This window comes from Trichosurus vulpecula, chromosome 3, assembly GCF_011100635.1.
Source record: "Trichosurus vulpecula isolate mTriVul1 chromosome 3, mTriVul1.pri, whole genome shotgun sequence".
Lineage (NCBI taxonomy): Eukaryota > Metazoa > Chordata > Mammalia > Diprotodontia > Phalangeridae > Trichosurus > Trichosurus vulpecula.
The window spans coordinates 161719621-161845105 of NC_050575.1; the positions used below are offsets into that span (position 1 = coordinate 161719621).

The 125485-nt window shown below is 42.9% G+C and overlaps 2 protein-coding genes across 3 annotated transcripts; both read left to right on the plus strand.

Moving 5' to 3' along the window:
• Window positions 1-208: 208 nt before the first annotated feature.
• URM1 (ubiquitin related modifier 1) lies at window positions 209-22139 on the plus strand. 2 transcript variants are annotated; one of them, XM_036752993.1, is made up of 5 exons: window positions 209-264; window positions 8612-8682; window positions 17162-17243; window positions 19234-19282; window positions 19942-22139. In XM_036752993.1, exons 1-5 carry the CDS (start codon window positions 230-232, stop codon window positions 20008-20010), a joined length of 306 nt encoding a protein of 101 aa, XP_036608888.1. In that variant the 5' UTR covers window positions 209-229; the 3' UTR covers window positions 20011-22139. The 2 variants fall into 2 exon arrangements, with proteins under 2 accessions (XP_036608888.1, XP_036608889.1); XM_036752994.1 differs by having other exon boundaries at window positions 218-264; window positions 19966-22139.
• Window positions 22140-55434: 33295 nt separating this feature from the next.
• Window positions 55435-68179, plus strand: CERCAM (cerebral endothelial cell adhesion molecule). Its single transcript, XM_036751717.1, has 13 exons — window positions 55435-55628; window positions 58331-58441; window positions 60015-60132; window positions 60383-60517; window positions 60763-60967; window positions 61524-61643; window positions 62545-62621; window positions 62882-62988; window positions 63169-63301; window positions 66728-66855; window positions 67097-67300; window positions 67466-67724; window positions 67972-68179. The coding sequence occupies exons 1-12, from the start codon at window positions 55435-55437 to the stop codon at window positions 67713-67715; spliced, it is 1782 nt and encodes a 593-aa protein (XP_036607612.1). The 3' UTR covers window positions 67716-67724; window positions 67972-68179.
• The last annotated feature ends 57306 nt before the right edge of the window (window positions 68180-125485 follow it).

Consider the following 125485-nt stretch of genomic DNA (forward strand, 5'->3'; position numbering starts at 1 on the left):
AGTTTTACAGTTACTTCCGGCTCGCGTTTTCCAGGATTCTGAGATCGTCTGTCCTCGGAGCTCTCCCCACGCCCTCCCTCCCGAGTAGGCGGGGCTCCGTGGAGGGCCCTGACCAATAGCTGAGGAGAAGGAAGCTTCCCAGGGACACTGCCGAGTTCCCCGTCCGGGTAGGGCGGAAGTAGGGGACGTCAGGTGGGCGTGTACTTCCGCTACCTGCGTTTTCCCCAAGATGGCGGCCCCCGTGTCAGTGCAAGTGGAGTTCGGGTGAGTGGAGGGGTCCTGAGCCCGGGGGAGGGGACGATCAGGTGGCTCTATGCAGAAAGGAAGCGTGTCGGGCTGGCAGCTCCTTCTCTTTCCCTCAGACTCTGTCGCAACACAACGGACTTCTCGCATCGCCTCCTTCCGACCTCCTTCCTAGCGCGCTGCCCGGGTCGGGTAGGGTTGCTATGAGAACGACGCGACCGTATTTCCCCCAGTAGACCCGCGCGCACGCCGTTGCGTACGTGCCTGCCGCCTCTGATCTCTGAGCCACGGTTTAGATTTCGGGCCTTTTCATAATGACCGCTCCTGTCCTCCTTCCCCGGGCCTGGAAACGCGGAGCAGAGAGTCTGGTCTCTGAGGTCCCAGGATCCGGAATTCACCCCACTTACATCCCCCAGTCCGACCATTGAATGGATGTGTAGGCATCGCTGGAAGTCTGGCTTCATCCTGCGGGGAGGATTGGTTCCCCCGATGGGATGCGAGTTCTCTTCTCTCTCGGCCCAAAAGGGATATAAGTTCCTTGAGGGCAAGGATTATTTCATTTTGTTTTTCATCTTTGCACCCCTAGACTTAGCACAGTGTCTGGCACACAATCGGAGTTTAATAAATGTGTATTGACTGACTAGTAAGCACTAAATAGATGCTTGTTGGCTGATTGATTTTTAATATCAGGGATCTTTAGAACTTGGAGTGGAGCTCATCATTTTACACATGGAGAAACTGAGGCCAAGGGAGGGACAGTGATTTGGCCAAGGACTCAGAGCTCATTCGTATCAGAGCCAAGGATCCATTTAAGTCTGATTTTCTTTTTCTCTCTGAAAAGAGGAGGGGCAGAACCCAAAGCTTGATGATAAACAGAAGAGAAGATTTTGTTCCAGTCTAGCTAAACAGGCACTCCACCCTTAGTTGTGTACACCCAGAACATTCTATGTTAGCAATAGGCCTCTAGGTGGGTCTGGATGATGGTACTGTGAGTACCATCTTGAAATTTAAGGGAATTTAATTGGAGATGTTTTTACTGCTTCTTTCCCTATAATTCTGTTGGTCAAAGTCATATATGTCTCCATCCTTTTGGTGAGTCATTGTTCCTGTCACCTAGTCATTGACAGATCCCACTGGGCTTGGGGGGGATGGACCATTTTGGGCCATTTAACTCTCTTAAGGCCTGTGGATTCCCCCAAAATCCTCCACTTCATCAGTTTAGAATAATACTTGATAAGGCCCATTAGGCTTCAGCTCATCAGGGAATTAGTCTTTTCTACATCCCAGAACTTCTCTGTCAATTCTGACTGAATTAGGCCACTTCCTGGTGTTTGGACTCTCTTGTTAAAGCTTATGCTTCAGCTTCCCATGCTACCAAAGACATTGACTTCTAGGAAAACTATGGCTTTTCTACCTAATTTAGGAAACTGAGAAACTGGGAAAATGAGATTTCTCAGAAAGAAGGAAAAGTATGCTATACTGTCTTTGTTTGCAATATCGTGATAATTTTTGCCTCTAAAATTCATATAATCAGAGTCTCAAAGTTGGAAGAGATCTCCCAGACCATCCAGTCAAAACTGTACCTGAACAAGAATCTCCTTCATAACATATCTTCCAAAGTGGTTGCCAAGTTTTGCATTTCCTCAAGCCTAAATATGCATCTTTGCAACTTCTACTCATTCTTAGTTCTTTCTTTTGGGGCCAAGAAGAGGAAGTCTAATCCCTCTTCCATCTGATAGCCTTTCAAGGACCTGAAGACCCCTAAGGTTTTTATTCTTCGGATTAAAGAATCCTAATTCCTTCAGGCAATCTCTACGTGACAAGCCCTTTCATTAACCTGATTGCCCCACTCTGGATGCTGTACAGCACATAGATGTCCTTAAAATATAGTATCAGATTTGAGCATAGTACTCTGAGTGTGGGACAATCATCTCTCTAGTCTGAACACCATATCCCTCTTACTGCCTTAGCTTTCTGGGCTACTACTGTTGACTCATGTTGAACTTCTGTTCTTTTGCTTTGTCTTTTGTATATATGATCAAGTTGCTTCTCAGAAAGTCTGTCTGCTCTATGATAGTGCCTTTTTTTAGTTTAAGGATCACCTTTCTGATCTTTCTGTACCTGAGCAAATATTAACAGTATCATTGCACTCACCCATTCACTCTCTCTCTCTGTTCTTGAATGATTCCCCCTAACTCTCTCAAGATCTGGTTTAAACCAAAGAAGTGGACTTGCCTTTTTCCAGTCTTTTGTATATGTGACACTTTTTAATCATTTTAGTTCTTGTTGTGTGAGAGCTAGATAGAGCTGTCTTCCGCACCTTTTCATTTGACAAGCTTTTTTTTTTAAAAGTTATTGCTTTATTATTAACTTGACATGTGCATCAAGAAACTTGGATGTTTCCATAAATAAAAGCAAACATAGCATTGCACGATTTTTTGATCTATTTCCACCTTCTATTCAGAGACACAGTGCCATCACAGTACTAGATAGTTTACGATGTGTTCAGTAAAAGAGGTCAGGTAACGTAGCATATAAAGCTGTAGAGTTGACTGGGTCGTTTTGTATCATAACAGTCCAGACGTTGTTGAAAACTTGGCTTAGCGTGAGAAGCGGGATCCCAAGGGCAGTGAGAGCTACAGAAATTAGACTCAGTTCCCTTCATGATTCCTCCATTTTAGAACAGGAAAATTTTACCAAACAGGAGTGTTGGGATGGGGAGAGAAGGTCATTCTGGGCGATTTGATCTAGAGAAGGAAATCTGGTTCTCTGAAGCCCTGCATCCGCCGCCGGGACAAACATCCTATTAAATCTCACTGAGGCTTGTGGGTGGGAAACAAGACAATATAAGATTAGATCACTTGGGAGGAAATGCTGCTAAACAGACCAATCCCTCTATGAGATTTAAACCAAAAATGGGTTCAGTCTCAGGCTTCCCTTGCCCTCCTTCCACTCACTGAAGGTCCTTCATCTTACCCTCCTCCAGTTGGCCCAGCCGGTGGGGATGAGAATGTACTTTTCATCACCTGAAGAGCCGTGTCACTGGAGAAGCCAGAGCCCCCCCATCCTTTATTTGTGGACCGGTAAACACAGCTGCTGGCAAGTTACCCATTGGTCCAGATCTATTCTCTAATCATTCATTTTAAAAGACAAACCCCACCAGAAACCCAATGCCTGTGGCTGGCACTGCCAGGTTTGGTCACTGGCTGTTGTTTGCTTGTGACCCATCAGCCCCAGTTCTTTTCCTTTCTACGTTTCCCTGACCTCCCCCCAACTATGGAACCCCTGCAAGTCTCCTGGTTTCCCCCAACCCCCACCCTCCCCAGCTGCTGTATGTCCCGACCCCCACCCCAGAAGAGAAGAGAGCTAAGCTCTTGGAGGCATATAAATGGAAGCTCTGTGCATGGCCCACAGCTGAAATGGTCCCAGCAAGTGGGTCACAGATGGGCCTTATCTCCTCCTTCACACTTCTGCAGCAACAAAGTGTGACCTTGTTGTGATTACAGACACCCCATGTTTCCCCCATCACAAAGCCTGCCTTGGCCTTCCAGTGGTTCCTGTCCATCCCATTCCCTCAAGGGTGGTTGTGTGTGACTGTCAGCTGCATGAGCTCCCCATCCCTGCTTAAAGCTTAGCAGTGTCTTCCTCTCCCCAATTGGGAGGGCAGTATTTGTAGATTTAAAAGGGCTACTTCTTCCGTTTAGAAGTCCCTTGAAATAGAATTTCAGGCAGTCTAGTTGAGAGTTGTAGAGCAGTGGCATAGTGTAGTGGTGAGAGTCCTAGACTAGCAGTCAAGGAAGCTGTATTCTAGCTCTGACCACTAAGAACTCATTCATTTTGTGCCTTTGGACATCTCATTTCCCCTCCTTGGCCTCAGATTCCTCTTGTAAAATGAGGGTTTTAATACCTGCTCTGCCTCTATTTCACAAGTGGGATGAAAGGAAATCGTTCACATATACATATAAACGCATACATGCACATATATGTTTATGAAAGGGCTTTATGAATTATGAAATATTATCTATTGTAAATAAACGTAAAGGATCATACCTACTTTGATAGACTTAGGTGTCAAATATTGTCCAGATACTAACTTTTCTCCCCAGGGATGCTGGGGTTGGCACTCTTAGCCAGCTTTTGTTGAAGCACATGCTGTAAACTCAAGTATGGACCAACAGACCTAGTCGGGGGGAACCAACACATTTACCTGAAGTCATCTATGCCCAGACATCCATTTTCTCATGGAAATGTTTTTGCCATGTACTATATGCTAAGAAGTGGGGCTTCTTGGTCTTGTCATGGTTGGGAGAAGTTATCACAGAGAACTCCTGTGCTCCACTTCTATGTAAGTACATAGTCCTTTTAATGGGGCCATCTTTAAACAGGTCACCTTATATGCTTGGTGAGCCAGAGTATGGTGTCCCCTGACACCCCCTGTTAAAGCAATTACATGAATTATCAAAGGCCTTGAGCTTTAGAAGATTCATGCCCTGAGCCTAAAAGAAATTAATTTGTTCAGCCTCTCTTTTCCTTTTATCTGGGAAGTTGTACTGGTCAGTCATGGAGGTGAGGGGCGGGGGGTTGGGAGTATCATTGATATAAGGAAAGTTAAAGTCTGTAGGGAAATGAATTGAAAAAATTAAAATGTAGTGATTCATTGAGAATTGAAGCACATTTTGTGTTTTGATTTTTTTCTAACTCAGCTTTCAAGGACTAATTATGCAGGACCTTGGTCTCTGAAAGCCTTCCCTCTTATTGCCAGTCTTTTGGATACCCACTGGCAGTCCACCAAGGAAATTAGCAGAGAAAGGAAGAAATCAAACTCCAGTCATCTGGTTTTGTGCCTTGTTAACAATGTCAGTTGTTGCAGAATCAGAATTTTAGGGTTGGAAAGCACTTCAGTGGTCATCTAGTCTCACTGCAACATACCTGACAAGTAGTCATTCCTCTGGTATTTAAGGGCCTCCAGTGAAAGGGAACCCACTCCTTCCCAGGCAGCCCATTACACTTTTGGACAGCTTCAATTGTTAGGACATCAAGCTTCAATTTGCTTGTTTGCAACTTCTGAGCATTGCTTCTGGTTTTGCCCTTTGCAACCAACCAGAATAAGTCTAATCCTTCTTAGACGTGACAGGTCTTTAGATACTTGAACAGAGCTATATCATGTCCCCCCTGAGGCTCCTCTTTACCCTGTTAGACATCCCCATCAAGTGACAGAGTCAAGATGCTTCATTGTTCTGGTTGCCTTCCTCTCAACATTTTCCAGTTTCTCAGTGTCCTTCCTTAACTGTGGTGCCAAAAACTAAGTGAACACTGTGCTCAGATGTGGTCTCACCAGGGTAGAGTATAAAGAGACTGTTACCTTCCTAGTCCTGAATGAGATTCTATTCCTAATGCAGCCTAAGATGGCCTAACCTTTTTTTGTTGTTTTCTACATCTGGTAAGTTTATATTGAATTTAAAATCTACTATAGCTCTCAGATCTTTTTCAGATAAATTGTTGTCTGTCCTTTCCCTCACCTCCCCCCCCACTTGTGAAGTTGCTTTTTTTCCTAATCCATATAAATATCAAATATAACTTTGCATCCTTTAAATCCAATTCATGGGCAAGTCAAGACATCACCCTGTGATGTCATTGGTGTTCTTCAGGATTAATAATAATAGCAAGACTACCTTTATCTGCATTGAGGGTAGCCAGGTGTCGCAGTGGTTAGAACACTGGGCTTGGAATCAGGAAGACTGAGCTTCCTAAGTTGAAATCTGGCCTAGACACTTACTGGTTGTGTGGGCAAGTCACTTCGCCCTGTTTGCCTCAGTTTCCTCATCTGTAAAATGAGCTGGAGAAGGGAATGGCAAACCACTCCAGTATCTGCCAAGAAAACTTCAAATGGGGTGAAAGTCAGACACAACTGAAAACGATTGAACAAAAAAAAATCCCTATTTAATTTCATTTTATGAGATTCCATTGCTTCATCCTCTGAAGTTCTTTTTGGATCCTGATTCTCATCCACAGTATTAGCTTTCCCTTCCTGTTATGTGTCATCTGCAAATCTGATCAGCATTCCATCTATGCTTTTATTCAAGTCATTGATAACACTATTAAAAAGCAGAGTCGAGCACAGATCCCTGGGGCACGCCTCTGGAGACATCCAGCTGAGTTAGCACTGCCTCATTAATGTCCAGGCTGGATCTCTCTAATGGTACGGAGGAGTTTCCATCTCTCTATCTCTCCATAAGAATAGTATGAGATACTTTATCAAACACTTTCCTAAAATCTACAGCATTCTCTGATCTAACAACTTAGTAACCCTATCAAAAAAGAAAGTAAGGTTAGCCTGACTTGACTTGTTCTTCATGATACTGTTGGGGCTCTTCATAATTGCCATTTCCTTTTCCTCAGTGCCGATCAAACATGTCTCAAATGATTCCTTCTAGAATTTTCCTGAGAATGGAGGTCAAGATCACTGGCCTGTAGTTGGCAGACACCTTTACCTTCCACTTCTTGAAAATGAGAACACTATTTTCCCTTCTTCAGTCTTGCAGTAGCTTTCCCTTTCTCCACCATCTTTCAACTATTACCGATGATGGCTTAGCCCTTCTGAGCCTGGCAGCTTGAACTCCTCAAGTGTGACCAGGTATTCTTACTGTGTCTTTCTCTTAGGCGTCAGTCTCTGCTCGTCACTCTTAGTTCTTAGTCTCTGTTCTCTCGTTTCCTGTGTAAAGGTGCAGAGAAAACAGAAGCCCATATACTAATGTAAAAGTTCTATCTTCTTTCTTTTTCCAGATATCAGAATCTTTTCCACCCTAAGCAGTTTTATCCCTTTTTTAATCCTCCTCTCTCCCCTCATATGGCTAAAAGAAATGCAGATTTTTGGTTGTCTGTAGCTTTGCACTATATTTACAGGACCTTTCTAGGCTCTTGTATTGCATCTTCTTTGTGGGCTCTTGCCCTTGCTCTTCCCTCTTGCTCTTCTATATGTTCTTTTGTAAAACTTAAGTTGGTTGATGATATATCACTCTCTTCAGCCTCACCTATTTTTTCTCCTTATTGAAATTGTTTACCCTGTGGAAATGTTTTTCATGACTGCACATATATAATTTATATCAAAGTGCTTGTTTTCTCAAGGAGGGGGGAGGGGAGGAAGGACATTTGGAACTCAGAATTATAAAAAACAAATGTTAAAAATGGCTTTTACATGCGATTGAGAAGAAAATAAAAACATTCTTTTAAAAAATTGTTTCCTTTTGTATCATCCAAATTTCACTCTTGAAAGTTTTCCATCACCCTTAGACTGACTTGCCATGTAGAATATTAGTCTATGAGATCCTCCTATCCTTCCTCCAAACCCTTTGGAATCTGTTTTCTAAAAGTGCAGAGTTGACTGAAAAGGTAGGTGTATGGGGGTGGGGTGGGGGTGAGGAGCAGTGGTGAGGAACTGTAGATATTCATTAATCCAGGCTCTCCTGCTTCAAGGCTGAGGCTTATTGATTCTTGGATAGTCAAGAAAAGGTCCCTTGGTGTTATCTTGGATAGATTCACAGAATGTTGGTTTTGGAAAAGATCTTAGACATTATTTAGGCCAGCCCCCTATTTTTGCATTTGAGATGAGGCAGAGTGATTTGCCCAAGGTCACACAGCTGGGTGTCACCAGAATGGGGCCTAGAAACATTTCCAGTCCAGTGTACTTTTCAGTGGAACCATCCTGCAGTTTGGTTTGAGAGGTAAATGTTGAAAAACATTCCTTTCTTTCCACGGCCTCTTCCCAATTTATAGAGTGAGGAACAAGACAGAGAGTATAAAATTTGATGTGTGCCAAAATTCTGGCTCACCTTAACAACCATCATAGATGAAGCACTGGACTGGGAGTCCTGTGTCTGTTCCTTCCCTGTGCTCTTGGTTGAGGGTTGATGTCCCATTTTCACCGTTTGTTTCAGTTCAATTCACCAAGCATTTATTCAGACCTAATGTGTGCAAAGTACAGTGCCACAAAATGGGGATACAGGTATGAAGTAAAGCACAAACCCTTTCTTCCTCAAACTTAGTGTCCCACATAGAATGTATTGTGATTAAAATGTGGGACAACAATTATGAGCCTCATGGACACAGAGTACAAGAATTGAGATCATTTAAGATGGAGAAGTAAAGGATCAGGTTGGAAAAGAGGATGATTAATTTTAAAACAGCATTTTAGTATTTAAAGAAATATTCACATGTCAGATGTATTGTATGACTGAGTTCTTAGCTGGTTTAACTGAATTCTTGTATATCGACCCATTTTTACTTCTACCTATTCAGTGTTGTTCTAGGGCACAGCCCCTTCTTGATCTCTATGATTTACTGGGTCCTCTCTTTGTCATCTCTCTTGCAGAGGTGGGGCAGAGCTCTTGTTTGATGGTGTAAAGAAGCACCAGGTCACCTTGCCCAGTCAAAAGGAGCCCTGTGAGTATCCATCTTTTCTTCTCACCCCTGTTATACTTAGGGGAGCACAGGTATGGCCAACCTTGGGAGTAGTGGGGTGTTCAGGGATTGCTGAGCAGCCGTTATAGGAGGTAGCAGACAGAAGGTCCTGGCTATCTTCACAGGTGAAGTTTAAGCTGAAGGGAAGAAAAGCTCACCATATGTAATCAACAGAGGACTCCTCCTCTTCCCCCCACATCCTCTCCCCTCACCAGTTCTGCTATCAGTTGTTAGGCATCCTATGTGTGCACAATGGTTCCTAGTGACCACAAAGATCCCGTTTGACTCTGCTCAAGTTTCTACTCTTGCATTCGCTGGTCTTTTCTTTACATATGTCTTCAATGTCTTAGGTCTGGATAGATCCAACCAGAAACCATTATCTATGATCAAGGACCTCATGGGCCCACCCAAGTTTTCTTCCCAAAACCAGATAAGCATTGGAATAATGAGAGACTTGAATATCCTCCTAGAAAACTGAGACAGGCATCAAAAATCATCTGACAGTAATTGTCCAACAGTGTTTGTGATTCCTTAATTACCTACTTTCCTTGATATTGATAAAAGATTGCTTTAACTATCAAGCCATAATTTTATTTATTTCTATCATCTACCTTGTTCCTTAGGCGGGCATGTTTCCAATATCCCAAATTTAGTCTAAGATTGCTACCTTTAAAGAGGAAGGTAGAAAAATGGAGAGAATCCAGGCAAAGGCAAATTGAATAATTAAAAGGATAGGGAACAAAAGACAAAAGAATTGGGATGTTTTGGTCTGAAAAAGAAAAGGTTGGCATTGGATAGACTAGTTGTTTCTATGAAGGTGGTAGCCTTCAGTCCCAATAGTCACCAAAGACATCAAAGATTAATTGGACTGGGGCAGCTAGGTGGTGCAGTGAGTAGAGCACTGGCCCTGGAGTCAGGAGGACCTGAGTTCAAATATGGCCTCAGACACTTGACATACTGTGTGACCTTGGGCAAGTCACTTAACACCAATTGCCCTGCCTTCCCCCCTGCAAAAAAAAAAAAAAAGATTAATTGGACTGAAATTATGAGAGGAAATATTTAGCTTAGACTTAGGGAAAATAATATACCAACATTTAGAGTTTCAAAGATTAGATGGGGTGATTGAGGACGATGGTAGAGAGTCAGGTAAATAATTATTGGCTCTGGCTTGTTGCTGATTGAAGGCAGGAGATTGGACTCATTTTAACTCTCCAAGCCCAGATGTGTGGTTATACTGTTTCTTTAAGTGACAGTTCCCTTCTATATAATGCTTCATTCTCAATCTACAACCATGATCTGTCCAAGGGGGAAAAGGTACATACTGTAGGGTGGAGACTGAATTCCTAGATTCTTAGGAGATCCTGGATTTGGCAGCTTCCTTCTGGCACTGCGGGGAGGATGCTGTGCTGAGACCCATTTGCAGTCAAATGGATCATTGTCCAGGTCTGTTGGCTCCCATTGTGGGGCTAGGACAGAGATGGTTCTGTCTGCCTCAATGAGAGACTCTGAAATTCTCAGACAAGCAAAAATCTGCCCCACTGAACTGGGGACAGGATGTTAATGGGAGGGACTAAAATGTTACTATGAGGTTGGGTAAACTGCTGCAGGTATGTATTACGATTCTGTTGTAGGGTAGGGTGATAGTGAAAGTTACCAAATCATGGGTTTGATTACCATACAAGCAATCCTGGCAGTCTTCTGAATGATGGGGCCTTGAAATAAAACCTCTGTGGTCTCATCAGGAGACTTAAAAATCTTACTAGCTATGATCTAGAACTCCATGCATTTAACTTCCTTTCTGGAGAATTCAAAGGGTGTCAATTTCAATGCTACAAAATTCCCTGGAAACGTGATTCCCTACCTAGGCAAAAAGAGGGCAAATGACTTGTTTAAGATGACATAACAAGTCAAGGGTAGAGCTGGGCACAGAACCGAGGCGTCCCTCCTCATAATCAATTCCCCCTCCCCCATACCCTGGTCTTATAAATTTTCTGTTATATTTTTCCGAGGAGGGAAGGAGCTGGGAGAGGTAGGAAGAAGACTAGCTTGGATACAAGATACATTTGCCAGGCTGTGCCCAGTGGTATACCTTCTCCTGCCCAGCACGCTTTAAATTTGAGCAGGATGTATAGCCTAAGTAGCATTAATTTGTCATGGAAGAAGAACTGGGGCCCAATCTAGGTTAAAAGTGGTATTCTGGCTCTAACACTAGGCAGCAACTGCCAGGCGTTGAGCTGAGACCACTGTGCCCAGTGGGTAGGCAAGGAGCTTGTACCACTGGGACAGCCTTACGGTGCCATCGAGCTGGTACCCAGATCTGTTCCCTGGCAGCCAGCCTGGCCCAGCTGCTGCTGCTTGGCTAAACAGATCCCAGCAGCCCCAGCGGAGAAAACAGCAGCCACAAGATTGGAGTGAGTATTGAATTTGGGAGTCAAGATCTGATCCTTTTTCTGTGACAAATCAACTGCATAAATAGGGATAGGGCCAGGACCTATGATTTTACTGGCATCAGAAACTTCCTCTATCAGTGTTTTATTTTATTTTATTTGTTTTGTTAAATATTTTGCATTTACATTTTAATCCGATTTGGGCCATACTCCAGAGCATTTTTGACACCTCTGCCATGGAGCACTGAGGTCACACAGCCAGTATGTGTCATAGGCAGAACTTGACCAGGTCTCCCTGATGCCAAGGCCAGCTCTCTGTCTGCCATACTCCCCCGATCTCCAACCAGCTGTGTGACCTTGGACCAGTCACTTCTCTGGCTCTCAGTTTCTTCAGTTACAGAAGGAAAGGAATTGGACTAGAAATCTTTAAGGTCTGTTATGACTAGAGTATACTGTAATTCAGGTTGGAGGAGTAGAGGGTCACACAGCCTATGACAACCTGAACACCCAAGGCTCAGAGGAGCAGGGTCAGGGAAAAGGACCCAAAATGAGTATTTTCCAAAGAGAACCCACTAGGAGAAATAAAAGAAAGTATGGGGGAGCTTGCCAGTACCTTAACGTGAAATGCAGCAAATCCACCTGCATTCTAGCCTGAGCTTTGCTCAGCTCTCTCCCTTCTTCATCTATAATATGAGAGGTCATAATTATACAGGGTTAGAATTCAAGGGGGGACCTTAGAGAGCATTTAGTCTATTGTCCTTGTGCTACAGATGAAGAAAGAGCCTGAGGCTCCAAGCAAGGTTAGAGTTAGGAGTCCTGATAGACAGTGGCAGAGTCAGCTCTTCTGGGAGAGCAGGCCACTGACTTTCAGCCAGCAAGAGATCATTTCTAGATCCCTGTTTGCCCTCACATCCTAACTATGAATTGAGATTTTCCCTGTTGCAGAAGAGAAGTTTCCCACCTGGGACGGGGTGGAGGCCTGGGGATCGGTGGTACTGTATTCATGTCGATGTGATGCTGTTTTCATGTCAATGAGGAGCTGTTTCCCATGAAGTATAGACCTGGAGAAGAGAGAATGGTAACCAAAAGTGTGAGGCTCTGCTAGAGAAGGTAATGGGCACCTGCTCCTGCAAGTGGCCTGGGGGGTTTCTGAGTGAGGAGGCAGGCATGGTGTGGATCACCCAGCGGGTCCTTCGGAGCCAGGAGGATGTGGGCTGAAGCCTGGTTCAGTATACTCTAGTTCGTTTTGCAGTTTAGCTTTTCCAGTCTCGAGGACAAAGCCCAGAATTTCCATTTTTTTTCCCAGCCATCCACACATTCCTACACAGACATTGAGTAAGATAACCTTCCCTCCTCTCCCAAACTTTCCCCTCAATCCCACCCTATTTCCTCCTCTCCCTCTCTTCTCCCTTTGTGCCTGTCATGACTCCGCAGTTTAAAGGGTGGCCAGAGCAGGAGGGAGGGAGCTCCCCAGCTCTTTAAACTGCTTAGCATGCGCTTCACAGTGGCTCCCAGCACCAGCTGTTCCTTTCTCCTGCTCACCCTCGCTCTTGGGGCCTGTTTGCTGAGCCCCCCCAGCTCCTGTGCAAAATTGCTTTTGAAAAGAGCCACTTTCTGCTTAATTAAACAATGAGGAGCGGTCCTCTCTGCACATCTGTAAACCTCCTTCTACAGGCCCTTTATCCCACAAACTGCTCCATTCTTACCCCCATTCATTTGTAAATGGACCCTACACCCAGCTCCCCCTCCCCTCACCCCATTCCCCTCATCCACTCCCACCCTTTGGCCCTTTCTTCTCTCCTTTCAAGTAAGGCTCTGGGCTTGCTGGAGAGAAGAGCCTTTCCTTGATGGCTAGTGGACTTGGGGCAGTGAAAGGGGCCTTTGCCAGCAGGCTTCATGGCTCTCTAGATTGGTCTGTAGGAAGGCATGCAGTCTGGGGTCTAAGCCAAGAAAAGATGGGAGCAGGCCCACCCATTAGTAGCAGAAAGGAAACCATATCTACCATGGAGTAAACTTTCCTCACTGTGCTCCCAAAGTATAAGGTTCCCTACATGGTGATGGTGAGCAAATGACCTCTCGACTCCCCACAGCTGCTTCTTGTGAAAAGGCCGGGAAGACTCTAACAATAATAATAATAATGATCAGCATTTGTGTGGTGGTTTAAAGTTGGCCAAGTGCTTTACACACACTAGCCAAGGATTCCCAAGATCCTGGGTGTTCATGGCTCAATCTGAATGAGACTGCATAAGGGACTGAAATCTCTAGTACAAGGGATTGAAATCTAGATCCAGAAATTTGATTTTTAGAGTTGTCATTACTTGGAGTTAGGAGGCTTGGGAGGTGCCCTTGGTCCCAGTGACTGCCTCACTTCCCTGCCTTAGGTTCCTTCCCTAGCAGGCATTGACAGTTCCCTGGACTAAAAGAGGAGGCAGCTGCTAGTTCCCTTGGTACCCTTACCTTGCTAACCTTGGTCTACCGAGGGGCTGTGTGTGTGTGTGTGTAAGTAACAGGCCAGAATGGAGGGGAAAAGTGAATGGAGTTCAGGAATCTCTGGGTTCACTTCTGTAATTTAGGGACTGAGATTCCAGTTCCCAGGCTGATCTGAGGGAATTAGATCGAGTGGAGCACTCCAAAAAGCAAGGTGCCTAGCCAGCCCAGCATTTAACTCATTGGATTCTGTTGATGATGCAAGACACAATCAGGTGTTATCTTGGAAGAGAAATCTGACCACCTTCGATGCCCAACCACTCCTTGAGGGCAGGTACTAGGTTTGAGCCTCCTATAGCATTAATAAATGCTCCATGATGGATTGAGCCACTAAAAAAGTGCACATGGTGCCCGTTATCTTCTAGGCCACATGCTCCATTATCCAGTGTGAGTTGCTCCATTCGCAGCTCTCCTCAACCAACGGCTAGGCAGTTCAGTCACTCATGAAACATTTACTGTTTTCTCTGTGCTACGCTCTTTGGAGAATACAGAGATGACTGGGACTCCACTCTGGCCACATGATGCTCACAGTCTAATTGGAGAGCTAAGATGTGGACACGAATGACTCAAGTGAAGGGTACAGACAGTGAGAGGTCATTTCTAGAACTGTGAGAATGCGAATAGAGGAGGATAGCAAACTGGGAGAATGAGTGTAAGATTTTCACCTCTCAAAGATTAGTTCCCAAGTCTGTGCTCTATTTACTAGCACCTGACTGCTTAACCCTTCTGCCTCCCTGGCTGCCTTTGGAAACCCACCATCTGGCTAGGAAGTCTGTTTGCACGTTGCCTGTCTCAAAGCAAGGCTGAGATGAGACATGAGCCATTGTATTCTTTTTCTGGGCTTTTCCTACCCCTGGGGATGGGGTGGGAGGGGAAGGAAAGTTGAGAAAAAGGGGAGATTCCATCCAGAAATAGGTTTAGGTGTTTCTTATTAGTAGTTTTGAGAAGGGAACCATCAGCCATCAAACCTACCCCCAAACAATAAGGGTGGTGAGGCAGGGCCCAAACCATGGTAACAGGCTGGCAAGAATGTAGGCGGGGTTAGGGGTGGGCTAGGCTGAAGTTAGTGACCTCAGCAAATGAGAGCTAGGCTTTGGGCACCATGATGAACGAGCCAGGACTGGGTCAAAGGAATAGTTCCCATCCCCCACATTTCCCAGACTTTCTAGGCAGGGCAGCCAATGGTGCTGTCATTTGGATGACCCCATGGTGACCACAGAGCCCTGAATTTTTATCCATGGTCCTAGCCCAGACAAATGACAATGTCCCCTTCTCTGTTGGGAGGACACAGTTCAGATCCAAGGAAAACTCAGTCTCTAGAGGAAATGGAGAACATAGAGAGCCAGAACATGGCTGAATGTCATCTCTCTGGGTGCCAGAAGGGATATAGGAGTTCAGGGGAGGGGAAGTATGAATTCCCACAAGGCTTTACAATTCACCAGGGTGAAGAGGTTTACATAGACTAGCCTAGTCTCCACATTTCTCATTCCAGGCACTTGCCCTGTAGTGGTAATTCCTCTCTGTACACAGACGCACATCCTCTCCCTTCACCAAGGCCTCACTGATGGATCTGTCAGGCCTGGGCAGTTTTATCGAGCAGTGGGAAGATCTATGGGCCGACTGCACACCAGACAGTGCCAAGATGGAGGCCAAGGGGAGTCAGAGCCAAGGGGAAACCCAAGCCCATCCTTTCCCAGCTCAGAAAGCCCTAGGGAGGAGCCCCACCAGGCGACAAAAATCATCACAGATCATTAGGCACAATGCGCCTGCGCTTCCATCTCTCTTCTCTATCTCTCCCCCTCCTGCGTCAACCCTATATCTCTCTTTCTCTTGTTTCTCTGCTACTCTAATGCAAAGTTCTGAAGAGTTTCTGTTTTTAAAACAGCAACCTCATGATATGAATACCCTACCAGTGGCCTGATGCTCAGAGGGCACATCAAAATCTGCACACAGAGGAATGGGCTGGTTAGTTCAGAACTGAGTGTTTGGATATAACAATCCCTTCTCTCAGCCATTTAGAGAAACTACTTTCATGAAAGACATGTTTGGTTTGGGTGTCCAGCTGGACTGTTCAGACATTTTTTAACTTTTTAATCTCTTCCAAGCATTACTTTTATTCTCAGGCTTCAGAGCTCATGATCATGGATAGGGAAACTGAGCCCCAGGCTAAGAGGAGTAGTCCCACACCACAGCTTAGCCGACAAAACTATACTGCATTTAAAGAACACAGATAATGAGTTTCCCTGGGTCTATGTCATAGGCATCTGGGGCAGCACACCCATCAATTACAATTAAGTGGCCTTGTCACCCCCCAGGTAGCCCAGTGTAGATTTGAAGACCCAGTGTAGCAAGACTTTGGGGATGTTTTCCTGCATACCTAAGTATGGCCTGTCTAAAGAGGGAAGGATGGTGATAATTTGCATAGTTGTTTATGGCTTATATAACACTTTTCCCATAATAGCCCTGTGAGGTAAATTATACAAGTACTGTTATCTTCATTTTACAAATGAAAAAATGAATTTGTCCAAGATCACCCATCTAATAAATACTGGAGCTGGGATGGGAACCCAGGCCTTCTCGATTCAAGCCCAGTGTTCTTTCCATCACACTGTGTTTCAGAGCCCACAGAGAAGAAGGAACGTAGAGACTGATTTCTGCTCAGTGCCACTCACCTCCCCCCAGCTTTCTTAGCAGTCCTTTTCGTCTCTGCACAACAAGAGTGACCCATCTGGGGCATGGCAGTGTGAGGTGTGCAAGGCCAGAGGGAGGGAACCAGAGTGCCATTTGTCAGTGTCTCCCAGCCTGCTGATGGATTCTTCTCTCCCCTCAGCCTCCCTCCTCCAGAGGAAATTAACTGATACTATCTCTCCTACAATTGTTTTTCTTCCCTCACAAAGAGAAATGTATGCCAGCCAGGAGCAGAGATGGATCCTCCCAGTCTGGGGCTGAGAAGGAGAGATAAAGGTGGAAGAGAGATATTCTGGGTGGGAAGGGTACTGAGAACAAGAGATTACCCATACCGACAGGCCCGTTTAAAGCCTGGTTGTGCCAGGGATCGGCTGAGACTTTTCTTCCAGCCACGATAACCCGGAGCAAGCCCTATTCCAGGGCTTATTTTGGTGATCTGTTCTGGAGTTTTCCCACTTTGTCATTCAAGACATTTTCTCTCATTTATTTTAACTTCAGGTTAAATTTATTCTCTCTTATTCAACCCCTTTTCATAATGAATTGGCCTTTTCTAAAGTGTCCTAACTCAGGATGCTTCAGTTTCCTCACCTGCAAAATGGAGATCCCAATAGCACCCACCTTGTTGTGAGTTGTTGTGAGAATCAGATGATTTAAAGCTTAAAAAGCTCCTAAAGCTTAGGCCAAGTGCCTGGTGCTTAGTAGGCAATTAATAAATGTGTATTCCCTTTCTCCCCATTGTAGCATAACTATCTAGCAGCTTCCATGGCTCAGTGGAATGAGGTCTCTACAAAGACTTTATTGGTACTTCCCTTTGGATCAAAGAACTTCTGGTCATTTTACTGAGCAGCTGGGCTGGACTCCCTGGGAATATAACTAATGGGTCTTGCTACTTTTTTTAGGGGATGTCCGAAACCTTCTCATCTGGATAAGGAAGAACCTACTGAAAGAGCGGCCAGAATTATTCATCCAGGGAGATAGTGTGTAAGGCCTTCATTCCTTTTCCCTCTCCAGTGGAGGGAGGGATGCCCTACAAGGGGTGTGTTGCACAGAAGGACATGGTTCTGTTCTGTGTACTTGTGCCCCCAGCACTTAGCACAGTGCCTGGTACATCATAGGTGCCTAATAAATGCTTATTGATTGATTGGTTAATTGATTGATGCCTCAGTGGTTTAGGGAATGGGACACATGAGTATACGAGCTTTGGTGCAGCCAACCTTCCCTGGTTGAGGACAAGCCAGGGTTCTAATCTTCACCCTTTTCCTGAAGTGGTTGTTTCTCCCCATAGATAGAGAAAGTAAGTGAGACCAAAAGGAGGGATAGAAATCTTGGGTGATAGAACCCATTCGGCATTCATACACTTGGTGTGTGTCTCTTTGTTCCCCCAAAGGATCTCTCCTTTGGACTGAATTTGAGATCTTAAATTTTTATTCCCAGATAGAAGGGGGAGTGGTGGGTATAGTTCAAGTGATCTCTGTGTCACCTTGGGCAGGCTGTTTCTCTCTCCTGACCTCAGTTTCTCCATCTATAAAAGGAGGGGGTAGGGGTTCCAGCTCTGGTAATCAATGCTTCTAATGATTTATTTTGCTGTGTGTATGATTACATTGCTGGATCTGAGTGTGAACATAGCCACCCTCTGCTTAACTGGGTATCTACAAAGTTGATGCTCTTCCTATGTCATAGGCCAGGTTTTTCCCCTCAGCTACCAGCTAACACAGGGCTCTGCCCTGTGGTTATGACCTTCTCCTGTCCTATCAATGGGAAGTGAGATTGAAGCAATCAGATCCATACTACCCCTGTCCATTGCCTCAGCATCTGTGTCCTCTGTACCCGTCACAGGGCTGGGTCCCTCCTCTCTGAGAAACAGCCAGAATTGATCCACTGGGAAATCACTTTATTTTTAAAATGAGGCCAACCTGGTGGAAAAAGGGATAGTCATTGCATTCTGCCTGGGGTCATGGCGAAGGGTGGGACATACCTATCTACAGCATCCCTGTGACATGGCCTGGAAATCCCGAAGCCATCCTTGATTCCTAACAGATAAGAGAATGTCTCTTATGTGTCACCAGTGCTCTTCAGCCAAGAGTGAGCTGAGAAACCTGAATTAGGACCCGGAGTTTCACTGAACTAACCTGGCCACAGAAGTAGGATGCTTCAGGGGTTAATTCTGGGGCTAACTTATCTATCAAGGAAATTGTAAGGATTGGATGCTCCCTGGACTATAGATTTCAGCCATTAGCCAAGTGAGAGCGATCCCCATTGGGTTTCCCTGGAAGCTGATTTACACCTTCCAGACTGATTCCAGACGGGTTCCAGACAGTTGAAATCCTATGTGACACAAACTTCTAGGGACTTGGCCATGGACATCTTCACTTCTGCACTGGATGGTTATGAGGAGGGGCAGAACCAGTGACTCATCTCCTCCTACAAGGAGACAACAAGATGACCCAGGCTTAGTCAGTAGACTCGTCACAAGAATTTGCTGTTGGATCCAGGTTGTTGCCCTAGAAGATTGTAGATTCCTCTTCCTGGGAGGTCTTTTAAGATACAAATTCCTAAGCCGATGCTAGAGAGGCCTCTGAGAACTCCATTTCCAACTAGTGCCTTGGGAAGGGTTCTAGGATTTTCACAGTTTCTCTACTCTCCAGAAGCTTCTCTTGCCCATGTGCCAGTACTTGGTGCTCATCAACCAGGATGGTCTAGTGGAATGACTATCAGTAGAGCTGTGTTCTAAACACAGGTTTGTTGCTACTTGACCTTGAGTAATGAAAGGGGTGGGGGTGGAGACAACTGATGACAAGCACCTTCTAATGTGCTAGGCATTGTACTAAGTACTACATAAATAAGATCTCATTTGATAAGGTGTATATTTCTTTTGGTCTCAGTTTCCTTCTTTATAAAAAGAAAGGATTGCATTTGGTTATCTTTAAAGTTTTTTTCTCGCTTTCAAATTCTGTAATTCTCTTTCCCACAGGCGGCCTGGGATTCTGGTACTAATCAATGATGCTGACTGGGAGCTGCAGGTCAGTATAGGAGCGGGCAGCTTTTCCCTTAACTGGACCTACCCCAATGTCCTCTTGCTTCTCACTCTTAAAACTATGAGCATTTCCCTTCCTCTGTCCCCTTCTTTGCCCTTAAGTGGAAGGAGGCTACACAAGAACCCAGACTGAAATAGGTGAAAACTGCACAAAGCTTAGCCCAAACTGAGAGAGTGATAGTATTAGAGCCAGCTGAGGAAGCCCATTTCATCCCTCTTGGAAGCAATCACATCTTTCCCTACCTCATGTTACCTTTCAGGGTTCATAGCCCTGTGCTTGCCAAGACTGAGTGTCAGAATGTTGCTGATACATTCTCTCTCTCTCTCTCTCTCTCTCTCTCTCTCTCTCTCTCTCTCTCTCTCCCTCCCTCCCCCCTTCTTTCTCCTCTCCCTTTCTGTCTCTCTCCCCTCCCTTTCTGTGTCTCTCTTTCTCCCCTCCATTTCTCTCCCTTTCTCTCTTTCTTCCCTCCCTTTCTCTCTCTTTCTTCCCTCCCTTTCTCTGTCTCCCTCTTTCTCTCCCCCCCTTTCTCTTTCTTCCTCTCCCTTTCTCTGTCTCCTTCCTTTGTCTCTCTCTCCTCTCCCCTCCCTCCCTCCCTCTCTGTCTCCTTCCTTTTTTCTCTCTCTTTTCTTTCTCTTTTCTCTCAGGGTGAATTGGACTACCAATTACAGGACCAGGACAACATTCTCTTCATCTCCACACTACATGGTGGTTAGAGCATCTGCCCTCCTCTGTCCTTCAGTTCCTCCAGCTCCCAGGGACCTTCAGGGCCGAAAACAACCAAAATGGGGGAACAAAAGAGACAGAAATTCTTCCCCTCCCCCTTCACCCACAGCCGGAGCATGTGGGACACCAAGCCTCCCCTGACTTTGTCTTCATGGGGAAGGACCAGGAGCAAAAGAACCAGGCAGTCCTCTCTCCTCTTCCCCTTGCTGCATCCTCCTCACTCCCTCTCCAGCCTTAGCAGCTTTCCCTCCGGGAAGGGAAATGAGGCCAGCTACTAAAAATGTGCTGCTTACAGCTTGTGTGATAGTGGAAGAAGCTACTACCACCTCTTTCCCCAAAATGGGGAGGGGGCGCAGCTTTGCCAAGAAACCTGCCATAGATTGCCCCCGTCTATAATCTGTGCCTCTGCCTCGTAGGGAAGTAGTGGTCCTTCTGCCCCCACTACTACGCAGGCACCTTTGTGAGCTCTGAATCCCTATCGTCCTGCCTCTTATGGAGCTGTTCCCGTATTCTAAACCGTGTCACCTTGGGCAAGTCATTCATCACCCTGGGTTTCAGTTTCCTCGTCTGTGAAATTATCGTTGACAACTTACGGACCTTTTCAAGCTCTAGAATTCTGTGACTGAGATTTCTTGCCTCAGTTTCCTCATCTCAGAAGCTAAGGGCTCCACCTGCTTTGTCCAATGTCATTACTGAGCCTCAGCCGGGGGCCCCTATTCAGGGCTGCCCCTTCCTCCTCCTTCTGCCTGGATGCCCCCAGCTGCTCCAGCCTTGCTCCTCTGACTCCCTTAGCCCTTGACCTAGGCCTGCCCCACGGTATACAGGCCACCAGATGGGCTCCCAGGCCCCCTCCCCCAGAGACAAAAAACTGTCGTCCGTCATACACCGTCTGAAGACACCTGGGCTCTGTGCCTCACTGGGGAGGGCTAGAGGTCTGTCTCTTCTTTGTGCCTCAGTTTCCTCTCCAATGCCTAAGATTTTACCATTGTGAGCTTAAGGGTTGCCAGAAAACCAGGGCACAAGAAATTGCTTTGTGACATACTTGGGACCTTCCAGCTTCTCTCCATGAAACATGCAGACCCATCTGGAAGTCAACATGGCGGTGCCTGTAACAGCCGGCATTGGGCAAATAAAGGCCGTCGTGCCTGTTGTTTTTTCTTTATTGCCTGGAGCCTCATCCTAGATACAGCTAGGCTCGGTCAGTTGTTGGTATCCCAGTGACCTCATGGCACAGCTCCTGGCTTGAGGATTCTGAGAATTGTCCTCTTACCTCCCTAGAGTAGGTTTATGGGCCCAACCGAAATTGTCTGAACAAGATCTGGGAGTAGGATGATATTGGGGACATTTGTAGGGACCAGGAAAAGTTGAAATCAGCTTGAGCTGGACCTTTCAGCAGAGTCAAATTCAAAATGAAGCTGGGAACTGGATACCTGCTTATCCCCCTCTCGTATACATAATGCCAAGTATTGTACCATCCACCATAGGATCCATTTTTAGTTTATCACTTAGCCTGTCAGATTGAATTTTCAGGAGCCCGTATCTCCCAATATATCCCCAATTCACTGAGTCTCCAGAGAAGCCCCATATCCATCAGAGGAGATTGAGAATTCACAGTACATGCTAGGTACCCCTGTTCGCAGTCTTGGGTGTTTGTTTAGTTTTTCTCTTCATAAATGTAGGAAGGAGGAGGATTGTGTTGCTCACTCATTCCTTAAACTGCTAGTCTAGAACTAGCAGCCTAGCTATAGGCCCCAAAGATCCTTTGTACATGTAGAAGGCTAATGTGATACTCTCAGTCCCAAAACTAGAGATGAGGAGTAAGGGGGGTGGGGGCAGGGGAGAGTGCCATGGACAGAGAAAATATTTCTCCCAGATACTTAATTTTTCCAGAAAAGTTAAATGAGAGGCTAGGATAAGAATACCTCCCACCCATTACCCACCTCCAGTCATCCTCTAAATGAGACAATGCCAAGCCCCTTCCCTCACTGGTCCAAGGGGCTTAAATCTTTCTGGCCTTGGAGTGTCAAGAGCTGAAGATGGGAATGTTCATTGTAAAAACCCCTGGGCTGGGTAGTGCTCGGCTTATCTTAGAATCAATTAAAATTGTAATGTGTTTGGATGTACTTGTCTACTGGTTTCTGATTATGTGGTGTGTGGTTTGGGCCTCTGAATAATTCAAACAAAACTTAGGGATCTATTGGTGGGAGCCTATATTTCTGTACGGAAGTGCCCTTCTGGGTCTGTATGAGGAAACATGTCTACGTGAACCTACTGAGGTATATTTCTCTATGCCTTTTTGGGTACAGTCGCAACTATGTGCTTCTGCCTGTGTATATGGAACTGCGTGTTATTGATGCTTTCGAGTTAATTAAATTCCCTTCCAATTTAGTCCCACTTCGGGCAATCCACCCCGTTGTAAGACCTGCCATCACCGTGTCCTAGCTGGGCAGCCCGACTCCCTCCGCCTCCCCCAGCCACCCACGCGGCTGCGGCAGGGAGCTCCCCTTGGCCGGTCGCCCCACGCGGGATTCCCCCGCCCCTGCCGCCTGTCTGTTCCCAGAGAGGGAAGGACCTGGTGTTTCTCATCTCTCTCCGAGTAGACTTGGCAGCGGAGGCGGGAGACACCTGGGTCCCCCACTCTCTTCTAGCAAAAGAACCCCTGCCCGACTCCAAACAAACGCCCACGAGTCTAGGCGAGAGGCAGGCGCTTAGAAAGACGAGTTTTCCCAGCGCCCCCGGTCACCCCCGCCGAAACTCTCGGGGATGAAGACAGTCCTGCTGAGTGGCATCCCCACTGCCCCGGCCAACTGCAGGCCGGTTCGATCTTCTTCCCCGCCTACGAGGATCCCAAGCTCGGCCCCGAAGGTGAAAACCGTAACTCCGGGGGTGGGGAGTGGGGGGGGACGCGCTTATTTTCCTTAAATATATGAATAATGAATGTAAATCTCTCCAGCTTGTTTGTTTGTTTTTTAATAGATAAAATTTCTTTTCCAAGATCTGCTTCGAAAGTGCAGACTAGTTACTACGCTCGCTCCTCCGGCTCCGGCTCCGGCTTGGGCAGGGCTCTGCCCGGCCGGGCTTGGCTTCTAGCCCCGGGGATGGTAGCCGAAGCTTTTAGAATCTGTCTGTTTCGGAAAGTACCAGGGAAGACTCCAATTTCGTTTGGGTTGTATGTTCGCTTTCTAATGCGCACCAAATTCTAAACGAGTTTGCGAGCCGGCTTCCCTGGTTCCGTCGTCCCCTCCTTTCTCCCTCCTCCCCTAGCCTCAGACTAGCCTCCGGACCCATCCTCGGCATCCTGACTCTGTTCCCAGCCAAGCCGTGCCTTCCTCTCCGGACCCGGGATTTAGGGGTGGGAGATCATAACAAAAGCAACTGTAACGATCGCGATAGTGATCACAGTGGTAGTGACCGTGAGAACGCGGGTGGTGGCGAGGATGATGGTGCTGATGAGGGTGGTGAGGATAAATGATTGTCTTTCGCGCGCCCCATCGGAGCAGGGAATTCCAGCGATTCCCCCTCCTCGAGGGGATGAGGGATCCGTCTGGCGCATATCACTCCGGAGCCCTAACGAGCGAGCGCCGGGAACCCGGGGCAGGGATTCTGCACTCGGAGGGGGGCTCGTCCCGCCCTGATCCCCACTACTCACTGCTGGATACCCGCCCCCCACCAATCTCTTGATCTCCCCGGTTGCGCCGGGAGCTCAGCCACAGATGTCCAGCCACAATTCTCGGTTGGCTGCAGACTCGCACAAGAATTGCGTTTGGACAATCAGCGGCGGAACCCCTGCTCCCCGTCCTCCCCGAACCCCCCTCACCCTCCCCACCTCCAGTCGCCGCCCAGCTCCTGGAAAGCGCCACCTCGGACACCTGGGTCTCGGAGCTCCGCGCCTGACCGATCTCCCCACGGCCGCTTCCCTTCGCAGACCTCCATAGGTGGCCAGCAGATCCAGCCGCCCACCGCCCCCTACCCCCGGGACGGATCTCGATCAATCGCGGTGATTCCCCAAGTCCTACTGGACAGATCCAAATAGATTGCGGCCGAGCTCCAACCCGGATCCAGATAGAAGGTCCACTTTGCGGGAAACCTCGGCTTTGGTTCTCCGGGCGCCCCCCAGGACGCGGGGCTGGGCGGGGCTGGAGCAGGGACTCCGGCTGCCCTCGGCTAGAGATGTCGGAGCCCCAAACCCGGCCGGCCGCGGACTCTGGGCTCCCGGGCCGGGCTCCCGCGTCCGAGTCGATGGAAAGCATCAAACAGAAAGAATCGAAGGCGCATCTCTGGCTGCCCCTTCCCCAGCATCCTGGCCCCCCGACAGCCGGCCGGGACCTCCTAGTCTGCCCGCTGGCGGGGAGGGGGGTGTGTTACCCGACTACTGGGTTCCCCGGCCCGCAGCTTCCCCCTTCCTCCGGCCCCGCGGCCCCGGCACGCACCGACTCCTGAGCTTTCCGATTTCCGGATACTATCTCTCTCCGGCCTCGCTGGGGATAGGGGTCCCTCTCCCTCTCTCCCTGCCCCCAGAGAGACCAGGAGTGGAGGAATGCGAGAGAACCGGGAGTGCAGAGCTGGGGGCCCCCGGGCCACCTGCAGCCGGAGTCACTCCTTCCCCTGGAGATCCAGGCTGGGAGCAGGGGGGAGGGGGGTTGGGTGGGTAGGTGGGTGGCCGGGGCTGGGCCGGGCCGGGCCGGGCCGGGCCAGGCTGGGAGGGGGGGCGCCCGTCGTCCCCCCGGACGCGCAGGGCGAGGCGCAGGGCTGAGCCGGAGCAGGCGCCTCTGGCGGCTCGGGGGCCTCGGGGCGGGCTTTTAGTCGTCCCCTCCAACAATACGGGCCTTGCTGCGGCGGCCGCCGAAGAATGGGGATGGGCTGCAATTGGTACTGGATTTGAATAACACCACGGGGAGATCAATGGTCATTGTGTCGGTGGAGTAATGAATCTCCGCTGTCTCCAGAGCCCCACCACGACAGCTGCAACCTGCAGTCAGGCAGCTCTTAAAGACATAGCGCGCCCCTCCCCGCGGGTCTTCCCCCCCTTAACAGCCCGCACCCCAGTCCCTTAAGCACCCTGCCCTGGACCCCATCATTCCACCCACCCCCAGCCTCATGCCTCCCTCCCTTTGGCTCCTACCATTCCCAGAGCTGCCCTGCCCCCCTCCCCAAGGGTGCCACCGAGGGGCCCAGGGACCCCCCCATTACTTCCCAGACCAATATCCCTAATGTCCCCCTTAGCCACCCTAGGAGCCCAAAGGATGCAACTAGGAACTTTTGTCCACCCCCAGTCCCGTGAGTGCTCTCATAAGGTTTCTGTCTCTTTTCCCCCACCAGTACCCCCAGCAGTCTGAGATCCCAGATCCCCAGCCCTAATCTAACCCTATGTAGATCTTAAGCACCCTTCTCAATTTTCCAGCCCTAGTTTGGGGTCCCGTGGTCCCCACGACAAGCCTCTTTAGATGCTACCTTGGGTTGTTGGAGAGAGGTCTGGTACGGAGAAAAAATCTCTTAAAAAGGGAAATTCGCTCGTTTTATGTAGGGCCTAGGTAATGTTAGTGTTACTCTAGCCTAGAAGAAAAGATAAAGGGTTTTTTTTTGAGGGGGTCGGGGAGAGAATGTAGAGCTGTACCCTCACCTACCCCGCTACAACCAGACTGCTGGCAACCTCAGGGCCAGTCCGGGAGTACATCCGGCTTATGTCCCCCAGCTAGAGGCTCCTGCCAGAGATTATGTGGGGCCCAGGCAGAGAAAGGCCCTTTCTCTTCTACTACTACCTGTCTTCTGGGGTCTGCCTGTGTTCTGCTAGAACAACAGGCAGAGGTGGATCTGAGGGAGATCTGGATGGATTCCTGGAATATCTGAGGGGGGCCTGAGCAAGGACTGTGGAATATGAGCTGGGTAGGGAGAAAGGGAACCACAGAGAAGATACCACCAGGGTCTTGAATATGGAGTCAGTAAACCCTCTAGAGAGCCAACTCTCAGCATTCCCTTCCCCAACGGAGAGGAGGGTGTGAAAGGGGTGAGGGTAGGGGTGGAAAGAGATGGAACCTGAGGCAATAGAATCCATAGGAATTGTCCTCCTCCTTGTAGTGTACCTGTACTACCTGGAGAGCTAGGATCCCTGCCTGCTATGAGCTTACACACCATCTATCCCTTCTGATTTCTCTTCCCGACTTCCTTCCTCTCCTTCCTCTCCAGGCAGTTTCCTCCGATTCACTGCCATGAGGGGATAATTTGAGGAGATGATTTCCTCAAGTCCTACTAAGAAACTAGAATCTGGCTCTTAGAGCTCTAATTGGAGGAGTTTAAATTTCTGAATCTTCCTCAAGGCAGTTCCAAGGCTGTGGTGCTATATGAATGGAGGCACAACTCTTTGAACTGTAGTTCCTATCCCAGAGATAAGTGAAATTATTGGTGAGGAGACTCAAGGTTCTGTCCTGATACTGATCACAATAAAAACTCTCCTAAGCAAATCTCAACTACCCAGAATGTTCATGGAAATGGAGAATACCAAAGCTGGAAATGACGTTAGAACATAGGATTCTAGAACTTAAGTATAGAGCTTAAAGGGTCATTTCCCTAGTTTTTCAGATAAGGAAAATTAAGGCAGCTAAGTGGCACCATGGTTAGAGCACCAGGCCTGGTATCAGGAAGACCTGAATTCAAATCAGACTAGTTACTAACTGTGTGACCCTAAGCAAGTCACCTAGCCTTTATTAGACTCATCAGATAAGATCATATTCAAAAAGCATGTAGCACAGTGCCTGGCACATGATAGGCACTTAATAAAAGCTTGTTTCCCCTAGAGAAATAAAATATTATACTTAGGACTTAGCAGCAGGCAGGTTCAGGATTAGACATACTGACTGACTCCAGACACTAAATCAGTGCTGGAATTCTTTTCCAAGCCTCCCCTTGAAGGGGAGTTGGGCCAGGGGAGGGTTAGAAAAGGTAAATGATAAGGAAATGAGCTGAAGTCTGCAATTTTCTCAAAACATCAACACTTACGATATGCCCTGGGGCCCGTGCTCCAAAGCCCAGTGTCTATATTTAAAGACAGAAAAGTTTTTGAAGTTCATTTCAGAAGTCCTCCCCGCCTTTTGGTGTCCTTTTTTCTCTTCTGACACTCACACCCCACCTACACATCCATCCTGAGCCTTTTCTGTTCTCTCTCTCCCAAAAGCTTATCTCTAAAAAGTCTTAAATAAATTCTTCCAAACTGGAGACTATTATTGACTGATAAGCACTTAAAATAATGTCACCTATATCTCAGGATTGTTGTGAGGATCAAGTAGTGTAAAGTATAGAGTAGGTACTTAATAAATGCATGTTCCCTTCCCACTTAAGTTGTCCTTTCCAAAAGGAATTTGCATTTTTTAAGGGACAGAAGCTTTAAACCAAAGAGGTGAGAAATCTGAGGAATAAGGGACCTGAGAGGGTTAATTTGGGGGGTAGGAGAGTCTTCCTATGGCCCCTGAAATCATATACATAAGCTGTTCCCTATGGCACCAAATAAATGTGGCCTCCAATTTTTCACAGTGTAAACTGATATTAGGAAGATGACCTAGAATTTCTTACTCTGAAGCCAAGATCTAATCATATCACTTAACTGTGCTTACTAAGGCAGGGAAGCAGGTTCTGGCATTTTGGAAGGAAGCCAAAGGAACTTTGGAGTTAACCTTGCTCATAAAATTCTTTACATTTCTTGGATAATACAAATTTCACTGTATCCTTTTTTTCCTTCTTTGAATATCAATATTCAGATGAACCTGATGTTAATTGTCATGTATGTAGGACCCTATTGACCAAGGAACCTGGCATGATGGAAGGATCCCTGGGTTAAGAGGAGCAGTCAAGACACACCTTTGCTCTGGTCCTTAGGTCTTCCAGTAACTAGTGGGTAAACCTGGACAAGGCACTTTCGCTATCTAGCTCTCAGTGTCCTCAACAGTAAAGTGAATGCAATGGGTTAAATAATCCCTAAGGTCCAGTCTATGAGTCCATTTCAGTATTTTGGGCTTAGCAATTTCCTGGTGATATGATGGAGTGTCTCAATGTCTTGCCGTCTGAATTGGTTTTGAAATGATAGGCTCCCTGGCCAGATCTCCTGACTGGTGAACATACAGCCACCCAGATATTACACTTGATATTCTTCGGTCTAGTCAGTCTCCACCTCTCCCCTCTCTTCCTCCTTCACATCTCTCCTCCTTGTTCAGTCCCTGCCCACCCCCCTGCTCCTCCGTCTGCAGGAACCAGAGCTGATGAAGCCACTGGGTCTCCCCCCAGAGAAGGGGATACTTGCCCCCCTAGCCCTTCCCCCCATCCCCATCCCAGTTCCCCGGGGCCATGCTGCTTTCTTGCTGCCGCTTGTAATAAAGAAAATATCTCGGCTACCCTTCCACGGTTGCCTGGCAACCCCAATTGGAGGGGGGGGTGGGTATGGGGGGGAGAGGGAGGAGGGAGGAGGGAAGGGGGAGGACCCCAAGTAGCCAATCCAGAAGCAAACAAGAGGATTTGGGTGACATGGGGCCTGTCTTAGGGCTAACCTGGACCAGCCTGAAGGGGGGGCATCCCCCTCGTGTCTCACACCAATAAATATGGATTAGGGAGACTGGCCGGGTTTTTCCCACAGGCCTGAAAGGCCGTAGCTGACCTTTCCACCCCCTTTATACACCAACCTGACAGCCAGGCCGAGTAGAGGGCAGGACCCCCAGAGATGGGAACCCCTGGCCCCAACCGGTGCCTCTCTGGCTTCGGGGAACTTTTCACCTAACCCACTCCCACTGCCCTTTTCTCTGCCCCTGACCCCCTCCTCTTGCTGGCTGGTCCAGGTCTCCAGTCTTGGTGTCTGGGTATGAGGGACAGGTCAGACCCTAAGATTTGGTTTCAGGAAGTCAGAGACTGGGGTTGTTCTCTGGCTCACTGCAGCTGCTAAGGTTCCCCTTTCAGACTCCAGTTTTCCTCTCCCTGGCCCTCTCACACTCTCAGTTTAGGTTCTTGGCCTTGATCTATTTGTCAACTCTCAATCCTCAACTGAGATTTCTTTGGTTTTCAACCTCTATACATTTGTCTAGTTTTCTGCTTTTCAGTTTCCCTTTCTCTGTCACCTTCTTCTACTGATTCATTCTGTCTGCAGCCATATTCCTCTTTTGCTTTTCCTCTTCTCTTTATACTAAAACTACTTTGTCTCCCCCTCTCCCCAACCTCTTTCCTTCTACCCTCAGCCTCTTTCCTTCTTTCTCTCTCTCCCTTCCCTTTTCCTGACCCTGTCCTCTCTCTCCCTCCCTCTCTCTGTCTCTCTTTCTATCTCTCTCTCCCTCCCCCTCTCTGTCTGTCCCACCTCCTCTCCCTCTCTCTGTCTCTCTGTCTCCATCCCTGTCTCTGTCTCTCCCTCCCTCCCTCCCTCTCTGTCTCTCTCTCTTCGTTCTCTGTCTCTCTGTCTCTCTGTGTCTGTGTCTGTCTCTCTCTCTGTCTCTCCCTCCCTCTCCCCCTCCCTCCCTTTCCTTTCCCCTCTACTAGAAGTTCTGACACCTCAAATTGTTGGAGGGGAATGGTAAGAGACAAGGGAAAAAGAAGGGGGCAGTGATCCCTCTCCCTGGTGCCTTGGCACTCATCCTGAACAGGGATCCAAAGGCTTTGAATGGAGTCAGTGTGTAGCAAGGAAAGGCAAACACCTTGGTCTGGGGAAGAACTCAGCTCTGGTGTTCCCTCCCTTCCTCTTTCTTCCTTTCTCCTTCTCTCCCTTTTTTCCCGTCTCCCTCCTTCCCCTCTCTTGAGAGACAGCTGGAGTGGAGGGTGGCCAGGTGGGTACCCCTCCAATCTCACCCCCTCCTGGGGGGAGGGCTGGAGCCAGGTCTTCCTCTCCAGAAACCACCTCCCCCTAGATCTGCCCCCTCTCCTCCCCCCTTCTAGCCTCTTTCCTGTCCAGCAGCTGCCAGGAAAAAACCTCAGGAAGAACAAATATCGTCTGGGGCCAGGTGGCAGCCCAGGCTGACAGGAATCAGGCAGGGAAATCAGTCTGTGGCAGTGAAGATCCCCTTATTCCCCTACCAACCCCCAGCTGAAGAGGCCCTGGAGCCATCCCCCAGAGCATCTCTGTCCTGGGGTGAGTGGCTATTCTCATAGGGAAAGTGGGAGGGCAGGGTTGGAGAACGCCATGGTCAGGGTTCAGTGGCGGAAAGGAAATATGTTTGTGCGGGTGACTTCTGGATCCAAAGGGCAGGTAGATGGACTCCTAGATCCTTTTGCCTCAAGGGGAGTTAGGGAGGAAAAATAAAGGCGTAATTGACTCTGGGAAGATGGCTCTGGACTTGACAATGATCTCCATTGCATCTAAGGAATTATTACCCCAGATATTGGAGATGTTGGCATCTCCCGATTTTGGAAAGATTGCTCTTTCCCTCTCCTGTTTCTTAGCCTCCCTATCTTTCCGTTTTCTCAGAGTCCTATACCATTTGTCATTCATCCCTCCTTCTTGCAATAAGCCTGGGTCTTTGGATCTGTTTATCTCTCTGTCTGCATGGGGCCTATATCAGCAGGTGGGAAGAGGCTTTAGTCAAGGCCACAACCATGTAGGTAGTGGGGAGGGAGGGAAGACCGGGAATGAGGGAGAGTACAGAGATGAAATTTCGGGAGAAAGAGAGGCAGGAATCTGGAGGTCTGCAGCCAGGACGTCTAGATTCTATGTCATCTTTGTGATTTCAAATCATGAAGCCACAAAAAGTTAAAGCCAAGGGAAGCATCTAGGCAAAGTGCGATGGAGCCAGAGGACTAACCATTGTCACTCACTTAAACTTCCCTTGGTCTCAGTTTCCCCATCTTTAAAATGAGGGAGTAAGACCAGCTGGCCTCTGAGGTCTGTCCCAGCTCCAGATCTATGACCTGATTCTGTAGAAGGGATCTTAAAGGTCGTGTGATTTGACAAATAAAGAAACTGAGGCCCAAAGAGATGAAGGAACTTGTCCAAGGCTACACAGTGAGTCAGTGGTTGAACAGGTTCTAGATCCAGAAGGTCTTTTCACTTCTACTTTAGTGCTGTTCCACCTCCAGGTGGCCTCCATGCCTCTGACCTCTTCCCCATAGGAATCTTATTTTCCCTCCAGGAAGGAATTAATAATATTAATAGCTGGCATTTGTATAGCATTTTAAAGTTTTCAAAAAGCTTACAAATATTACTTCATTTTATCCTCACAACAACCCTGGAAGGTAGGTGCTTTTACTATCCCCATTTTACAGGGTCACACAGCTAGTGTCTGAGGGAAGATTTGAACTCAGGGCTTTCTGACTCACTATCCGCTGTGCCGCCTAACTGCTGTTAATAATTTCATAATGCCTATCCTGGGACATGGGATTTAAAGTTTTGGTAGGAGCTTCCTCCCAGCTCCTGACTTCCCTTTTGAGAGGGGTCAGGAACTCAGACCGGGGGATGGGGATAAAATGGCAAGAGAGAGACAGAGCGAGAAACAGAGAGACAGAGAGAGAGAGGAGACAGAAACACAGAGAGAGGAGACACACACAGAGAGGAGACAGACAGAGACACAGAGAGAACAGAGAGATTCTCAATCCTTGCTACTACTTGGATCATGCATCCATGGAATCAAATACTCCTGGCTATAAGAGATGACGAGAAGTTATCTTGCACTTGTGTCATTTTTCCCCCCAAGGAAAAGTTTATTTATTCCTATGTTTTCTGCTGTCTTGTTATTTCAAACAGAAATGGGCGTCATATTTTGCCAAAAGCTTTTTCTGCATATGTCAATGTAGTAATATTATTTTTTCGAACTTGCTATTAATATGGTGTTATTATGTTGATAATTTTCTCTTCAAATGTTTAAAAATCAAATTTTTTCAGTGAACAAAAATCTCTCCCTCCCACCGCCTTTTCTCCTTATTGAGAAAAAGAAAAAGGAAACAGAAAACCCTTGTAACAAACATGCATAATCAAGCAAAACAAATTCCTGCATTGGCTATGTACCAAAAATGTCTTAATCTGCACCCCAGTCCATCACTTCTCTGTCAGGACATGGGTAGCATGAATTTCATCATGGAATTGTGACTGGTAATTGTGTTGATCTGAGCTCTTAAGTCTTTCAAAGTCACTGCATCAATTCATACAAATCTTCCCAGGTTTCTTTGCCACCATCCCCTTCATCATTTTTTGTGGCACAATAATATTCCATTTTATCCTTATACCATAATTTGTTCTGCCTTTCCTCAGTAGATAGACACCCCCTTAGTTTCCAGTTCTTTGCCACCACAGTTAATTATAAATACTTTTGTACATACGGATCCTTTTCTTCTTTCTTTGATCTCTTTGGGGGTATAGGAATAGCCATGGTATCACTGGGTCACTTTAGTAAACTTTGGGGCATAGTACCAGACTCCATACCTCTTTTCTTAAACTAAGCTTTAAATTATTCTCTTTCCTTACAGATCTCTAGAAAAGGGAACTTGCCAAACATCCCAGTAACTTCCAACCTTAATTCATCTTGCTGTAATTAAAGCCCAATCCCTCCATGGAAACTGAGCCCATCTATCCTCACTCCACACAATATCCCCAGTTTAGCCATATCTAAGGCTTAGGATAGGGAGCTTTGGGAGTTTGATTCTTCAGCCTTGGGTGAGTTATTCTAGGGCATCAGAGTCTTGGGTCTAGATCCTTGCCGTGCTCAGGGCCTCCCTATCCAAGTCCCAACCTCATCTGCCAGCATTAGGGAAGAGCCCCGGTCCAATAGTGTTGGGGTAGAAGCAGTGCTGGGATAACTGAGTTTATTCATAGGATCAGAGAAGTCTCCGGATGGGAAGGGCTTTGAGAGGTCATCCTCTCCATCCCTCTGCCTCTACTCTCAGATGAATAAGAATTAATCTTTGTTTTGGGTTTTTTTTTTTTAAAGTGTAAGGGAATGAGCCTTTTCTCATAGGGCAATAAAGCATTTGTTTCAGGATCTGAGAGAACCTGCTCTTTTCAGAGTCAGGGAGGAAGTAGCCCTGGCTCTAGCCCTGAGGTCCTTTCTCATGGCCAGACCCCCTAGGGACTAGTTGGGGGTAGGGGGATCCTGTCCCAGATTTCCTCCCCAGGTGTCTAATCTGCCTTTCATGTCAGTAAGGCATAAGGACCCAGATCTTGTAATCTGAATATCTGAATCCTTTCTACTGTAGAGGTACTCCCCACCCCAATCTCAAATTAGTCTTTGCCTTTGTTTTTGCCTACTCGACTAATGGTCTGGGGCATTGCAACTGGGCCCTAGGAGCTGGCCTGGAGTGGTGAGCAGGCGCCCCTGGCAGCTCCTGAGTTCTCCAGGCCTCCCTCCCTCTCCCCCACCCCCACCCCCTTCCCCTTTGTCTCCTGCTTTGTGATGGTAAGAGTTACTCCTAAATCTGCTCCATGACACTGTTATTGTTCCGCTAGGCACAAGAGTTTCTAAACTTTTCCCCCGGGGTCAAGAATGTGGCCAGTTCCCGGTTCCTGGGCTGCTCCTCAGAGGCTCTGGGTGGCTGGAGGTGGGGCTAGGGCCTCACCCCTGGCTGAGGTGGGGGGCGGGGGTCAGCCGGGGAACAAAACCCTTTGAAATGCCTCCCCTCCATCACTGCCAACATTGTCTGCTGCCCGCGGGGGGCCTGGCACGGCCCCTCCGGGGCTCCGGCCCCCAGCTTGGACCAGGCCTGCAGGCCAGCATCTGGGAATGGACAGAAGGTTATTGTCCTGCCCTCAGGCCCTTTGTGTTGCCCAGTTCCAGCTGTCTAGGTTGGGACTGGGAGACTGACCCATGGTAGGGGGAGGGGGAGGGCAGCTAACTGGGGAAAACATGGATCACTGCATCCTGTGAGGTCGCTCCTAGACCCTGTGATCCCACCCAGAGCTGGGATCACAGGCCTGGCCCGTGCCCATCCTCCCCAGTGGATCCTGGGGGGAATAGAGGGGGTGCCACAGGTGTGGGACTTGGAAACAAGCAGGGTGCTCTAGCTATGTGGTGATGGTGAATAGGACCCCAGAGCTTAGACTTCCTTGCCTCCTCCTTTCCTTGGGGGACAGTTCACTCCACCTTCGAAGTACCCTAGTTCTTAGAGGCCTTCAGGCCTTCTTGGTCCTATCTACTTCCATTGGAATTTCTCCAGGCCCTGACCTGCCTTTCCTCCAGCAACCGTGGGGCATGTGCCCTGGAGGTTAGGTGAGAGACTGTGTCCTGGGGTCCTGGGGGACCTTTCCCTTATTGGGGAGAGAGTCGCTTTGCCCCAGGACGCTAACAGCCTCTTTCTTCTCTTAGGGCTGGCCTGGCTTGACCCAGAGGAGAGGGCTGTCCTCTCTAACTCTGGATCCTTTCCAACTGTTGGCTCTGCTCCCTGGACCTGAATGATCTCCTGAGCCCCTCTCAGCATTTTGGGCATTCCTCCAACTCTAGCTCAGGGTGGCATGGTGTTTGCTAATCCAACATCTTCTGTCTCTTTAAGTATACTGAATAGTTTCCCCATTTCTCCCCCCTCCAAAAAAAAAGAACCCAGTCATACCACCTGAGATAGTCTCTTTGCTCTGCCAAGTGGATTTGCAGAGAAGAAATGTATTTTGCCCCTACCTGGTCACTCTCAGCACTGCCCACTGCTTGAGCTGTGGTGTTGTCTAGGGTCACCTGAGGACAATCCTTCTGATAGAGGATAGAACACTTGGGTGGCAGCCTGGGATGGTGCCCCCATGATCCTTGGTGCTCCCGTGGTCTGGGGTGGGTAGAGGCAGGGAGCACCTCTCCTTAGAGGGGCTAGTACAGACCCTAGGAATGTATGTACAGACCCTGAGGATGGAGGTAGAGGGTGGGGGGACCCTGGAGCTGGAGGAGTTAACACTGCTACTGGGCTGGGCACTGAATGGGGCTGCCACGCTGCAGTAGCGAGAAAATGACTTTAGCAGAGCTGGACACAGCAGGGCTGGCCAGGGCTGCTTCCTAATGGGCAAAACAGCTGGCTTCCCAGGGAAAACAGCTGGCTGAGTCCCAGCCTCCAGAGGACGGAGGCACAGCCTCCTCCTCCTCAGAGTTCTCTGTTGCTAGGGTCCCTAAAAGATGAGGGGAAACGGGGTACAGGGGTAGGAGAAAAGTGGGGAAACCCAGGAGATATAGGTATAGGGGTAGGGGGAGATTTCTGGAACAGGTGCCCAGAAGTTCCAGGCCCTGGTGGTAGAATGAATCTGGCTGGGATTCCAGGGTGGAGATGGGAATTAGTGGGCTCTGCCTCCACCCTGCGTTGGGTCCTCCCAGGGCAGAACAGAACAGAACAGAACAGAATTCTAGCTGCCATCCCTTGATCAAATCCGACTCCCTCAGAATTGGCTGGGATGCATGGACTGAAGCTTCCGGGGATGAGAGGGAGCCTCATATTGATCCTCAGGCAGATCCTGGGTCCCCTTGTCTGAGAGGAGATTGGAGGATGGAGGAAATTGAGGAAATCAGAAAGGCCCTGGGGAGGGAAGAAGAGCATAACAGAGAAGGAGGGAGGAAGAGACAACTGCCCGGTAAGAATGGATTTTCTTCATCTCTGTCCCTCTCTCCAGAGAGACCCCTAGCCTGGGCTTCTTCTTTTCCTGGATTCACTAAGGAGATGGTGGCCCCCACCTCTGGTCCACCTGGCACCCCTAGATGATAATGCCCTTATCCCTTGGCAAAATCCCAGTGTTCAATTGTCAGCAAAGCGGAGCTAAGAGTGGTGCCACCCTCCCTCCACCCAGAGATCTAGTTCCAGGCTAAAACAAGGCTATATTTGACTGGAGATAGCACGTATTCCAGACCTGGGGCAAGAACCACCCACCCCAGCTTCTAGCCACCAAACTAGGGATCCTAAATGCAAGATCCTTTGTGTGTGCTTGTTGGTAGGTCTTTTTAAAATGGTCTTTTCATCAGGTGCCCCATACCTCTAGCCTCCACAATTCAATCACCCACTGCTGGCCTTTCTGGGCCCTGCCACCCCACCCCTATCTGCCTCATGCTCTACCTCTTCCTCCCAGGCTTCAAAAAAAAAAAAAGCAAACCCCAAGAGAACCAAACCAAACAAAAGAACACCCTGGCTACCATCCTGGGCCATACCCAGATCTTCTTCCCCACCTCTACCACCTTGAAGAAAGGCAGCATCAGCCTGGGTCATATGGAAGAGCAGACCCATATACCCTGACTGGTAGCTGTGGAAAACAAGCCCAGGGCTTGGTGCAGGGGCCTGGGCTCCTGAGATCTGAAGGCTAGATAAACTACCTTATTTTTCCCAGTGGCTTCTGCTCCTGGGCTTCTGGGATGGGAGTGGGAGGGGAAGGAATAGAAGGATCAGAGTGTCCTGGCCAAGTTGTGGACACTACCACCACCTCCTGGTCTCTGTGGAAATAGCATCTGCCTGGATTGGACATGTTTTCTAAGGATGGTGGAGAAATGGGAAAAAAGAGAGAAATGGGTCACTGGTTCTTGGCTTTCCAAATAGGGTCGGGGGAGCTAATTTCCCGGGCTGGACCTGCCCAATATAGCCTGTCTGGGCTTAGGAGGTCCCTAAGGGAAATATGTCTGGGCTGGGAAATGTTGGTTACTAATTACCGGTATGATATTGGGTAATTAACCCACCATGTTTTTATGAAGTACCTACTATGTGCTAGGCAATGTGCTAAATACTGGGGACACAGAAACAAAAATGAAACAGTTCAACAGGGGCTCAAAATCTATTGGAGAAACAACATACAGAAGCAGATGATACAAAACACGTACAATATAACTGTGGGAAGAGGAACCACTATAAGCTGAGGGGATCAGGGAAGGTCTGATGGAGAAGGGGTAAGGGTAAGACTGAGGACTGGGACGGGGCTTGGATTGAGCCTTGAAAAAACCTAAGGGTTCTAGGAAGTGGAAGTGAGGAGGAAGAACATTCCATTCCAGCAATGGGATTCAGCTCATGCAAATGTACAGAGACTAGAGATGGAATTAGCGTGTGAGGTTCAACGAGTAGGCTGGTTTGGTGGGCTGGTATGCCTTGTGATGGGGAGCAATGGGTAATAAGTCTGGAAATGTAGGTTGGAGCCAGATGGTAAAGAGCTTTAAATGCCAAACAGGAGTCTGAAATTTGTCCTAGGAGTAATAGGGAGACACATTAGCCTTGCTACTTAAGCAGGGGAGTGATGTGGTCAGACCTATATATGTCACTTAGCCTCTCTAGAGGTCAGTTTCTTCATGTGTAAATTAAGAAGGTCAAACTAAATATCTTTTGTGGTCCTTCCCAGTTCTAAATCTGTGATCCTTTGACACAACATAAGCCCTTTGTCATCTGAGTAAAACCTAACTGACTCAAGTCCCACTGCTTTGAAATGTGTCTGGATTGGATCTCAGTAGAACTATGTTTATCTTTGCAACCTTGGGCTGAAGGTTTGGTTTGCTGAGTCAGCTCAGATTCTAAGCAATATTGCCTGAGCTTCTTTCACCTACTTAAGAAAATGCATTGGTTGTAAAATGACTTCTGTGCAAATCATGCCACTGATCATAGATGAGTCTTCTTTCTTCCTTAAATCTCTGGGACAAGAAACATCTTACTAAATAGATTGCTGGATTTGTGTGAATAATGGTGTCTTTCTAGAAAACATTCTCCAATTTTGACACTCCTCACATTTAGCTCTTCCTTCCCTTTAGGGTCCAAGGTTCTAGCTGTGTATCCATTAGCCTGACTATTTTGCCCAAGGGTCACCTTATGGTCCTGGTCAACACCCTTGAAAGGACTGGGCAGATGGGGGAAGCTGGATACATCTCCACGAGGCTGACCAGTTGTTTTTGAGGCTGAGAATGAAGAGGTAAGGAATGGGAAAGATGGGGTGACTCCAGGTCCACTTAGTGCCTCAAGGAATTAACCTAGTGTTAAGGCAACAGGGTTATGTCTTTCAAAAAGATCATAGGGTGGCAGATTTAGAGATAGTGAGACTTTAGTCTCAACTAGTCTAACACCATTTTTCAGTTGAGGAAGATCACACAGGAAGTAAGTGGCTGAGTTGAGATTTTAACCTAGTTCCTGTGACTTCCAATCCTATACCTATACACTGACCCATGATGCCCTATCGCAGGACACCTAAAAATTGATACCGTAAGTGGATCGATTGACTAGATTAGATGGTAATGATTCTTAAGGTCTCCTCCAACTCTTGAAGGAGAGTGGAAAATGATAGAGCCTACTGTTGACAAGAGATGAGGATTCTTCGAACCTTCAGGAAGCATTTTATAGGATTAGCACCAAGTGATTCCCTAATTATTTTTAGGGTGCGAGTCTTGTTTCTCTAAACTAAACCATGAGCTTCCTGAAGGCAAAGACCCCCCTTTTTTTAAAGAGAAGTAGCTTGGGTATAGAGGAAAGAAAATTGGACCCACAATCAAGAGTAGGAGGTTTAAATCCCAAAGCTTTTTTTGTTGTTGATGATGCCAACCAAAGTTTCTTTTTTCTTATAGTTAAAATAATTTTATTGATACATTTTGGTTTTACTTCTTTTTATATTTCTGAATATATTCCCCCTCCCTCTCCATTCAGTTGGTTTTATTTTATAAATAGCCTTCCCTCACAACCATAAATTCAAAAGAGTGGGGGAGGGGGAGCAGTTAAGAAAAGCTAACTAGAATGAAAATCCATTGTTATATATTTTGATCCTCTCTTGCATTCTGCTATGCACATGACATGCTTTTTTTCTTTCTTACTTTGTATTTAAGTTTCAATATTTAAGTTTATGATGTGTTTTGTTCCTTTTCTCTATTCTGTATTTGTGTTCTGGCCCTTGAGTCTAAAATTAGATTAAATTAAAAAAAACAACTAGCATCTGATAGTGTGGTACAATATTCTACTCTCACAATCCCACCTCTACACAAGAAGAGAGGATGTGCATTTTCTTGACTCTAATTTGGGGTCAAGCTTGGTCATAATTACACAGTGTCAGTTTTCAGGTTTGTTGTTGTTTCCATTTGTTGTGGTTGTCAGATCATTCAGCCGTGTCCAACTCGTTGTGACCCCATGGACCACAGCACACCAGACCCTTCTATGCTCCACTTCTAATCCATCCATTTAATTGTTGTAATCGTTGTCTATTTTTTTTCCTGTTGGTTCTACTTATTTCACTATGCATTTGTTGGTATAAATCTTCCAATGTTTCCCCAGCTGTGACGCCTACTAACTGTGTGACCTTGGGCAATTCACTACATCTCTGAGTCCCAGTTTCTTCATTTATAAAATGAGGATAATACCCTAGTACCAGCCTCATGGGGGAGATTGTTGGAAAATCCAATTTAACATCTATTTATTAAGTACTTATTATGGCAGGGCACTGTCATAGGGACTGAAGACAAAAAGACAAAAACCAAACAGTTCCTGCCCTCAAGGAATCTTCTACTAGGCAACAGAAATATGTCAGTATAACAGTTAACTGGGGCAAAGTAAATAATTAAATTTATGGACCCACTGTATGATAAACTTTGCAACTTTTTGCATCTTAAAAACTTTTAATATATAATACCTCCTTTTAAATAATTACTTGCTTTACACATTCTGACGTTGCACTCACAAGATTTTGACACATAGCTCTTAATTCTTCATCATGAAACCACAGAGGGACTAAGCATACCTTTGAAGAATAGTCCATTTTTCCTGAGGCTAGTCTTAATCATAGCCCCTAGGTTTTCAATGATGTTTAAATGAGGTGAGATCCCAGGCCACTGAAATACTGATATCCATATCATGGCATAATGTGTTGCATGGTGCAAGTCTGTGTTCTAGTATTCCAATTCCATTTGGGAATTTCTGTAATTTTGGAACATTTTTGGTTCTATGCATTTCAATATATTCAGCAGAGTTCATCATTCCCTCAAGAGGGACAAAATTTACAGGCTGACTGAAAGTAAAAAAAAAAAAATCTCTCCAACATTTTTTAGGGTAGTCGACTTACCGTCTAGTGAAGATGTTCCGATCTTAATGTCTCATCTGGACTTCGTCTGACAAGAGTTCAAGTATAGTCTTGAACAAAATTGAGTTTCAGCAGTAAAAATTGTCTTTTTCTAATCTTCAATGCTCCAGTCTTCATATTGTTTTGCCCACAACTAGTGTTTTTGGCTTCACAGCAACAATTAGCCGCTGTGTCGGAAACTTCAGGAAAACTATTATCATTGTAGAAGTATCAGTGACAATCCCTCAAGCTGCCAACCACTTCTATAAGTCTGGTTATTGTCTAGAGATTAATTAGTCTATTTTGCAGCTATAATTTGTTCTTGGCATTGTTTTTCATTTTCAACAGCCCTCTCTTAACGCACTTTGGTGTGGCTGAACCTGTTTCCTGGTGGGCTGGAACGATCCTTGAAATGACTTCCCCAGGCTAGAGGCAGCCAGGTGGTTCAGTGAATAGAATGCTAGACCTGGATTCATGAAGACCTGAATTCAAATCTTGATTCAGACATTTATAGGCTGAGCGATTCTGGACAAGTTACCTACCTTCTATTTGCCTCAGTTTCCACAACTGTAAAATAGGGATAATAATAGCACTATGTCTCAGTGTTTGTTGCAAAGATCAAATAAGATAATATACTTAAAGTGTAGTACCATGCCTGGCACATAGTAGGTGCTATATAAAATGCTAGCTATTACTTATAGCTGTAACAGTCACTAAAGTGTGCTTTTCAACAGCTACAGCTTTTGTATGTTTCTGTTAAGTAATATATATCTGTGTGTATTTTTTAAACCACAAAATTAAAAACACAATAAAAGAGAGCGACGAAACACCTGTGTGTGACATGAAATCCAATACTTAACTGACATACAATAAAAGCGGTGAAACCAGCTGAAACCAGTTTAACCTGGTCAATATCAGGCATTGAGTCAATGAAAGCACTTACACATGATGCAAAATGAAACTGTATCAAAATCTTGCTTGTAAGTAATTAGTAAATTGCTCCACATATTCACAAATCAATAGGTTTTTGGTTCATGTTTGTTGAGCCAATGAAAGAAGGGGCTAGAAACTAAAATCAAATTGGTAGAATGTAAGCTTCTTAGGGGCAGAGACTTTTTATTTCATGTTTGTCTTTGTATTCCTAGTACCCAACACAATTCCTTACACATAGTCGATACTTAACAAATGTTTGCTACATTGAAAATCATGGTCCAGTGAAAACTAAACTGAATTTATTGTAAGAGGACCAAAGTGTAAATCCTTCATTACCTGTGTGATCTTGGGCAAGAAAACTTAGCCTTTCTGATCTCAGTTTCTTCATTTATAAAATGAAAGGGTTGAACTGAATCATCTCTAAGGTCCCTTCCTATTTTAAATAAGTGATTCTATGACTCTAATAACATGAAATCCAATAAAGATCAATGTAAAAGTCTTGTACATGAGTCCAAGAAGCAACTTCACAAATAGAGAGCAATGGGGGAGGCATGGTGCAAGATTAATGGGGCATAAGATCTTCCCCGCCCATCAAAAGGCCTCATGGTAGAGCCCATTAAGGGAAGCTTGCTTGCTTATAGGAAGGCTTACACACCTTTTGCTAATTTCTAATTAGGCACTGAGTCAGGAGGGTTGTGATGCCTTCTGGCTCTGAGCCTATTAGCTGAAAGAGTATATATTCTGAGAGGTGAGCTTTTGCTTTGGGGGCTTGATTACAAAAAGGATCTTGTGACTCCTTGGTCAAGACTCCGAGTAGTCATATGTTCAGAGCTCCCTGACTGCTCAGAGGTAAAGGCTCTCTCATTCCAATGGTGTATGTAAAGTATATAGCAGTATTGCTTTGATTCAGGCAGTAGAGCCCTGTCTGTTGGTCTTTATTTCTCTGCTCTGTATTTTCTCTGTTTGTATTTTATGTAAAGAAGATTGTTGTCCCCTTTCCTAGTAAAGCAGATCTAAGAGCCTGTACTAGCAGCCATCCTGGGTGTGCCAGTGTGGTTGCCATTACACATGGATAGATAGCAGTTGTTCTGGGGCGGGGGGAAGATCTTGAGGTTTTAGTGGACTGCAAGCGCTATATGAATTATCAGGGTTGTGTGTTCCAAAAGAGCTAATGAGGTCTTGGGCTGCATTAAGAGAAGCATTTCCAGGTTTAGTGAAGCAATAATCCCTCTGCACTCTGCCCTCTTCATGTCTCATCTGAAGCATTGTGTTCAGTCCTGGGGTTTAAGGAGGGTAACCAGGATGGTGAGGGCCCTTGAGTCCATGTCTTTTGCAGGGACTTGGCATGTTTAGCTTGGAGAAGAGAAAATTCAGAGGGCACATATTATAAGTATTTGAAGGGCTGTTATGTGGAAAATGGCTTAGGCCTCGTGGGATCATGGATTTAGAACTAGAAAGGATCTTTGGAGCCATTGAGACCAATCTCTTCATTTTATAGGTGAGGAAACTGAGGCAGAGGTTAAGTGATTCATCCAGGATCACATAGCTAGTATGTCTCTGAGGAAGGATTTGAACTCAGATCTTCCTGACTGTAAGCTTAGCATCTTGCCAAACTTAATTCTGATTGTCCCCAAAGGGTAGAATAGAAAGCAACAAGTAGAAGCTTCAAAGAGGTAACTTCAGGCTCTGTGTCAGGATGAACTCTGTAACAATTGGAGCTGTCCAAAAAGGAAATGGCAGCCTTTCAAGGAAGTGGTTTCCCCCTCCTTGGAGGGATTCAGACAGACTCTGGGAGAATATTTGTTGGGGTATGTTATAAACAGGGAATCCCTTGTTGTATGGGTTGGATTATACGGTGGCTGAGGTCCCTTCCAACTCTCAAATTCTGTGATTCTGTAGATTGGTGTACTCACGGTTCCCCAAACATACCCCACTCCTTCCCCACCTTGCTCATGTTCCCTCCACTGGGCAGGTCTTCCTCCCATCTCTGCCCATCTATTTCTTCCCCTCTCTTTCCAGTCCTCCCTGATCCTTGGAGTTCCCTTTGCACTGCTGTGTCCCTTTGGTCATACTTATCATATACATATCTCATATTATAGTGATTTGTGGTTTTGTCCCCACTTCACTTCAGTTCAACAAATATATGCATTGGATTCACAAAGATGAAATGCAAGAGAATCCCTGTCTTCAAGGGGCTTGTAACCTAAAGAATATAATCTAGGTTTTGAGGACTAGATGATTCTTCATTGAGTCCCTGGATGTCACCTAGTCCAGGGTTATGCACACAATGGATGCTCAGTAAATATTTGATCAATGTAGAGGATGATGCCAAAGAGGAGGAGAAGGAAAACTCTAATAAGAGTGTTTGACAGCTGGGGAGCTGCATTTAGGAGTAGAGATCTTGGGAGAGAAGAAATGAAGACTCAGTCTCCCTTAATACTTTAGCTTGGTACCAGTGGCTCAGCTCTTAAGCAGTATATAAGACAACTAGGTTCATAGCAAAATGCGTTGTTGTCCCTTTTAGCTCTAGGCTTTCTCACCTTTGGTGCCTCCAACTCCTTTGTGGTCCTTTGTGATCTTCATTCTCCTTGCAGTTCCAGTCCCAGGCACCCCATTCCTTCTTCCTTCACTGGCCCCTCATGTTACCTCTCCTCCACCCTATCCAGGATGATATCTACCTTCTCTCCACCCCATACTCCAGGTCAGAGGTGACAGATCCATCATCAGATAAACTAAATTCTGCTGATGGTCATGTTGGTAGAGGTTCACAAGATTTCTCCAGCTAACGTATGGGCAAATTTCTACATAATCATAGTTTATTGGATGGAGGAACCAGGAGACCTGAGTTTTAGTCTTAGCTTTGACATTAATTGTGAATGGCTGTAGTGTGCGATCTTGAACAAGTTATTTCTTCTCTGGCCTTCAGTTTTCCCATTTGTAAAAAGAAGAGGCTGGACTTGATGGTTGGTCTCTAAAGTTCTTTTTAGTTCTACAATTCTATATGGATTTTATTTTTCTCTCATCTATAGCCTTGGTTTATTTTAAATAGTTTTTGTTTTATTTTTTTAATTAGCAACCATTTAAAAATTAATCTGTTTCTCCCTATCCACCTTTGCCCCATCCCAATTGAGCAAATAATCACTTAAAAACCCTGAAGAATAAAGCTCTCACTACATACCTGCATAGTCTGGGAAAACAAATTCCCATAGTAGCCCTATTCAAAAATGTGTGTCTCTTCCTGCATTTTAAGTTCATCTCTAGGAGGAGAGTGGCATGCTTCATGCTTTGGATTTCCTGGTTTATCATTGTGTTGGTCAAGTCTTTCAAGGTGTTTTTTTGATAGGATTGTTAAAATTGTTTAAATTGTTTTCATAGTTCTCACTTCTCTCTGTATCAGTTCATAGAGTAAGTCCCAGCTTTCTCTAAAATTGTCTATTTCATAATTTCTTTATGAAAATATCCCATTATATTCATATACCACAATTTGCTTGCTTATTCCCCAATAGGAGGAAGCCCCTTTGGTTTCCAAATCTTTATTACCACCAAAAGAGCTGCTGTCGATATTTCTGTACATATTTTCCTTTGATTTCTTTGGGGATAAGGGCCTAGTAATGCTATTGCTAGGTCAAAGAGTATGCCCGCTTTAGTGATTTTCTAGGCATAGTTTCAAATGGCTTTTCGGTCTGTGCATTTTAAATGAACTCACTAGATGAATGACTCTAATGGTAGGTGAAAAAAAGAGCCTGTTCAGTTATGGGTGGTGGTTATGTTTGTTAAATATTAGATGCAGATAAATTTCTTCCTGGAAAACCAGTACTTAGCACACTGCCTGGGACATATTAGGTGCTTAATCAATATTGATTGATTGATTGAAAGCCAGTATATTTGCCTCAACCTTTGATTAAGTGAGTTTAGATGAGAAATTAAGATCCTTTGCCAGTATGATAATAGATGTCTAAGTAAATATATGTGTATATAAGTATATGTATGTATATGCATGTACATATCTTTGTGTGTATATATGTGTATGTGTAGATGTATATATATATGTGTATGTGTGTATATGTATATATATTTGTGTATATATAAATTTGTGTGTGTATACCCACACACACACACACACACACACACACACTTAATTGTACCTTTTTGAGGGAGGGGGAAAAAAAAGGTCTTTTGCCAGTGAGTGATAAAACAGAGCATAGGCGACTTGATGTCCCTTATTAGATTGGGGGAGAAGAGGGAAGAGAACTGGAGAAGTAGGTTTAGGCGGGGAACGTGAGCAGGCAGCTGGATCTCCTGAAAGTTTTTAGACCAGGCTGTTGGTGAGTTATTTTATGACTGCCAATCTAGCCCTAACCATTCTACAGACACAGTTTTCTCGGAGGTCCTTAATAACCTTCTCATTACCACATTCTCTGATTCCTCTTGGCCTTGCTGCAGCATCGGACACTGTGGACTGATCCATCCTGGATAAAGTTTCTCCCCTTTGACTCTGTCACTGTATTCTAAAGGTAGCTAGGGGATACAGTGGATGGAGCCCTAGGCCTGGAGTCATAAAGACCTGAGTCGCTCTGTGAACTTGAGCAAGTCGCTTAATCTGTTTGCCTCTGTTTCCTCAGCTGCAAAATGGTGAAAATGGCAGTGCTGGCCTATGAGTTAGTGCTGCTGTCAGGATCAAAGTAGATGATCTTTGTAGGAAGTACAGTGCCTGACACATCATAATAATAACTAACATTTATATCGCTCTTACTACGGAGGTGCTGTATAAATAGTGGAAGTGATTCCCGTCTTTTTCATGGTTTTCTTCTGACTCCTCCTTCTGTCTCTTTTGCTGGCTCCTCATGCTTCTCTCATCCCTTAAGCATGGGTGTTCCCCAAGCCTGTCCTAGGCCCCCCTTTTTCCTTTCTCTACACTCTACCATGGTGATCTCTCCTATTTTATTGCTTTGATTATTACCTCTATGAGACTGCCTCCCAAATCTATATCTCTAACCTAACCTCTCTCAAGAACTCCAGTCTTATATTTCTAATTGCTTGTTGGATAACCCTACTTGGATGTCAGTCTGGAACCTCAACACATCTAAAACTGAGTTTATGATCTTCCCCCCTCAACCTCCCCTCATTTTCTTGAACGTGTCCCTTCCCCCTACTTTCTCTAGTTCTGTTAATGGTACTATTATATTCTTAGCATCTCAGGCTCATAACCTTGGAGCCATATTTCTCTCTTCCCTCCGCATCATCTCACACATATAAAGATTTGCCAAGTCCTCTACCCTAAAATATATCTTACATCCAGCCCTTCCTCTCCACTCCTACTGAAACCATCCTACCTAGGATCATTTTTTCTTATGGAGTTTGTTGTAATAGGCTCTCAACTAGTCTCCCTTCCTCCATTCTTTTCTCCAATTCTCCCTTTGGGCTGCCCAAGTACTTTTCCTAATGCACTCCTATAATTATGCTCTTCCAAACCTCCAGCAGCTCCTTTTAGGGTGTATGGGGTGTTCAGGGAGGACTAGCACCTCTGGTGTGAGGGCTTGCTGAGCCCTTTCCAAGGCTGCGCATCCACCTTTAGTGCCCACCTGTTACCCAATTCTTACCTGTGGCTCCAAGAAGGTGTAGCAAGTACAGCAGCCACACTCCAGTAAACTGTCCTGGCAGTCTAGAGAAGGTTGCGGGTAACTGACCAGCCTCAAACCCATCAGAAAGTTAGGGGGATGGCAATCCTAAGCATGTGAAGACTTCCTCAGTGGAAAGGGTGGATAAGAACAATTTATTCCAACAGCCATGGAGGCAGCTGAAACTGGCACTTTGGAGCTCTTAGAGCCTGGTCAGACATAGAAGATGCCAAAGTCATCCAGTACATCCTGGGCCACCATTGGTCATCTTGACTTTGCCACTGGAATTCAATGACTCTGGAAGAGAGAATGAGGCTGACAACTTTGTGCAACTCCGCCTCACTTAAATCCAATTCACGAGCAAGTCAAGACATCAGCCATGGTGTCATTGGTTCTCTTAAAAAAAATGAAGGATGAATAACAGCTCCTTTTGACTTACCAAAGGAAGTGTAAGCTCCTTAATTTCATTCAGGTCATTCAAGGCCAACCACAGTCTGGCTCCAGTCTATCTAGGTGACTGTCTTATACCCTTCTGGTATCAACCAACTAGCATTTATTAAGTAATTACTACGTGCTTAAGGCAGCTAAATGGTGCAGTGGATAGAGTGCCAGGCCTGGAGTCAGGAAGACCTGAGCTCAAATCCGGCCTCAGACACTTACTAGCAGTGTGACCTTGGGCAAGTCACTTATCCCTGTTTCCTCATCTGTAAAATAATCTGGAGAAGGAAATGGCAAACCACTCCAGTATCTTTGCCAAGAAAACCCCCAATAGGGGTCACCATACTAAGTACTAGGGATACAAATAAAGGCAAAAGCGCTGCCCTTGACCTTAAGGAATTCCCACTCTAATGGGGAACACAACATGAAAATAAGGAGAGACCCACAAGATAAACTTTGTGTTGTTGACCTGACTCTTCTCCCTACCCCTTCTTTGTTCTCATTTCTCCCGTCCCATCTCGAGGCTTTTGTTCTGCCAATTCTTTTCATAATTCTTTTCATTTCAGGGCTTCAGTCAAGTAAAACTACTTCACTTGGTCCTTGCCAACCCATCAAAATTCAACAGGGGATCGACATGAGGCCACAGAAGCAGGATCAATGGAACAAGCCACTGAAAAACCACCATGTCCCCAAAGCCTCAGACCTTGTGACTGGGTAAGTCCCTTTCCAGGCAGCCACATGGCTCTCTAACATTCTGCTCTCCCACCTCCCAGTGCTGAGAAAGAAAGTCAAATGATAAAGGAACTTGGAGCCAGATGGTGTGGCTAAGAAGGGCCTTGAAGTATGGGGCTTCTACTGAGCCTGCTCTGTCTCCATTCCTCTCCACTCTCTACCAGCCAATGGTCTGGATTGAACTTCTCTTCCAATCCTCCTTCCTGCACCATGCCCCCCAAGTCCCATGAAGGAGAATCTGCGTGCAGTATTCCTTGAAATAGAAAAAAGACTTGCAAAAGACAAGGGGGAGACTTTTTTTGGAGGGCAAAGAGTAGCCGTGGTCTGAGCCTTCCCACACTGCTCAGAAGCCAGGCCTCCTGGGGAGTGGGTCCTCAATTGTGGGGGATATTTTCACATCCTGGCTCCCTCCTAATGTGGAGAATTTAGAACAGAGTATCCTTAAAATATAAGGATTTTAGACGTTCCTCCTTGAATTTTATAATACAGCATAGGGTAGTGAAAAAAAAGCACTGGATTTGGCACCAGATGTGGGTTCAAATGGGACCTCTGATATTTGTTGCCACTGTGACCTTAATTAACCTGGGCTTCAATTTCATCCTCTGTAAAATAAAGAGTGGGACTAGATAATGCCTAATATGCCCTTCTGGCTTTAGTGATCTTTTGCCTGGAGTAGCATCTGGGCTGCTGTTTTCCTTTAAAAGTGCAATAGTATTGATCATGAAATCAATAAAAATTATTGACTATTACAGTAGAAAATTCAGTTCAATTAAATCTAACAAGCATTTATTAAATACCTTACTACTGTGTGCCAGGCACTTCGCTGGGAGCTGGGGGACACAAAAAAAGTGAAAAGAGACCCTGTCCTTAAGAAATTTATGTTCTGGTAGGGGAAATGGGTACACAGATGAATATAAAACATATACAGAGTAAATCGGAAATGATTTGAAGGGAGGGATTTAATAATTGGGGAAAGCAGGAAGGGCTTTGGTAGAAGGTGGTACTTGAGCTGAGGCTTTAAGGAAGCTAGGGAGGCCATGAGGCAGAAAATGAGGAGAGTCAGCCTTCCAGGAAGGTAAATCAGCACATCCAAAGGCCTGGCGGTAGGAGATGGAATCTTGTGCATAGGAGACAAGTAGAGCTGTTTGGCCGGACCTAAGTGTGTGGGAAGAGGAGTAATGTGAAAAAAGAAACTGAAAAAATTATAAGGAGCTTTAAATGCAAAATAAAGGAAATAACATGGTTAACAGAATCATCTTGAACACGGGGGCAACATGATTAAAACTGTACTTTTAAAAAATTTAAATGTTTTTTCCAATTTTGTACAAAAACAATTTTTAACATTTGTTTTTTAAAATTTTGAGTTCTAAATTCTCTCCTTCCCTCCCTTCCTCCTTCATCAAGAAGGCAAGCAATTTGATACAGGGGTATATGAATGGTTCAGGGAGGACTAGCACCTCTGGTGTGAGGGTTGCTGAGCCCTTCTCCGGGCTGCTTTCCATCTTTGGCTCTCACCTGTGGCTCCAAGAAGCTGTTGCATACTCAGTGGCCACACCCTGGTAAACCTTTTCAGCAGCCAGGCTAAACCAGGTTGAGGGTAACGGACAGGTCACAAAGCTGTTGGTGAGTTGAGGGGGTGTCTATCTCAAGCATGTGAAGACTTCCGTGGGCAAAAGTGAAAAGTTTGTTCCAAAAGGCCATGAAGGCAGAGGCAGGTGCTGTGGAGCTCTTAAAGACTGGTTAGCCATCCAAGATGTCAAGGTCATCCACTGCTGACTTTTGTCTTGCTACTGGACTCCTATGACTTTGTACAACTCTGCCTCACTTAAATCCCATTTATATTCAAGTCAAAAGACATCACCCGTACCATTTTACCATTTTACCTACCTCAGAGCTCTGTGGTGATAGACAAGTGAAAAAGCACCAAGTGCAGATACACAGGGAACTGCAGTCACAATTCTGCCATGCAGGAGTAAAGCAAGGCTGTGTGCTTGTTATCATGCTTTCTAGCGTGATGTTTTCAGCAGTGTTGTCAGATATCTTCAACAAGGACAAAAGAAGCATTAAAGTCAGCTACCACGCTGACAGTAAATTATTTAACTTGAAAAGACTACAAGCCAAGACTAAAGTGGAGGGAGAGTTGGTATTCGACTTTTTGTTCACAGGTGATTGTGTGCTCAGTACAGCCTCTGAGACTGAGATGCAACAGAGTATGGATAGATTCTCTGCTACTTGTGCTAATTTTAGTCTGATAATTAACAACAAGAAAACAGGTTCTCGGGGCAGCTAGGTGGCACAGTGAGTAGAGCACTGCGTCTGGAGTCAGGAGGACCTGAATTCAAATCCAGCTTCAGACACTTGACCCACTTACTAGCTGTGTGACCTTAGGCAAGTCACTTAGCCCCAATTGCCCTACCTTCCCTCTCTACAAAAGAAAAAAAAAAAGAAAACAGGTTCTCCATCAGCCAGCACTGCACCATCCAGACGTGGAACCATCAATTATATCAAATGGAGAAATTTTGAACGCTATAGATAAGTTCACTTACCTTGGCGGTATACATTCCAAGAATGTACGCATAGATGATGAGGTTGACTCACACATTGCCAGAACTAGCTCAGTGTTTGGGAGGTTCTGAAGGAAAGTATAGGAAAGAAGAGGTATTAAACTGTCTACCAAACTGAAGGTCTACACAGCCATTGTGCTGACCTCATTGTAGTATGCCTGTGAAACCTGGACAGTATGCCAGTGCCATGCTAGGAAACTGAATTGCTTCCATAGGAATTGTCTTAGGAAGATTCTGAAAATCACCTGGCAGGATAAGGTACCAGACACTGAGGTACTTTCTCAAGCTGAACTGCCAAGTATTAAAACTCTGCTGCAGAGGATGTAACCCTGATGGGCTGGCCACGTCATTCGAATGCCAAACTTGTGTTTGCATAAAAGTCTATTTTACAGAAAACTCACAGGAGGCAAATGCTCAAATGGAGGTCAGAAGAGTCAATATAAGGACACTTTCAAGGTCTCTCTGAAGAACTTTGAAACAGGACTGCCCTGGATGGCCCTCATCAAAGGTGATTTGCTCTATGAGCAAAGCAGAATAGCAGTAGCTCAAAAGAAACATGAGATGTGCAAATTTAGAGAAATCTTCGCTCCAAATGTTCACATGGAGTATTTGTGCCCAACCTGTGGTAGAGCCTTCCAAGCTCCTGTTGGTCTGATCAGCCACAGTCAGAGACACTGTATCTTGACCCTAACATAGAGATGTTATTTTGGTCCTCTGAGCAAAAAGGACGACAGCCAACCAACCAATTTGATATAGATTATACATTTGTAGTCATGCAAAACATATTTCCATATTAATCATGTCGTGAAAGAAAGCAGACCAAAAAGAGAAAGAAAAAAGTAAAAGTTTAAAAAAATATGTTTTAATCTCCCTTCAGACTCCATCAGTTCTTTCTCTGGAGGTGGATAAGCATTTTTCATCACAAGTCCTTTGGAATTGTCTTGGATCATTGTATTGCTGAGAATAGCCAAGTCATTCATAGTTGGTCATTGTATAATATTCCTGTTACTATGTACACTGTTTTTCTGTGGTTAGAATTGTATTTTAAGAGCATCCCTTTGGCAACTATGTGGATAATGCATCGGAAAGGGGAGAGGCTAATTAGGAAATCATTACAGTAGTCTAAGTGAGAACTAATGAGGGTTGAAGTGGGGAGGCGGCTGGTGAGTGGAAAGGAGACATATCCAAGACATATTGAGGAGATAGAATTGACAAGATTTGACACTGGATTGGATTGGATAGGGAGGGAGAGGGAAGTTATGATAAGGAATGATCCAGGATGACTTCAGGGTTTCCAAGTTGGTTGGTTAGAAGAATAGCTGTGGTTCCCACAGAAGTAGGGACACTAAGAAGTTTGAGGAGGAAGATAATGAGTGAGAAAACTTGAAGACCATTTAATCCAATCTTTTCTTTTTTCCAGATAAGAAAACTGAGGCCAATAGAAGGGGGACCAGACTGTTGTAGTACAAAAAAGCCCTGGTCTTGGGTACAGAAGATCTGAGTTCAAATTCTAGCTCTTCCTCTTGATGTCCATTCAGGTGAGTTTCCTTAACCGTGATCAAGGATAATAAGACTTACACTATTTATCTCACAGGCTTGTGATCAAAAGCAATTTGCACATTTTAAAAGCATCCTATGGTAGTGTGAGGTGTTGCTCTTCATGCCCAGAGTAATGCACAGTGAGTTTAGAACAGAGCCAGGGATAGAAGAACCAAGACTTCCTAACTCCCAGTCCAGGGTTCTTTTCAATGTACCATACCAAAGCTGCTGCTAAGGGACCAATCCAATTCAATCTAAAGTACTTATTAAACACCTGCTATGTGCTAGGCGCCGGGAATATCAAAACAAAGTGATAAACAATCCTTGCCTTCAGGTTGCTTACATTCTACAAGGAAATACCACACATAAAAATAAGCCTATTTAATTATTATTCAAGGAGAGAGAAAACACTGACAACTTAAGGGACCAGGACAGGCTTCCTGTTGAAGTCGGCACCAGCTGTGCCTTCAAGGAAGCCAGGGATTCTAATAATAGTTGGCAGTGAGGAAGGCGGGCATTCCAGGAATGAGGGACAGCTTGTGCAAAGGAATAAAGTAGAAGGTAGAAGAGAACGCCAAGTCTGGGGAACAACAAGTAACCCATTTTGGCTGCAATTCAGAGTGTGAAGCAGAGTAATATAAAATAAGTCAAGAAAGGTATAAGCCAGAGCCAGACTATAAAGGATTTTAAATGCCAGCTGAGGGGCTTCTAGAGGTAATAGGGAGCCATTGCAGTTTATTGAACAGGAGAATTATATGGTTAAACTTGTGCCCTAGGAAGATTATTTTGTGCTGCTGTAGAGAGGAGAGACTGGAGGGCAACAATTCAATCAACGAGTTGCAGGAGTGGTTAAAGGGAGAAGTTAGGATATTCTGAACTAGAGTGGTGGTCTCATAAATAGAATGAGTGTGAGAAGAATGGCAGGGATGACCACAGATATTCTTGGAGTTTATTCAGGCCCAACCAGAGGAAGCACAAGCCTGGATACCAGGCCCATTGTCTATGCAGCTTATGGTGATGATGATGATGATAAAAGTGACATCAATCCATCAACAAATGTTTATTGAATGTCTACAGTGTATAAAGCACTTTGGGAGATCCTGGGGAAGATCCAAAGCTTAATAGACTCAGTCTTTGCCCTCAACAGGTTTAATCCAAGTAGGGTGATAAAACACAGATAACCAGAACACACAATAATACATGATCAATGTATTAGATAGTGATAGGGACAGGACTTGTGATTTTATGGGTGTGGGGTCATGAAATGAAGTACTAAATAGTAAAAGTCTGTGGAGGAAGGTTGGTACCAACTGAATCCATCTATCAAAGAAGGCTTCCTGGAGGAGGTGTTGTTTGAGCTTTAAAGAATGGAAGGTTATTCCACAGAGGCATGAGAAACAGACATGGAACACCAGTCAGTTCAGTTTGGTTGGAGTGAAGAGTGAGTAGACAAGATTTATGTGAGTCATGTCTGTCTGGAGGCTGCTAGACGCGGTTAGGCATGGTGAATAGAGTGCTGGACTTGGAGTAGGGAGGCCTGGAGTTCAAATCCTGTCTGGGTCTCCTACTAACTGTAGGATTCTCTAAAGCCATTTTATTTCTCTGTGCCTCAGTTTCCATATCAGTAAACAGGGTAAATAGTAGCACCTACCTCAAAGAGTTGTTATGAGGATCAAGTGAGAAAAAATATGAGAGTTTAGCTATTATGATTAATAATAGTATTATAAATTATATTTTATAGATGAATAATTTTATATAATATATAATTATTGTGTAATTATATACAATATCTCTATATTATAATATTACTAATACTATTATTATTATAAATGTAGCTTGGAGGGTTTTGAATATAAGTCCCAAAAGACTCCCAAGCTTTGAATTTTCCTTGGTAAGCACTGAAGACTGTTTAGTAGAAAAATGACATAACCAGATCCATGCATAGGAAAGATCCTTCTGTCATGGGGTGGGGAGGGGAGAATAGAAGCCGGATGACCAGTTAGAACCATAGATTTGGAAGAGAACTTAAAGCTCCTTGAGTCCAAGCTCCTCATTTTCCAGCAGAGGACAAGAGAGATCAAGTGATTTGCCCAAAGGTACGCACCTACCAGCAAGAATCTGAGGTGGGATTTAAACCTAAGACTCCCAGACCCCCTCCTCCAGCAGTCAGCCCCCTGAACTATGATGCCTCACAAAACTATTGTAATAGCCCAGGCTGGCAGTAGCTAGGGTCCATCCATCCAGGGCCCATGGCGGGGGTGGTGCTGAGTGGGGAGGGGAACCCGCAGGAATGAGGAGAGAGAAGAAGTAACAGGACCTGGTGAATGTGTGAGAGGTGAGCAAGAGGGAAGAATCAAAGGTAACTCCAAGATTTATAAATATGGGAGATCGAGAGTGAAGTAAGGAAGAGTAGGTTTGGTGGGAAGATAAAGTTTGGTTTTGAACTCTTGCAGTTTGGAATAAAGGTGGGACATCAAAGTCGGTTATGTCGGTGGAGATGATGGCCTGTAGTTCAGAAAAGCCACCAAGAGAAAGAGAGGACAGTTAGTCCCCTGGACATGGCTGTCCCATCCGAGCACTACAGACTTTTTGGTGTAGAAGGACTGGAGGAATAAAAAGGTCAGATTAACACTTGCTAACCCTCTATTCCCCTCCCTGCTCCTCCGGCCTCCCTCCCCTGCCCCTTCCTCCATGGCCCCACTCTTTCCTAGACCCTACTGCTAATGTGAATCCTCAGAATGGTGGGGGATCCTCTGTCTGCTCCAGGGGCAAGCCCCATTTCCTGCCCCCTTCCACCTCATTACGGGAGGAAGGAGAATCTGGGAACCCTGGAGCTGCCAAATTCCACTCTCTCATTTCCTGCCTTTTTCGTCTTTAACCAGGAGATGGCGCGGAGGGGGGGCTGAGTAAGAGGGGTTCTGGGGAATCCTGGCAGGCAAAGTTTGCTCGAGAATCCCCGCGTTTCCTCGCCGCGCCCCGGGAGGAACAGCAGCTGGCATTTTCCTTCTCCACGGGATCAGAACTAAGTTGATCTCAGTTTCTCCATCTGTAAAACGAGAGGGGTTGAACTAGCTGTGCTCGAAGGTTCTCCCTCATGCCCTGTCCCCAGTTCTGACATTCTATGCTCTATGCTTGAGACTTCCCCATTCCCACACCCCGCTCCGCACCTCCCCATCAGATCTCGTCTTGGGTCCCCGCCAGAGGCCGATGTTCAGTGCGGGCCAGATCCAGCGTCTGCAGGCTGGAGGCTAGGAAGGGGGTGGGGTGGGGAAGGAGGGGTCTGGCGGGACAGCACTGGGAGCCACATACCCCAGTCCAGCTCTGCCACGCCCCAAGGTCAAAGCCGGGGCGGGGGGGGGGCAGCTGAGCTCTTTCACCGGTCGGAACACGGACTCCTCGAAGGCTCAGGTTCTCTGGGACATTTGGGTCCCAAGAAAGGCAGCAGATGCTTTGAGGTCCACAGATCTGGAGGTGGGAGGGGCTGGGAAACCCATTCCCTTTAGACCTGTCTCCCCAGCTCCGGGGCTAGCCCCTCCCCTCCAGACGCTCCTCCTCTGGTCCCGCCCCTAGTCTCCCCCTAGCTTCCAGCCGCGGTCCCCCCTCTCTCAGCGCTCTGGTTAGCCCCCAGCCTGGCTCGGCTCTGCGAGCCCTGGGGGCCGACGCCGCTCCTCTGCCTGTTTTGCCATGCGCCCGCCGCCCTCTGCTCTCCAGCTATTGCTGCTCCTGCTGCTCGGGGTCAGGCCCGGCTGGGGGTCCTCTGAGCCCCCGCTTCCAGCTGTGGTCATCGCTGTGCTGGCTCGCAACGCCGGATACTCCCTGCCGCACTATCTCGGGGCTCTGGAGCGGCTGGACTACCCCCGGACCCGCCTTGCCCTCTGGTGAGAGACCCCAGGGTGCCTCCTTGCCCCCAGCTCACAGTGGCCCATCTTTCGCTCTCCCCTATAGCCTGTTTTCCCAGGATACTGCCCATTCGGGGGACCATCTCTCTGCGCCCCATCCCCAGTCGTGGAGGTTCCTCAGACTACAGGGCTCCCTGCCATTCCCCACTTCGCACCCCAGTTGGGACTGGTCCCCTAGACCCTGGGCCTGAGCTGAGGGTTGGCCTCTCCACCACCTTCTTGGCCTCTCTCCCCCTTTCTAGGAATTTTCTCCTTCAGCTTCATCCCTTCCCTTTGTCCCTCACTTTCCTGGCTTTCCCTACCTATCCATTACCCCCTTCCTTTATGTCTGTCTACCCCATGCCCACTCCTTTTTCCAAGCCTTCACCTCTTTTCCCTAACAAGCATCTCCATTCTCTTCTTTCTCATTCCAACCTTATTTGCTCTCTCAGGACCTGTGGTTTGATCTCGTTGATGGAGGGTGTACAGCTGACTGCTTGCTCAGTGACTGCCCTTTCCCAGCTGGACTTGGTTAGACTTGTGGTGAAGAAGCAGGGGGATATCCTCAAGCTGCTGGCATCTTCAGCCCTAATAAGACCCTATTCCCTTTCCCTCTGAGGTCCAGATAACTCTGGTGAAAAATTTCACCCCTTTTTCAGAGGATCTCTTAGAATCTGGGATCTAATCAAATCAGATGCCAGTCCACTATACCTTCAGTTCTCATACACCTTTCCCTTTTGGGGATGGCAGGGAATTCTAGCCCTCATCTCACAGACCTGTGTAAAAGGGAAGGGAATCAAAAGATTAAGGGTGCCCCAGTTGGGTCTGGTCAGTTTCTCAGCCTCCCACATAGGATATTTTCTATACTGGGCCCCGAAGCAGGCTGGGGAGGGTAGCAAGGGACACGCCCTGGAGCCCAGAGGCCTCCCCCATCTATGGAAACCAGTGAGGGGACAAGACCTGGTAGGGAGAGTTGGTTGGATTGGACAGGGTGGAGGGACTGATTCCCCCCTAACCTTCAACCCTTGGCTGGTGAGGGGTGGTGTGGGCTGGTGACCAAGTGAGGTCTCCCACAATTCCCACAATTTTGGGCACAGAGGGTTGGTCCCCACCCCTAGCTGAGAATGACACGTTTGCTCTCATCTCTCAGCTCTTTAAAGGGACAGGAACATTTAAAACTGGGAGTTTTGTTTAAATTTGTTCCCATTATCCCCAAAAGAGAGAGGCTAAAGCTTCCCCTAACTCTAATGGCACCTCTGACTTAATACAGTGCTTCTATTGTTAATTGCTCCAAACAACTTTGTCCTCTATCACAGTGAGTTTGGGTGAGTTTCTGACTAGAGGTTGATGGGAGTGGTCATTCTCCACTATGTTATAATCTGGAGACTGTGGCCCAGACAACTGGAGTCATTTGTTGAAGGTTACCGCTAAATCAGGGGTCGAGTCCTGATCAGAGCCCAGCCTCTGTCTCACAGCCCAAGAATCTCTCCCTCTCTTTCCAGCTTCCATCCCCACAACTCCCACTCCTTGAACTTTTGAAATCTTTCACTATGCATGAGGTCAACTTAAATTCTTTTCTCATCAACCAAGGAGAGCAATACTGTCCCTTTTGTAGCAGATAGGGAAACTGAGTCCCAGAAAGGGAAAGTGACTTTCCCATGATTACTTATTAAGTTTGTGGAGGAGCTGACAGACCTGATGGTCAAACTCAGGTTTCTTTCCACTCTGTCTCTGGATGGAGGCAGGATTTTGCATGGGAGAGAGTCCAGAATTTGAACTTAGCCAAGTGGGGTCAGATCTAGGCTTTGCCACTTAACACCTGTGGGATTGGAGCAAGTCAATAGTCTTCTCTGGGCTCAGTGTCTTCATTTGCAAACTAAGGATTCTATATATGTGTTTACCCCTCCCCCTATACCCACAATTTAGTTTGCTTAGAAGGCCTAACCTCAGAGCCATAGCTTGCAATTTTTGTACTCAGGATAAACAGCATGGAACTGACTTTCAAGAGAGGAGAGTTGAAGAAAGGAGTGAGGCAGAGGCTCTGTAGGCCTCATGAAGCAGCTGCTGAGGAGGCCACTCTGGGGATGGAGTTAGGGCCAAACCAGCTAGCTTAATGGTACCTCTAGAGGGGCAAGTCATCATCTCCTGACTTCCTGTTTTATTTTTTTTAAATTTTATATCACCTACATTTCCCAATATTGGGTTTCCTAAAAGTCTTAGTGCAGGTTTAAGCTATTAAAGCTTAAGTTGTGAAAGTTTAAACCTGCACTAAGACTTCTGGGAAACCCTCTATATACTTCCTCCCAGAAAGCTAAACCATATAATAAAAGAGAAAAATTTATTAAAACTAACCAAAATATCACAAAAGCTTGGTCTTGTATACAGTATTCTACTTCCACAGCTCCCCACCTCTGCAAACCAGGGGAGGAGGTACCTTGTCATTGTAATTTTACAGTGTTCAGTTCTGAGTGCTTTGTTGTTCTTCCTATATACGTTGTGTATATTGTTTTCCTGTTTCTGCTTATTTCTACTTATTTCCACTCAGGTGGAATATAACCGGACAGATCTGGTATGGGATGTGGGATTGCTGGTACAGGAGTTTGGGTTGCCGTGTAGACTCTCCCACTGAGCCAGCTCTAAACCTGTACCCAGGTCACAGGTGACTTAGTCTTACCCCTTCCTCGTGGTTGCTGTGACCACAGGTGTGCTACAGACCATAATGTGGACAATACGACAGAGATTCTTCAGGAGTGGCTGGCCGCTGTGGGCAAGGACTATGCAGAAGTGGTATGGAGAGCGGAAGGTGAGCCAAGGTGCGTTCACGTCAATGGAATTCAACAAATACTCATTAAGCACCTACCTCGTGTATGTAAGCACTGTGCTAGGCCAGGAATACAAAGACAAAAATGGAACCGTCGCACCTGTCCTCAAGTAGCTTACTTTTTACTGGGGGCTACAACTGGTAATCAGATTAGCAAAAGCAAAATGATTTAGGGAGCAAGAGCGTATTCACAGCTGGAAGAACCAGAAAGGGCCTATTGTCCAAGTCCCACAGTACACAGGTGGGTTGGGGCCACCCCTGAACTGAGACCCACAGGAAGCTCAGCATTCCAAAAGGTAGAGGTAAGAAGGCAGTGCACTCCAGGTACGAGGAGCAAACAACCTGCGTCAAGATGCAGAGATGGGAGATGGAATATAGAGTCTGAGGAGACGACTCTTAGGGAGATTAGCTGGAATGTAAGAATGTGTGAAAGGAAATGTTATGGAATGAATCTGGAAAGGTAAGGTGGAGCCAGGGGAAGGCTGTGAGGCAATGTCACCTGCAGTTCACAGGAAGAGTCTGAGGGCTTTGTTCTAGCCTTCTCTGGGCTAGAGGCAGCTATGAAAGCAGCTGGGCTTTAGGCTAGGTCAGCCCTAACAGAAATGTAAGGCATTGGCCTTGCCAGCCTTGGTTCTGCGTCTTTTCCCCACTCCATCTAGGTCGAATTGTTAAAAAAAAAAAAGTGTTTCCTTACATCAAGCTTGTAGTCCATTAAGATCCCTGGGTCATTTTCCCATGAATTTTAGTTTACTTCCCTCTCTGTAGTGTCCAAGCTTTCTCCATTTTCCTCCTCTGAAATTGATGGTGTTGGACTTGATCTTGATCCCTTTCTAGCTCTGAGAGTCTCAGTTCCTTCCTGTTTATATTGCCAGAGGCCTCTAGGTAGTGCAGTTGATAGAGCTCTCCGCCTGGGGTCAGGAGGACTGGAGTTTAAATATGGCCTCAGAGACTAGCTGTGTGACCTTGGGCAAGTCACTTAACCCTGTTTGCCTCGTTTCCTCATCTATAAAACGAGCTGGAGAAAGAAATGGCCAATGACTCTGGTATCTTTGCCAAGAAAACCCCAAATGGTGTCAACGACAAGCAGTTCTTAAGGAGACAATAGTCTTGAGTGTAATCTATCCCAGAAGGCAGATGGTTTGGTGTATTAGTGGGCTGGACTTAAGAGTCTGGGGACCAAGTGCCTTACCTAACATTTTATCTTACCAGGCCCTCAGCACAAGGCTTTTTCATATATCAGGCACTGTTTGATGAATGAATGATCTTTCTTCCTAACCCAAAACCAGCGTTTGGAAGGGCATGGCAGGCTCCAGTGAATTTATTTATACTAAACAACCAGTGTTTGCTGTTGGATAAAGTGAGTCTCTTACAAGGGAATTTGCATTTTAATAGAACTGCAAGTCTTAAACTAAAGGGATAGAGACAGCTCTCTTGCCTAAGGTCAAACAGTTAGTTGGTAGGAAAGTTAGAACTCTAGAACCCAGGTCTCTAGACTCCCTGACCAGTCATCCTGAGGGGTGGGTAAGGCTCTGAGGCACTGCCCTGGTTTCTGATTTTTGGTATAGGTTGTACCCAGATGAAGAGAGTCCCAAACAGTGGACCAAGGAACGCCACCAGTTCCTCATGGAGCTAAAACAAGAAGCCTTGGATTTTGCACGAGCTTGGGGAGCTGACTACATCCTGGTAAGAATCTCACATCATCATTTGTCCTGACCATTTGGCCTACAAAATCTCAGGGAGGCTACTTATTCCACTGGGCCATATCCCTGGATCTAGTCACTATATCACTTTCCCAGATCATACCAGAAACCCCAAGTCAGGCCCTGTATCTACTCTGGACCCCAGAGGAACTTGTAGGGATACTCCTTAGTTGACCTCTGCCTGGGGCTGACCTGTAACTGGCCTATGACTAACCTGTCTTGTTCATCCCCAGTTTGCAGACACTGACAACATCCTAACCAACAACCAAACCTTGAAGTTCCTGATAGGGGAGGGTCTGCCAGTGGTGGCCCCTATGTTGGACTCCCAGACTTATTACTCCAACTTCTGGTGTGGGATCACACCACAGGTGAGGTCCTGGGTGGGTAGAACCTAATGTGTTTTGAGACTCAGGAATAAGCAAACCTTCCAACCTGATTTGAATGGAGTTGGGGTATTGAGACTGGAGTAGCTTCTTCCTAGAAAGTATCTAACCCAAATGGCAAGGGTGGATGGTGTGAGGGTATGGTAATGATTGGGGGTGGGGAGCAGGGTGCAGGAAAAGAAGGGCCTAGTGACTCTCCAACAGTCCTGGTCCCCTTTGCTTCACCTCAGGGCTATTACCGGCGTACATCAGATTACTTCCCTACCAAGAATCGACAGCGTCAGGGCTGTTTCCAAGTGCCCATGGTACATTCTACCTTTCTGCTGGCCCTTCAGAGTAAGGGAGTTGACCAATTGGCTTTCTATCCCCCCCATCCCAACTATACATGGCCCTTTGATGACATTATCGTCTTTGCCTATTCTTGCCAGGCTGCAGGTGAGTGATCTCAAGTTGGGCTGGGAATAATGGAATGTTAGATCTAGAAGAACCTAGAACACAGAGTGTCAGAGCTGGAAGGGGCCTAGAACACAAGAGTATTAGAAATAGAAGACCTCATAACCCAGAGTGTTAGAACTGGAAGGGGACTTAGAACACAAAATATTAGAGCAGAAAGAGACCTTAGAACACAGAACGTCAGATCTGGAAGGGGCCTTAGAACACAAAGTATTAGAGCAGAAAGAGACCTTAGAACACAGAATGTTAGATCTGGAAGGGGCCTTAGAACATAGAATATAAGAGCTGGAAGAGACGTTAGACTATGAAGTATTAGAACATAGATTTGTATAATGTTGGGGCCATAAAGGAGGGAGGAAGACAGGTAAACCATCCCAGAATGGAGCATGGGGAGGGGAGCTTCCTTTGTTTTTGCTGGAGTGGGTGCCACTAGGGAAGAGACTCAGCTAAAGAGGTGGCAGAGCTCAGGAAGGGAGGTACCTTTGATGCTTTAAGATCCTTTCATTCCCTTCCCCTCTACTTTGCCTCATTCCTCCAGGTGTCTCAGTCCATGTTTGCAACCAACATCGTTTTGGGTACATGAATGTTCCAGTCAAATCACATCAGGGGCTAGAGGATGAGAAAGTCAACTTTGTCCATCTAATCTTGGAGGCCCTGGGTGAGTAATGGCAGGCGGCACCTTCTCTTCCCTAGGAAGTTTCGGTGACAATGCCTTTCTTCTCCACATACAGCCATACTTTGCCTCTCCTCTCCCCATCTCGTTCCCCTTCCCTGGATTTCAGTTCTAGGCCATTCTCAGTCTCCGTATACTCTTACCCTTGTCATAGGACCCAGGACTATAAGATAGTAGTTCTAGAGTGAGAAGGTATCTCAGGGGTCACCTTGTTAAAGCCCCCCATTTTACAGATAGGCTCAGAGAGGTTCAATTACCTGTCTGTGGTAGCTGGCCCTCCTCTTGTAGTTGTACCATGACACCTCAGAACTTGTAATACAGTATCTCAGAACTCTGCTCTCCTTTCACTCCAGTAGCTCCAAATCCTTAGGCCAAGCAGCCAGTGCTACTCAATGGCCTAGCAAGCCCCTCAGGCTGTCAGAACTGGAAGAACCTTAGAGGTCTTCCATGCCACCCCCTCATTTTATAGTTGGGTAAAGTGAGACCCAGACAGAGGAAGTGGTGTTCCATAGCTAAATTAATGGCAGAGCCAGAACCAGAGCCCAGACTTACTGTTGCCCAGTCCTGAATTCTTTCTGCAATGGAAGGTAAGATAATGGGTCCCTAGCTTTCCCTTGGACTCCTTGTGTCTATGTTTTCCTGGGTCCCAGAGGGGGACCCCAATTTGAGACCCTTATTTTGAAGCTAACTTGCTGTGTGACGTGAATCCAGTCACTTACCCAGCTATAAAATAATAGGGTTGGATTAGATGATCTCCAAGATCCCTTCTAAGTTTAATATACTATGGTATGGGGGTTGAGGGAGAGGGGATTAAAGAGACTGAGAGGTAGAAGGAACTAGGCTAAATTCATGACCAGATTCTGGGGGGTGTATCTTTTCATCACAGTGGATGGCCCCCCTATGCAGCCTTCAGCCCATGTGTTCCTGCCCCCCAAAAGACCCAACAAGATGGGGTTTGATGAGGTATGTGTCCTGGGGGTTCCAGGTCAGGGAGGGAGGGACTTGGATGAATTCCTCCCTTGAGCCTCTATCCTGAGTACATTTGTAGAAAGAAGTAGATTAGATTACATTGTAAGCTTCTTAAAGGATATCTTTTGCCCCTTTTTGTATCCTTGAACTTAGCACACAGTAGGCACTTAATAAATGTTTACTGATTGATTGATATTGAGAAAGAGAGATTGAAGATGCAGGAGAGATGATGCCTACTAGTTCTGTTTCCGAAGGTTTTTGTCATCAGCCTAGCCCGTCGGCCTGAACGCCGAGAACGGATGCTAAGCTCCCTATGGGAGATGGAGATCGCTGGACGGGTACTGGAAGCTGTGGATGGCAGGTGAGGACCCTAGGGGCCTGAGCTGGCCTGGCTGGTATCCAGAAAAAGGACTATAACTGACCTCTGAGTCACTGATGAAAAGGGAGGGGGAAAATCTGTTTGAGATGTGAGGACCCAGAGGGGTGTGTGGGGAGGGTATGACTTGAAACCTAAGCCAGTCACTTCCATGTCTCCCTACAGTGCACTCAATAGCAGCGCCATCAAAAGCCTAGGTGTGGACCTTCTGCCCGGCTACTATGACCCCTACTCTGGCCGCACGCTGACCAAGGGAGAGGTGGGCTGCTTCCTCAGCCACTACTCCATCTGGGAGGAGGTGAGCATATAGGCCCTGGGGAAACCAGGGCAGGGAGAAGTGTTCTTTCAATTCTACAGATGCTGACCGAATGTGTAATGTCCTTTTCTCTAGTCATGGGGAGACCATCCCTAAGGGTTATTTCTCCACCACTGCCTTTGATCTTTCACCTCCCCTGGCCTTTCCCAAGACCTTGCCCTAGCAGCCACATACCCCCTCCTCTCTTGCATCTTCAATCTTCTGTCTCCCTGTCTACAGATAAGCCCAGGTTTCTTCAATTCCCCCCAAACTATCCCTTGATTCTTGTACTCTATCCAGTCACCATCCCATCTCCTCCCTTTCTCTGCCACTTTTCTTTTCTTTTTCCTTTTTTAAAAAAGGAATTTTTATTTACATTTGTACTTATTAATTTAATAATAACTATATTTAGATATTTATTTAATAATAACTATATTTATACATTTATTTATATATTTATATTTATTTATTTAGTTTTAGTTTTCAACACTCACTTTTGTAAGATTTTGAGCTCTAAATTTCTCCCTCTCCCTTCCTTCCCCCCTCCCCAAGACAGCTCTGCCACTTTTCCAAGAAGTAGTCTACACTGGATGTTTCTGTGCCCTCCCTAACTGATTTAGCCCCATCTCTTGCAGTCTGGCTGCTGCCCCCATTTCTTTACTGAAACTGCCCTCTCTGAGGTCACCATCAACCTACCAATCTCCAAATCTAATGGCCTATTTTGCAGCCCCAAGTTCCTTCGCCTTTTTTTTTTTTTTTTTTTAGTATTTCATATAGTTTATTCCATCCTCTGGTTTCTTTCTTCTTGCCCCCTTCAGCGTCACCACACTGTCTTGGTTATCCTTCTCCAGCTGTTTTTTCTGTCTCCTTTAGAAAGCCTTCGCTGGTTCCTTATCCTCCCCTCAGCATGTTTCCTCCACTCAATAGTCTGTCTTTATTCCTCTTTGCTCTATTGAGTAGGGGAGCCATGGTACCGCAAAGGCAATGCTTTTAGGGGAGGGAGGCTAAAGGTGATGAATGTGCAGGATAAGTTGGGGGATCCTCAGGCTCTGAAGGTGAATTCCTATCTTTGCCAATCCAATTTGTTCCTAGTTTCAGCTATGCAGGGGATCCTCAAACCTCTATTGCCAGGGTTGACCTCCCTTCTGAGCTTCAGACCTACATCTCCACACACCTGCTGAATATCTCCACTTGGATGTCCTACCAGCAACTCCAAGCCAACCTGTCTAAAACCGTGCTCACTGCCTTTCCCTCTTAACTCTGCTCCTACTTCTGGCTTGTGGCCCCCGCCATTTAACAGTCTCCAATGTTTGTAGTCTTGCAATTACCCCTGGCTCTCTCCTTCCCCTCATGTTGCTTATCCATTCTGTTACCAAGTCTTGTCAATTCTGCTTCCATGTTGTTGTTCAGTCATTTCAGTCATGTCCAATGCTAGGGGACCCCATTTGGGGTTTTCTTGGCAAAGATACCAGAGTGGTTTGCCATTTCCTTCTCCAACTCATTTTATAGATGAAGAAACTGAGGCAAACAGGGTCAAGTGACTTGCCCAAGGACACAGCTAGTAAGTGTCTGAGGCCAGATTTGAACTGACTTCAGGCCAGGCACTCTACCACTGAGCTACCTAGCTGCCCCTGATCTTCTTTGAGGGATAAGTTGATTCCCTGCAAAGGATGGTCCAGGAATTATACCCAGGTTTTAAATATTGCCAAATATTTCCAAATTGTATAATATAAAACTTCAAACATAAACTAGGATACACAACAACTTACAAAACAAAACACACAAGATTATTCACTTACCCTCTTTTCCTAGAAAAGATCTGATTATCATGAATAGGGGGAAAGTCAATCCACCACCACAGATCCCCCAACAGGAGGCTCTATCCTTGTGGACAAATTTTTTACACTTTGGCCCTATAAAATAGGAGGGAGGTTTCTAATAAGGGTCTGGGGTGTGGAGCTCTTATTTCCTATCCCCCCCCATGGCTACCAACTTCTCATGGGGGAAATTTAACTAATAAATAAAAAGTGGCCATTTTCTAAGTATAGTATTTATTAATAGGGCATTCCACCTAAAGGACAGGTCAATGGCATGCCTCAATTTGTGCCAAAGACTGTCTCCATAGTATCTGCTAAATCTGTCCCTTCCTCTCTATTCCCACTGATGCCACCATAAATATACTTAACTATACTATTATAATAATATCCTAACAGCTCTTCCTGCCTCTACTCTCTCAGGCCCTTCCCTACCCCCATCCCTCCACCCAGCCTTCATACCACTTCCAAAATACATTGTCCTGATGGACTGATCTGGTTGTGTCACCTTCTGCTCAAGAATCTTTAGTGTTTCTCTATTGCCCACTAGGGAAAGTTCAGACTTGTCAGGCATTCCAGACCCTCCACAATGTAGTACTAACCATCTTACCTTCCCAGCCTTTCCTCCTATTCCTCCCCACCCTCTTCCAGCACAGAGACGCTCCAGCCAAGCTGGACCACTCTTGGCCTCCCAGACACATCCTAGACTAACTCACCTCCGTTCTCTTTGCTCCGGCTCTTCCTCACACACAAAGTGTGCTCCAGCTCTGAAGCCTGTTATGGGCCCATGGATGCCTTCCTTCCTTGCCAGCCTTTACAATCCAACTCAGATGGTGCCTTCTTCGCAAAGTTTTCCTTGAACCCCCAGTGCAGATCAGTAATGAACTAACTTCCCAGACCTCTCTGAAATATGTATTATAGTAACTCATGCATGTTTCATGGACCTCTATTGTCAATCAACAAGCATTTATTAGATGTTCTCTATGTGCCAGGCACTGTGCTAGTCATTGTGGGTACAAAGATTTAAAAAAAAGAGAGAGAACAATCTCTGCCCTTGAGAAGCTAGTATTTTATTAGAGGAATATAGAGTGTCCCAAAAGTCTTAAAACCACACTGAGACTTTTGGGACACTTTGTATCCCTACAGTTTTACCAGAGTAGGAACCTCTCCTACCTAGACTTTGTTCTCTTGGCACTGTGCTCTGAATACAATAGGTGCTTAAGAAATGATTGGCAGTTGAGGGGAGTACTCTTGGGACCCATGCTAACAAAAAATTGCTTGGCCAGGGGTGGAGGATGGTACAAAAAAGACTAAAACAAGTTGGGGAGATAAGAGATAGACAAATTAGGTAGAATGTGCTAAATTTATGAGAAGTAGGAATAAAACTTCGAGATTTCAGGGAAGGAAGAGACTGTGTCTTATCTGGGAGGATCAGGAAAGGCTTCTTGTAGGAGATGGCATTTGAATTAGTCTATTAGAGTTCTTGAGTAGGGGAGCCATGGTACTGCGAAGGCAATGCTTTTAGGGGAGGGAGGCTAAAGGTGATGAATGTGCAGGATAAGTTGGGAGATTCTCAGGCTCTGAAGGTGAATTCCTATCTTCCCTGTGCACACAGATGGTTACCCGGGGCCTGGAACGGGTCATGGTGCTTGAGGATGATGTGCGCTTTGAGGCCAACTTCAGGCAGCGGCTGGAGCAGTTGATGGAAGAGGTGTTTCAGGAGCAGCTGCAGTGGGACCTCATGTAAATTATGGGGCTGGGGGTGAACTGAGGTGGTGAGGGGCAGCACCCTCAGGACCCATGCTGGCAGAAAACTGGGCTGAGCTGGAACAAGTCCCAATAACTAGCCAGGCCCCTTCCTTTCTAGGCAGCGCTCTGAGTTTGTGCTGGATAGAGCTGGGAAGACTTAGCCAGTGTGGGGAGCTGATGCCAGGGCGGGGGTACTTTCTGTGATGCTCTGGGTTTCTTTCTCCCACCTGTCTAGTTACCTAGGGCGCAAACAAGTTACCTGGGAGGAGGAGCCAGCTGTAGAAGGGGTGCGCCACCTCGTGGTGGCCAACTACTCCTACTGGACTCTGGCCTACACTCTGTCCCTGAGCGGGGCTCGGAAGCTGCTGGAAGCCCAGCCTCTGGGCAGGATGCTGCCCGTGGATGAATTCCTGCCCATCATGTATGACCAGCATCCAAAGTGAGGCTCAGGACCAGGGGCTGGGGTGGAGATGCAGCTAATGCCCTTTGCCTTTGGGCCCTAAGCTTTTAGTCTGTTGGCTTTTCCCTCCTGGTTTCAGACCAGGAGCCTCCTGGCACAGGAGGGGAAGCCTCACATGGGGCTTCCATGCCCTCTTCCCTGCAGTGAAGACTACAAGAGGCACTTCTCCCCCCGGGACCTGAGAGCCTTTGCTGTGAGGCCCCTGCTCGCTTTCCCCACCCACTATGCAGGGGACGCTCAGTGGCTGAGCGACACAGAGACATCTACCATCTGGGATGACGATACACAGGCCACTGGTTGGAGTGGCTCTCAAAAGACCCTGAGGGACCCGAGGCTGGACAGGGTGGGCAGCAGTGGACATAGCCTCCATTCCACTTCTCACGATGAGCTCTAGTGCTGAGAGGTAAGCAAGCACTGGGAAGAAGGAGGAAGGGAGGGGTGGAATGAGGGAGGGGGACATTTCATCCTCTGGTCCTATGCCCAAGACTCTTCTGACTTCTAGGGCATCAGGGTTTTATGTGTGATTTTTTACTTGTGTTTGCTTCACCTTCCTCTGTCTCTGTTTCTGTTTCTATATCTGTCTCTCTCTGGTTCTGTATTTCTCTCTCTTTTTTTTTTCCTTTTGGTTTCTCCTCCCTCCCATTTCTTAGGGTTTGTCTGTGGATCAACGAATGAGCCTCAACAAGCAGAGGAGACACAAGGATCTCCAGCCAGGAGCAGGAGTAGCCAGAAGAAACCCTTCTAGCTTCCCTAAGTCCAGTGGAGAGATCGCTGCTGTTCATTTTGGTGTTTCCTTATCCGAGTCAAAGCCAGGGCCATTACCACTGTGATTCCCCACTCCTCTTCCCTAAAACAACAGCAAACCACTCACCCTCTCCACAAAGGTGCTAAGGCAAGGGGGCAATTAGCCAGCTGCCAGCTTATTTTTTTTTTTTTACAGAGGGTAGGTGGGAACTGAGGTCCTGAGAATCTCTCTCTCAAGGTCACAGACACACCACTTTGGTCTCAATGGTTTAGGATCTCCTCAATAGTGTATATGGAAGGAGGGGGGAGATCCTGGAATTCTTGGCTGACCTGCTTGAACCAAGAGCTGTCCCCTTAACTTCTCTCACTCTGTCTCCATCCTGTATCCCTCTTCCTCTGAAGTCAGGGCTAAAGAAAGGAACAGGATTTGGAAATCTCCCAGGCTGAGGAAGAGTCAGAAAAAACAAGGACTAGGAATCTGAGGGTGGCAACTGAGCTCCCCACTATGATGAAACACTCACTGATGCCATCACCCCTGATCAGAAGGTTATCCACAGTAGCAAGGCTGCATGACCTCTTTGTAACTATCTGACTGTACCTACAGCCTGGGAAACCCTCTCTACCCCCTTTCTTTAGCTCCTTCTGGAGGCTGTTGCTGACATAGAATCAGTTAGGTGCCTAGGGGACCAGTTCCAGGAAGATAGAGAAGAATCCAGTCCAGACCTGATGCCTTGTGATAAATAAATGTTTGGTTTGCACTTTCAACTTTGCCCATGCCTCATCACATGTGTATCTGATATTTGATTCTAAAGGAAGAGTAATGGTGATTAACTCCATTTAATAGATGGGGAAATTGAGGTTCATTGAAGTCATGGTACCCAGAGAGTTGGTAGCAAAGCTAGAACTAGAACCCAGGTATCCTAATCCTCTGTCCTCGGTCCTTTCCGTATATGCAGACAAGCCTAGATTACGTATGGCCCAAGATATGGTCCTTGTCCTTGGGGAAGTTGCTAACTAAAGGCTGTGTGTGGGTTTCATTGCACCAGCCCAGAAACTGGCCAGCAGCCCTCCCAGCAAACAGTTGCTTTTTAAAAGTTGGGGACGTTTGGCCAGAGGGAAAGGAGGCAAGGGTTGGTCTCTGGCACCATCTAATGGTATTGGACATATACAACACCTTTGGCCTCTGAAAGGCAAGAGAGAATCTTGGGATGCTGCTGAAGCATGAAAGCACCTTGGAGGTCACCAGTCCAAAGACCTTGCTTTATAGAGGGAGGAAACTGAGGCCCAGAGGAAGGAAGAGAAAGGAAGACATTTGCCCAGTATCACATATCAAGGCAGTAGCAGAGTGGAACACGGTAACTTTTTGCTAAGGTAGAAATAGGCAGCATGACCACCCCAGCCTGAACTCCAGGTCCTCCCTGAATATTCGTTGTATGACTAATTAAGAGGGAGTAGATCTCTCCTGCCCTGATCCATCCAGCTGTGTGGAAAAGAGACTCAAACACCTGGAGATAGAGAGGAGTGGAGCCCATATCCAGCATTGAGACTGTGGTTATCTGCCAAAAAGAGCTCCCTCGAGATGAATGGGGAGAGAAGGCATGTGTGCGACTCCTCCCATCACCTGAGATACTCAAATTCAGTCACACAGGCTGCAGAAGACCTCCAATCCTGTAATATGTCAGATGTTCTCTGCAATTTAGGGGCCTGGGAGAGGGTAGGCTGAGTCAGTGACAGGCTAGGGCCTGAGTGAGAGATACTCCCTTATCCCAGGACCAGTATCTGATTCGGTGGATGCTCCATAGTAGCTGCCTGGGGCATCACACGTACCCAACCTCCAGAGCTCTTTGCTCTCTACCCTACCTACCGCATTGCTCCTAGGGTCAAAACCCTTGGTGGGGAGATCTGGGATACAATTCCGCCTTCTGAAAGGGTAGCTAAGGTCACACTACTATAGAGGGAACAAAACCTGCTACCACCCCATGACAATGTTCAATATTGCAGCATAGAGTTAGGTAAGAGTCGTATTCCCTTTAAAATTTTTACATATATATGTGTACACACATATGTACACATATATACACATATATGTATACATATATATACACATATAAACTCAAATACCAAAAAAGAGCATTTCTACATACATATTAGAAAGCAAAAAGCAGATTGTAATAAAACTCCTGTAAGTAAAAAAAAAAAACAAAACTGTAAGTAAAGCTCCATTTGGTTCCACTTTATTTTTTTAAGTATGTAATAATTCCACATGTTACTTCTGAAATAGTCCTGCATTTCCTTTTGAACTTCCTTCTAGGCATTCAAAAAATGTTTCAATGGCCCTCTTCTTTCGCATCATCATTATTAACTGTCCCCCCCAAATTAAAACAGAGAGGGAAAAGAATTTGTAACAAATAAGCATAATTAAGCAACATAAATGCCCTTGTTAACAATGGCCAAAAATGTATGTCACATTCTGTATCATAAGTCCATCACCTCTCTGTCAAGTAGGCAATATGCTCCATCATTGGTTCTTGGGAGTCATGGTGGTTGGTAATTGTGTTGCTTAGAGTTTGTTTTTTTAAATCTTTCAAAATTATGTCTCTCTATGATTTTGTTATCCTTCATCACAAGTAAATTAGAGGAACATAGAAGAAATTGCTTGTGAGATATACAAGTAGGGGAAGAGTTCAAGACCAAACAAGAGATAAAGAGATTTGTAAGAGGTAAAAGAAACAATTTGATTACAAAAAGTAAAAAGCTTTAAATTTAACAATTATTTTTGTTTAACAAACAAAACCAATGCACTGAAATGAGAAGAGAACCATAAATTGGTGAAAAATATTTGTAGCAAATTTCTCTGATAAAAGTCTAAGATTTATAGGGAACTGTCAAATTTATAAGAATAAGAACCATTCCCCAATTGATAAATGGTCAAGGGATGTGAATAGGCAGTTTTCAGAGGAAGAAATAAAGGCTATTAATAGCCACATGAAAAAAATGCTCTAACTCATTAATAAATAGAGAAGTACAAATTAAAACAACTCTGAGGTATCACTTCACACCAATATTAGCTAAGGTGACAAAAAAGGAAAATGATACATCCCGGAAAAGATATGGAAAACCTGTATTTTAATGGAGCTATGAACTAGTCTAACCATTCTGGAAAACAATTTGGAACTATGCCCAAAAAGCTATTAAACTGTGCATACTCTTTGATCCAGGATTACTATTACTAAGGTTAATTCCCCAAACCTATCCCCTCCCCCCCAAAAACCCGAAGAGAAGGACTCATATGTATAAAAAAATATAGCAGCTCTTTCTGTGGTAGCAAAAAATTGGAAACTGAGGGGAAACCCATCATTTGGGGAGTAGCTGAACAAGTCATGGTATATGAATGTGTTAATATGCCATTGTGCTATAAGAAATGATGAAGGGGATGGTTTCAGAAAATCCGAGAAGACTTATATTAACTGATGCAAAGTAAAGTAGACAGAACCAGGAGAATAATTTATACAAATAATAATAATATTGTAAAGATAATCAGCTTTGAAAGACTTAGGAAGTCTAATCAAAATATTGCTCAAACATGATTTCAAGGGACTCATAATGAAACATGCTATCTACCTCCAGATACAGAACTGATGGACTCAGAGTGCAGACTGAAGGATATCAGAGTGCAGATTAAAGGATATTTCCTTTTCTTTCTTTCTTTTTCTTCCTTTATGGCTATGGTTAATGTGGAAATTTCTTTTGCATGACTATATACATCTGCAATGGGTTTTTCTTACTTTCTCAAGGGGTAGCAGAAAGGGAGGGAGGGAGGGAAAGAATCTGGAACTGAAAATAAAATTGAGTCTAAAAAAGAGAAGAAAAAAATCTTTTTATAAGGGATGGTTCTCAGGGAAGGGAAGAGAGGGATACAGGGGTATGCAATTACAAAAGACCAATAAAAATTTATTTAAAAAATAATGTTGTTATATAAATTGTTTTCCTGCTTCTGCTCACTTCACTCGCTGTATAAATTCACTACATCAGTTCATACAATCCTGGATTATCTGAAATTGCCTTTCTTTTTTATCTTTAAAATTTTTTAATGTATTTTATTTATTTTGTTAAATGTTTGTTAAATATTACATTTCAAAAATGTAAATGAATTACATTTCAAAAATTTTAACATTTAAAAAAATTTTGAGTCCAAATTCTCTTCTTCCCTCTTGCCCCTCCCCAGCCCTTAAGAAGGCAAGAAATATGATATAGATTATACATGTGAAATCATGCAAAACATATCTCCATATTAGCCATGTTGCAGAATGAAACACACCCACACAAAAACAACAAAAATAAAGTTTTAAAAGTATGCTTCAATTTGTATTCAGAGGTCACCAGTTGTCTTTCTCTAGAGGTGGATAGCATTTTTCATCATGGGTTTTTCGGAATTATCTTGGATCATTGTCTTGATCAGAACAGCCAAGTCTTTCACAGTTCATCATTGTCACAATATTGCTGTTACCATGTACAACGTTCTCCTGGTTCTGCTCCCTTCATTTTGCATCAGTTCATATAAGACTTTCCACATCTGAATTTGGCTTTCATCATTTCTTATGGTGCAGCAGTATCCTGAATATTCCATCCACATACGATAGTTTGTTTAGCCATTCTCCAATTGATGGGCACCCTCTTCGAGTTCTTTGCTTTTCTTTTTCACCCCTTGAATACTTCTTCAGGACCAGGGAGTCTTTTTGTTCTCCTTGAAGCTATTCCCCCTTATTATTCTCCTGCTTAACCACCTCTCTTCATCCCTCCTTGTTTGCCTGTTGATTTTAATGTATTCCTATACCAAACTGTATGTGTGTGTATGTTCAACACTTTTTTGTCCCTTTCAGGAGAGCTCCATCTGATCCCTGCTTCCCCTGCCCTGCTCCTTCTTTTGTGATTGTATTTTCTTCTCACACTCCTCAGTTATGAGAAATAGCAAGTCCCACCCCATTCTTTCTCCTTTTCACACTGTGTGAACTCCCTTCTCTTGTGAAGTCAGAATAAACCAATCCACCCCAGGTCTTTAATTCTTCTCTTTTAATTCCCTCAATATCCTTCAAAGACATTACAGTTCTAAAGGGACACTTGTTCCTTTTCTTCCATTAGAATATCATTAGCACAATATCATCACCGATCCTTTCCAATAACTCCAATAAACTCAATAATTTGGGTTTCTCCTGACTTGTGTTTTTATCTCAAAGTTCCTACCCCAAGCTCTTGGTTTTTTCATCAAAAATATTTGAAAGTCCCACATTCAATTCAACCCAACAAATTTATTAAACCTGTACTATGTACCAAGCACAGTGTTAATCACTGGCGATACAAAGAGAGGCAAAAATTGTCCCTTTTCTACAGGAGCTCACAGCCTAATAGAGAGACAATCATTAATCAATTAAATAGAAAGAGAAATACAGGATAAATTGAAGATAATTTCAAAGGGAAGGCATAAGCATTAAGGGTGATCAAGAAAGGTTCTTGCAGAAGGTAGGATTTTACTTGAGACTTGAAGAAAGCCAGAAGCCAGACATGAGGAGGGAGAGAATTCCAGGCATTGAACACAGCCAGTGAAAATGCCCAGAGTTGGGAAATGGAGTGGTATGGACAAACAACAGCAGAATCTAGTATCACTGGATTGTAGAGTATGTATGTAGAAAGGAGTAGGGTAAGAAAGGCTGGGTTGTAAAGGACCTTAAAAGCCAAACAGAAGGTTTAAAATTTGATTGTGGAGGTAATAGGAAGCCGCTTTATTGAAGTGAACGGCATTTATTGAATGGGGTTGTGACATGGTAAACTCTGTGCTTTAGGAAGATCGATTTGACAGCTGAGTGGTAGAGATTTGAGACAGCGAGACCAACCAGAAAGCTATTGAAATAGACCAAGTATGAGGTGATGAGGGCTTGCAATATGGTGGTGGCAGTGTCAGAGGATAGCAGAGATGCTTTGGATGGGAGAAGTTATAAAGGTGGAATCGACAGGACTTGACCACAAACTAGATGTAGGAGGGTAGGAGAATGAGAGGTTGAGGGTGACAATTGTGTTTTGAGGCTGGGTAGATGGTGGTACTCTCAGTAGTACTAGGAAAATCAGAGAGGAGGGTTGGGGGTGGGAGGGAATAATGAATTTGATTTTAAACACATTAAGTTTAAGATATTTACAAGGCATCTAGTTCAAGATGTCCAATAGGCGGTGGAGATGCCTTTATCTTTTGCCTTTTAGAATATTGTATCCCAAAGTCACGTGGTAGAAGCTGTTGGACCTTGTGTCATTTTGTGTGTTGATCCCTTGTTATTTGAACAGCTTTTCTTTTTTTTTTCCTGGATACTTAACAGTATGTTGTTTTTTTTTTTTTTTTTATATTGGAGGTCTGGATTTTGATTCTGACATTCCTAGGACTTTTCCTTTTGAGGTTTCTTTTAGGAGTGATATGTGGATTGTTTCTATCTTTACTTATACCTCTGGTTCTAAAAGATATAGGCAATTTTCATTTATGATTTCTTGAAGTATCATAGTTTCCAGTCTTTTTGGGGGTGGGGTAATTGATTTTTGGATTCTTTATGATTCTTTAATTTGATTTAGTCTGATTCTTAATGATTCATTAATTATTTCCCCTTGGCCTGTTTTCCAAGTCAGTTTTTTTTTAAATATCAGGTATCTTAATTTTTCATCTTTTTTGTCTTTTGATTTTGTTCTAATATTTCTTTTTGCTTTTTCCAGGAGACATTGATTTCTGTTTAGTATTTTTAAATGTTCACAGTCTAATACTTGGCTGAAATTTTCTAAGTTATTTATTCTCCTTCCAATTATTTCCTTCAGAGCTTTTATTTCATCTGTAATCTCTTGCTTTATTTTGTCTTTAGGTGTTTATGTAATCCTTGGGGAAAGTCCTTAGTCCCCTCTTGCAGTTGTTATGTAGTTATTCCCTCCTTGTTTGGGGGATCTCTAGATCTACAATAATTTTTTACACTGGTGGGTATTTTTTAATTTGCTTGTCTCTCCAGCTACAATTCCTTAGTTTAGGCTTTGTACTGGGGCCAGGCTCTCTGCTTTGTTGCACTTTCGAATGGGGTTATCTGCTCTGTTTGATCCTGTCTTGAGTGCTCTGAGGTACTACACTGAACACCGCCTTGAGTTAGGCCCCTCTGCATCTCTTAGATTCATAGCACTAGATCTTTAGGGCCCTCTATGGCATTTCAAAGCAAGGAGCTAGGGACCTCAGAGCCTCTGGTTTCCTAGGGTGTCTGAGCACACCTTTTCTGTACCTTGACAATAGAAGCTGGGCTTCTTTGACTATGTTAGCTCCAGCTTTGCAGATAGCATGCTTTCCTTTGACATGTAGGCTTCTGCCTGACTTTCTGGACAGTTCTGGTGTGGGAGAAATTTAATGTAATTTCTCATTAGATTTCTTGGTAGTTGTTTAGTCTATTAATGAATTTCAGTTTTTTCCTGGAGTAGATACGTGGGAACTGAGTAGTCTGAGTCCATTCAGACAGCTGTGTTGGCCAGTTTTAGAGGTCACCTATTCCCATTCTTTTTTTGTTTTAATTTAATTCATTGTTTACTGGATAAAAATGCATAGAGACCTACATGCACATACATGTCATAGATAAAGACAATAGATGATCAGTTATGAAAGGATATGAAGGGATGACTTGGGGATGTCTAGAACTAACATTTTCACAGTACCTTGTTTTCTCTTGGAAATGTACATAGAAATAATTCTTTCTTTAGGGGTCCAAGATTGTTCTTTGTTGTTGCTGTTTGTCCTTTGCTCTCAAAGAGAATGACATCAGGAAGGGGATGCCATGACTTCCAAATGAATTGAATTTAAGTAAGGGAAGGCTGTGCAAAGTCACCAGCCTCACTTTCTCCTCCAATGCCATCTGGGTCAAGTGGAAAGATGCAAATCAGGAGGACTGGCGATGCCCCCCTCCAAGATTGTGAATAGAATTGAATTGGAGCACTAGTATAGACACCACAAGGATCATGTGAATCCCTGGAAAATTCTGCACTAAGTTCTCCCAATAGTATTTCCTTTCAATGGACCAAAAGAGAGCTGAGCAAGTAACAGACTGTCCTTTTGTGGCTTCTGCCTTCCTGTTCCCAGAATGCATCAGAGCAAAAGCTGGTGCTTAGCTATGGCTTTGTAACCAACTCCAGTTATTGTATTCTACTGGTTGAAGGTTGAGTTGGACAAGAGAGAAAGCATTGACTTCATGCTACTATTTGGTGGCCACGACTCATCTCATTCCTTGTCTGGCAAGCTAACACTTGAGTGGTCTAACCCAGTGCTGTTCCTTTGTGGCCACAGCTCATACTGACCTGGCCCAAAGTAACAAATTCTGTAGCTGGGCCAGGGTTGGTTATCTCACATCCCAACTGACTATGCAAATTCCTCAACTAGGATTTCTGTGCAAGTCCACAGTCCAGTCTGCCTGTCTCTAGAGGTACAGGTAACTTTAATTGATTTTCAAGGCCTGAGGTAGCACCTACCAGCAACATCTGGCTCAACGCTTTTTCAGAATTATTATAGAGCTAAGTTCTTGTAGTCCTCCTTTAGGCTGTGGCAGTGTCCAATTAGCACTTTCCAAAGCAGCACTTTATCAACTCATTGACAAAGTTTATACTCTTCTTTTTTTTATTTAAAATTTTTTTTTGTTTATACTCTTCTTATAGAAGAGTATAAAGAGTATTATGGCAACTCTGGTAAATCAGCTGAACCAATGCCTAGTTCTATTCCCCAGAGAATCAAGGGAAAATGAAATTCATGGTGGGAGAGAGGGAAATTCTTCTATTGGCCAAAATTAATTTTCACCTCCACCTTTGTTATTAATATAATTAAAAAAGTCCTAGAATGTAATCACTACAGAGAAGAGAGCTTCCTCCACATCTTAATGTCTGTCTCATCATCATATTTTAAATATCAACCCATTCTTTCCAAGGCTGCTCTGTATATAGACTGGGATCTAGGTTTTGAGGAGAATGTTATTATACTGTCTTATTAAATGCCTTTCCTAAAAGCCAATTAAGTCTACTAGCTGACTGTTAGTGGGAAGTGGAGTTAGACTAAGAGGAGTAACCCACAAGATTACCCTTAGGACCCAAGGTGGCAGCAACTATCCTCTGGGAACCCAAACTATGAGTTACAGCACGGGTTGATGCAATGTCTCAGAAGTAGTTACAGTTGCAAACCACAACAGTAGAGTGTTTGTGATAAAGTGAATATCACAAACACCTTTACCCAATACAATCCACCCCTTGCTTATCACATCAAGCACAATACATCTTAAAAGAAAATAATAAGAGATTACATATATTATATAGCAATTCCAATCAACCTTTGCTATTGAGAACATCATACATTTGACTTTCAAACAACAGTTTGAAATACTGTAGGTATGCATATTTTTCATTTTCTCTCTTTTCTTTGACATCTTTGTTCTTGGGCATCATAGGTAGCTGTAATAGCACTCCCTCCCCTTTGCCTGTATCTTCTACAAGAGTACTTACAAAGTATTCCAATTATACAACACACAATGCCAACATGTTAACACCTCCCCCTTATCTTTACCAGTATAGCAAGAGTCTTATCTCTATTGGGAGCTGAGGGTCCTATCAAAGGTCTGACAGAGTTACTGAGGGGCGACAAGATCTGTTCAGGGGCACACAGGCCTAGAGTTCCCTATTTCCTTATCCTTTGCTCTCGAGAGAGACTTCCCAGGATCCATTCTGAGTTCTGGGAGTGGCGACGTCTGCCATAGTTAGACTGAGGCTGCCTGCTCACCATGCTAGAGAGAGGAGCTGGCTTTGGAAGTCAGACTCCTAATTTGCCAACTACCTTGGCCCATACTTCTATTAGTAGTGCCTGGGACCAGCACTCGTAGGGTTGAGAGGAGACTGTGGGTGGCAGCAATGACCAAGTCTTGACTTGTACAGCTGAAAACAGCGCTGTTTTCAGTCAGGAAACAATCAGGCTGGGAGCAGATGTAGAGACTGTAGGGAGAGGAGACTCCAGGTGCCAGCCTGCTAGCTATCTTAAAGCCTTATAGAGTGCTTACCCAGATGCAGGGAAATTGGCTTCTCTCCCTACATTGCCTATGCCTTTCTGGCTTAAACTATGAGGTCCAGCTCTAATCTGGACATGTATCCCCCTTATTTCCTTTCTGTGGTCTGTGCGTGCCTTGGATCCTTTTTGTATTCACTCCAAAGAATTGCAGAGGCCTCTGTGGGGGGGCATTCTTAATCATTTTCTTTTTATTTTCACTTTGCCTAATAAACTTTGTGGCTACAGCCAGTTGATTGCCTGTGTTTTGCTTGTGTAAAGAGCTGTTTGATAGAAAGAAGAAACTGCAGTTTCAGGATGGGAACGGAGCCATAAATTTTGCTATAAGAGCTAATAATAGCTATTATTGTAATATAAAATTATGTAGCTAGATAGCTAATACATAATAGCTAATAATAGCTATTATAAAATCAAGAAAACATTTGTGTAGGGCTTATTATGTGCCAGGCACTGGGCTAAGCACCTTACAATTATCTCATTTGATTTCATATTTTCAAAAATAATTTTGAGCAATATTTCATCATCCTCTGGTCTAAATCCAAAACACAATTAGTGTGTCTTTTTACTTGCCCAGAACAATGTGACTTGGCAGTGTGAAAGGCTTTTTTTAACACGTGTACCAGACAGACGCTCATGAGACCACTTAACTAGTGGCTTGAGGATAGCACCACCTGGTGGACAGCTCAGATATTGAACTACCTTGCAGAGTAAAATAGTACAGCGTTCAGATGTCCTCTCTCTGCAGACACAAGGAGTGATGATGATGATGGTGATGATAACGATGGTGATGGTAATGGTGATGGTGGTGATGATGGTGATGGTGATGATGATGATGGTGATGATGATAACATAGCACTTTATAAATATTATCTTATTTGATCTTCACCACAACCCTAGGAGGTAAGTGCTATTATTATCTCCATTTTGCAGATGTGGAAACTGAGGTAAATAGAAGTTAAGTGATTTCCTCAAGGTCACACAATGTCTGAGGCTAAACTCAGGTCTTTCCAACTCCAGGTCCAGTGCTATACCCATTGTAACATCTACCTGCCTGGCAGTGCATGAGCTTATGTGAGCTGCTATAGCTGCCACTGCAGTACTCCAAATATAATATATGGAATGCAAAGTAGAACAAGAAGCATGCAGCTGTCACAGCAGATAAAGGGATCTCTACAGTCATCCAAAAGACCCATAGGCAATATATTCCCTTATATTGCTAACTGGCTACCACCTATGGCAGATGGATGGTATGGGAGAGTCTCACAGCCATGGAGCCATTGCGAGGTACAAGATTGGCTAGACTGGGTGCCCCAGTGGGCATGTGTGGATGGGGGAATGGAAAAATTTTGAAGAGTTTTTGAAACTTTAACATTCAAACTAGTTATTTTTCCTCTATTCTGTATTCCTTGATTGTCCAACCCCTATGTCTTAACCCAAGGAGAGACTGGGTCATGTGATGATTCACTGGTGATTCAGGGAATTTTCTGTCTGCTGCCTATAATATACTCCCCTAGGCTTGGAGGGGTTAGCCTCCTAAAAGCCCTTTTATTTGGGTTTTTAACAGCTCATTCTAGCATTCTGTCATGCCAGCCACCTAAGGGTGAGATGGTACAGAGAAAGACGATTTTAATCTGTGTTAATGGGCTTGCTCTTGGGACTTCCTTAATGGTCAAGTTAAATCTCTCATCAGAAGCTATAGAGTATGGAATACCATGGCAGCATAGCAAATGCTGTCAACCCCTTAAAGGTTGTTTCTGCTGTTGCTCAGCAACCTGGGAATATAAAGCCAAATACAGAGCATATGTCAACACATGTCAGAGCAAATCTCTCCCTCCCCCCATCTCAACAATCTGCCACATAATGGCAAGTTTCTCCTTTCAGGGCATGTTGTCATGCAACATGATGGACAATTTCAAGTGGTATCTTTTCATATGGAAGAGACAGCAGTGGAGGAAAGGTCTTTAAACTAGGATATCCAACTAAGAGGTCATCCCAAAGATGAGAATGGAAGGAGGTCAACAAATGAAAGATGGAAAAGATTTGTAAAAAATCATTATAACAAACTATTTTCTCCATCAAGGACAGTGGAACCACCACACTTGTACCCTGACATTAGTCCCAGATTTTTTATAGGAGAGGTTTATAGGGGAGGTAGAAAAGGGTACTGATGGGAAAGATAGAAAAAAGCAGCCAAATTAGACCAAGTATATATAGAGGAAATCTGCTGAAGCAATTTAATTGTGACACTATTGAAAGATACAAAGTATCTGAAGGAAGGGGAAAAAGCCAAAGACACTATAGGGAGAGGGGGCCAGATCTCAGCCCTTATTATTAAAAAGGGGGACTGACTTCTTTCACAATAAGACTAATAGGGAAACATGTTTTGTATAATTACACGTGTGTAACCTATATCAAATTGGAACTAAATTTTCAAAAAAATGAAGGTTAAAAATTGTCTTTACATGTAATTGAAGAAAAAATAGAATAGCTTTTTTTATTTTAAAGGGCACTGAGAGAATATCAAAAATTGCTGCCTTGTATGCTCACTCTCTCTTCTATACAAAATCTTTATGATAGTCATATGTATGTGAATAATGGAATCTTTATAAGGGTATTAGTAAGGAACAGGCACAGGCTTTTATATGACCACATCTTTACTGTTAATTAACTCAAAGATGTAGAGAATTTAAAATTTCACTGTCTTTATTGTTTGTTGATTCTGAAAAAGCATTTGATTCAATTTCAAATGCCAGAGATAAGAGTTCTTAACTTTTTTTGAGTCATGGACCCCTTTGATAATCTGCCTATGAGTCCTTCTCAGAATAATCTTAAACTGATAAAATAAAATACATATAGGATTACAAATGGAACAAACTAATGAAAATAGAGATGTGGTTTTTTTTTTCCCATTCAAGTTCTATGACACTCTAAAGTCTCTCCACAGACCTGATTAAAAAAAAAAAACCTTGCCACATTAGTTCTTTTACAAAAAGGAGTCTCTCATCCATACATCAAAATCATTCAAGATTCCTTGAAAAATATAACAAAAAGAATCTTGTTCAATGACCCCCTCTTCATAAACATCAGACAAGGCATTTAAAAAAAGAATATGTGTGCTCACCAAAGGTGTTTGCCACCCAGATGGAGAACACCAGCACAAAATCCAAGTTGAAGAGAAATTCCTTGTGGATGGTAAGGTTCTCCAGATGTTCCAAATAATCGTAGATGACAATGTGTCAATTGCATCAAGTTCCAGAACATTGCATTTCTAGAAGAGAGCTTTAATCTCTCAAAGGAATTTTACCTTACCATCCCTTTAAATACTAGGTGGATGAAGAATGTCTCTTGCCTAGGTTATAACATGCCTTTGGATGGACAAACTATGGAGCATGTCCATATATCTCTGGGACAGGCAATAAGACAGACTGGTTGGGCCCAGAGCTGAACAGGAGGAAGAAGAGGAGAGTGGTTTGGATTACCATCAGGAAATTGAAAAGGTCTTTTAATGATCTATATTTTTTAATATCAATAGTCACTCAGTGTTGTTGTATGGCAGGATGACATAAAACACATGGTATTTGAAGAATTACAAATGAATGTCACACAGAAGACAATAGATAAAGAGATACATGGTGGTTATAAGCAGGCTGCAACATATAATAGGGAACTTGGAAGAACAGGAATAAAGTCATTAAGGAATTGGATGATAGGAAGAAAAAATGGCCTGGTGATGTGCTGAGTGAAGCCACAGTGGACACACAGTGGTGTGTGCTGGACAGCCACAGTGCCCCACTGGAACTCCTAAGATGTCAAGAGAAAGTGAGGAAGGCTTCCCCTATATTGAGTGCAGAAGTGTGCTGGTCAATGTTTATCAACCAGCTTTCTGAAAATGCATGACATACTTTTGAGTTTAATCTGCATTATTAACATTTCCTCCATCACTTTCTTGAGTCTAGAAAATCAGCAAAACAATAAATTAAGCCCCAATTCCTAGCATTTGTTGATTTTATAGCTGTAAATGCTCACATCAGACATTTGACCATCAGTTCCTGAGAGCTGGTTTGAGCTGGCTCCAGGAGCCCCTTGGTAATGAGCTTATGGGAGGACAGCAAGAAGAGTCATTCAGAATAGGCAGGCATGGATGATTTGTGATCTAAATTCCAGGAAGGAATTTGCAAATCAATGAGGTCATTTGAAGATTGACTATAAAAGTCAAGGTAGGTCATTTGTGATAACAGCTGAGGTAGTTGGCCATTAAAATGGCAAGGTTGGAATTGATTAATAGCATCTGAGATGTCTAGCCCAGGCTTATTCTCCATTTCTTACTCCATATCTATTTTGCTTATGGCTCTGACTCAGGAAACAGAGGACCCACCTAAGATACTTCTTATCTGTGTGACCTTGGGCAAGTCATTTAACATCTCTGAGCCTGGATTTCCTCAACCGTAAAATGTTGGACTAGTTGGCATTGAGGGTTCTTTCTTATCTTTCAATCTATGATCCTATCATCCCTGAATTGGGATATAAATATGTACTCTTTCTTGGGTCTCATCTTAAAGTATTTTATTATACTTTAAAACCATTCTTAGCTCATACCATTAGGATGACATCTCCCTTTCATCTTATCACTAAACCAAACATTGACATAAGGTGGTGCTATCCATTTTTGAATGGCTTTTAGCATACCTCCGGAAGCCTTGGTGTACCATTGTGTTAGCCAAGTCTTAGGACTTCCTCTACTCCCCTCATAGACCTATAGGCTCTAGGTATGAATGGCCACTCCACTTTCTATCTACAGCGTTACAGAACATGATTACTGCTCCACCTGCCCTGCTTTCCCCCAGGACAAACTGATCACGTCAAATCTCACCACCATCCTGCTAACTCAGACTTTGGATACTCTTCTCTCCTCTGTTCGGAGGGCTGGAGGATGCAGTACAAAAATCCTCGAGCTTTCCTTTTTTGAAAGCAGCATTTAGACTTTCCAGGTCACTTCACTTTCCATCTGAAGCTCTGCTTGGTTTCAACTTGAAGGAACCCTGCTGGGTTCACCCTGCTGTTTCTTCTCCCTTCTGCGTGTTGACTTCTCACATTAGATTGTAAATTCCTTGAGGGCAGGTACTGTCTTTCTTATTTGTATTCTCAGTGCCTAGAACAGTGCCTGGCACATAGCAAGCACTTAATAAATGTTTATTGAATTGAATTCATTGACCGAAGTGGAGGTGGAATAGGTGTATTGCAGATATGCCTGACCACTCCATGAAAATTACCACTGAATCCAAGTCTAACGCAGTTCGGAAATGCTGCTGCACCCTGCCCATCTATTATATGCCATTGCCCAGCAGTCCAAGACAATTATTAATCTCAGGACCACGGATACTACTTGGTTGAGGTGCCGGTAGTCAACAGTGCACCATGAAGCCTTCCTTGCCTTCTATATCCGCCAAACAAGATACGAATAGCAAAGTGATGGGTGTTATTGGCCCCTTTCCTCCCTGAAATTCTCTGTTGATTGCTGTTATTTCTCTTGCTATCCCAGGAAGGAAATACTGTGTTGGTCTGGCAATTTTAGAAGACAGTGGGACCTCCTTCAACTTCTATTTCACCTGGCCAATCAGGATGATGTCCCTACCACTAGACTGGGGAACCAATGTAAGTGCTTCACCTGTAATTCAAGATACCTATTCCTGCAATAAGTCAGGTATGTATAAGACCCCTATAGGATTGAATATGAGGTCCGTTGGTCCTATGGTGATGTAAATTCTCGCCATGACTCCTTCAGTTTCCTGTCTTCCACATGCTTCCAGTCTAACAAGAAGTCTAACTGTGTGGTTGCTGATTCCCATCAGTGTCACTACTGATCCAACCATTTTGGAAAGCAACTTAGAACTATGCCCAAAGGGTTATAAAACTGTGTATACCCTTTGATCCAGCAATACCACTACTAGGTCTGTAACTCAAAGAGATTAAAGAAAAAGTTTTATATGTGAAAAATATTTATAGCAGCTCTTTGGTGGTGGCAAAGAATTGGAAATTGAGGGGATGTCCATCAATTGGGGAATGGCTGAACAAGTTGTGGTTTATGATTGTGATGGAATACATATAGCACAATATAGCACAATAGTGCTATAAGAAATGATGAGCAGGCAGATTTCAGAAAAACTTGGAAAGACTTACGTGAACGGATGCTGAGTGAAGTGGGCAGAACCAGGAGAACATTGTACATAGTAATAGCAACATTGTGTAATAACCAACTTTGATAGACTTAGCTTGGGATCTAAGACAGGAGTGGGTAAACTGTGGCCTTGAGGCCACAATTCCATAAGAATTATAATGGAAAATGCTATACACATCCAGAGAAAGAACTATAGAGTCTGAATGCAGATCAAAGCATCCTATTTTCTCTCTCTCTCTCTTTTTTCTTTCTCATGGTTTTTCCCTTTTGTTCTGATTCTTCTTTCACAACATGACTAATGTTGAAATAGGGGTTTACTGGCTAGATTTCTTTCTCAAAAACCAAGCCTAACCCAACTCACTCTGAAGCTCATGGATCAGACAATAGGTCCCTGCCCTCCTAACACAGAGTGAATGTAAATACCAAATACCAAATAGTAACTGTTTCTCTTTTGGTCAGGAACCCTGAGGGTCTTCCCCTCCCAGTTGGATTCTTTTTTTTTGAGTTTTTGATTAAAGGGGACATCCTTTGATTAACTTCTTAAAGAGGCCTATTCACTTGCTCATGATTCACTTATCTCACTCAAAGTGAGAACTTGAAAAGACCTTAGCCTGGAAAGGCCAGGGTCTCCTAATCCATCCTGAGCTATCTCTAGTCATCCTGGTGAATATCAGGCCACTGGACCCAGATGGCTCTGAAGGAGAAAGTGAGGCTGGTGACCTTGCACAGCTCTCCTTCACTCAAATCAAAGTCAACTGCAAGTCATGTCATTATTTTCCTGATATCATCGTCCTCTTTGAGAGCAAAAGACAAACACAACAACAACAACAACAACAACAACGTCGAATATGTTTAATATGATTGTACATGTATAGTCCAAATCAGAATGCAGTCTGTCTTGGAGGGGAGGGGGAAAACTTAGAGCTAAAGATTTTATAAAAGTGAACGTTGAAAACTAAAAATAAATACATAAATTTGATTTTAAAAAATAACAAGCAGGATGGTTTTAGGAAAACCTGGGAAGACTTAAATGAATTGATGTGAGTAGGGGGCAGCTAAGTGGCACAGTGGATATGATGCAGTTTGAGAGGTTCAGGGACACCTCAAGGACTGAAGTACAGGAGAGGGTTGTCTGGAATGAATTCACAGACTCAAGTATTCTTTAAGTCAAGTTGGCAAAAATTTATTGTAATACTAATATGGTAGGCAGAGCTCCTTAAGGAACTTTTCAACTTAACAGGAATGATGCTAAAGTTTATATAGGAAAAGTAGTGGATTATCTGGGTGATAACTTACAGCCTTGGTCACAGGCATCACTCACTACTGGAAATGGCGGGGTGGTGGGGTGAGGGGGTGGTGGTTCCTAAGGGGTGTACTTTTGGTTTGTTATGTCTGTAGCAAGATAGCTTTAAGAGGTGACATCTGTAGCTTGACCTCTGGATTGTATACAATAACTGGGAATCACTACATGACAATTCTGTTGGTACAAGATAGTCCTGTTTACAAGGGAAATGCTACAGAGGTCAGCTTGTTCTTGCAACAGGGAGAGATAGTTTGCCTCACTGGAGCCCACTCATGAATCATTGCTAGGCATAGTGTCCTTGGGCTGGGAAGAAAGCTGTCAGGGTTAATGTTTTGAGGCCAGGGAGCAATGTGATCTTGGAAGTAGGGTCAAAGCACAAGTACTCAAACACCCCATCAGATAGAGCACCAGCCCTGAAGTCAGGACATGGCCTCTGACATTCGCTAGCTGTGTGACCCTAGGCAAGTCACTTAACCGTGATCACCTAAAAAAAAAAGTGATGGACATGGAGCTAAGAGATCATCATTGTACACAATAACAGCAATGCTGTATGATAATTAACTGTGAATGACTTAGCTACTCTCGGCAAAACAATACAAGACAATTCCAAAGGACTCATGATGAAAGGTACTATCCACCTCCAGAGAAGGAATTGATGGAATCTGAATGCACATTAAAGCGCACTGTTTTTCACTTTTTTTTTTGTTTATGTTCCTTTCGCAACATTGCTAAAATGAAAATATGTTTTGCATTATACAAAAAAAAAATAAAAAAAGTTAAGGGACTTTGGGTTCTTGAATTGGTTAAGATCAGGGTATATAAACTTGGGGTCAGGGAGACATGAAACCGGCTGTCCAAAGCTTTTCTCCTCGCTTCCTTCCTCTTTTGTAGGTTTTCTGCTTATGGAGATCTAGAATATAGAAGAACCTTTGTAGGCTATATATTGATTTTCTTCTTAGGAACTCTGTGGTTAAGGAGACAAATCCACAATATCCAGCAGACTAATACTTTAAAACATTTAAAAAGATTTATTGTCTTTTTTTTTGTATCACTGTCCCCAATGACTAACTCTACCACCTCCATAGAACTTTCTCTTACAACAAATAAATATAATCCAGCAATGTCTAAAAATATGAGCCTCATTTTGCGTATCATCTACTAATCCTCTGCCAAGAGGCAAGAGGTATTACCATCTGAAGTCACGATTGGTCACTGCATCGATCAGAGTTCTGGAGTCTTTTAATGGTTTTTTTTGTTGTTGTTGTTTCTGTTTTACCTATTGTGTTCATTGTGTAAATTGTTCTCCTGGTTCTGCTTATTTTGTTTTGCTTCCATTCATACAAGTCTCCCACGTTATCTGAATTCTTTATATTCATCATTTCTATGTCATAGCTACATTTCTCTACCAAAATTTGTTTAGCTATTCCCCAACTGATGGGCACCTGCTTTGTTTTGAGAAAATTGAGGGGATTAGATCAGCAAGTGGTTAATTGTGGGAAGTGAGTGAACCACACTGATTCCATCTTGTTACTCAATTCTGGAGCTAGCTCAGTTCCTTTTCTATTCAATTATGGTCCTAATCCAATTTCTGTTTATTCAATTGTGGGAATTGGGAGAAAGCTTTGTTGCATTGTTTGAATCTAGCCCTGTGTGTCTGGGAAGCTGAATCACCCCTCCCTGCTGCCCAGAGACCCTTAACCAAAGACCTAGATTATGTTGACCAGAAACTCAGTCAGATCCAAAGGTTGATGCAAAGAGTTTTCTCACAATTGTACATCTCAAGCGATCCATATGTCTTATTTGAAAACTGGCCCCATACTGGTCAGTCAGTTAGTGTTCCCATGTTCCTTTGATTGTTTACAAGCACTTTGGAGAATGGGATACCTCCTGATTTCAGGGAATTGCACTTATTCACTCTCCTCAACTTGGAAAGTCTGTAATCTTTCTTCCAATTAGAAATCAGATTACTTAATGTTGTACTGTTTCTTTTTAATTAATTGGCCTTATTTGATTATTTTTAATGTATAAAAGCCCGTATTTCCTTGTATTTGGGGTCCAGGCCTAAGCTGAGGAGGTCTGGTCCTGATTTGTTGGGAAATTGGCATGCATTGCTTAATAAATTGATATGCTTGGAAGATGAAACCTTTGTTTCCTCAGTCATTTCATCTTTCACCAGACAGTTTCCACTTGTTTGCTACTACAAAAAGTATAGCTGCTAATATTTTTGTATAGGTGGAATCTTTCCAGTAGTGCTCTAGTAAATGTTTAACAACTAGCTCCCTGAGAAAAAAAACTACACATAGCACAATTTTCAGTTTAATATGAATCATTAACATTTTCTTTATCACTTTCTTATGCCTAGAAATCAAGAAAACAATAATAAAGATAAATCAAAACCTGATTTGTAGTGTTTGTTGACCTCCAAGGTGAATATGTTCACAATGAAAATTTATCAGCTTTTGAGAGCCACACTTATAAGCTGTCTCCAGTACACCTTTGAAACTTTCTTTATGTCTTTAATCTCCTTAGGGAGATGTGAATACTAATCGTTTTGCTAGATTAAAGGGTATATACTACAGTTTAGTAACCTTTGGACTATATTTCCAATTTGGTTACCAAAATAGTAGGATCGATGCATAGCTCCACCAATAGTATATCAGTGCATTAGTTTTTCCACAGTCCTTTTAACATTTGCTATACATCTTCTGCCATATTTGCTAATCTGATGGGTGGGAGGTACCTATTTACATTTCTTTTATTACTTGTTATTTGGAGCATCCCTTCACATGGTTGTCAATAGCATGCTTTTTTTTTCTCTTTTAAAATCTATGTCCTTTGATGACTTCTAAATTGAGAATAGATCTCTTTCATATATTTTATCAATTCACTCCATATCTTGGATATCAGATCTTTATGAAAGATATTTGCTGGAAAGATTTTTTTCCCCAAGTAACTGCTTCTCTCCTAATTTTGGCCAAATTGATTTTGCTTGTGCAAAAGATATTCAAGTTTACGTAATAAAAATAACCCCTTTTATGACTTCTCTCCCTTATTTAGTTAGTCATAGTTTTGCTAGTTGCCACCTTCCATTCTCCTCTCTTTTTATTTATTTATTTAGTAATGATAGGACCTTTTATATTTAGGTTATGCATCCATTTGGAGCTTATTGCGCTATGTATGAGTTGTTAAATATTCATCTAAACCTAATTTCTGCCACAGTCCTCTCCAGTTTTTTTTCATAAATTTTTTTGAATAAGGTTCCTTTATCTCAGCAATTGGTGTCCATGGGTTTTATGAACACTAGGATATCATGTTTCAATGTATGCTCCATTAATCAGCTTTTTTATTTCTTAACCAGTTCCAAATAAGTTTGATTATCATTGTTTTCTAGATAATTGGAGATCTGGTCAACACCAGGTAGGCTTCTTTCATTTCTACTTTAAAAAATTATTTTCCTTGAAATTCTCAACCTTTCAGTTCTCCAGATGAATTTTGCTATTATTTTGTCTGGTTCTATTAAGTTACCTCTTGGTAGCTTGATTGGCATAGTACTAAATACGTTAACTAATTAAAGTAGCATCATCATTTATCTTACATTGGTATATTCTGGCTTTGGATCACTGAGCCCTAGGTTCAAATGGCTGAGAACTGCCTGCAACAGACATTTTCACTACCATTGCTCCCTCTGTCATCCCACTGCTGGCTGTGTTGATCAATAGAGTTCCCTTTGGTCCTAGAAAAAAGTCCTTCACCAGGTTATACTTTGGGTGAAGGGTAAAAGGGGAGTCCACATATGGCTCTCAAGACATAACGTACTAAGGGTATGTGCAAGAGGGATGTGGTAAATCCATCCCAGTATCCCAAATTCCTTTAAGGGCTAGTTTCCCTCCTCCACTGTTGTCCAGGAGCAGAACATTTGCTCAAACTTATCTATGTTTGGCTGTTACCGAATCCAGGTCTGGGTAATAAACAAGAAAAAAGGTTCTGGGCACCCACATCTGGAGCAGTGGTAAAAGAAGGCTTTTCCCAGCTTATTTTTATTGCTATCTTTTGCATCATGTTAATTTCTGATTATATCCCTCCCCACTCCCCCAGATCTCCCTTTTAAAAAAGAATTAAAAAGGGGGGAAAAAAGCAGTTCAACAAAAACCAATCAACACAGCACCTACATCTGATGGCATAGGCAATACTTCCATAGTCCCCCACCTCTGCAAAGAAGAGAGGGACATTCATATTCTCACCTATTCTCCAGGGCCAACCTTGGATTTATAATTATGCAACATTCTATTTCTTTTGTTGTTCCTTCTGTTCATGTTGTTGTAGTCATGTATATTGTTTTCTTGATTCTGATTACTTCACTCCTTATCAGTTTATATGGTTTCCCACATGGCTCTGGGTTCTTTGTAATCATTTCTTGCAATGCAGTAAAATTCCATTACATTAATGTATAATAAACTTATTTATTAGGGGCATCTAGGAAGTTCAATGGATAGAGTACCAGACCTGGAGTCAGGATAGACCTGAGTTCAAATCCAGCCTCAGACACTTAACTAGCTGTGTGACCCTGTGCGAGTCTCTTAACTCTGTCTTGGTTTTCTCATCTGTGAAATGAGCTAGAGAAGGAAAGGGCAGACCACTCCAGTGTTTTTACCAAGAAAAACCCCAAAATGGGGTCATGAAGAGTCAGACACAACTGAAAATGACTAAACATCAACTACAATTTATTTAGCAATTCCACTATTTTTAGATATCCTGGCTTCTAGTTTTTTGCTGCCACAAAAAGTGCTGCTATGGAACATTTTAGTGTATATGGGACCTTTCTTTTTATCTTTAAATTTCTCGAGATACATGTCTAGTAGCAGGCTCTCTGGGTCAAAGGGCATAGAAATTTTGGTCATTTTCCCTCCATAATTCCACATTTCTATTCAGAATGATTGGACCAGTTCACATCTCCCCCAACAACTGTTGGTATAAGGTGAATCCTCAGAATTATTTTCATTTATATTCCTGTTATTTTTAGTGATTCTGGACAATCTTTCATACAATTGCTAAATACTTTGTAATTTTTCTTTTGAGAACACGATATAGTGAAAACGCCCTAACTATGGAGTTAGAGGCCCTGGATTCTGATCTCACCTTGGATGCTTTCTACTTATATTACCTTGGGCAATTCACTTAACTTCATTTTCCTTATCTATAAAATAAGGGAGTTGGCCTAGATGGTCTCTGAAATCCTTCCAATTCTAAATCTACAATCCTGTGCTGTGATGAACTCTTTGTTCATAGTTTTTGACCACTTAACCATTGAGGAATGACTCTTGGAATTATATAATTGGATATCAGTCATTATCAGAGATATTTGATACAAAGATTTTTTTTTCCACGATTTGTCCTTTTTCTTCTTATCCTAAATACATCAACATTGTTCATGTAGAACAATTCTTTGTGATTTGACAAAATGAGAATTATTTATTTAATGTTTTGTGATTGTCTCTTTCTCTCGTTTAGTTAGGATTCCCCCTCCCCACCCACCCACCCCCAGCTCTGGCGGTGAAAGATACCTGATCTGGTTCTCTTCTAATTGTTTATGTTGTGGTCCCATATTCATGTCTCACACCCAGTTTGAGCTTATTCTAGCATATAGTTTAAGATGCTGGTCTAGACTTAACTTCTGCCCAAGTGCCTTTCAGGTTTTCTAGCGGTTTTTGTCAGATAAAGAGCTCTTCCCCAAGTAATGGAGTTCCTCTGTTTATCAAACATTGACTTATAAGTTCAATTATTTCTGATTCTTCCTCATCTGGTTACTGTTCCACTGATCTACTTTTCTCTTTTGTAACCAAACAACTAAAACCAAAATGGTTTTGATGATTATTACATTATGATTGTAGCCCTTCTGAAGGATTTTGACATGTGTGTGCTTGGGCACCAGCTCTATGAGAAGTGCTCCAATCCAACTTTCCCCTGTCTTATTTCACAGTATCAGATATTGGAAGCCAGAAGGGACCTCGAAAGTCATCTATCCAACCTCACCATTTTACAGATGAGGAAACTGAGGCCCAGAGAGTTGAAGTGACTTATCCAAGGTCACAAAGGTATGAAATGCGGTTTCTTGATGCTAAAAATCATGAGTGGCCTAGGCTTTAAATCCATGAATCATTTATTAGGTGCTGTAAAGCAAAGTTAAGGCAACCATAAGACTACTGATATGACCTTGAAAAGCCACTGCCTAGTGTTGAAAAGTCATTAACCTCTCACACAGCATTGAAAAGCTATGAACTTCTTAACCAAACAAGATATAGAAGCAATCACAAAAGATAAAATAATCTCAATAACATAAAATTGAAAAGTTTCATATGAACAAAATCAATGCAATTGGGATAAGAAGTGGTCAACTGGGAAAAAAAAATCTTTGCATCAAATATCTCTGATAAGGGTCCTATATCCAAGACACATACACAGTATTGTGCTAGAGTTAGCTCTAATCAGTTTCTGAGAGAAAATTGTTAAATTTTCAGCCTGAGCTCTCAAAATCGACAAATCGACAAATCAGACATAGATTTATTGTTTTGTTGGTTGTTTAGAGTTAAGAAAGTGAGAGAGAAAGTGTTAATAATGGAGATTTAACTTAAGAATGTGTCACATATACTTTTTTTTTTGGTTACTAACACATCCCCTGAATATAGTACTGACATTGGGGGATGGGAGGTGGGGGGAAGGGTCCACTCCCTCCATGAAATGATAGTCCTCCCCATGCCTCACATTTTGAGTTTCTATTAACCAGTGTTTGCATATGGTCCCCAGTGCTCTTGGGAATTATTACGAGGGTGGGGTGGAGGCAGCCTATCAGCTGCTTTCTGTATGTGCTACTTCCGGTTGCTGCCCCACTGCCTACCGGTTCTTGTCTCAGGTGACAACAGTCTTCCTTACAACCTTGTAGCCAGGAAGCCAAGAGCCTACGCCATAGGGTTGTCAGCTCATGTGGACTCTTTTTAATTAATGAGCAGATGCAATTCCACCTTTGACCACATGAGGGCAGCAGAATATGCAATGGTTCTCTTATTGTGTATTTTAGTATGAAGAAGGCCAGTCGTTTAAGGCTCCTGGTTGGCTACCTAAAGCTCCTTTGTATGGAACAGATCGTGGATTCAAATTTTAGATGATCACCTCCTTATGGGAGCCTTCCCCAAACCAAAGGGAAACAATAGAGCATCTTAGTAGATAGGGAGGGTCAGGTAGAGACGTGGCCTAGACCCCTGTTCTCTCCCTTTGCCGTTCAATTGTCCTTTCTGCTACTCTTCACCTTTCTTATTGGGGGGAGGAGTGGAGATCCTGCCTGGCTATCTTCAGAGCCTCTTCCTGCTCTGCTTCCTAACTTTAATCCAGTATTATATACATGGAGCCCATGATTGGCCTGAGAGACTTATCAATAATATCATCGTACTCTTTTGGGAACCTATAACGTGTTCCTTTCTAGCTCTTATACATGTTGGGTACCTTCAGCCAATCTAATAATCAGTGACTATTTATTAAGCACCTACTGCTGTGCTAGACACTCAGGGCAAAAGTATAAAGAGTGAAACATCATTTAAGGAATTTATATACCAAGGGGGAGACAATACATATAAATATATATAAATACATGTAAAATATACACAATGTAAATATACTTTTTATAGAGAAAGAGTATATATTTCAAAGGACAACTAGGTGGTGCAGTGGATAGAGTGCGGAGCTTGGAGTCAAGAAGACCTGAGTTCAAATGTGACCTCAGATACTTACTAGCTGTGTGACCCTGAGCAAGTCACTTAGCCCTGTTTGCCTCAGTTTCCTCATCTGTATAATGAGCTAGAGAAGGAAATGGCAAACCTCTCCAGTATTTTTCTCAAGAAAACCCCAAATGGGATCATGATGCAACTGAAAAACAACTAAACAGCAAAATATATTCCAAAATAGTTAAATACCAGGTAATTAGGAAAGAAGGGCAAATAGGGGGGAGGATCAAGAAAGGCTTCATGAAGAAGATTATGCTTGAGCTGCATCTTAAAGGGAAACTGAGTCAGAGGCAAGTAGGAAATATATTCCAGGCATGGGGAAGGGCCAGTGCAAAATCAGTGAGATGGGGAAAGGAACATCATAAGAAAGAAAGAGAGAAAAAGCCAATAACAAGACATGGGACCCAGAACCAGTTTATTCTGGGCAATAAATAATACATAAGGGACTTTGTGTACCTTATCAGGTCCATAGCCTCTACACAGTCAGAAGATCGTTCCTCTCTGGCAACACCCCCCCAACCCTCCACCATAGCCTTCTCAGTCACTCCAGACTGATTGTGCCCCCTGGGGCTGCAGCTTTTCTAAGCTGAGAAAAATCTTGGGGGTTTCTAGAGAGTCAACCAGTCTTCCTTTCTGGTAGGTTATACTTCCCTTTGGAACCAACATGCTCTGTGTGACTCACAGAACCAGGGATCGATCCACATTGTGTTTCTACAGCTCAGCGCTCTGCCTCCTGTCTCCTGTTCTCAGTTCCTGTACTCCTGCATGCAAATTACCTAGAGACACAAGTCAGCCTTGAGAAGGCCCTACAAACCCTGGAGGGGGAGGGGCAAAGCTGGCAGCTGGGCTCCAGATCCTGTCCCTTGGCCCAGCACAAAAGGAGGGCCCTGCACCCTCCTCCCTCCTCTCCCAAAGGAAAGAGGGGGAAATGGGAATCCCAAAGCTTCCAGCTCTTAATGAAGTTTCTAGGCTCCTGCCTCTTTGCTCTGCTTGCTCCAGATCTCTTCTGTTCCACAGAAACACAGTTAAAAGTATTCATTTCTATTCAATGAAAGCATTATTAAGTATCCAGGCCCTGTCAGTCAGGCAGTCAATAAACATTCATTAAGTGCCTACTATATCTCAGGCACTGTGTTAAGTCCTAGGGATACAAAAAGAGGCAAAGCGCAATCCCTGCCCACACTAGTGAGCTCACTAGTAAACAAAGATGTATAGAGAAGCCATATAATGGAAAAATAGGAAACAATTAACGGAAGGAAGGCACTAGAATGAAGGGGCGGGGTGGGGAGAGGCTTCCTCCAGAGGATGTAGAAGCACTGCTAAATATTAGCGATATAAAGACAAAAGTTCAGTAGTCTCCTTTTCCCAAGAACTAACTCTTTTCATTTTATTGATGGAAATCACATGTACCCAGATAAAGAAATTCTAGGTATTTTGGTATTGTGGGACAGAGTTTATATACTATTTGTAAAATCGGAGTGTCCCAAGGGGTAGCCCAGTCCTCATATGTGGAAATAAAGGTTTTAAGAGATTGGTTATTGGTCACTTATTGATACCTTCCATGTATGTGGAACTGACATTGTAGCTAGACAGTTCAGAAAGTGTTCCTAAATGTGGCAGCAACTGTTTTCCCCCACCTCCTTCCCTTGGTCTAGGGTTTAAAATGTAAAATCATTTACATGCAACATATTCGAAATGGACCACAAGCTGCCTTGTGCTTTTACATCTCCCCTCACTCCCATTACTGCCAGAAAAACCTCTAGACTGAGCTTTTCTCATTTAACATATTCATATTCATAACATCCACGCCACCTTCCCCATTTGGGATCATAGGATTGAAGACTGAGAGATCTCAGAAGCCACTGAGTCCAAGACCTTCATTTTATAGATGAGAAGACAGAGGCCTCCAACCTCATTTTGCAGATGGGAAAACTAAGGCCTAGAAAGTTTAAATGACTTGCCCGGGGTCACCCAAATAATATCAGAAACGAGATTGGAGTTTAGGTCTTCTGATTGCATGGCTAGTGTTCTCTCCATTGTACAATGCTGAGCCACAAGGAACATCCCCATTACAGTTTAAAAACAACAGAAATAAAGCTCTGAGTGGTTTCATGCTGCTCAGGTAAACAGTCAATGAGCATTTATTAATCAGCCACCTCATTAATCCTCACAATAACTCGGAGCTATTGTGGTTTGTTATTGTTGAGTCATTTCAGTCATGTCCAACTCTCCATGATCCCATTTGTGGTTTTCTAGGCAAAGATACAAGAGTGGTTTGCCATTTCCTTCTCTAGCTCATTTTACAGATGAGAAAGCTGAGGCAAACAGGAGTCAAATGACTTGCCCAGGATCACACAACTAGTAAGTATCTGAGGTCACATTTGAACTCAGGTCTTCCTGACCCCAAGGTCTACATTCTGTCCACTGTACCACCCGTGTGTGTGTGTGTGTGTATCTATAAACACATATGTGCATGTATATTTGTACGTATGTGTGTGTATGAAATGGCTTTGACAAATTACTAAGTTTTTCTTCCACATGCATAATAACAAAATTCTATGAACTCAGCACCTTAAAACTTAAGCACTTCAATTGATCTGTGATATTCCTGAAGAGCACACTCCCTCCAAAGATGCAGATCACAAGACCTTCTTGCCTCTAGGTTCAGGACTCCATCCACTTTGCTATATAGTTGCCCAGTGGAAAATCTATCTCCCTTCTTTCACTGCAGAAGTGGTGAACTATGGGCATGAAATGTTGCATGTGATTTCTGATGTTGGTGATGTCTTGGTTGGTTTTCTGACCTAGTTTTTGGTTTTCTATTTTGGTTTTTAATCTTTGTTGGTAGCTATTTAATATAAGATGCAACTGACCTGTTTGTGATAAGGATAGCTGTTTGATCTGGAATCTGGCTCACTGTCTCTAAGAGAGAATGCACTATCCACCTTTGCGGAAAGTGAGGGGGAGGGCCATTCCAACTGCACCAGCAGCTCTCAGACAGGGGAGGGTCAGGGAGGATCCAGGACTTGTGTCTGGGTCGCCTTTTCTTTCAGTCTTCTATCTCCAAAAGGATTATTGGGCTAGAATTATATCTACCTACCACATACAAAATATCTGCAGTATAATGATAAGAGATTCAGAATAAAAACCAATTTCCTTGGCCACTTAAGGGGAAGGTAACACTTAACTCACTGCCACTAATTGAACTCCCTCCTACCAAACACTAATTCCCCAAAAGGCGACCATGACCTTGATTTAAGTGTGATAGGATAATATTATGGTCCCCCCAACCCCACTGCCTGGAAGGCAAGGTGTGCTGGATTTCACCTCTCCCCCAAGGTTCTCCAATACTTTCAAGGAGAACTAGGGCTGTCTAAGCTCTCAGCCAATAGCACCAGCTCCCACTGATAGTGTTCCCCATTTGTAAGAGGTGGGTCTCCTATGGCGCAGTTCCATTTAGCCCTTGATATTCACATTAGCTTTTACAAAGGAATATTTGCCTCAAACCCACCATGGATCACTGCCTTGAGAAACATAGATCATGGACCATATAGGTATGACCAAATAACATCGCTTTTGAATATTAAGTGGAAGTGATGAATAGATTTAAGAGATTAGATCTGGTAGATAAAGGGACTAAAAAAGGTTCACAATCTTGTACAGGAAGCAACAACAAAGAACATTCCAAAGAAAAAGAAGAGCAAGAAAGCAAAATGATTGTCAGATGAGGCTTTACAATTACATGAGGAAAGAAGGAAAGTGAAAGGCAAAGGAGAAGGGGAAAATAAACCAAACTGAATGGAGAATTCCAGAGAATAGCAAAGAGAGAAAAGGTTTGCTTAAATAAGCAACTCAATGAAATAGAAGAAAACAATTGAATAGGAAAGACAAGAGGCTTCTTCAAGAAAATTAGAGATATCAAGGGAAAGTTTCATGCAAAAATGGGCATTATAAAAGACAAAAATGGTAAGGATTTAATAGAAGCAGAAGAGATTAAGAAGAGGTGGCAAGAATACACACACACACACACACACACACACAAAACTATACAAGAAAAATCTTAAGATCACTGATAATCAGATGGTGTGGTTAATTACTCTATTATACATATGATATATAGATTATATATATATGTGTATATATTACTCATAATATAGATAATCTCTATACAAATAATTAATCTAGAACCAGACCTCCTGGAGAATGAAGTCAAGTTGGCCTTAGGAAGCATTACTAACAATAAAGCTAGTGGAGGTGATGGAATTCTAGTTAAACTATTTAAACCCTAAAAGATAATCCTATTAAAGTGCTTCACTCAATAGGCTAACCAATTTGGAAAATATAACAGTGGCTACTGGATTGGAAAAGATCAGTTTATGTCCCAATCCTAAAGAAGGGCAATGCTGAGGAATATTCAAATTACCAAACAATTGTGCTCATTTCACATCCCAGCAAGGTTATGCTTAAGATTCTGCAAGCTAGGCTTCAGCAGTATGTGAACTGAGAATCACCAGAAGAGCAAGCTGGTTTTCAAAGAGGCAGAAGATCTAGAGAAGAAATTGCCAACATTTGCTGGATCATAGAGAAAGAAAGGGAATTCCAGAAAAAAAACATCTATTTCTGTTTCACTGACTACTCTAAAGCCTTTGACGGTATGGATCACAACAAAATGTGGCAAGTCTTCAAAGAGATGGGACTACCAGATCATCTTACTTGTCTCCTGAGGAACCTATATTAAGGCTAAGAAGCAATGGTGAGTACCAAAGATGGAATAATTTATTTGCTTAAGATTGGAAAAAGGAGTATGACAAGGCTGGATACTGTCACCTTATTTAATTTATATGCAGAGTATATAATGAGAAATGCCAGGCTGGCTGCATCAAAAACTGGAATTAAGGTTGAAGGGAGAAATATCAGCAATCTCAGATATGCAGATGATACCACTCTGATGGCAGAAAATGAAGAGAAATTAAGAATTGATGAGGGGGTGAAATGTGAGAGTGCAAAATCTGGTTTGAAGCTTAATATCAAAAAAAAAAAACTAAGATCTTGGCAAATGGTCTCATTGCTTCCTAGCAAACAGAGGGAAAAGAAATGGAAGCAGTGTCAGATTTTATATTCTTGGTCTCAAAGACCACTGCAGATGGTGACTGCAGCTGTGACACTAAAAGACTCTGGCTCCTTGGAAGGAAAGTTACGGCAAATTTGGACAGCATACTAAAAAGCAGAGACATCATATTGCTGACAAAGGTCTTTATAATCAAACCTGTGGTTTTTCCAGTAGCAATATATGGCTGTGAGAGTTGGACTATGAGGGAAGCTGAACGCCACAGAACTGATGCTTTTAAATTGTGGTGCTGGAAAAGGACTTTTGAGTCTCTTAGACAACAAGGAGGTCAAATCAGTCAATATGTGAAGAAATTAATTTAGGCTATTCACTGGAAGGTCAAATAGTACAGTTGAAGCTTAAATACTTTGGCCACATGAGAAGATGGGACTCACTGGAAGGACCTTGATGTTGGGAAAGATTGAAGGCGAAAGGAAATGGGGATGACAGAGGATGAGGTGGGTAGATGGTGTCCTGGGAACAATGAATGGAACTTGGACAGATTTCTAGAGATAGTGGAGGATAGAAGGGCCTGGCGTGCTATGGTCCATGGGGTCACAAAGAATCAGACACGGTTGAATGACTGAACAACAACATTTACTTCAAAAGGCATAATAATATACAAATATCCTCCAACATGGGGGAAGTGTATTCCCTCCCCACCACTTTGCACCAGCTTAGTCTCTGGGGAGGGGAAGGGATTAGGTTCATAGTTTAGCACAATTTTTATAGCACACAGTTTCAGTTCCAAGTCCAAAACCCTCCTCAGGCTTGAGTTCCAGCCATTGTAGCTTCAGGGCTGCCATGCCAGCCTGGTTGGCTACACCATCTTGTCTGCAATCCTAGCTCCAAGGTCTCCGTGGCTCAAACTCCTCGTTCCATCTCTGGCACCTGAAACTGAAGACAAACAGCACAGAACAGAAACAAGCAGCCCTAGGTCTATTTCTTTCTTTCTTTCTTTTTGACGGGGAAAGGCAAGGCTATTGGGATTAAGTGACTTGCCCGTCTTCCTGACCCCAGAGCCAGTGCTCTAATCACTGCGCCATCTAGTTACCCCTTGCACCACCTAGCTGCCCCACTAGGCCCATTTCTTGATGCTGAGGTAAAAGAGGGAAAGGCTAAGGTCAGCATTGTACAATGAAGAGAACACTAGTCTAAAATCGAAGGGCCTAGATTCAAATCTTATTTCTGACAATATCTGTGTGACCTTTCTCACTTGTTAAATTCATAGCACCTGAGCTGTGGGTGAGTTGAGTGAGATCTTCACCTTCTGAACCCAACAGCTAAGAGTGGCCTAAAAGAGAACAGCAGAAGGAAGACAGAAGAGAGCAAACATCTGAGTCTTACAAGTTTTAAAGACACAGGCAGCCAGTGGAAGGAGGCTACCACCATGCATGTGGTAAGGGATGCGGAGATCTCCATGTTCAGCAATCTGAACATGCTCCAAAGGGCCCTGAAGGATGCTCCCATGTTGGATGAACTGAGCATGCCCAGATCCCCCTGGATTATACTTAATCTTCACTGTTAAATCTTATCTTAGTTTCTAAGTATTATAAAATGTATAAAGACCTTGCCTGGGTGGGGAGAGTTTCAATTACCAGGGGTGATGCTACCATTTGAATCTCTCTCCAAGAAGCAATGATTATAAATATATATATATATATATATTATATATATATATATATAATATATACATATAAATAATAATAATAGCTAGCACACATAAATGTATCCCTTTAAAGTTTACAAAGCATTTTTACAAATACTAAGTCATTTCGTTCTCACAACAACCCTTGTTTTATTGTTGTCGTTGTTCATTCAGTCGTGTCTGACTCTTTGTGTCCTTGTGGACCACAGCACACCAGGCCCTTCTACCCTCCACTATCTCTAGAAATCTGTCCGAGTTCCATTCATTGTTTCCATGATGCCATCTATCCACCTCATCCTCTGTCATCCCCTTTCCATTTTGCTTTTAATCTTTCCCAACACTAGGGTCTTTTCCAATTAATCCCATCTTCTCATTATGTGGCCAAAGTATTTAAGCTTCAGCTGCACTATTTGACCTTCCAGTGAATAGTCTAAATTAATTTCTTTAAGTATTGACTGATTTGATCTCCTTGCTGTCCAAGGGACTCTCAAAATTCTTCTCCAGTGCCACAGTTTGAAAGCATTGATTCTGTGATGCTCAGCTTTCCTCATAGTCTGACTCTCACAGCCATACATTGCCTCTGGAAAAACCACAGTTTTGACTACATGGACCTTTGTCAGCAAGGTGGTGTCTCTGCTTTTTAGTTGCTGTCCAGATTTGCCATAGCTCTCCTTCCAAGGAGCAAGCTTCCTTTAATTTCATGACTACAATCACCATCTGTAGTGATCTTTGAGCCCAAGAAATGCTTACATTTATTCTTGCTCTATTTGCCAGGAAGGAAAAGGACTATTTTTTTTTTAATGTTAAGCTTCAAACCAGGTTTTATGCTCTGCTCTTTCACCCTCATCAAGAGGCTTCTTCATCCTTCTTTACCTTCTGCCATCAGAGTAGCATCATTTGCATTGAGGTAGTATTATCCCCATTTTACAGATGAGTAAACTGAGGTGGCACAGAAAGGTGAAGTGACCTACCTAGGGTCACAGAGTGAGGAAGTATCTGAAGCTGAATTTGAACTTCTGCATTCTATCCAGTGTATCACATCACTCATGTGTGAGTGTGTGTATAATACATATATAATGTATATGTGTGTATATATGTGTATATATATATATATATATAAATGGCTCTGAGAAATTACTAAAAGTTTTTCTTCCATATCCATGCTAAAAAAATTCTTTGAATTCAACACTTTAAAGCTTCAGTACTTCAACAGATCTGTGAAATACCTGAAGAACGCATTCTCTCCAAAGATGAAAATCTCAAGACCTTCTCAAGACAATTGCTGTCATAAATCCTCCACAGGAACCCAACCACCAACCTGGGAGACTTCTTCTAGGTTTCTGAGCATTCATGGGCACCAGTGCAATGTACAGGATGATCATCCGTTATTCCTCACCCTTGATCCATGACCAACTCATCTCCTTTTCAAGTCATGCATCTCGTGGATGGTATATTTTAATCAGCTTCTTGCATGCAAGTCCTCCCTGGTGGTGTGTTGCCCCCTTTCAATACCCGCTCAATACCCACTATGCATCTTTCCATTGCCCTTTGGGTGATCCACAGTTCTGTTGTGGCGTTGTCTGAGAATGGGATTTAGATTTCTGGATCATAGCTTCCTTCAGGTCTCAGCTGAAATTCTGCTTTCTGTAAGAAGTCTTTCCTGTTCTGCCTTAGTGCTAGTGCCTTCCCTCCAAGATTCCCTCCAATTTATCCTGTATATTTCTTTTTTCTATAGTCTCCCCAAACGGAATGTGAGCTCCTTAAAGGCAAGACTGTTTGTGCTTTTCTTTTTATGCTCAGCATTTAACCCTGTGCCCAACATATAGTAAGCATTTAATAAATGCTTGTTGACTGACTGACAGAATTAGAATATAGGAATGACAAACTCTAGGCCAGGGACGGAATGCACCTAACGAAAGCTGGCAAGAGTGTATGTTAGCTGTCTTATAATCTAATCAAAAGGACTTTAAACTGAAAAGAATGGAGAGGGGACAGCTAGGTGACACAATGAATAGAGAACCGGCCTTGGAGTCAGGAGGACCTGAGTTCAAATGTGGCCTCAGACATTTGACACTTACTAGCTGTGTGATCCTGGGAAAGTCACTTAACCCTGATTGCCTCAGGGGAAAAATGGAGGAGAGAAATGTCTATTCACCAAGCTAGATACCATAGAGATTAACAACAGTGAAGGGAAAAAAAATAGCAGTTGGGATACTCATAGCTTCACAGGCAACAAAATCCAAGAAAGGAAGCAGTAGTAAAATACATGGCCTCTTGCATACAGATACACAAAGTTTAAGTAACAAGTAAGAGAATCCAGAGGTCTTAGTGTAAAAAGGCAAATTTCTTCACCTACTCCTAAAGTTTGGCGGGAAAAAACCCAGGAGTGGCATTATGGCTCTAAATGGGTATATCTTATTCAAAAGAAAGAGAAAGGGGCATGAAATGAGATTTTAATTATCCAGATACCTTTTGGACAAGTGTGAACTAGATGATAGTATAATTAGTTGGATTTAGGACAGGTTGAATGGCTGGATTCTTAAGGTAGTCATTTACTGATGGTTCAATGTCACCACGGCAAAATGTCTCCAGTGGAGTGACTCAGGGATTTGGTTGACCCTGAGATATTTAACATTTATTAATGACTTGGATAAAGGCATAGACGATATGCTCATCAGACTTTGCAGATGACATAAAGCTCAGAGGGATTGCTAGCATACTGGGTGGCTGATGACCCAAAAAGATCTTGACAGGCTAGAGAATGGGGCTGAATCCAATAAGAGCAAATGCAAAGTCTTACACAGGTTCAAATAAATCAACCACACCAACACAAGATAGAGGAGGGGTGGTTAGATTGCAGTTAGTCTAAAAAAAGATCTTGGGTGTTTTTTTGTGTTTTTTTAAATTTTTATTTATTTTATTTTTAATTTATGGAACAAAACAAGCATTCCATAACATTGTATGATTTTAAAAAAGATGATTACACATGAAATTACAAATCTATTATAACTTGCTATTGCTTTTTAATATATAATAAAGACATCATGTAAATTTATTTTTGCCTTTTTTTCCCTCCCTCCTACCCTAGAGATGGTTACCATTAGACACAAATATGTATATATGTGTGTGTGTGTGTGCGTGTGTGTGTGTGTAAAATCATTCTATATATGCTACTTATCAGTCCTTTCTCTGGATGCAGTTAGCATCTTCCTTCAAATGTCCTTTGTAGTTAATTTGAGTATTTATAATAGTCAAAATGACTTATTTACTCAAAATGGTTCTTAAAACAATATTGCCGTTACTGTATACAAGGTTCACTTGGTTCTGCTCATTTCTCTCTTCATTATTTTCTGCAAGTTTATCCATTTTTTTTTAAGATCACTGAGCTCATCATTTCTTATAGCACAGTAGAATTCCATCACAATTATGACCACACCTTGTTCAGCCATTCCTCAGTTGACAGGAAGCCTCACAATGTCTAGGTCTTTGCCACCACAAAGAGAGCTGCTGTAAGCATTTTAGAACATATAGTTCCTTTTCTTTTTCCCCTAAATCTTTGGAAATAGACCTAGTAGTGGTATTGCTGCATCAAAGGGTATAGACAGTTTAATAACTCTTTGGATATAATTCCAGATTGCGCTACAAAATGGTTGGATCAGTTCACAATTCTACCAACAATGAATTAGTATCCCAATTTTTCCACATCATTTGTTGCTTTCCCCTTCCATCATTTTGGGCAATCTGATAGGTGCAAAATAATATCTCAAGCTTGTTTGAATTTGAATTTCTCTAATCAATAATGGTTTAGAGCATTTTTAAATTTTTTTTGAGATTTTTTATTTTTAGTTTACAACATTCAGTTCTACATAATTTTGAGTTCCGGATTTTCTTCCCCACTTTCCCCTCCTCCCTCCCCAAGATGGCATGGAATCCATAGAGCATTTTTTATATGACTAGAAATTGTTTTGATTTCTTTATCTAAAAACTGTCTGTTCATATCCTTTGACCATTTATCGATTAGGGAATGACTCATATTCTTGTGGATTTTACAAAGTTCTTTATAAATTTGAGATATGAGACCTTTATCTGAGAAACTGCATAAAATTTTTTCCCTAATTTTCTACTTTCCTTCTGGTCCCTGCTACCTTTGTTTCATTTGTACAAAACCTTCTTTAATTTAATGTAATTGAAATTATCCATTTTATACCTTACTCTGCTCTCTATCTCTAGTTTATTCATAAAATGTTCACTTATCCATAAGTCTGATAAGTAGTATGTTCCACATTCTTCAGATTTTCTTGTAATATCTCTCTTTATATCTAGGTTATGTATCCATTTTGACCTTATCTTGGTAAATGGTGCAAGATATTGGTTTATGTCCAATTTCTGCCATACTGCTTTCCAGTTTTCCCAACAATTTTTACCAAATAGTGAATTTTTATCCCCAAATCTTAAGTCTTTACACTTGTCAAATACAAAGTTATTATATTTATTTGCTGTTGTAAATTGTATGTTTACTCTTTTCCATTGATATACCTTTTTATTTCTTAGCTAGTGCCAGATGCTTTTGATTATTACTGCCTTATAATATAGCTTAAGATCTGGTACTGTTAAACCTACTTCCTTTACATTTTTTTTTATTAGTCCCTTTGATATTCTTGACTTTTGTTCTTCCAAATGAATTTTGTTATTTTTTTCTAGCTCAGTAAAATAATTTTTTGGTCATTTAGTTGGAATGGCATTGAACATGTGTTAGTTTAGGTAAAATTGCTGTTTTTGTTATAATGACCCTGTCTACCCACTAATAATTAGTATTTTTCTAATTATTTAAATGTGATTTTATTTGTATAAAAGGTTTTTTTAAAAAACAATTTTGTTTATAGAATTCCTGGGTTTGTTTTAGTAGTGTATCCCAAATATTTTATACTGTCTAGAGTTATTTTAAAGAGAGTGTCTCTTACTATCTCTTCTTGCAGAGTTTTGTTTGTGATATATAGGAATGCTGATGATTTATGCGGATTTACTTTATATTTCTGCTACTTTGCTAAAATTATTAATTGTTTTAACTAACTTTTTAGTTGAGTCTTTGAGATTTTCCAAGTATATCATTATATCATCTACAAAAAGAGATAGTTTTATTACTTCATTCCCTATTCTGATTCCATTTCTTTTTCTTCTCTTATTGCTATTGCTAGAATTTCCAGCATGATATTGAATGATATTGGTGACAACGGACATCCTTGCTTCACACCTGAGGGGCGGAGCCAAGATGGCCGCATGAAGGCAGCGTCTTACCGGAGCTCTCTCACAAGGTCTGTCAGATTCCCATAAAAAAGTGAATTTGAGCAGATTTGAGAGAGTCAGAAACCGCGAGCAGTCTGCGTGGGGCAAATTTCCGAGCCGGGAGAGTCTGAAAGGCTGGAGGCAAGAACCTGCAGGCTCGGGGAGTGCTCGGTGCGGAGCTGCTCCAGACCAAGGCGGAAGTGGCTGGCCGAGAAATCCACGTGGGAGACGGGCTGGTAGAAAGCTGGGCGCCCAAAACCGGCAGAGATCCCCAGGACTCCCAACACAGGACGGCAGTCTGTGGGAGCTACGAGAGGCAGCGCAACGCCACCGGCCGTGAAAACACCCACTCCTGACGCTTGCAAAACCCAGGAACTCGGCTTCTTGAACTTCCGGAAGACTCAATGGCCAGGTAAACGGCTCTAACCCCTCCCCACCTCACCCAGAGAATTCCTCGGGAAAAAAAAAAAAAAAGAGAACTGAAACAGAGGAGAGAGTAGCGGGGCCTCACAGGACAAATACTAGAAGCTCATTAGTCCCAGAGGGGCAGTCAACGCCAGGAGCCCAGACGTAACCTTGCTCCCCCAGGGGAAGTGCCAGACATCAGCTCAAACAACAAACAGCTGAGACCATTGCTGAAAAGCAAGTGCTGGAGAGCACCCACAGGGAGTGAGACGCCAGGGAGCCAGACCCCTCCCCCACACCTCAGGAAACTGAAGTTTATAATTCTAGACTCACAACCCCCAGAATAAGAAAGCTGGGACAGAGAGCCCAAAGATAGAAATTCGTTGTAACGCCAGGAAAAGGGAAAACAACAAACATGAAGAAGAATACAAAAAAAACGAGGACAATAGATTCTTTTTATGGAGACAGGCAGGATCAAAATATCGATATGAAGGAGGACGGCAATGACACGGTAGATACATCAGATACCTCAAAAGCTAATATGAACTGGTCTCCAGCCCAAAAAGCACTGCTGGAAGAGCTAAAGGAGGATTTTAAAAACCAAATTAGGGAGCTAAAAGAAAATATGGAAAAAATGGAAAAAAGGGAGAAAAAATCCACTGATGAAATCAAGTCCCTAAAGAATAAGATTGGCGAAATGGCTACGGAGATTCAGAATCTAGAGAGAGAAAAGGACACCCTGAGAGGCAAAATCAACCAATTGAAAATGGAGGCTCAAAAGCAAAATGTAAACATGCTTCACACCTAATCTTATTGGAAAGACTTCTAGTTTATCCTCATTACAAAAAAATGCTTGCTGATGGTTTTAGGTAAATGCTTTTCACAAATTTAAAGAAAAATCCATTTATACCTATAATTTCAAGTGTTTTTAATAGAAATGAGTATTGTATCTTATCTAAAGCTTTTTCTGCATCTATTGATATAATCATATGATTTTTAAAAACTTTTATTATTGATATAATCAATACTGTTAATAGTTTTCCTTATGTCAAACCATCCTGCATTGCCGGTATAAATGTCATTTGGTGATAATACATAATTTTTGTAAGATATTGTTGTAATCTTTTAGCTAGTATTTTATTTAGGATTTTTGCATCCATATTCATTAGTGAAATTGGTCTATAATTTTCTTTCTCTGTTTATATTCTTCCTGATTTAGGTATGAGTATCATATTTGTTTCATAAAAGGAGTTTGGTAGTATCTCTTCTTTGCCTATTATTCCAAATAATTTATTTAATATTGGAATTGGTTGATCTTTAAATGTTTGATAGAATTCACTTGTAAATCCATCTGGTCCTGGTGCTTTTTTCTTAAGAAGCTCATTTATGGCCTGTTCAATTTCTTTTTCTAAAATAGGTCTATTTAGATATTCTATTTCCTCTCCTGCTAATCCAGGCAATTTGTATTTTTGTAAATATTCTTCCATTTCACTTAAATTGTTAAGCTTATTGGCACAAAATTAGTCAAAATAACTCCTTATAATTGCTTTAATTTCATCTTCATTAGTTGCATATTCACCCTTTGCATTTTTAATACTAGTTATTTGGTTTTCTTCTCTTTTTTTTTAAATGAAACTATGTAAAGGTTTATTGGTTTTATTGATTTTTTTTCATAAAACCAATTCCTAGATTTATTTATTAATTCAATTATTTTTTACTCTCAATTTTATTTATCTCACCTTTAATTTTTAGGATTTCCAATTTCTCATTTTTATTGATGTAAGCATTTAGAGATATAATTTTCCTCTGCTCCCTGCTTTTGCTGTATCCCATAGGTTTTGATATGTAGTCTCATTGTAATTCTCTTTAATGAAATTATTGATTATTTCTATGATTTATTCTTTAACCCACTCATTCTTTGAGATTAGGTTGTTTAATCTCCAGTCAGTTTTATTATGTTTCCATGGTCCTTTATTAAATATAATTTTATTTTATTATGATCTAAAAAGGATACTTCTAATATTTCTGCTTTTGACTATAAAATTTTCATGTCCTAATATATGATCAGTCTTTGTAAAGGTACCATAAGCCACTGAGAAAAGGATGTATTTCTTTCTATTTCCATTCAGTTCTCTCCAGATAGCTATCATATCTAACTTATCTAAAATTCTATTCACTTCCTTTAGTTCTTTCTTATTTGTTTTTTGCCTAGATTTATCTAGTTCTGAGAGGGGAAGATTCAAGTCCCCCACTACTATCTATCTCCACCTGTAATTCATTTACCTTTTCTTTTAAAAATTTAGAAGCTATAGTTTTTGGTGCATATAGTTTCAATATTGATATTGCTTCATCGTATATGGTACCTTTTATCAAAATGTCGTTACTCTGTTTATCTCTTTTAATTAAATCTATTTTATCCATATCTTTGAGAACGTAATTGTTGCCCCTGCCTATTTTGTATCAGCTGAAGCATGATAAATTCTACTCCAGCCCTCCATCTTATCTGTGTGTGTTTCTCTCATTCTTAAATATGTTTCTTATAAACATATTGTTGGACTCTGATTTTTGATCCATTCTGCTGTTTCCATTTTGTGGGTGAGTTCATCCCATTTACATTCAAAGTTATAATTACTATTTGTGAATTTGTGATCTTGGGGTTTTAAAAAACCTGTCTTGGGCTGCATTGTGAGGCATAGCTTCCAGGAACAAGGCAGTAACAGTCTCTCTGTAATCTGCTGTAGTCAGATCACATCTTATGTATTGTACTCAATCTTGTGTACTACAGTATAAGAAGGACATTGCTAAGTAGGAAAGTATCCAGAGAAAAGCAATCAAGAGGATTAAGGTCCTTGAGTCCATGTTATATAAGTTATAGTTAAAAGAACTGGAGTTGAGTTTGAAGGAAAAAAAAAACTATAGACACATTATAATTGTTTTAAGTATTTGTAGGACTGCCATGTGGAAAAAGAATTGGAGTTATAATTCAAAGAGGTTAAAGAAAGAGGAGAAGGAATCATATGTACAAAATATTTACTGCAGCTCTTTTTGTGGTGGCAAAGAATTGGAAACCAAGGGGATGTCCATCAACTGGAGAATGTCTGAACAAGTTATGCATATGAATGTGATGGAATACTATTACAAGAAATAATAAAGGTGATGCTTTCAGAAAAATCTGGGAAGGCTTGTATGAACTAATTCAGAGAGACAGGAGCAGAACCAGGAGAACAACTTATACAATGACAACAATATCATAAAGACAAACAATTTTGAAAGACCTAGGAATGTTAATCAACACAAAGATCAACCACAACTCCAGAGGACTCATGATGAAGCATGCTACCCATTTCCTGATAGAGAAGTGATGAACAAAGGGTATATTTTAGACATTTTTTATATAGTCAATGCAGGAATTTGTTTTGTTTAACTATATGTTGGCAACTATTTTTTTTTCTTGCTTTCTCAAAGGAGTGCGAAAAGGGAATGGAAGGTGGAAGAGAGAAAATGTTTATCTTCATTTGAAAATAAAATTTATTTTAATTTTTAAAAAAGAGGCTTAAGACTTGCTCTGTTTGGCCCCATAGAGGAGAACCAGGAGCAACAGAGTATAAACTGCAAAGGATCAAATTTAGCCTCTATGTGGGGAAAAAAAATCTCCCAACAAAGGTCTCTTGGACTGACTTGGGAGACAGGGGCTTCTTCCAGTTGGAGGTGTTCAGGTGGACATCCATCTATTGGATATGTTATAGGGGAGCTTCCTTTTCTGATACATGTTGGGATGGATGACTGCTGAGGTTCCTTGTACCTCTAAATTCTGAGCTTCTATGATCTGAGATTTCTAAGGCTATGACCTCATCCTCTGTTTTTTCCTCCTTTTCTCCAGTTTTTGATAAAGAAGTCACTTTTTTTTTTTTTTTTTTTTTTGCCTAGGACAAGACCTTTGCCTGTCTGGCAATTTGCACTTTCTATTGGCTCAACCTCTCTCCCTCCCACCCACCCTCACTCTATCTAATCTCTATTTACTGCCTCTTTCCCCACTACCTACAAACAGGCCCAAATCTCTCACTTCCCTAAAAAGAATTTTTGACCCTACCATCCTCTCAAAACTATCATCCTATATCATTCTTCCCTTTCACAGTCAAACTTCTAGAAAAAGCTATCTCAATTCATCACCTTCGCTTCCTCTCCTCTCACTCATTTCTCAGTCTTTTTAACCTGACTTCATATTTAATCTGCCTCCCTCTTTTATCAGAAGATGGGCAGTATGCTTTAGCATGAGGCCTCTGGAATTGTGTTTGGTCATTATGCCAATCAGAGTTCCCAAGTCTTTCAAAGTTGTTTGTCTTTATAATATTATTGTTATATAAATTATCTTTGTCTAAGCTGAAACTACTCTCTCCCAGGTTACCAGTGATCTTTTTAACTACCAAAATCAATGACCTTTGCTCAGTCCTCATCTGTCTTGATCTCTCTGTGACATTTGTTGACTACCCTCTGTTGACCATCCTCTTTTCCTTACTTTCTCCTCCCTAGGCTTTTGTGAGGTTACTCTCTCCTGATTCTTCTTCTACCTGTCTGGCCTACATCAGTCTACTTTGATGGATCATCATTTAATTTTTTTTGAGGTTATATGTGTACAATCATGTTAAACATATTTCCACATTAATCATGTTGTGAAAGAAGAATCAGAACAAAAGGAGAAAACCATGAAAAAGAAAAAACAAGAAGCAAAAAAAGTGAAAATAGCATTCTTCAATCTGCATACAGACTCTATAGTTCTTTCTCCGGATGTGGTTAGCATTTTCCATCACTAGTCTTAGAAATGGCTTGGATCATTGTATTGCTGAGAAAAGCTAAGTTTGTTGTAGTTAATCATTGCACATAGTTAAATATTGCACAATATTGTATTTAATGTTCTGGTTCTGCTCACTTCACTCAGCATCAATTCATGTAAGTCCAGGTTTTTCTGAAATCTGTCTGCTTATCATTTTTTTATAGCACAATAGTATTCCATTACATTCCTAAGTCACAACTTGTTCACCCATTCCCCAATTGATGGGCATCCCCTCAATTTCTAATTCTTTGCCACCACAAAAAGAGCTGCTATAAATATTTTTTTACATTTGGGCCCTTTTCCCTTTTCTATGATCTCTTTGGGATACAGACATAGTAATGGTATTGTTGGGTTAAAGGGTTGCCGTTTGGGCATAGTTCCAATTTGCTCTCCAGAATGGCTGAATCAGTTCACAATTCTACCAGCAATGCATTAATGTTGATGGATCATCACTTAGATCCTCCTGTAACCACAAAGGTCTTCTAAAGCTTTATCCTGGGCCCTCTTCTTTCCATATCTCCTCCCTCAGTAACCTCGTCAATTGTCATGGGTTTGTTTATCATTTTGCAAATGAACCTCAGATCTCTCTCTGTCTGTCTTTCTGTCTCTGTCTCTCTCTCTGTATGTATGTATGTATCTATCTATATTTATATCCAGCTTTTTTCTTTATGATGAACTCCAGTCCTGCAGGATATTTCCAACTGGATGTTCCATAGGCATCTTGTATTTAATATGTCTAGAATGGAACTCATTGTCTTTCCTTCTAAACCCATCCTTCTTCTTAACCTTTGTCCAGAATACCATAAGCTTTCTAGTCACCTGGGTTTGCAACTTTGAAGTCAGAGATAATGCCTCACTCTCCTTTACCCACCATATCCAATAAACTCTCGTTGATTCTACCTTCATAGCATCTCTCCTATTTGTCCTCTTCTCTCTACTCAAGTCTGCTACCACTATAGTTCAGGACTTCATCATCTCATTGATCTTTCAAGTATCTCCCCTTTACAAATGCATCCTTTGCATAACTACCAAGATAATATCCTGAAAATACACAGGTCTGACCATGTCAATCTCCTACTCAAAACACTCCAATAATCCCCTATTAACTCTAGGATAAAATATCATTTTCTCTGTCTCTTGAAGTCCTCTCACACTCTTTAAAGCTTCTTCCTGCCTTTCCAGGCTTGCACATTTTATCTTTTTGTGTATTCTGTGTCTCAGTCAAACTGGCCTACTGGCTATTTTTCATACTCAACATTTCATCTCCTTCCTATGACCCTTTATACAGACTGTCCACCACGCCGAGAATGCACTCCCTCAGTATCGATGCAGAGCCCCACACCCACCCCCGCCTCAACTTCATAAGTATTTGGTGAATAAGTGAACTCCATCTATGGCAAAAAGTCCTGCTATCATGCTTGGAGGCCTAGGTAAATGCAAGATTACAGACTGGTGGCAAACCAATCCATTACCAAATAGTTGAGAAATTAGGCAGTCTGCCTGTCTGCCCAATAACTCCATAGAATGGCTAAGACCTAAAAATGATGTATTGCAGTGACTTGTTGACAAGTAGGGAGTTTGTTGGATATCTTGGCAATAGAAAAGACAGGAGTATGGGAGAGCCAAGACATTAGCTACCACGAAAGTCCCACCCAATAGCTTCAACTTGATAGTTGGCATCATAAAATGGCCTCTACAACAAGGATCTAGCTCAAAATCTGAATGAGCAAGACCTCGAGTCTGGATATAGCATTGTGGAATGGGGAATGTGTTAGGACAACCTTCACAATTGGGCTCCAACTTTCCTTTCCAGGCTGACTATATATTACTCCACACCATGGTCCAACTAAACTGGCTGCCATGCTGTTGCTCACACATGACCTTCCATCTCCAATCTCTGGACTTTGTGCAGGTTGTCTTCCCTGGCCCATGCCTCTTCATGTCTACCTCTTAAAACTCCTTCAAAGTTAGGTTCAAATGCCCCTCTGCCATAAGGTCTTTCCTTATCCCCCTAGCTACTGTTGCCTCTAATCCTGAAATTGCCTTTTACTTTGTATACATTTTGTATCTATTTATGTAAGCAGTGTTTCCCCTGACAGAAATGTATACTCTTTAAGGGTAGGAACTGTTTGATACTGTTATTTGTATTCCTAGCACTGTGCTTGGCACATTAACAGGAATTTAATGTTTATTGAGACCTTTTCTATACATCGATGTTGCATAATATATACCTTTAGATTATACGGAATTGCCTAGAATAATTTCCAGGGACTGCAAATTTTTATTTGGCAGGTATGCGACACAAGGGTAGGGTAAGCATCCCCTACCCCATGCATAAAAGACTCCCAGGTTGTATTGCAAGAGGGGAATTTCTTCTACATGAGAGGCTCCACAAGGCCATAGGGGATATTTAAAGTGAATATCATTTGAATCTGGAGATTTTGGTGAGCAAGAGAGAGAGAGACAGAGGCAGAGATAGAGAGAGACAGAGAGAGACAGAGAGAGAGACAGAGACATAGAGACACAGAGAGAAATGAAGGCACCGAATGCTACATTTGTAAGATTCCTATAAGGAAGGAGCCAATGCCAGAGTGGGATGCTGTCGCATATAGACCTGGAAAAATTGAAGGCTGCTGCATCTATGGTGGTTCTTCCTATCATTCCCCTTTCTCCCACTCCCAAACCACCTTGAGGTGTTTGAATATTGAAATAGGAAAGAAAGATCAGTCAGACAAAGAACCTTGGAACTGAGGACCAGAGGAAGGGCCTAAACTGGGAAGCAGCAAGTCCCAGAGGTGGGGCATAGTGGAGCTAAGAGGACCCTGCCCTTCACTAGTAATGTGAGTCATTTGGACTGGAAATTCCAGGGCTTTGAAGGTGGAGGGGGGGGGGGAAGCAGGGGGAGGGGTGTGAATGGAGAAAATTGACTCTGTAGTGACCTCTTGGGGCTAGTTAGGTGGCTAAGTGGATAAAGTCCTGGCTCCGAAGTCAGGAAGACTCATCTTTCTGTATTCATGGAGAGTTAAATCCAACTGAACAACAAGAAAAAGTGTTCTAGCAAGAAAAAAAAAAAGAAAAAAGAGAAAGAAAAAAGGTAGTATGTCAGAAAAAAATGGGAAGAATGGGGAAAGTTCATCTTGACTGTCCATAACCTTTGGGAAAGTGTCCTTTTCTGTTTTTATTGTTTAAATAAAAGACTTTTATCTTTAACTCTTCTTAGCCCAAGTGCTTGAAGGGGAGATGAGGGCCCTTTTGTGGAGACAAATGAGATGTATTTTTGTTTACAGAGTTTTTCTGACTCTTCTACCCTCCTTTAGGGTAATTTTTCCATGGCAGGATCAATCTTACTTTATCATTGTGCAAATTCCTTCAGCCAGATAATTTTTTCTTCCTCAGTTCCACATGTTACAGGGTCTGGCCCATGCACAGAGGGCCTCTGATGGTGTCTGTCCAAGGACAGAAGCTGGGTAGCCTGTTTCAAGGAGAGTCATGACATGTAATGGAGATGCCTTGGTGCATTTGTAGACACAAAGGTCTGAAAACTGTGTGGCAAATAGTAGGTTCTGCGGCTGAGGAAATGGAATTGGGTATGCCTTCAAAAAGCAGAAGTGAGCAGTCCTTGGTAGGACATTCATTCCCTTCAGCTGCTCTTTCTTCATTTGACTCTTTGTTAATGGTGTCTGAGGAGAGAAAATGTATGAGCAGAGGCTTTGGATTTTCTCCTATTGGGGTTGACATGTGGTTCTATAAAAAGAAGTACAGGTCTTTTGCTTTGCCATTTGTTCTTTTTAGTTTTAGGTGAAGGCAATTAATCTGGAGGCTCCAACCTTGTGAGTTTTGAAAGGTCAGAAGAGCCTCTGGGAATCTGGGACATAAAGTCCATGTCAGGTTTTGCAGTCAACACAGCATCTATGCCCCAACGAGCATGGAGTGGCGGGAATACAGGACTTAGACTATTTATAGTAGAGGTCAGAGGACTCAGCTATATTTAGTACTGAATTTAGATGTCAACATAGCAGGACCAATGCTATGTAAAAACTGCTAAACCTGAGCCCACTCTCCCCAGAGAGGGAGATAGTATAGGGGAGAGTGTGCCACCCAGGTAATGGGTGGGTAAGTGGGTGGGAGTTTCTTCTGTTATTGCTATATTTGTTTAAAAAAAAAGACTAATTGATGTTAAGTGGTCGAATGGAATTGGGGCATGAGTCACTGGCACCTGACAGTAGACAGAAACACATCCTGTAATGGTTCAAGTTGATAGTATTAGAGCAGATATTCCCTTCCACCACCCCCCACAGTACCTCTAGTACTCCAAGGGAGAGATGTAAGTAGCCTGGCTCTGGGATTGGCCAGAGCATCCTTACTACACACAGACAGGGAAAGGGAGAAGGGAAAGGGCATATATTCCAGAATTCAGTACACATGTAATACTAAGCAGCTGGTGGTACAATCCGGCCTGAAGTCAGGAAGATCTGAGTTCAAACCCAGCCTTAGATACTAACTAGTTGAGGGATCCTGGGCAAGTCAATTAACTTGTTTGCCTCAGTTTCCTCAATTGTAAAATACAGATAATAGCACCTACCTTGCAAAGTTGTTGTGAGGATCAAATGAAATACTAATTGTAAAAAGCACGTTAGCACAATGGTAGGCACCACATAAGTGCTTATTTTCTTCCCTTCCCCTTAATATTGTATATGTAATCCTTTACAAAACTGTCAAGGTAATAAGCAATAACACAGGGACTCAGGAGGACAGGGAGTCAGCCATGTCAGATTTTTGTCCCAAAGTTTTGTCTGATTCTGAAAATTTTGGAAGAGAGATGAAAAGGATCCATTTGGAGAAGTCTTTCAGAGGAGTGGAAGGTTAGAGAGATGGCTTCCAGCACTGGATACCATATCTCTTGCAGCTCCTGCAGCCCTCAGGACTGTGTTGGTGAGCTGCTGCTGCCTACAGAAAATAGGAATTAAGAGGATGATCAGAAACTATTAGTAGGTGACTGGATGTACTAGTGAGACAAAACACACCCCAAGCCCCTGGCATTTTTGTCCCTTATCCTTCTCCCTCTGACTGCCCAACTTGCTCATTCTCTGTCTTTTCTTTGTTCCTGGGAGGGAGTCAGAGAGAGGGGCCTCATCTCCAGACTGGCTACAGCGCCCCACCTCCCCACCCCCACCCCAGGCTGCCAGAAATCTGGAAGACTCGTTTCTCTCATTGCTTATTGTCTTTTTCATGATCAATTCATTCCCTTAGATATGAATGAAAATGAGGCAGGCATACATAAAATGCTCTGGCTTGATTTATTAACAGTGGCTTGTGATTGTGTTGGAATACTGCTGTAGTGTAGGAAATGATAGTCTGGTTGATTTAGAAAAATATGAAAGACTCGGAGCTATGAAGGAAGATGCTGTCCACCTTCAGAGAAACAGATGATAGGAGGAAATAAGCATAGTATGATCTTACATATATGTGTGTGACTGTAGATGTATGATTATAGATATCTATATCTATGTCTATGTGTTATATGTGTATTTTATGTATATATTTATATATACATATGTCTTCATTTAATTATAGCTTTCTTTAGGGGGTAGCTGGAAGGAGAAAAAAATAAAGTAAAAAGTACACAGTAGAGAAAAAAACATAATAGAGATTTGCTTATGCATAGTCCTCTTTTTTTGTTCTACTATGCATGAGGAAATGCACATTTTATTTGGTATTAAGATCAAAATAGAGCACAATTTTAAAAAAGTAGTCCATTAAAAGGCTTTTTGCATAATGTATGACGATCTGGGGACAGAACACAAAGTACATTTATGTTACTGCAAAACACATTGTCTTTCTCATGACAAAGTACATTGAAAAATGTTTGAGCTAAAAGAAGTTGTTACCATTGATCTTAGTGACAATAATAAAGATGAAGGAAATTAACTTTATAACGAACTTTTCCTCTTAAGATTTGTATGTTTGTTGGATATTTTTGCAAAATTGAATCCTCTAACTGCATCAGTGCAAATTCTTCAGATTCAAACTCTGATCTAGAGAGATAAAGTGGCTACACTTATGAAAAGAAGCTATAGATAATAAATTAAGTTACATTTTGATATGCTTTCCTCTTTAAAAAAAATTACCTACACTGCAAATGAAGTAAATGAAAAAACTGCTTATTTAATCATTTCACAAGTCTACATAAGCCCATATTATGTTATTTTAAAGACTCAGATATTTCTAAATACAAGTTGATAAGGAGCCCTTTTTACCATGTATGAAGATCCATTGAATTTTACTCCATCTGAACAAGAAGGATTAATGGATTTGTCTCGTGCTAAGATACTGAAATAAGTATTTGAACCTATAAATATTATTGTCACTACATTGGAATAAAGTTTTTTTTTCAGATTTCTTTTTTATTTTAAACACAAATACAAAATGAGGGGAAAAAACCAAAACATTGCCATGTACCCAGCTGACCATAAGATAGGATTCAATATAAAACAACAAATTCCCATTTCAAGAGAAATTATATAATAAATACTACACATTGTTTTCAAAGCTTCCCAGCTTTTCTATGCTTCCTTCTAGGTTTTCTTTTGTTCTCTGCTGTGCACTTTTTATTTTTTTTCCCTCCCTTCCCCCACAAGTCTAACAAAGGCTGAAATTAAGCATGGACATATATAATATATATATATATATATATATATATATATATATATATATATATATATATACACACACACACACACACACACACACATATATATATACACATATGCACAGATATCTAGAAACATACACATATATACACATATACATTCATACACATACATGTAAGACCATACTATGCCTATTTCCTTCTATCATCTGTATCTCTGAAGGTGGATAGCATCTTCCTTCATAAGTCCAATTTTTTCCAGGTTTTTCTAAATCAACCAGATCATCATTTCCTACTCCATAGCAAATTCCAACCCAATCACATCCAGTCTCAGAGATTGTCTATGAAAGTTGTTTTTCTCAATTTTCTGCATTCCTTCTATTCTTGGCTACATAGGTTTTGTTTATAAAAGAACAATTTAATTTAAAATAACCAAAAGTTACTCTTTTTACACTTCAACAATGTTGTCACCTCATAATATAGTTTAAGGTCTGATACTGCTGAATCTGCTTCCTTTTACATCTTTTTTTCCCTGGTTTCTTTGAAGTTCCTGACCTTTTGTTCTTCTAAATGAACTCTGCTATTATTTTTTCTAACCCAGTAAAGTAATTTTATAGTAATTTAATTGAGATGACATTGAATAAATAGATTCATTAGGTAAAATTTTTATTTTAAAAATTATATTGGCTTTACCTACCCATAAACAATAAACATTACTTCAATTATTTAGATCTGAGTTTATTTATATAAAAAGTGTTTTATGTTTATGTTCATATAGTTCCTGTGTCTGTTTTGGCAGGTATACACTTTATACTGTCTAGGTATTTTAAATGATCTAAAACAATATTGAATAATATTGCTGATACATAGTATAGTTTCTCTATTTTTCACTTTGACTAATTTTAACTTTGTCTGAGATTATGATTGCTATCCTTGCTTTTTTTACATACTAAATTCTACTATTGTTCTTTATTTTTATCTTTGTGTGTATCTCTCATTTTTATAATGTTTCCTGAAAGCAACATATTGTTGAATTCAGATTTTTAATCTGTTATCCACTTCCATTTTATGGGTAAATTCATCCATTCACATTTTGATCTACAATTACTCTAATCTACAATTTTCCTCCATCCTATTTTTCCTTACCATTCTTACCCCAAATCTATCTCTCCTCAATCGTCTGCTTTATTTCTACCTGCCACCTTGTCCTTCTCTTCCTTAACCTACCCACTCCTCTAAGAGTCCCTCCCTTATCCTATCCTCCCACCCTAACCCTTTGCCCCCTTGTTTTTTTTTTAATTTAGAAGACCTTTATACCCTTCTAGATCCATATGTTTTTCCCTTTTTAACCCATTCCCAATGAGAATAAGGTTTCATCATTACCCTCCCTCCCTCCTTCTGGCTTTTTCTGTATCAGTTTTTCCTTTTGTGCCCCATTTGTATAATTACTTGTTTTCTCTCTATAATTTTATTTTTTTAGAATCACCCCATCATACTCAGTTCAGTCTGCATCTTTCTTCCAAACTACCCAAATAATACAATGTAAACAATTTGACCTCATTGAGTCCCTTATAATTAGTCTTTAGTGTTTGCTATATGTTTCTCCTGGATGTTATATGTCAAAATTTCCCTTAAGTTCTGGAGTTTTGTAACAAAAACCTGAAAGTCTTTGAATATGTCAAGTGTTTTTTTTTTTCATTCAGGATTATACTTAACTTTGCTGGGTAAATTACCCTTGGTCATAATTCCAGCTCTTTTGCTCTACCAAATATAGAATTCCAAGACCTACGGTCCTTTAACATGCTAGTTGACAGGTCTCGTGTAATCCTTATTGTAGTTCCAAGTTATTTAGATTGTTTTTCTCTTGTTGGCTTCCAATATTTTCTCCTTACCCTGGGAGCTTTGAAACTTGGCTATGACATTCCTGTGAATTTTCCTCCTGACATCTCTTTCAGGTAGTGATCAGTGGATTTTTTCTACTTCTGCTTTGCCTTCTCTACAGTTAAGGTTCAGATTCGCCCAGACAAAACGCTCCGCACTCCAAGAAGCCCGAAAGGGTTTTTTTTTCTTTTATTATTAAAATACAGGCTAGAAAGATGGAGATTGACAGCAGCAGAGAGGGAGGCTTAAGAATAATGATAGCAAGGCAATTACTAGATTAGAGGAATGGCTCAAGAGGCAGGGCTCCAACCACCTTGTCACCATCCCACAGGCAAGTACTAAAATCAACATATTTACAGTCATCACGGATGCAGGGAAGCTCCAACACCCAACCACACAAGCTGGGGAATCCTGGGGTACAGCTGTGAGGTCCCGCTCATGGAAGTCCCAGGCCAGACGTCTCTGCCATGGGTGAGATTCCAATTTGGGGTCCGAATCTTATGGCATATATAATGCTGGGAACAAAGAAGGTATCAGGCCAGATGTTTTTGGCAAATGCTGCATCTTATGCAAGGCCCTGAAAGGAGGCCAATCCCTTCAAGGTCTCTAAGCGCAGGGCATCCTTGGAGTGGCTAGTTCCAGGACACCTGTCCGTCTCAGGGTCTTGGCCAGGACCCAGGGAGGAACCTCCTTCTTGTGTTCCCAGGGCTTTCTACTTTAGGAGATAAGACTTGTGCCAGATTTGCAATTGAGTCAAGTTAAGAGGGACTAGCTTTGCAATTGAATCAAGGCCTCGGTTTGTATAATCTTACGTACCTAAGAGGTGTTAAATATTACCCCTTCACCTTCTTGTTCTAGAACTTCAGGGCAATTTTCCCTGATAATTTCTTGTAATATTATATTAAGACTCTTTTTTTTAATTGTAATTTTCAGGTAGTCCAACTATTCTTATATTACTTCTCTTCAATCTGTTGGCCAGATCTGTTTTTTACTAATGAGATGTTTCACTTTCTCTCCTATTTCTTCATTCTTTTGACTTTGTTTTATGATTTTTTGGTATCTTAGGACATCATTTAGCTTCCCCTTGCCCAATTCTAGTTTTCAAAGAAGTGTGTCAAGTGTCTGAGGCCAGATTTGAACTCAGGTCCTCCTGACTCCAGGGCTGGTGCTCTACTCACTGTACCACCTAGCTGCCCCTCTTATTTGATTTTTAAAGTTCTTTTTAAGTTCTTCAAAGAACTCTTTTTGTGCTTGGGGCTATTTGATGCTTCTCATTGAAAAAGGAGTGGTTTTGTTTTAGCTCCATTATCTTCCTCTGAATATGAGTCCATATCTTCTCTATCTCCATAGTAACTATCTATGATTGGGTTCTTTCTCCTTTGCTTGTTCATTTTTATTCATTTATTGTTTTTGTTGTTGTTTTGATTATTTTTAGTTTTCAACATTTACTTCCACAAGATTTTGAGTTAAATTTTCTCCCCATCTCTCCCCTCCCCCAATCCCAAAATAGCATGCATTCTGATTACTCCTTCCCCCAATCTGCCCTCCTTCTCTCAACCCCCCCTTATCCCTTTCCCATCTATTTTCCTGTAGGACAAGATAGATTTCTATACCCCATTGCCTGTATATCTTATCTTATTTCCCAGTTGCATATAAAAACAATCTTTCACATTCATTTTTAAAACTTTTGAGTTCCAAATTCTCTCCCTTCCTCCCTCCTCACTCACCCTCAAGCAATGCAATGTTGTACAAGTGTAGTCATGTGAGACACTTCCATAATAGTCATGTTGTGAAAGACTAACTATATTTCACTCCATCCTATCCCACCCCCCATTTGTGCTATTCTCTCCTTTGACCCTGTCCCTCCCTCAAAAGTGTTTGTTTCTGATTACCCCCTCCCCCAATCTGCCCTCCCTTCTATCGTCCCCCTCTCTCTTAGATATATTCCCTCAAACTCCCCTTAACTAAGAAAGGTCTCATGAGTTACAAATATCATCTTTCCATGTAGGAATGTAAACAGTTCAACTTTAATAAGTCCCTTTTGACTTCTCTTTCCTGTTTACCTTTTCATGATTCTCTTGAATCTTGTATTTGAAAGTCAAATTTTTTATTCAGCTCTGGTCTTTTCCTCAAGAATGCTTGAAAGTCCTCTGTTTCAATGAATATCCATTTTTTTTCCCTGAAGAACTATACTCAGTTTTGCTGGGTAGCTGATTCTTGGTTTTAATCCTAGCTCTTTGACCTCCAGAATATCATGTGCCAAGCCCTCTGATCCTGTAATGTAGAAGCTTCTAAATCTTGTGTTATCCTAATTGTATTTCCACAGTACTTGAATTGTTTCTCTCTGGCTGCTTGTAATATTTTCTCCTTGACCTGGGAACTCTGGAATTTGGCTGTAATATTCCTAAGAGCTGTCCTTTTGGGAATCTCTTTCAGGAGGCAATCTGTGGATTCTTTCCATTTCTATATTACCCTCTGGTTCTAGAATATCAGGGCAGTTTTCCTTGATAATTTCTTGAAAGATGATGTCTAGGCTCTTTTTTTAATCATGGCTTTCAGGTAGTCTTATAATTTTTAAATTATCTCTCCTGGATCTGTTTTCTAGGTTGGTTGTTTTTCCAATGAGATATTTCACATTGTCTTCTATTTTTTCATTCTTTTGGTTTTGTTTTATAATTTCTTGATTTCTCATAAAGTCATTAGCTTCTATTTGCTCCATTCTAATTTTTAAGGAATTATCTTATTCAGTGAGCTTTTGGACCTCCTTTTCCATTTGGTCCATTCTACTTTTTAAGGCATCCTTCTCCTTACGGACTTTTTGGAACTCTTTTGCCATTTGGGTTAGTTTATTTTTAAGGTGTTATTTTCTTCACTGTTTTTTTGGGTCTCCTTTAGCAAGCTGTTGACTTGTTTTTCATGATTTTCTGGCATCATTCTCATTTCTCTTCTCAATTTTTCCTTTACTTCTCTTACTTGATTTTCAAAATCCTTTTTGAGCTCTTTCATGGCCTGAGACCAGTTCACACTTTTCTTGGAGGCTTTGGATGTAGCAGCTTTACCCTGTTATCTTCTTCTGGTTGTATGCTTTGATCTTCTTAGTCACCAAAGTAAGATTCTATAGTCTGAGTTTTTTCCGCTGTTTGCTCATTTTCCTAGCCAATTACTTGACTTTTTAAACTTTTTGTTAAGGTAGGGCTCTGCTTCCAGTGTGGAGGGTGTATTGTCCCAAGCTTCAAGGGTTTTGTGCAGCTGTTTTCAGAGATACTTCTAGCGACCTGTAAATTTTCAGTTCTTCCAAGGTGATATGATCAAAGGAGAGGTGTTTATTCTCTCCTGGCCTGTTCTCTGATAACCACAAGCACTCTTTTCTGCCTTGGAACTGTGAGAAGGATTCTCTCTCCACCACCACCACAAGCTCTGCACCTCCAGCACTCCTCCTCACCCCAGGACCACCAACCAGGACTGCAACCCAGATCCAAGCATGGGCAAAGCAAGAGAAACCTGCCTCAGCATCAGCAAAGAGATCCTTGCAATCCCCCTCTGATTAGTCACTCAATCCCCCCACCATCTGTGGGCTGAGAGTCCTGGAAGCCCTGCCACCACCCTGGGGCTGGGGCCAGACCATGCTCCTCTCTCACCCAGGTCTGACAGACCTTTCCTACTGACCTTCTAAGCTGTCTTTAATGTTTGTGGGTTGAGAAGTATGGAAACTGCCACAGATGCCAGTGATTCAGTCCCCTGAAGCCTGCTCCAGGTTTGCTGGGGGCCAGGACTGTGCTGGCCCATTTTGTGCTGGACTGTGCTCCTCTCTCAGACCAGTGCAACAGACCTTTCCTGATGATCTTCCAGGTTGTCTTGGGCTGGAAATTTGTTTCACTTTGTCATTTTGTGAGTTCTGCTGCTCTAGAATTTGTTTAGAATCACTTTTTACAGGTATTTGGAGGGGTTTGGGGGAGAGCTCAAGTGAGTCTCTGCTTTTACTCTGCCATCTTGGCTCTGCCCTTGTTTTATTTTTTTAGAAGCAACTAGTGTAATCAAGTTGCAGTCTTGAGGTATGGTGAATCATGTCCCAAGTCTCAGGTCCTTCTGTTATTTTCTCTCTCAGGACCCAACCTACGGCTCTCCTCTCCATGCCTAAGCCACAAGTAGGGCCTTCAGCCACACTGTCCCTCAAATGATCTTGTTCCCTGTGGTCCCTCCAGCGGCTGCAAACTACAGTTGTCCTCTCTGCACTGGAACTGAAACCAGGGACTCTGCTCTCCTGCAAGTGCCTAAAACCAACAGGGTGCCTGCTCCTCACTACTGCACTCACCAGGTGTGTGCTAGCTCCTTCTCCCTGCGTCCATAGTCCAGGACATGTCTGATCAGCACAGCTGTGCTTGGCATCCCTCAATAATGGAAGGTCCTTCAATCTTCTACTCAGTGGTCAGCCTCCCCACACTGTCTGTGAGATGAAAGTTTCTAAGACCGAGACTGCCTCTCAACCCAGCTGCCCTGAGGACTTGTTGTTGGTTGATTCTGCAGAGTCTGGAGGTGTTTGCACTTCACTCGGGCCCAACCTCTGCTCCTGGAGGTCCAGTCTTTCCTGGAGCCTTCTCAAATTGTCTTAGGAGGACAACTGCTTTACCCTGTGTTTATTCCTGCTGCTTTGAGCTGATGTTCTGTCTTTTCTTGTGGAGGAAATTTGGAGAGCTGAAAGTTTTCTGACCTACTCTGCCATCTTCCCAGAATCCTTTCCCATTTTAGCAATGCAATACATATTTTGTTACCATTAATAGCATCTTATTTGTGTGAAATGAGTTTTTTCAGGAGCTGTTATAAAGACAAAAATATGAATCTTGACCACCAGTAAAAAAAAAACTAGCAGTAATATAATTAATGATGCTAGGTTTTGAGAAATTTTGTCAGTGCAAAAAACCAAATCCATCTACTGGATTAAAAATGCTATGATTATGGTTATTACTTATATAAATTATGGATATGAAATCTTAAAAGCAATATAACAATAATACCAGTATGTTTTACATTATTTTTTGTTGTATAATAAAGATTTCATAGACTAATGGAATTTGTGAGTTGGAAGGGACTTCAGAAGCCATCTCATCCAAACTATACATGAAAGAAATCCCCCCTGTAACATACCTGATAAGCAGCCATCCAGCTTTGGCTTGAAGACCACCAAGAAGAGAGAGCTCACCAGCTCCTGAGGCAGATCATTCCACTTTTGGGCAGCTCTAATTGTTAGTAAGTTCTTGACATCAGGCCTAACATTTCCTCTCTGCAGTTTCTTCTCATTGCTTCTGGTTTGGCCCCCAGGGGCCAAATACAACACATTTTAATGCCTTTTCCAACTTTAAAATTTATGATTCTATGATTCCCCTCATAACATCTTTCCATCTCAAAATCTCTGATATGTCAGGGAGTAAAAATGAGATTCTGTGGGGTGAGGAGAGTAGAAAGTATGTCCAGGCCTCCAGAAGTCTTTATCTGGCATTGTGAATGACTGGAAATTTTTTTGTCTCTTTTGGGCTAATGGTTGCTCATTAGATGATTTATGTTTAGTATATCTCCTTTTTAATAAGGTTTTTTTTCCTGTTGTATTGCAAATCACGTTTCTGAAGTAGGGAATAGAGCTTAGTATACTGGGGAGGTACTCCTGGGGTCTAGTGAGTATATACATGGTTCTTAGTTTCCTGGACAGAAGCCAAGAGAGAGAAAACATTCTTTGAAGAGTACTTTGAGTCCTTGAGTCTCTGATTCAAGGTTTGCATATAATAAATGCACCAGATTCATGTGAAACAAAGTACTATGTGAAGTCCAAATGGGTGGGCTGTTAATGATGGGGTTGAGATGGGAAAACAGAGGTTTACTGCAAGAGGTGGTATTTGATATGGATTTTAAAGAACAGGGAGAAATTCAACACCAAAGAAAAGGGGATATGGGTGTTCAGGGCATAAGCCTCAATAGAAATCCTTCCTTGTCTACAAATTATTTTGCAGTCTAGATCCTCAATTTACCTTTTTAGTTTTTCCAAGCAGCCGCCTGGGGCAGTGTCCTCAAGGAACTTCTACCATGAGTTTGCCAATATCACAAAACAGACAATGCTACAGCTATGGTTGAAATGTACAAGTTCACTCACTTTCATTTAAACTGGTCAAAGGAAGGAAGAATACACACAAATACATACACACACACACACATACATACACACACGCACTCACACAGAGAAATATATTTCACTCAATAGAGAAAGAAGAGGGAAAAGGGAGAAAG

Bases quoted from the DNA above. Each gene is read 5' to 3' on its own strand.
- CERCAM (XM_036751717.1), top strand. From the start codon at position 55,435: ATGCGCCCGCCGCCCTCTGCTCTCCAGCTATTGCTGCTCCTGCTGCTC. The intron at 55,629-58,330 runs GTGAGAGACCCC...CTGTGACCACAG, and splicing joins CGGACCCGCCTTGCCCTCTG to GTGTGCTACAGACCATAATG. The intron at 67,301-67,465 runs GTGAGGCTCAGG...TCTTCCCTGCAG, and splicing joins ATGTATGACCAGCATCCAAA to TGAAGACTACAAGAGGCACT.
- URM1 (XM_036752993.1), top strand. From the start codon at position 230: ATGGCGGCCCCCGTGTCAGTGCAAGTGGAGTTCGG. The intron at 265-8,611 runs GTGAGTGGAGGG...TCTCTCTTGCAG, and splicing joins TCAGTGCAAGTGGAGTTCGG to AGGTGGGGCAGAGCTCTTGT. The intron at 17,244-19,233 runs GTAAGGCCTTCA...TCTTTCCCACAG, and splicing joins TTCATCCAGGGAGATAGTGT to GCGGCCTGGGATTCTGGTAC.